Source organism: Esox lucius, chromosome 5 (genome assembly GCF_011004845.1).
Source record: "Esox lucius isolate fEsoLuc1 chromosome 5, fEsoLuc1.pri, whole genome shotgun sequence".
Lineage (NCBI taxonomy): Eukaryota > Metazoa > Chordata > Actinopteri > Esociformes > Esocidae > Esox > Esox lucius.
In genome coordinates, this window is record NC_047573.1 from 2,606,706 (window position 1) to 2,747,159 (window position 140,454).

General features: G+C 40.9%; 10 protein-coding genes and 1 long non-coding RNA gene across 16 annotated transcripts; 7 read left to right on the top strand and 4 right to left on the bottom strand.

The window, feature by feature from the left end:
- Window positions 1–1,397: 1,397 nt before the first annotated feature.
- On the top strand, window positions 1,398–7,368 carry LOC105029866. 3 transcript variants are annotated; one of them, XM_034292097.1, is made up of 3 exons: window positions 1,398–2,298; window positions 5,904–6,706; window positions 6,791–7,368. In XM_034292097.1, the coding sequence occupies exons 1-2, from the start codon at window positions 2,133–2,135 to the stop codon at window positions 6,680–6,682; spliced, it is 945 nt and encodes a 314-aa protein (XP_034147988.1). In that variant the 5' UTR covers window positions 1,398–2,132; the 3' UTR covers window positions 6,683–6,706; window positions 6,791–7,368. The 3 variants fall into 3 exon arrangements, with proteins under 3 accessions (XP_034147988.1, XP_034147987.1, XP_034147989.1); XM_034292096.1 differs by having other exon boundaries at window positions 1,399–2,298; window positions 5,880–6,706; XM_034292098.1 differs by lacking the exon at window positions 1,398–2,298 and adding an exon at window positions 4,958–4,990 and having other exon boundaries at window positions 5,880–6,706.
- A 2,494-nt stretch (window positions 7,369–9,862) lies between these two features.
- LOC105029867 (peptidyl-prolyl cis-trans isomerase F, mitochondrial-like) lies at window positions 9,863–15,183 on the top strand. Its single transcript, XM_034292035.1, has 5 exons — window positions 9,863–12,826; window positions 12,980–13,058; window positions 13,232–13,327; window positions 14,303–14,378; window positions 14,700–15,183. The coding sequence occupies exons 1-5, from the start codon at window positions 12,800–12,802 to the stop codon at window positions 14,833–14,835; spliced, it is 414 nt and encodes a 137-aa protein (XP_034147926.1). The 5' UTR covers window positions 9,863–12,799; the 3' UTR covers window positions 14,836–15,183.
- Window positions 15,184–15,920: 737 nt separating this feature from the next.
- On the bottom strand, window positions 15,921–17,355 carry LOC109615816. Its single transcript, XR_002196823.2, has 3 exons — window positions 17,089–17,355; window positions 16,143–16,220; window positions 15,921–15,985 (listed from the first exon to the last, which is right to left on the bottom strand). It is a non-coding gene; the product is annotated as an uncharacterized LOC109615816 (long non-coding RNA).
- On the top strand, window positions 16,948–25,226 carry LOC105029868 (peptidyl-prolyl cis-trans isomerase A). The gene is made up of 6 exons (XM_010903429.2): window positions 16,948–17,239; window positions 18,028–18,058; window positions 18,174–18,262; window positions 18,651–18,747; window positions 21,887–21,962; window positions 22,069–25,226. Exons 1-6 carry the CDS (start codon window positions 17,078–17,080, stop codon window positions 22,202–22,204), a joined length of 591 nt encoding a protein of 196 aa, XP_010901731.1. The 5' UTR covers window positions 16,948–17,077; the 3' UTR covers window positions 22,205–25,226.
- A 2,602-nt stretch (window positions 25,227–27,828) lies between these two features.
- On the top strand, window positions 27,829–32,365 carry ppifb (peptidylprolyl isomerase Fb). The gene is given in 6 exon segments (NM_001311043.1): window positions 27,829–28,084; window positions 28,391–28,421; window positions 28,537–28,625; window positions 29,756–29,852; window positions 31,344–31,419; window positions 31,671–32,365. Coding segments are annotated over 6 exon segments (591 nt in total). The 5' UTR covers window positions 27,829–27,922; the 3' UTR covers window positions 31,807–32,365.
- A 306-nt stretch (window positions 32,366–32,671) lies between these two features.
- On the bottom strand, window positions 32,672–54,729 carry LOC105029870 (zinc finger CCHC domain-containing protein 24). 2 transcript variants are annotated; one of them, XM_010903433.3, is made up of 5 exons: window positions 54,217–54,729; window positions 51,342–51,542; window positions 35,561–35,725; window positions 35,109–35,175; window positions 32,672–34,933 (listed from the first exon to the last, which is right to left on the bottom strand). In XM_010903433.3, the coding sequence occupies exons 1-5, from the start codon at window positions 54,454–54,456 to the stop codon at window positions 34,926–34,928; spliced, it is 681 nt and encodes a 226-aa protein (XP_010901735.1). In that variant the 5' UTR covers window positions 54,457–54,729; the 3' UTR covers window positions 32,672–34,925. The 2 variants fall into 2 exon arrangements, with proteins under 2 accessions (XP_010901735.1, XP_010901734.1); XM_010903432.4 differs by having other exon boundaries at window positions 32,673–35,175; window positions 54,217–54,728.
- An 863-nt stretch (window positions 54,730–55,592) lies between these two features.
- Window positions 55,593–59,141, top strand: arl2 (ADP-ribosylation factor-like 2). The gene is made up of 5 exons (XM_010903434.4): window positions 55,593–55,820; window positions 56,195–56,305; window positions 56,429–56,591; window positions 56,681–56,761; window positions 58,548–59,141. The coding sequence occupies exons 1-5, from the start codon at window positions 55,756–55,758 to the stop codon at window positions 58,680–58,682; spliced, it is 555 nt and encodes a 184-aa protein (XP_010901736.1). The 5' UTR covers window positions 55,593–55,755; the 3' UTR covers window positions 58,683–59,141.
- Window positions 59,142–67,398: 8,257 nt separating this feature from the next.
- Window positions 67,399–82,702, top strand: LOC105029872 (myosin-7). Of its 2 annotated transcripts, none has more exons than XM_029119866.2 (39): window positions 67,399–67,466; window positions 67,586–67,640; window positions 68,624–68,833; window positions 68,990–69,133; window positions 70,492–70,648; window positions 70,733–70,760; window positions 70,847–70,952; window positions 71,087–71,179; window positions 71,280–71,343; window positions 71,426–71,524; window positions 71,670–71,773; window positions 71,865–72,003; window positions 72,071–72,189; window positions 72,486–72,635; window positions 72,734–72,904; window positions 73,030–73,339; window positions 73,427–73,497; window positions 73,590–73,795; window positions 73,884–74,007; window positions 75,333–75,469; window positions 75,558–75,813; window positions 76,164–76,406; window positions 77,565–77,741; window positions 77,832–77,977; window positions 78,070–78,160; window positions 78,256–78,645; window positions 78,767–78,893; window positions 79,011–79,129; window positions 79,221–79,417; window positions 79,594–79,777; window positions 79,861–80,026; window positions 80,113–80,237; window positions 80,336–80,644; window positions 80,771–80,974; window positions 81,075–81,371; window positions 81,487–81,591; window positions 81,686–81,781; window positions 81,872–82,006; window positions 82,652–82,702. In XM_029119866.2, exons 3-39 carry the CDS (start codon window positions 68,633–68,635, stop codon window positions 82,670–82,672), a joined length of 5,811 nt encoding a protein of 1,936 aa, XP_028975699.1. In that variant the 5' UTR covers window positions 67,399–67,466; window positions 67,586–67,640; window positions 68,624–68,632; the 3' UTR covers window positions 82,673–82,702. The 2 variants fall into 2 exon arrangements, with proteins under 2 accessions (XP_028975699.1, XP_028975700.1); XM_029119867.2 differs by having other exon boundaries at window positions 67,416–67,466; window positions 67,589–67,640.
- A 9,503-nt stretch (window positions 82,703–92,205) lies between these two features.
- On the top strand, window positions 92,206–104,043 carry LOC106023710 (myosin-6). Its single transcript, XM_029119913.2, has 37 exons — window positions 92,206–92,498; window positions 92,655–92,798; window positions 92,890–93,046; window positions 93,131–93,158; window positions 93,245–93,350; window positions 93,486–93,578; window positions 93,672–93,735; window positions 93,822–93,920; window positions 94,235–94,338; window positions 94,430–94,568; window positions 94,636–94,754; window positions 94,974–95,123; window positions 95,223–95,393; window positions 95,519–95,828; window positions 95,941–96,011; window positions 96,164–96,369; window positions 96,458–96,581; window positions 96,964–97,100; window positions 97,188–97,443; window positions 98,585–98,827; window positions 98,898–99,074; window positions 99,165–99,310; window positions 99,403–99,493; window positions 99,586–99,975; window positions 100,097–100,223; window positions 100,341–100,459; window positions 100,552–100,748; window positions 100,925–101,108; window positions 101,192–101,357; window positions 101,444–101,568; window positions 101,669–101,977; window positions 102,113–102,316; window positions 102,392–102,688; window positions 102,804–102,908; window positions 103,003–103,098; window positions 103,189–103,323; window positions 103,870–104,043. Exons 1-37 carry the CDS (start codon window positions 92,298–92,300, stop codon window positions 103,888–103,890), a joined length of 5,811 nt encoding a protein of 1,936 aa, XP_028975746.2. The 5' UTR covers window positions 92,206–92,297; the 3' UTR covers window positions 103,891–104,043.
- A 2,414-nt stretch (window positions 104,044–106,457) lies between these two features.
- cfl1l (cofilin 1 (non-muscle), like) lies at window positions 106,458–117,139 on the bottom strand. Of its 2 annotated transcripts, none has more exons than XM_010900438.4 (5): window positions 117,059–117,126; window positions 108,989–109,147; window positions 108,548–108,687; window positions 108,180–108,256; window positions 106,458–107,107 (listed from the first exon to the last, which is right to left on the bottom strand). In XM_010900438.4, the coding sequence occupies exons 1-5, from the start codon at window positions 117,059–117,061 to the stop codon at window positions 106,992–106,994; spliced, it is 495 nt and encodes a 164-aa protein (XP_010898740.1). In that variant the 5' UTR covers window positions 117,062–117,126; the 3' UTR covers window positions 106,458–106,991.
- Window positions 117,140–120,977: 3,838 nt separating this feature from the next.
- On the bottom strand, window positions 120,978–136,132 carry LOC105028010 (calpain-2 catalytic subunit). The gene is made up of 22 exons (XM_010900437.5): window positions 135,521–136,132; window positions 132,677–132,746; window positions 131,963–132,081; window positions 131,679–131,812; window positions 131,328–131,496; window positions 131,164–131,247; window positions 130,549–130,634; window positions 129,477–129,551; window positions 128,777–128,937; window positions 126,844–127,016; window positions 126,396–126,407; window positions 126,152–126,244; window positions 125,848–125,966; window positions 124,905–124,941; window positions 124,720–124,785; window positions 124,569–124,626; window positions 124,367–124,431; window positions 123,968–124,036; window positions 122,328–122,406; window positions 121,753–121,869; window positions 121,553–121,611; window positions 120,978–121,138 (listed from the first exon to the last, which is right to left on the bottom strand). The coding sequence occupies exons 1-22, from the start codon at window positions 135,755–135,757 to the stop codon at window positions 121,115–121,117; spliced, it is 2,106 nt and encodes a 701-aa protein (XP_010898739.2). The 5' UTR covers window positions 135,758–136,132; the 3' UTR covers window positions 120,978–121,114.
- Between the last annotated feature and the right edge of the window lie 4,322 nt (window positions 136,133–140,454).

Below are 140,454 nucleotides of genomic sequence, written 5' to 3' on the forward strand. Positions count from 1 at the left end.
TAGTATTACTGTCATACATTCTATAACAGTAAATGTAGGTAGGACATGTTCAGGAGTCTGTATAGAGTGCTTATATGCTAAAATATCATAGGGCACGTAATTGCAATAGTTGCTGGCGTTTTACTTCGCCCATACCATTGACCACAATGCAAATTATTGTATATGAAATAAGTATTGCCTCCTACAGAAAAAAAAACGATTCCATACGCCGTAGTTGAATGTATTGTAGAAAATGTTCAGGAAACTGTATAGTGTGAAAATAAGATCGAAAATGTAATTGCAAGTGTTGCTGGCATTTTGCTCCGCCTATATCATTGGCCACAATGTAACTCTTGTTGTCAACGTTTTGAGAGCTATATTTTCTTAAACAATTAATGCATTAAATTTGTTAATCAGTTTTAAGAGCTCTACTGCCTACTTACTTTTCAAGTAGTTTAGTGTGGAAAAATAATATAACAGTTCTCTGCAACAGGCACAAAATACAGGCTGAGTTTTCAAAAATCTAACCTTAAAAAGAATTTGCCCATTGTGAATAATACATCAATAACAAAACCACAATTATTTTCCTCCAATAACAAACCAAAGATTATATATTCTCTAGAAAACGGATCAAGTTGTGCCTTCACAACCAATCATTTATATCATCGCAAAATGCCCTACTTTATCTGCATAAAAAATAGATGATCGCTCGTTTCTATCTCGCTAGTACAGAAAACGCAAAAGTTAATTACAAGGGTATATATTATTTAAAATCTTATAGTGGGTCTCTTTTGCTTTAGGTGGAATTGGAAAATATAAATATTTGGTCCGTAAATGGTTAATAGTAGACCAAGGGAACATTTGGAGGATATCATTTATATTATTGCAAGGGAGACAAGCTATTACAAAGGCAATTACGGATTTCTCGATTTGAATGTCTGTCACCAACAAAATCATGTCCTTCAACCAAGAGTGGCGGTAAAGTAGTGGATACAGACCCTGGGTACAGTGTCATGTTCTTAATCTGAGACAGGATTCCATTAACGAAATGCTTAAATTGAGCACGATCATAGGACATTTGATATTTCAAACAAAATCTTCAAACATTATTAGGTTTCCTCTCATCAAGCAGGTGGCAAATGGACCCCTTCACAGAGGGGTATTGTGTGGTGTAAAGTTTGAATGAGAGTTTCCAGTTGAGTAAAATCTGTTGGTGGAAGGAGTAGAGCATAAGAGCGAGTTTCTGTATAGTGAAATCACAGCTTAAGAGAAATTGTATAGCACCAATTTTCTTAAACATTTCCCTGGGAACTCTGACCTTAGTATTAGCCGACATCCATCCAGGAGGTGGCGCTAGTGTGCGTGGTTGGATTGGCCACCCATGTGAACCAAAGAGTGACTTGATTTATTTATTTTTGCTGAAAAATACTGAACAAGATCAAATAAACCGAATAGGCCCTCGAGATGGGTGTGGCGGTTCGGTTCTGCTGGGTACCGGCTCATGTTGGTGTGGAGGGTAATGAAGGGTCTGATAGGTTGGCTAGGAGTGCGTGTGGGAAGGAGAGAGTGGGTGTACAGGTACCGTTAGGACGGGGAGAAATTAAAACGTTAATAAAGGGGTTGGGTGTTGACTGTTGGCAGAGGATGTGGGATGGTAGCAGGAAGGGGAGAGGATATTATGGGGTGCAGTGGACAGTGAGGGTCGAGGTGAGGAATATGGGGTGTAGGAGAGAAGAGGTTATGTGGTGTCGACTAAGGTTGGGGCATACAGGACTGAGCGTGTCATTGAAGGTCATAAGTAAGCATCAAACATGGCAATGTGATGGGTGTCGAGTGGAGGAAACGGTTGAACATGTGTTGATGTATTGTGAGCAGTATGATGTTGAGAGGGAAATGTCTTATGAGAAGTTTAGACGGGAGGGTAGGACGTGGGATGTAGAGAGGTTGCTGGGGGACGGGAAGGGCAGTGGGATGGTAGCTAAGGCTGTATGTCGATTTCTCAGGGCTACAGGTCTGAGCGCGACGATATAGAAATGGCACTCCGGTACGGTAGGTGGCGGTATATGCACCTTCAATGGATGCGATAATTTAAGAGGCGAAGAAGAAGAAGCAGCGGCAGCAGCAGCAGCACTCGCACACTCAATTTCATAGATATGTCTAAACTACAATCGTTTCGTTTGTTTTTAAATGAACGTTTAACTGCGGTTGCCGTGGAGATTTTCGAGGCAGCTCGGGATACATTTATAGAGTACCAGGAGGAGAACGATCGGTTATGTAGGCTGTTGCAGATCTCACCGGAGATAGAATTGTCTACAATAGGTTTGTATTATAGATAATGTATTTACATTTATGCAATGTTACAGTTGACTTGCTTAGCCAGATAGTGTACGCATACAGTCCTGTTAATACTTTAGCGACCATGTACAGACTTATGTGATCATGGAACACTTTCCTTGTTATTGTTTCTGTCAGTGTATTGTAGAGTCACCGACTAAAGGGTCCGCCTCTGTCACTTACCTGATGTCTGCCAAACGTAAGGAATGCCTGGAATGTTTATGCCAGGCTTTCTTGTGGTTGGTGGGTTAGTGTTCTTGGTTATTCTGGCAGCCTTGCCATTGTTCTATATCTTTTTACGCATGGACTCTAACTTATGAATGTTGCTGTATAGCGAATTATTAATTCCAGGCTTGGTTACGGCCTAGAGTAACCTGTTATTTTCTCCAAATAAAACGTCCGGGTATAAAGTAAAGCATTGCTCTCTTCCAGTTACTTGTGGACGTTACAATAACTTAAACGGGGCAAACGTGACTGCTCTGAAAGCTACTGCTTTATTCAGCGTTTGTGTCAGTCAACTTGCTTTGGAATGTTTTGGCATGGCTGTAATTTCCAGTAGCTAGCATTTGCGCTCTAATAAGTACAGTTTGTTTACCGGATTAATTCTCAAATTGCAGCTATCCAAAACCAAATTGTGTAATCATGGATATGCCAATCAAATGTATGCTGTGAAAATATATAGGCCTATACTGTGACAAACAGAACTATGTTATCGACTCCATCTGGTGTAAAAAAAATTCTCACTAACAACCCACATTTTATCACAGGACATTTTGTTTTTCACTAGGAAAGTAGAAGAATTGAGACACAAGGTCCATATGCTATTTAACAAGTATAGCTACAGGTAGACACTTTCTTTACATAATTTTTGTGGATAATACCCCAGGGTTTGACCAAATCCAGTTTGCCCGAAAGCCACGCGTCATTCTTTTCGAAATCTGATCAGAAAACAAAGGCAGGTTTTCACAAATGTAAATTTGTAGCTAGTGGTTCTGATCCTAAAACATTCTGGAAAATCTGTGAAAACAAAAATGGATGAATCTGTTACCTACAGCACTCAGGTATGAGAATGTAATATTTACCGACAAATCAAATATGGTTTAGAGCCAATCAATAGCCACTTTGTTAGGTCAGGCCATGCACTTGAATCTGCCCGGCCCTCTACTACTGATCCTACTGTTCCTCCTACTTCAGAGCGCCCTCTCAGGTCACCCCTCATTTCTCCTTTAGGCCAGTAAATTAAGTGCAAAAGGAGTAACTTACATTGGACCCTTACTGCTTGGTAGGATGCTATGGACACTAGTTTTCTGAGACTCTCTGTCAAAAGGATCTCAGCCTTGTTCACCTGCCTTTCAAATTCTCATTGAAACACTGCCGATTCTGCACTCATTACCTGTATTAGCTGCACCTGTTTGAACTCTTTACCTGTATAAAAGACACCTGTCCACACACTCAATCAAACAGACTCCAACCTCTCCACAATGGCCAAGCCCAGAGAGCTGTGTAAGGACATCAGGGATAAAATTGTAGACCTGCACAAGGCTGGGATGGGCTACAGGACAATAGGCAAGCAGCATGGTGAGTAGGCAACAACTGTTGGCGCAATTATTAGAAAATGGAAGAAGTTCAAGATGACAGCCAATCTCCCTCGGTCTGGGGCTCCATGCAAGATCTCACCTCGTGGGGCATCAATGATCATGAGGAAGGTGAGGGATCAGCCCAGAACTACACGGCAGGACCTGGTCAATGGCCTGAAGAGACCTGGGACCACAGTCTCAAAGAAAATCATTAGTAACACACAACGCTGTCATGGATTAAAATACTGCAGCGCACGCAAGGTCCCCCTGCTCAAGCCAGCGCATGTCCAGGTCCGTCTGAAGTTTGCCAATGACCATCTGGATGATCCAGAGGAGGAATGGGAGAATGTCATGTGGTCTGATGAGACAAAAATCGAGCTTTTTGGTCTAAACTCCACTCGCCGTGTTTGGAGGAAGAAGAAGGATGAGTACAACCCCAAGAACACCATCCCAACCGAGAAGCATGGAGATGGAAAGCATGGAGATTCCTAAAGAAAGCATTCTTTAGGAATGCTTTTATGCAAAGGGGACAGGACGACTGCACCATATCGAGGGGAGGATGGATGGGGCCATGTATCGCGGGATCATGGCCAACAACCTCCTTCCTTCAGTAAGAGCATTGAAGGTCATGGCTGGGTCTTCCAGCATGACAACGACCCGAAACACACACCCAGGGCAACTAAGGAGTGGCTCCGTAAGAAGCATCTCAAGGTCCTGGAGTGGCCTAGCCAGTCTACAGACCTGAATCCAATAGAAAATCTTTGGAGGGAGCTGAATGTCTGTATTGCCCAGCGACAGCCCCGAAACCTGAAGGATCTGGAGAAGGTCTGTATGGAGGAGTGGGCCAAAATCCATGCTGCAATGTGTGAAAACCTGGTCAAGAACTACAGGAAACATATGATCTCTGTAATTGCAAACAAAGGTTTCTGTAACAAATATTAAGTTCTGCTTTTCTGATGTATCAAATACTTATGTCATGCAATAAAATGCCAATTAATTACTTAAATCATGAAATGTGATTTTCTGTATTTTTGTTTTAGATTCCGTCACTCACAGTTGAAGAGTACCTATGATAAAAATTACAGACTTCTACATGCTTTGTAAGTGGGAAAACCTGCAAAATCGACAGTGTATCAAATACTTGTTGTCCCCACTGTATATCCAGGCATCGTATAATGTACAATTAGAGACAGAAATTTTTTATTTATGATTGAATTTGCACTGTTGGAACTAGAAGAATCATCAGATGCAAAATATTTATTCCATGCCAGGACCCAGGTCAGGTGATTGTGTTAAAGAATATTTATGCGGGTACCTGGGTAGAATGTTCTACCCAGATACCACAAGGATGTTCTCCGACCCTGTGTATATTCCTTCCTATGACGGTATCAGTGTTTAAACGATACACAGTTGGGGTTTCTTTGGTATTTCAATTATTTGGGAACAGTATGAAAAAGTTGCCTTTCTAAGGTTTCCACAACTGTATTTAGAAGTGAGAATTATTAAAAGTTAGACATTCCTGTCAGCACCTCTGACATTGGCCCCAGTGTGCTTTGGAGAATACAATAGACATGAGTCTTTGTGTAAAGGAGCGCAGGTATCTAGCTATCTTCACTCAGGCATGTCCCCCAATTTTAGGGAACCTAAAGTGTTGACAAATTCATTTAGAAAGGAGTCAAAGGTTCAGCATTTGGTGCCTTATTCCTAACATGCAATGACTACATTGATCATATGACTATAAACTTGTTTGATGCATATGCAGTTGATTTTCAGATTTGGTTGCTACAAATTAATAAGTCATACAGTACTGTGGAAAATTCTAAGGCACCAGACACTTGAACAAAAGCTGTTTATTTGAGTGGTTTTTTATACAAACAAAATGTCTTTTGTAGAAACATTACTGAAGTGTTCTATTTAATTTGGGTTTTCAATGTGATTCATGTGTTTTAATTCTAATGCAATTTTTCATTTTCATTTTGTGGTTCACAGATAACTTCTGCTTCTTCTCTCCAGACTCACTGCAGTTCTCACTCAGTGTCTCTGAAGAGGAGGTTCTCCCTGAGCAGCAGGCCTGGAACCCCAGTCTGGGGCAGGAGAACACAGAGGTCAAACAGATTAAAGAGGAACAGGAGGAACTCAGCACCAGTCAGGAGAAAGAGCAGCATCATGAGGTCTTTCACACCAAACACGCCATATTCACCTCTACCTGTGTGAAAAGTGAATGTGATCAGGAGGACCCATTTGGATCCTTTGTTCATCCCCAAACCCAGACTGTGGAGAACAGAGAGAGTGACTCTAAACCAACAGACATCCCACATTTTGACACTGTCACCCACCTAACGGGTCTCAGTAATGCCTATGGTTCTCCAAGTCATGAAATCAATGCCTTCAACCACAACTCAGCTGTAAGCAGCGATACTGTAGAATTTTACAACAGCCCACCAGTGGATCGCAGCCCATCTGTGGGTCACAGCCCACCAGTGGATAAACATTGTTCTAAACCCAGAACCTCATCTAAAACTACTCACCACTGCCGTGACTGTGGTGAAACATTTAAACTGAAAGCTAACCTACAGAATCATGTGACTTTCTCCAAGAGACCCAGTGAATGTAGCTACTGCAAGAAATGCTATGACTCCACCTGTAAACTGAGGGCTCATGTTCAACTCTGTCATGTGGAGAAACTTTTAAACTCGATGGAGTTCTGTACAGAAACACGAGGATTCACACAGGAGAGAAACCATTTAGCTGTGGTGACTGTGAGAAAAAGTTCAGTGAGATGGGGAACCTAGGAATGTACAATCTGACTCACACAGGAGAGAAACAAATTTTCTGTCGTGACTCTGGGAAAATCTTCAATCAGATGGGGGACTTAGCCATGCACAAACCGACTCACACAGGAGGAAAATCATTTTGCTTTGATGACCTTGGGAAAAGCTTGTGTCTGAAGAGGGAGCTAAAGAACCATCAACCAACTCACACAAGGGAGAAACCATTTGTCTGTGAAGACTGTGGGAAAACTTTCAGTCAAAAGAGGGACCTACATAGACATATACTGATTCACACAGGAGAGAAACCATTTAGCTGTGGTGACTGTGGGAAAAGATTTAATCGCAGCCAGAATTTAAAGCAGCATAAATTGACTCACACAAAAGAGAAACCATTTAGCTGTGGTGACTGTGGGAAAAGCTTCCGACATCAGGTGACCTTAGTGAGGCATAAACATACTCATACAGGACATCATCCATTCGGTAGTGGTGATGGTGTGAAAAAGTTTATTTGCAGACAGACCCAAAGCAACATAAACTAACAAAGGCAAAACAATGTTTTGCTGTGGTGTCTGTGGCAAAGGCTTCAATCAGAAGAGAAAACCAGCCAAGCATAAACTGACTCACACAAAAGAGAAATCATACAGCTCAAATTAAGAGACCACTGCAAAATCGTCAGTGTCTCTGGTTTTACTATTCATGTGTTTGAGTAAAATGAACAGTTGTTTTATTCTATAAACTACTGACAACATTACTCCCAAATTCCAAATAAAATATTGTTTTCAGACCTCAAATAATACAAAGAACTGATTTATATTCATTTTTTCAACAACAAAATACTAATGTTTTTACTTAGGAAGAGTTCAGAAATCAGTATTTGGTGGAATAAGCCTGATTTGGAATCGCAACTTTCATGTGTCTCTCCACCAGTCTGTCACATTGCTGTTGGGTGACTTTATGCCACTCCTGGCATAAGAATTCAACTAGCTCGCCTTTGTTAAATGGCTTGTGATCATCCATTCCATTCCTCTTGATCAAATTCCAGAGGTTTTCAATGTGGTTCAGGTCTGGAGATTGGGCTCGCCATGACAGGGTCTTGATCTGGTGGTCCTCCATCCACGCCTTGATTGACCTGGCTGTGTGGCATGGAGCATAATCCTGCTGGAAAAACAAGTTGGGAAACATTGCCAGAACATTTCCAGAAAGAAGCAGGTGTTCTTCCAGGATTACCTTGTACTTGGCATGATTCATGCGTCCTTCACAAAAAATGTGCCTGATTCCAGCCTTGCTGAAGCATCCCCAGATCATTACCGATCCTCCACCAAATTTCACAGTGGGTACGAGACACTGTGGCATGCAGGTCTCCGTCTAACCATTAGATAAAGTGTTGGGCAAAGCTGAAAATTTTACTCATCAGAGAAGATGACCTTACTCCATTCCTCCATGGTCCAATCCTTATGGTCTTTTGCAAACTTCAGCCTGGCTCTTCTTTGCTTCTCATTGATGAAGGGCTTTTTTCTAGCTTTGCACGACTTCAGCCCTGCCCCTAGGAGCCTGTTTCGAACCGTCCTCACTGTGCACTTCACCCCAGCTGCTGTTTGCCATTCTTTTCATAGGTCACTTGATGTCATCCTACAGTTGTTGAGTGACATTTGAATGAGTTGATGGTCAGTGGACAGTCTTTTTCACCCTCTGCCAGTCTGTAGCTTTGTTGTCCCCAATGTATGTTGCTTGACCTTGTTCTCATGAACCGCTGTCTTTGAAATATTCAGGATGGAAGCAACCTGACACTCACTGTATCCCTCTGCCAGTAAAGCCAGAATTTAACCTTTCTTTTCCTCACTCAAAGCTTTTCTTTTCAACTCTTTTGTCATGCTGAATAGTTATTTTTTTGTATTCAAATTACCTTTTAGGTACTACTTGCACAGTTTTTTCTATCCAGCTGGTCCTATTGCAAGAGGATAGTGATGACCACAGCATTGGTTTTTACTACAAAAAAGTATGAGGGAATCCTAAGCACTCATGCACCGACTCACACAGGGGAGAAATCACACAGGTTCTCAGGACTCCTGAAGACCTACTGTCTGCTGATGTGAAAACTACCCAGAAAGTGAAGAGAGATAATTAGGACAGACACACAGAATAGGTTTTGGATGTCTTTTGACTGTAAATGCATTATCAGGTTTAAATACTGTATCAACACAGAATAAAGCAATAAAACCTGCATAATGGCAGTCATTGGTCATTACTGACAGATTTTCCTGTTTGTGGGATATTTCCAAACTATACGTTCATAATAACATTGAAATTGTGAAAAGGATGATGAAGCAGTTTTTATCCAAGGAAAAACATTTGGAATTTCAGGTTTAGGGGGGATGATACATTTCTTCTGTTATTATCCATCTTTATGGAGGAGCTGTCTGATACTAGTAGCTACATTTATAGAGGACTTCACAGTCCTGTTATAAGCCATCTTTACAGAGGATTTGTCAGACTGGTCATTAATCAATGCTTTTGAGTAAAAAGAGTCAGAATTTCAAAAAATGCAGTTAGGTCTGGAAATATTTGGACACTGACACAATGTTCATAATTTTGTCTCTGTACGACACCACAATTGATTTGAAATGAAACAACTGAGATGCAATTCAAGTGTAGACTTTCACCTTTAATTCAAGGGGCTGAACAAAAATATTACTTTTAATATGATATTACAATTACTTTCTGTCCCTTGAAAAAGAGGGGGCTACATATTAAACATCTGTAATTCCTAAACCCTTCCTCCAATTTGGATGTGAATACCCTCAAATTAGGAGACTGCACTTCAAGCCCTTATTTATTATTTAATTGTAACTTGAATATATTTTGGTGAACAGTCAAAATAACTAAACTTGTGTCAGTGTCCAATTATTTCTGGACCTAACTGGGAGACTTGTCAGGATTGAGGGAAGGATGAACAGGGCGTGATTCGGGTCCATGCGCAGAGAGGTTCTTGTAGAAGACTCAACGCTGTGATTTCTGTCCAAGCAGCTTCTGCAAAGTACTCAAAAAAGGGTCTGTGTACCTATGAGATATTTAAGTTTTATATTTTGATTAAATTGGCACACATTTCAAAAAAACTTGTTTTTCCTCTGCCAGTATTGTGTATTTCCAGGTATGTTTAGCCAGGTTGTAGGACCAAAAGACACAGTTAACTCCAAACTGTGGAATAATATATATTTTGTTAACTTGATCCAGCAACAGGCATCATCGGAAGGTCATAGGTCAGTTGTGTGAGATGAGGAGGGAGACTCGGCTGTGCCTCTGTGCTGAGAGGTTGGGGGTCTGAGAGTTGTTCCTCCAGCTTAACACGCTGTGACCTGTAGGTCTAGGAGTCAGTGATCCACCGACATGAAATCTGGTGTGTTTATCACCGTGGGTTTTGTTAAGGCATGTCTGGAATGGTTGAAGGCAGAGCTGAAGTCAAAGCAATTAATGTTTTTACAAAAAAGATAGAGAAATACCTTAACGATTGCTGGTTGCAAGGTGGAAAAAGATCTGAAATCATATATCTGGACGTCAGTCTTTAAATAAACAAATGCTTCATTTTCAATAAGGGTGTTTAGTAGACGACTTCTCTGGTTTCATGCAGCATTTACTTTAAAAGGGTTTCTGCTTCACCAGTGACATTCACGCCTACTACAACCATCCTGTGTCTCAGATAAACCAGATGTGCCTATTGAGAGATTTTCTTTGGAAGACAAAATTCTGAATACAAGGACAGTTTGAGTTCTACAGAAACTGAGGGAGTGTTTCTGATGTGTTGTGACATCTGTCTGCATTCTTGTGATTATGTATGTTTGAGACGGAATGCATGTTTTTATCTCAGTATATCAGTACCAGAGTACCTATTCTCTTGTGTATGCTATTAAAAAGAGATCGTCTTCAGTCAGGTAAATAAAAAGATGTGCAGAAGGTAGAAAATTATACACACCCACAGGCCTGCATATTACACCATTTTAACCCTGCCATCCCCAGGCAGTCAGGTGAGTTTCTGTGAGTTACACAGAACAGTTACATGCTGTAGCAACATATTCTGACCAGTCCTACTAATGCTACTCAGCATTCAGGATGTGAAGAACCAGTTTTATTTATATGTGTGTAGGTTTGGTGGTGGGCTGCTCCATTAAACCAGTGAATTAGTCCCCCCCCCCACCAAAAGGGTGGGTTGCATTCCAGTCAGGAATCAGAATGTGCCTTTTTAGTCGTCTCAGTTTGTCATGCCTAGAGTTGGGCCGAGCGCATGCCTAGAGTTGGGCCGAGCGCATGCCTAGAGTTGGGCCGAGCGCATGCCTAGAGTTGGGCCGAGCGCATGCCTAGAGTTGGGCCGAGCGCATGCCTAGAGTTGGGCCGAGCGCATGCCTAGAGTTGAGCCGAGCGCATGCCTAGAGTTGGGCCGAGCGCATGCCTAGAGTTGGGCCGAGCGCATGCCTAGAGTTGAGCCGAGCGCATGCCTAGAGTTGAGCCGAGCGCATGCCTAGAGTTGAGCCGAGCGCATGCCTAGAGTTGAGCCGAGCGCATGCCTAGAGTTGGGCCGAGCGCATGCCTAGAGTTGGGCCGAGCGCATGCCTAGAGTTGGGCCGAGCGCATGCCTAGAGTTGGGCCGAGCGCATGCCTAGAGTTGGGCCGAGCGCATGCCTAGAGTTGAGCCGAGCGCATGCCTAGAGTTGGGCCGAGCGCATGCCTAGAGTTGGGCCGAGCGCATGCCTAGAGTTGGGCCGAGCGCATGCCTAGAGTTGAGCCGAGCGCATGCCTAGAGTTGAGCCGAGCGCATGCCTAGAGTTGAGCCGAGCGCATGCCTAGAGTTGAGCCGAGCGCATGCCTAGAGTTGAGCCGAGCGCATGCCTAGAGTTGAGCCGAGCGCATGCCTAGAGTTGAGCCGAGCGCATGCCTAGAGTTGGGCCGAGCGCATGCCTAGAGTTGGGCCGAGCGCATGCCTAGAGTTGGGCCGAGCGCATGCCTAGAGTTGGGCCGAGCGCATGCCTAGAGTTAACCCATGCAATGCTTCCTTGATCCAGCCCCTTGGTCTCCTCCATGCCTTGTGCTGACATGTATACAAAACACTCTCAGCTAACCCATTAGGCTTTTAAGTTACTTCCTCCTGTTCAGATCTTCCCATAAATACCTCTCCTATCCGTAAGAGCAGCTTGTGTTTAATTTCACTCCATCTCAGAACTTCCTCCTTGTCCTAAAAGTGCTATATGTAAACCTGGTGTGATATTTCACTCCATTTCAAGCACATTGATAGTTCATAGAACTAAAATGCTACTTACTGCATGGTCGAGTAGGGTCAAGCTAATTTCACAATCTTTGTTTGTGTTTACTGCTGCCGAAGGTGTTCAAATGGCAGTTTGGTTGCTAACCCAGTCGTCTACTTTAACATTGCTTCAGACAGTGAATACATAGGAAGAGTCATCTTTGAGGTGAGTTAATGTTTTTTACCGGTAATTGGTACATTACATCTTAAATTCCATATCAAATGGGTGTTGTGTGTTCTCTGAATCTGACAATTAGCCTTATCACGGGTCGGTGTGAGTACGCGATCCGGGTCGGTGTGAGTACGCGATCCGGGTCTGTGTGAGTACGCGATCCGGGTCTGTGTGAGTACGCGATCTGTGTGTGTACATGTGGACCAGATGTCCCAATAAAGATAATAAAACTTGACAAATGAGTCCCCTCTAAGTTTACTGGAGGACCCCCACTATGAAATGTCAGGCTCCGGGTTGGTTTAGGCTACAAACACAATTTGGTTATTAAAGTTATGGTTAAGTTAAGGGTCATGGCTAGATTAAGTTTTGTCATAAAGTTTAGGTTATTGAGGTTAGGGGATAGGTAAAATGGATTTCTGTGTTTTCAATCTCCATAAGGATAGAAAATGCTTTTCATGGTCCAAACTGGGCAGTGCTGGTTAAATTACAACACAGATCCTGTTAGACCAACTAAACAAGTAGTGACCAAAATCTGACTCAAACCGGTTGGCAGTAACAGGATGCGAAGATTCTAACATGACTGGTTCAAACTGGTCCCCAGTTTAATTGGTTTAACCAGTCTAGGTTGTTTTTTCAGCACTCTCACTAACCAGTGCTATTTTTACATTTCAGCTGAATGCTGACGTGGTGCCGAAAACAGCAGGTGGGGGAGAAGAACCAGCGATTCAATAACATTCCCTTGTACTTGAATAATGCTACATTAATTTAACTACATGAATTCTATGTTCAGATTTTTTTTTAGATTACAGCTCTATTTTTTATGGGTAAACTTGATTTCTCCCTCAGAGAACTTCAGAGCACTGTGTACAGGAGAGCGTGGCTTTGGCTACAAGGGATCCATTTTCCACAGAATCCTCCCTGGATTTATGTGCCAGGTAGGGTTGGTCTGACACTACAGCCTTTTAGAAATGTGGGATCATTTTTAGTGAACCACGAACTCACAAGGTAGAATCCTGAATATGCTTCCTTTAAACTGTAGCGGTCCTCCACTGATATTGTCTTTACGTAAGACGTGATATTATATCTAAATATGTGTTTTTATCTACAGGGGGAGACCTGACAAATCATAATGGAATTGGGGGGATGTCAATCTATGGACCCAAATTCCAAGACGAGAACTTCCAGCTGAAGCACACTGGACCTGGTAAAATCCTTCACCCTTTCTGCTTCCTGTCCTGAATGAAATGATCCTGAGTGTGCCAGCCTGTTGGTGCCATGATTCCCTGGCTGTACGATGCCAAGTCCTTGAAAACACTATCTGGTTTTCCGAAAAACACACAAGATCTTTTCTTGTCAGATCTTTATCAAAGCTGACCTGATTGGTTAAAATACAAAAGAGATCAGAATTTTGCCTCATGTGTGAACACACTTATTATAATGTCTGGCTTGACAAAGATGACAATGCAATTGTCAGGAGCCCAGCCAGATTGGGGACCCTGGAATTTTTTCATCTTATTAATCTTTTTAATTGAGTGCACAGTAGTGACATCTGCTGGTCAGAAATAAATATAATGTTTGATGTGCATATTGACCAAAATATTGGATAGGACTTTGTGACACAATGAGTGTTCATCTGTCATTCTTGCCTTTTCAGTCATCTTTTACTTTTAAAAGCTCTGCATCCAATGTATTGTTTTGTTTGAGGGCAGTTTTTTTTAAATTAAAGAAACACTTTCAAAGCTCTAACAGGATTTCATTCTCATCCACTGATGTTGCAAAAAGCCTTAGTTTACACCATGTTATGAAAAAGCACATGTTCAAACAAAGCTTTAGAAGACACGTGCTACTGTCACACTGACATTAACAACACTGTAGTTATGGTGAATCTGTAGTGCTTTGATAACTGAAGAGCTCCTGTGTCAATCATCCCACCTTTGTGGAGCTCTATCACCATCAGCTAGATGGCAATATTGGTGTTAGACACAATTGTCAGGAAGCGTTCAGTGTTTTGTGGCATTTTCAGCTTGTTTTTCTCTCAGATTACATGATATTCAATTTGTGATAAACACCCAACTTCAGTGCAATACCCAGCTGACTCCAGTCAATGTCTCCTGAAGAAGCACCATCCACTGACACTTTGGCCCTGTTTTACATGACCTAATGTTCTTTTCCCATTAAGGCGTGATCTCGATGGCCAATGCTGGGCCCAACACAAATGGATCTCAGTTCTATATCTGCACAGAGAAGACCGAGTGGTCAGTACACATTTAAGGCAGACCATCCATAGTGTCTCAGAAACATTATGCTGACCTAGGACCACTTTTAGAACATAATAATAACAATAATATGACACAGACCTGATTTTAGATCAGCACTTAAGGGGCATACTGAATAAGAGTTTTGATCTTAGACCAATATTAAAATTTCAGAACATAGAGAATAATATGATATGGACAGGAAGGATCTGATCCAAGATCAATACTCTTTCCACATAGATGCTTAATAAATACAGTAGTGTGAGTCTCTCTCACAGTCCAGGTGAAAGATGATGATAAACCTGTTGTCTCCTCTCTCAGGTTGGATGGCAAACATGTTGTGTTTGGCAGGGTAAAGGCTGGCCTGGAGGTGGTCAGGAAAATAGAGTCATTTGGATCACGCACTGGGCATCCTTATAAGAAGATCATCATCACAGAGTGTGGAGAAATTGAGTAGCCTTAATGGATAAACTGTATGTCCCAAACGGCATCCTACTGCCTTTATAGTGCACCACTTTGGACTGTGATGTGATAAACATGGATACAGGCGGGATGTCCTGGAATCCTCTACTGTGACTTCAATATGAAATGGTCAGTGGTCTGCTGTGATCCACAGTGGACCTGTTTTATAGAGAGTTGTACATAGGTTGTGTGTCTTTTCATTACAAAAGTTTCATTATTATTGACAAGTGATCCGGATTGGACTGTTCTGACAGTGGTGTGTTTCACTTTGATATTAAACTTTTCAATTAATAATTTATAACATGCCTTGATCTTAACTCTGCTAACATGATTGGTATCCAATAAAGCGTGTGTGTGCGTGTGTGTGTGCGTGTGAGAGACCATCAGTCAACTAGTTTTTATGTATTAATTTCTGGAAAGGAGAACTGTTTCACAGCAGGTATTGGCAGTTAAATATAGAATAACTTACATGGTTTATATGTTATGTATGTGTTCATCACCTTCATTTTGCAAAAGTATTCTCAAAGTACAACACAAACCCCAAGTTATAGGGTTAACCCTCACATAAATGACATGATATTATTAGTTCTGCACACAGACAAATATGAATAAAAGTATGCAAACAACTTCAGTCAAATTGTGTTACATTGTATAACAATTATTTAGGTCAAATTGACCTGTCTTCAGTGTCACAATGCCTGGGTAAATATGTTCTCAGTATTTTCACGTCTTCAGTTTCACAGTATTTTGCCCTCGAAGCAAGGGACAGAATGGGGAAGTCCAAGAAGAAAAAGTGAGCAAGTTGAGAGATTAACAGAAGGGACTTCCTTTGTACAAGGAAGTCTGGAATATCTTAAGCGTCAAAAGTGCTACAATATCATTTGTTCGAGAGGAACGTGAATACACACACAGCCTGGGTCAGCTTATCAAACAACCTTGATGAGAAGCTGGTACGTTGTGTGTTAATATCTGCCCAATGGAATTTATATACAAATTTCCCAGAGTCACAAAATACACACCAACTCTGACATAAAAAAACTTGTTATACTATGCTTCATAGTACATAATGTAAATAACCACTAGTGAGGTCACAGGGTCAGAGGTGATGAACAGGTTGTTGCCTGGGGACTACTGTTGGATGGAACCTGTGGAGACACACAGCAAATGAGAATGAGCATTGGAGTAAACCAAGTTATATTTTTGGTTGGCTAATTAAGCATTTATAAATTACATTCTTCAATAATTACATTCTAAATATCAACCATTTTGACAGATAAAGCATTATACTAACGAATCACACACCTTTGTTTCAACACAGTTGTATTGAGATTCTGTATAATTGAGTAGTCTGCCGACGGTTTCATCACACAAAAGTGGCAGCTGTAAATTGTGTTTAATCATTACAGTTTGTTACACTTGTACTATACAACATGCCGTGTTGGGTTGTTAGGGTACAACACACGGGTTTCGAATGTATTGTGATCCCAGCAATTTCAGCTCTATCATATCAAATGACCCCGCGCCTCACAGTTACCGGGACAACCTCACGTGAAAAACACTCGTTTGACCCGGCAACACACACACACACACACACACACACACACACACACACACACACACACACACACACAAACCTCTCTGCAGCTCATAACGGTGTCTCAAGTTTAAGATGATCAGTGACAAGTCAAATACGAAAATAATCATTTTGCCAAAGTAACGTTAATTCTATCGATGAAATATCCCAAGAAACGACTCTTTATTTTACTGTATTTTACACAACGGGTGGCAATCCCACAGTTCCCACTTTCACTAGCTATCCAACTAGTTATGTAGGCTATGATTAGAGAAATAAAGAATTGGATAGGTACAGTATTGGAAGGGTTGAGATGTACCAAGTTTGCTTTGCTACACTACAACAGTAGCCTAGATATTTTGTGGACTTTGGCTACCTACATTCATTTTCAACCACCGAAAATGCATTCTGAACTATCGGCTTCAACGCACAGACTAATGTAACATGTAAACAATAAAAAAGTCCAATGCTAGAAACGCCCTAATCCGTGTCCTGTAAATGTACCCAACTCCATAAATACCTCATAGGATCATCTGCCGTGAAATTGCAGTGAGTCTGAAGAACTTCCTTATTGTCATAGTCTATTTGTGAACCTGGCCGTTTGTGAACCCGGCGTATATACATCAGTTAATTTTCACGAGTATTTTTTGTTCACATAATTAAAATGCTACTCACCGCTTGGTCGAGTAGGGTCAAGCTAATTTCACGATGTTCGTTTGCGTTTGTCGCTGCCCGAAGGTGTTCAACTGGCAGTACGGTTGTTAACCCAGTCGTCTACTTTGACATTGCTGCCGACAATGAATACATAGGAAAAGTAATCTTCGAGGTGAGTTACTTTTTCTTTACCAGGAAAATACATTTCCATTCTGATTAAGTATCAGATGGGTATTCTGATTGTTAATTATATGACTTTGAAATAGTGCATAGTATCAGTATGACTTACACAAGATGTAACTTGCCTACTTAAGACGGTTTTTGCCTAATTGTACAACATGTTTGAACTTGCAAGGATGTGCATTGGGCCTACAGTGTATGGCTCAAGTAGCGGTTAAGTTTAGGGTAGCCCATTATAGAAACCAAGGATGATGTGTGATTAGATTTGGAAATTTAGGCTCATGTGACTCAGTTAGGTTAGAATGTTAGTACGTTTGAGGCATAAGGTGTCAGGTTTAGGGATAGGTTTAGGTTCGGCTATTGAGATTCGGGGCAATTAGTAATATTTTTTTCTGTTCACAACAAGGTTAGAAAAACAAACGTGTGTGCGTGTGTCAGCATTTTTGTATAGTTGTTTAGACCAGCTTGTGTTCCAAAATGGTCTGACTTGTTTTTAGATTGCCAAGGCTGGTCTATTGTACAAACTGTGCAGTGCTGGTTAAATTACAATACTGATCCTGTTAGACCAACTAAACAAGTAGTGACCAAAATCGTCCTTAAACCGGTCGGCAGTAACAGGTTACGAACATTCTATCATGGCTGGCTCAAACTGGTCTAGGCTGTTTTTCTCCCCCAGCAGGTAATGTAGGCCTATGTGTGTGTTTGTGTTAGTGTGTGTATATGTAAATGTCTCATACAACATAAGATTGTCTCAACAACCAATGCTATTTTTATTTTCAGCTTAATGCTGATGTGGTGCCGAAAACTGCAGGTAGGGGCGAGAATAACCAGTCGATGTTCCATCATGCTTTTGAATACTGTGTTCAGTATTCATGACCACATCCGATTGTTCTGTTATTTATGGGTAAACTTGATTTCTCCCTCAGAGAACTTCAGAGCACTGTGTACTGGAGAGCATGGCTTTGGCTACAAGGGATCCATTTTCCACAGGATCATCCCTGGATTTATGTGCCAGGTAGAGGCGTCTAATGTTAGTTTTCAAATAAACCTCCACTCACAGGCTTGTTGAAGGCTGACGTGCCGTGGTTTCACTTATTTCTTTGAACTGGAAAGAACACATTTCCTGAAAGTGTTTAGTTCATACCTAAGTTGCAACATATCAGAAAACTCAACCATAGAGAAGGATAGAGGACACAAATATTACTTATATTTTCCCATTATGTCAACTGAGTGCACAAATAGCTGTAGTGCCTTTTCACCTTTCTAAATCAACTCTTCAAGTGGGAGCTATATGAAAATAAATAAACACCTGGTTCAATTATCCAAACAAAATTTTTAAATACATAGTAAAACGTAGTACTACTACTACTGTCACCCTTCAAAGTGTGTCTGTTTATCTACAGGGGGGAGACTTCACAAATCATAATGGAATTGGAGGGATGTCAATCTATGGACCCCAATTTGAAGATGAGAACTTCATCCTTAAGCACACTGGACCAGGTAAATATTTCAGTTCCTTGTCCTGATTAAACTGAGTCTGAGGACACCAGCCTGTTGGTGCTATGATTCCAACTATTTATGATAAAAGCACTTATAACCATTTCATCTTTTCACGTAATTTTTCAGTGCAGAGTTGATTGGTAATATACATTTTTTTTTTAAACAAAGATTTGGCCTGCCTAAATAAACTAAACTCATTTCCATGTCTGGCTTGACAATGATGACAATGGAATTGTGAGGGGCACAGACAGATCTGGGAACTTGGAAGATTGAAATGTATTTCCAGAACAATTTCAGGCTGAATTAACTCCCTTTGAATCCCAGGTGGCAGCATTGCAACAAAAAGAGCTCTGAACTGCTTGTTGAGTCTGTCCTTGTCCTTAGACCTTGTCCTTAGACCTTGTCCTTAGACCTTGTCCTTTGACCTTGTCCTTTGACCTTGTCCTTTGACTTTTCACACTTGTTTTGTTTTGATGAACTAGAAATGTGATTGTGAGATACTTTCGTGGAATTTTGTTCAGTGGAAACGTACACTGAACAAAATTATAAACGCAACATTTTTGTTTTTGCCCCCATTTATCATGAGCTAAACTCAAAGATCTAAGACTTAAGGCCTATTTCTCTCAAATATTCTTCACAAATCTGTCTAAATCTGTCAAAATCACAGGTGTGTCATATCAAGATGCTGATTAGACCGCATGATTATTGCACAGGTGTGCCTTAGGCTGGCCACAATAAAAGGCCACTCTAAAATGTTCAGTTTCACTGTATTGGGGGGGGTCCGGGGTGGTCCGAAAACCAGTCCGTATCTGGTGTGACCACCATTTGCCTCACGCAGTGCAACACTGTGGCCTGTGGAATGTTGGCCCACTCCTCTTCAATGTTTGTGCGAATTTGCTGGATATTGACAGGACCTGGAACATGCTGTCGTATACGCCGATCCAGAGCATCCCAAACATGCTTAATTGGTGATATGTCCAGTGAGTATGCTGGCCATGCAAGAATTGGGATGTTTTCAACTTCCAGGAATTGTGTACTGATCCTTGAAACATGGGGCCATGCATTATCATGCTGCAAAATGAGGTGATGGTTGTGGAAGAATGGAACAGTAATGGGATCTCGTCACAGTATCTCTGTGCATTCAAAATGCCATCAATAAAATGCACCTGTGTTCATTGTCCATAACACATGCCTGCCCATACCATAACCCCACCATGGGCCACTCGATCCAAAACGTTGACATCAGCAAACCACTCACACGACTGCCATCTGCCCTGTACAGTGAAAACCAGGATTCATCCGTGAAGAGAAGTGCCAGATGCCATCGAATGTGAGCATTTGCCCACTCAAGTCAGTTACGACGACGAACTGCAGTCAGGTCAAGACCCTAATGAGGACGACGAGCATGCATATGAGCTTCCCTGGGACGGTTTGTGACGGTTTGTGCAGAAATTCTTTGGTTATGCAAACTGATTGTTGCAGCAGCTGTCCGGGTGGCTGGTCTCAGACGATCTTGGAGGTGAAGATGCTGGATGTGGAGGTCCTGGGCTGGTGTGGTTATACGTGGTCTGCGGTTGTGAGGCCGGTTGGATGTCCTGCCAAATTCTCTGAAACGCCTTTGGAGATGGCTTATGGTAGAGAAATCAACATTCAATTCATGGGCAACAGCTCATGTGGACATTCCTGCAGTCAGCATGCCAATTGCATGCTCCCTCAAAACATCTGTGGCATTGTGCTGTGTGATGGAACTGCACATTTTAGAGTGGCCAGCCTAAGGCACACATGTGCAATAATCATGCTGTCTAATCAGCATTTTGATATGCCACACCTGTGAGGTGGATGGATTATTTCGGCAAAGGAGAAGTGCTCACTAACACAGATTTAGACAGATTTGAGAAGAATATTTGAGATAAATAAGCCTTTTGGGTACATAGAGAGAGTCTTATATCTTTGAGTTCAGCTCATGATAAATGGGGGCAAAAACAAAAGTGTTGCGTTTATAATTCTGCTCAGTGTATGAAAATGGCACGTGTTAAACGTGGTTCTCAATCCTCCTGGAGACCGCCTGCTGTCTCACATTTCTGCTATCTCAACTGAATCAAGTTTTCAATATCTTGACTAATATTACACAGGTTGATTCAGGTGTGCTAGTTTTGAAGTTCATCTATTACAGAAAATAGCAGGTGAGGTTTGAGAACCAGTGTTAAAAGGATGACCTATTTCTGTTATTAGTCATATGGAATCACTTCAGTAAACATTTCTTAGCTGTTTCTGATTAGTGTGAGAAGTGCATCACTGGGACAGTTTCTGATTAGCGTGAGAAGTGCATCACTGGGACAGTTTCTGATTAGCGTGAGTAGTGCATTACTGAGACAGTTTCTGATTAGCGTGAGTAGTGCATCACTGGGACAGTTTCTGATTAGCGTGAGAAGTGCATCACTGAGACAGTTTCTGATTAGCGTGAGAAGTGCATCACTGAGACAGTTTCTGATTAGTGTGAGTAGTGCATCACTGGGACAGTTTCTGATTAGCGTGAGTAGTGCATCACTGGGACAGTTTCTGATTAGCGTGAGTAGTGCATTACTGAGACAGTTTCTGATTAGCGTGAGTAGTGCATTACTGGGACCGTTTCTGATTAGCGTGAGTAGTGCATCACTGGGACAGTTTCTGATTAGCGTGAGTAGTGCATCACTGGGACAGTTTCTGATTAGCGTGAGTAGTGCATTACTGAGACAGTTTCTGATTAGCGTGAGTAGTGCATTACTGGGACAGTTTCTGATTAGCGTGAGTAGTGCATTACTGGGACAGTTTCTGATTAGCGTGAGTAGGGCATCACTGGGACAGTTTTTGCATGTTGTCAAAATGGGACACATCAAAACATTTCCATTAAAAATCCTGAATAAGCCATTTTGCCAAATGTTGTATTTTCCCAAATTCTTTTTTTTTTTTTTTTACTGATGACTAACTTTATTATTGATGTTGTCATAGTAACAGTAACTCTCCTTACCCAAATGAAACTAAATTGTCACCCACTATACAGCAAATTTAACAAATGATCTTCAGCTAACTTCTCTTTAATCAGTAGATTGGCCTTTGCAGAGCAGTTTTCCATAATGTAATATGGTGTTTGTGTGTTTAGGCATCCTGTCAATGGCCAACGCTGGGCCCAACACAAATGGATCTCAGTTTTTGATCTGCACAGAGAAGAATGAGTGGTGAGTAGAGACCTTTCAGGAAGGACCACACATTGTGGAGGTCTCTTTCACAGTCCAGACAAAAGATGGTAATAATCTTGTTTTCTTCTTCTACTCCCTCTCTCAGGCTGGATGGCAAGCATGTCGTGTTTGGCAGTGTGAAGAAAGGCCTGGATGTAGTCAGGAGAGTCGAACAATTTGGGTCCCGCTTTGGGCATCCCTATAAGAGGATCACCATCACAGACTGTGGCGAGCTTAATTAGCCTTCAAGGTTCCTTTTGGTTGGGCAATTGGTGCGAGACTGGAGGAAAGCATACATGCACCTGCATGAACCTGAACAAAAATACACTTATGCCTTTAAAGGCCAAACTGGTGTTGAGGTAGTTGTTGAGCCAGCCGGGAACAAGCCTGGCCCCTTGTAGAGAATTTACTGGCAGTGCACTCAGGTTCCCAAAGGCTCTGTTGGGTCTCTGAGTCAGTGGATGTTCAGATCTCTTTTCAGCCCGTATTGCTCCTGGCTCGATCAACCTCACTGGAGACCTCCTTGCATTGTTGGCACACCACTCCTGTGCTGAACCGGAGGGTGTTTGGTAGGACCCTAACCCCCAAGCGGTCTCTTTTTCGAGTTTTGCCTTTCTGTCTTGTCTTTTGGGTAGCCTGCCTTGGGCCTCCTCAGCAGTGTGATGGTACTTTCCCCTAGTGTTGCATCGAGAAACCCAAAGTGAACTCTGGATTATGAATTTAACCTTGGTTCCCTGAGGGAGAGGTTCTGGTCGAGTTGCGGTAAAGGTGGGCCTGAATCACTGTGGTCATGTGTGAGGCAGGGCTCCCTGTTGGCTCATGAACTGTTTTGCCTTAAAAAGCTTGATTACACTTCTGACCATGTGCGTGTATATACGCATTCCCCTAGAGTTGCACTTTATTTCCTTCTTCAGGGAAGCAGGGATATATTCATATCTTTAACATACTTGCCACAAATGGCTGTCTATTCCCCTTTAGAATGAACTACTTTCAACTATAGGAAGCTGGTCAAAAGTCGGCATTGAACTTGGACAGAAGTATGGAGCAGGCATTATGTTCTTCAACCCTTTAATGTGATTTCAGTGTGAAATATTCAATGGTCTGCTGTAGCCTGCAATTTATAGTTTTCAATCACGTGGTTGCTCTGACAGCGTGGCGGGCAAAACATTGTTAAAACATGGCGGCTACCACCGGCAATTCTATGGCGCTAGCGCACAAACCAGTCAAATGTTCTGCTTTTACAGCCCATGAGTGTTTAGATCACCTCACAAAACATGATAAACTAAGGTATATAAACAAACTGCAAGTCCTAGGCACTTGTGACCCGAATACAGCACACACTGCGTTATTTACATCGTTAAAAATAGCGACATCTCCGCCGGGGGTAAACTTGGATGTGTACATATACTGTACCTTGTGGAGAGTCCATCCACTAACATTGTTACCAAAATGAAAGCATACAAATGTACAGACAGCTATCTGTACATTCGATCAGGGTGGGTGAAGAAATTCTTCATTGTCAAACTCAAGTTTGAGTGCCGTTTTAACTAAATGACAGTTGGTTCTATGGGTGGTCAGTGTAGCGTAGTGCAGCCAGTATAACCCAACATTGTGACAAATGTACCGGTAATAATACACACGTTTCCCAATGTCAGGTAAACCATTCCTACTGTTTAAATGACCCAACATTGACAGCCTGGGTTGGATTGCTGCGATTTTCTCCTGTATTAACTGCTATATGTTTATCACGAGAGGTTTAGCAGCGTCACTAACGTTAGCTAGACTATTGGAGTTGGTTGCATTCAGTGCAGTTGTATGCAGACCATGTCATTCATTATAATGATTACATGTAGATATGATTGCAAATGCAATATATATCCGGTTAGCACATCCAATGGAACTGCTAAGTATAACTAGTAAAGATTGTCGATGGTGGGCAATGGAAAGAGACTTTGTTTTGCCATATAAAAAGTCGGCGTTCCCATATGCCGTGACATCACGTGAAAACTATCAATGGATCTATTGTTTAAAAAGTTGTGCATAGGTTGTGTTTAGTTTGATTGTCAAAAATCACATTATTGACATGATTAGGAATGGGCTATTTGCAATGACAATAGTGTACTCTGCCTTTGGATAAGTATTCAGAACCCTTCATCTTCTACAAATGTAATTTTGTTTTAGACTTAATTTATAATTGATCTAACACATTTTTGTTTTGCCATGAAGCTACATACAAAACCTGTGAAAACATGTTTTTAGTTATTTTTTTAAGATGAAAAACAGAAATATGACGTATGTATGTTTTTATATTTTGCCATGACACTTCAAATGGAGCACATTTGTATCCTGTCCTTTGATCATCCTTGATATGTTTCTAGAACTTGACTGGTGTCCACCTATTGCAATTCAATTCATTGCACAGAATTGAAAAGGGCACAAAATTGTCAAAATGGGGTCTTGTTTCTCAGTGCAAAACCCAAGCCATAAATCTGAGTCACAATAGGCCTCTGAGTTAGCATTGTGTTTAGGCTTAAATATAGGGAATGTTGTCAAGTTGATATAGAATTGAAAGATCACCGGAGCACAGTGGGCTCCATCATTGTGGAATACGTTTGGAACCACCAACACTCTTCTTAGAGCTGGTCGGTCCAGCCAAACTAAGTAACCAGGCAATAAGGGGTGAACCATCTCCGCAGCTCTCCATCAATCAGGCCTTTATGATAGAGTAGCTAGACAGAAGTAAAAGACATGACATGCCGCCTGAAGTTCTGTAAGATTTAGGAAAAAGGTTCTCTGATCTGATGAGACCAATTACAAACTATTAGGTCTGAATGCTGAGTGCTACGTCTGGCCAAATCAAGGTCTACAAGGAAGAATAGGCATGTTAGAGGCAAGAAAACCCAAATGTGTGGTCCTTGCCAAAGGCGCTTTTAGAAAGTCTCAATATTTGTTTACATAGCATTTCAGTTTTAAATTTTCATGAAATTGGGACACGTTTAAAAAAATCTGTCTTTCACATTTGCTCAAGAAGAGTGAATGTCTCTTACTGAGTGACTGACTGAATGCTCCTTGTTAAATAGCTTAGTGGTTAGAGATGCGGACTGCCATGCAGGCGATTGGTGTTCAAGCCTTGCCACAGACAAAACCAATAATGTATTAGGATTTGTTCACGATAGACAAAAACGAAATTGCCTACAACCTTCAGTAGCTAAGTTACAGTAAGCATATAATAAACTGTTTATGGTTATATTGCGACTATTTCTGGTGGAGTATGCTTCCATGCATGCTTTTTGGGGTAATTCACATTACAAGCCCTTGCACAGTAAAAGAGGATGTTTGATTGTTACATTTCCCCTCACAGTAAAACGAGGTAGTATGTCCCAATCGGTCCTAATACTGGCATACTAGCTTAATATATACAAAACGGTACTTACTTGTAGTAAGCGAAGTACGTACTTGTAGCATGCAATTTGAGATTCAGCCAATGCTTTCGATTTCCTGTTCGTTCGCATAGTGTAGTGGTTAGCTATTCAATTGTTATTGTATGGATGACCATCTACAGTTATCTTTGTACAAGAGTACACTTTAGTTCTGTTAATAAATGTTCTTTTGCCCACCTTGTTTCAGCAAAAATGTAATGGCTAGGATAAAAGTAGCATTTGGAGACTATGCGGAAGTGGAGTGGCTACCAGCAGGCACTGTGGTCTTGTGGGAACATCCCTGCCCTTCAATATTTTGACCCAGAGTGTTCGATTCACCTCTCCGACATTCTAGTTTTTTTCTCACAGAAATATTTATCCACTCGGTACTTTTCAGCTGTTGCACAACAATATATATCCACTCTGTAATACGAATCTCATATATTTAAGAGAATAATTGTATTACCTGACCCTTTTATACTGTTTAATTAAGAAATGAACCAGCCATGGAGGGATTGGAGTCATTGTTTTCATGATAGGTACTGTATAGCTATTAGCTAGCCAACTACAGCAATCTAGCTCTTTAAATAGGGTAATGGTTAAAGAGACAGTCTGCCACATAGAAACCACAGAACGAAACCAGCTAGGGACAACAACATTCATCCCTTCTAATTGCGGGGCCGGCTGAACTAGGCTTGCCTTGTTCCTTTTCTAGTTAATTATGGGATATAGTGTGTAGATTGACGTCAAAATACTGTGATTAATTCTAAATTAAGGCTATAATACAACAAAAGTTGGAAAAAGTGAAGGGGTCTTTATACTTTCTGAAGGCACCACATATTTTTCAGGGATATTGTGTCCAACATTGTGTGATTGTACTTTTTCAATTAATATAATATAACTAGCAGTGACCAAGCCTTGTTCTAAGCAAACTCCTCTAATGTGATTGGTATCCAATAAACATGTTGTGCCTTTACATAAGTCAACATTTATTTTCTGTTAAAAAAAGATAATGATTCTGTAAAGCAAAAATGTTTTGCAACAGGGAATGGCAGTAAAATCTGTAATAAATTCATGTTTTAGATGGTGTGTACATGCAATTTTGTCCCCTCCACACCTGTGTTCTCTGCAAAAACTCAGAATAGACATGCTACAAGGGAAACAAGAACCTAAAATTAAGATCAGTGACAACATTTTTAATATAGCCAGTAGGTGTAAGTATGTAAATGAATGGAAACCACGTCCCCAGTGAAAGACAGGACCAGGTTTTGGCAAAGTTACATTTCCTCAAGTGGAAAATGATGAGTTTAGATCTGAAAGTGCTTTGTCTTAGTTTGCTCAGTCTTATATTTTGACAAATTATCTTGTTGAGTCAGGAAGAACCATTTGTTTTGAGTTGATTTTGCAACTATTACAAGTATGAAAAAGATTAGTTGCTTATTGGGAAATACCTGGATGGATACATTTAAAGGGGTAAAGTAATTTATGCTAAAATAGAATGACTAGAACCTTTATTTTCTTATCATCATGCCTGTGCACAGCAAATAGGTTACTGTTGTCAAAACTCTGTTCTCCCGCTCAGTAAACGGCAAACCAGTCATGTTTATAGTGATGGTTGCTAAGTGAATCTTTAAAAAGTCCTTTGTTGGAAGTGAATGCTGAGAAAAAGGCTATTTTTCTGCTAAAGTATGTCATGCCCCAATTAACAAACAAAACTATACTACATAGAACATGTTACCTACATGTCTAATGTTGAGCTTCTTATTTATTCTAAGGTGCACTGCTTGTTCCATAATCTTCATCTTGTTTTTGTTTTTTATCATTTTCATATGCAACAGCATTATATGCAAAACATTTGACCTCTGTGTAAAGACAGAGGTCAAACATGAGAATTACATGAAAAATCCACATTGTCTAATCAAACAGATAGGTTGCTGAAACATTGCATTGCATATGCTTTAACAATTTAGATACTTGTATAAAATATTAGAAAAAGTGCCTTTTTTATAAATATATTTTGGTATATGAAAAATTGTCCCAATAGAATTAAGAGTTAAATGACATGCTGGTGTTCAAACGATAAGTTGTGTAGTAAATATTTTTGTCATTTCTTTAAATTGAATGACTAGAATAGGTCCAGTGATCACATCAGTCCAGTGATCCCTGCCAGGAGGAAATGGAGACATATTTCAGCACCAAAGGTACTTTGGCGAGCATGGAGAAATTGGTACTTGCCTAGTGTTCAAGGAACTTAGTATTTCATTAATTGTTTCGTTTACTTAGCTAAGGGAGACAAAAAAGTGGGTAGGTTTTAGACAGATTTTGACTAGCTGTCACTGTTTTAAATACTCCAGGCCAGTTGGTGGCGGTAATGGTTGACAATCAGCCTTTAAGTCCACAGAAGAAGAGAAAAAGAAAAAAATCACCTGCGGTGGTTCCGTCTGGCTGTCTTTGAACTTCCTAGTTGTTGTAAACGCCACAGTTAGACCTGGCTTGATATTTTACAGAATTTCAAGCACATTTATAGTTCACAGTATTAAAATGATATTTACCGCTTTGTCGAGTAGGGTCAAGCTCATTTCAGGATGTTCGTTGGCGTTTACCGCCGCCCGCATGTGCTCATCTGGCACTGCTGTAGCTAACCCAGTCGTCTACTTTGACATTGCTGCAGACAACCAGACCGTTGGGAGAGTAACCTTCGAGGTGAGTTTTTACCAGGCACTGGTAAATTTCCTTTTTGATTACGTATCTAATGAGCATTTGCTTTTTGCGCTTAGGAAATACATGAACTGTGTTTCTACTTACAACTTTACACCATTATACAGCCGGGAGTAATTGTATTTGAGCGTCTTGACTACTCCTCACTTAGTCGCTTTAGGTACTTTAGGTAGATGTACATTTAGAGTTACAAACATTACTTCTTTTTTTTTTTTTTATGTGCGTGAGTGTGTGCCTTTCGTACACTTGAACTGACTTGTCTCAACAACCAATGCTATTTTAAAATTTCAGCTGAATGCCGACGTGGTCCCGAAAACTGCAGGTATGGCGGAGAATAACCATATGATGTTCCATCATGCTTTTGAATACTGTGTTAAGTATTCATGACCACATCCGGTTGTTCTGTTTGTTATGGGTAAACTTGATTTCTCCCTCAGAGAACTTCAGAGCACTGTGTACAGGAGAGCGTGGCTTTGGCTATAAGGGATCCATTTTCCACAGAATCATCCCTGGATTTATGTGCCAGGTAGGGTTGGTCTAATACTACAGCCTTTTAGAAATTTAGGAGTTGGTTTTTGGGCTCAATTTTGGATGAACCTCAATGTAAATGATGTACATTTACATTTCCCCTCAATGTAAATGTTGAAAAAGTTTTCCGTTATACTGTTTGTCCACTCACTTAGCACAATACCTGATAAAATAATAAGTATATATCTACAAGGAAGTGTTCGACTGTAAACCTAAATGTCTAGACTATTTCCTGTCTCTTTTTTATTTAAACAGTCTGAGGGAAACCACATCCTGCTGATTGAAGCTAGTGTTACAGCTGACCCACTGAGTTTCTGGCAGATACAGTTAAATCTAATTCTGATTTGAGATGTTTTCCTAAATGCCTGAAGAATTTGCACCAAGCCAACTAATGTACCAACATTGTGTGGCATATATGGTTGTCAGATTGGTGTGCACTATATTGTTCTGTCTAAAACCTTCAGTGTTTCTATTTATATTGGATTTTTGAAGCTGGACATTTTCAGCACAAACAACAGGATTGAATGAGTCATTGTAAATCACCTGTTGTTATGCAATTCTCTAGCTCATTGTATTAAATGAAAAGCTGTCAGTATGTGTAATGTATTCTCTATGTGGAAGCTAGGTGAATTGCATCAACGACAATTGGCATTCCAAAGAAAGCTCAGTTTTAAAAGTGTTAAAGTTTGGTAAATACAGGTTCTCTCTTTAGTAACTGATTTAGATAGAACATTGATTCCCTGGCCTGTACAGTGCTTGTTTTCTTGAACAGAAATTTAGTAAACTATTTAGAATTTTAGTTCAGTAAATTTTCCTGAGACAGTCTGTCATTCTTCGTTAATGTGCTGGGCGAGGAGATGATCATGCTTCATGATACCGATGGAAAAGATGTAGGGTGCCTTTCACAATGGAAGCCGATTCGCACAGGGGACGTGAAAATGACATTTCAAAGAATTTGTTACAGATGCTTTCTGGGACATTTGCTATTTCTTCTGCTATTTTTTGAAGCCTCTCTTTGGGTTGGATGTGTAATATGTTGTTCATAGGTGTGTGGTCCATTAAAGTAATCCTGCCAGGATTGGCCTTGCTGGTTCATGGATTCAGTTGGAAATGTCTGTTTGATTTCAGGGAGGAGACTTCACAAACCATAACGGGACTGGAGGGAAGTCAATCTATGGAACCAAATTCCAAGATGAAAACTTCCAGCTGAAGCACACTGGACCTGGTAAATGCTTCACTCTTCCTGACCTGATTCAAAGGAGCCTGAGGTCACCAGCCTGTTGGTGCCACGATGCCAACTATTTCTGATTTAACAAAAAGAACAATTACTTAAACCATGACACATTTTCATATTATACATTTTTCTGAGTGGAGTTTGTGAGATAAAAGTTAGACTTCACGTGTCGTCACGGCATATAGGAACGCCCACTTCGCGGGCAAAACACAGTCTCCCTCCGTTGCCCACCATCGACAACTTTTACTAGTAAAATGTTTAATAATTATGCTTATCATACTAAATGCCAGGTAGTTGCAGTTCCATTGGATACATTAACCGCATATATATTGTATTTGCAATCATATCTACATGTAATCATTATAATGAATGACATGGTCTGCATACAACTGCACTGAATGCAACCAACTCCAATAGTCTAGCTAATGTTAGTGAGGCTGCTAAACCTCTCGTGTTAAACATATAGCAGTTAATACAGGAGAAAATCGCAGCAATCCAACCCAGGCTGTCAATGTTGGGTCATTTAAACAGTAGGAATGGTTTACCTGACATTGGGAAACGTGTGTATTATTACCGGTACATTTGTCACAATGTTGTGTTATACTGGCTGCACTGTGCTACACTGACCACCCATAGAACCAACTGTCATTTAGTTAAAACGGCACTCAAACTTGAGTTTGACAATGAAGAATTTCTTCACCCACCCTGATCGAATGTACAGATAGCTGTACATTTGTATGCTTTCATTTTGGTAACAATGTTAGGGGATGGACTCTCCACAAGGTACAGTATATGTACACATCCAAGTTTACCCCCGGCAGAGATTTTTTTGTGAAGTGATCTAAACACTCATGGGCTGTAAAAGCAGAACATTCGACAGGTTTGTGCGCTAGCGCCATAGAATTGCCGGTGGTAGCCGCCATGTTTTAACAATGTTTTGCCCGCCCAAGCTGTCAGAGCAACCGTGGAACCAAAAAACTAAATTTCCAGAACAACTTCAGGCTGAATTAACCCCCTTTGAATCCCAGGGGGCAGCATTGTATCAGTGAGAGTTGAACAGCCTGTACTTAACGTGCCCTGAGAGGACGTCCCGTTTCTGTTCGTAAGGAATCGGTTTAGCCAATATTGCTTTTCTTAGCTGTTTCTGATTAAGTAATTAGGTAGTGCCTCTAGTTGATATTTTAGATGGATGACTAAGTTGATAACTGTGATGTTGTCATAGTAACTCTCCTTCCCCAAATGAAACTGAATTATCTTCAGCTGTGCAACATGTGTAGTACTTTAGCTAACTTTCCAGGGCATCACTTAAGTCTTTCTATTTAGACAATGAAATATGGCGTTTTGTCTATGTTGGCATTATGTCAGTACTTAAATGAAACCCATTGCCGTCTTCATTAACCTGTCAAACTTCCCCCTGGTCAGTAGATTGGCCTGTGGCAGGGCTGTTTTCCATAATATAATATATGGTGTTTGTGTATTTAGGCATACTGTCAATGGCCAACGCTGGGCCCAACACCAATGGATCTCAGTTCTTCATCTGCACCGAAAAGACAGAGTGGTGAGTAGAGACCTTTCAGGGTGGACCATTGCTAAAGCATCCCTCGATAAAACTACTGATCCAGCACCAATCTTGACTTCCAGAACAGAGAATAACATGATATGGACAGGAAGGATCTGATCCAAGATCGGTACTCTTACTTGAAGACGCTCAATAAATGCATTAGGGCTCCAAAACATTGTCTCTCTCACAGTCCAGGTTAAAGATGATGATGATGATGATGATGATAAACCTGTTCTCTTCTCTCTCAGGCTGGATGGCAAACATGTTGTGTTTGGCAGGGTAAAGGCTGGCCTGGACGTGGTGAGGAAAGTAGAGTCGTTTGGATCGCGCTCTGGGCGACCCTCCAAGAGGATCACCATCACGGACTGTGGAGAGCTTATGTAGACCTCATGGCCGTGTCCCAAACATCACCCTATTCCCCTTTGTAGTGTGCTACCTATGTACTAGGGCCCATAGGAATCTGGTCAGAAGGGGTGGGTTAAATAGCGATTCAGGTACAGGGCAGGTGTGATGTTCTGGGACCCTCTACTGTGACTTCAATGTGAAATGGTCCATGGTCGACTGCTGTCAGTGGATCTGTTGTTTAGACGCTTGTACATAGGTGGTTCACTGATTGTCAAATGATACATTATTGACCAAAGGTCAGGACAGGACAGTCTTTTGTGAACATAGCCATAGAGCCTGTACTGCGCTTTGACAATAGTATATGCTTTTTTCAAATGATACCGGTGTCCAACACTGAACTGTTTCAATTAGTAATTTATAACAACTAGTCCACGAATCTTGTTCTGAGCTAGCTCTTCTAATGTGGATCTTATCCAAGACAGTGTACACTGTCAGTGTATTAGTCAACCAGTTTTTGTTTGTAATTGCTAATGATTGTGAAAATAACTTTGGTAGCAGGGGTCATCTGTAGCATTGGCAATAAAATAATGTTCTCCTGTGTGTTTTTGGATTCATTTTATATCTTTACCTGACATTAATAATATGGCCTGCAGTTGTAGGCACCTGTTTCCAATCATTCGCAAAGTCCCCAGTGGACGACAACCAGGTTCTTGTAGTTACACCTGTTCCATTTCCTCATCTTCAGAAATATGTGTGTGGATCTGAATCTGCTTTCTCTGTTTTAGTGTGCTGTCTTTTATTTTGACCAATGATCTTGTTAATTTGGGGAGAGCTACTTTCTGGCAGTTTTTTTTGACAGGTATGAAAATCAGGCATGGATGTGACAGTTAAGGTAAAATAAGGTACAATGTCACATACTACTGCTGGTTGACATTGTTCTTTATCTCATCCCTGGGCTATTGCACTCAGTGTCTAGGAGCTAGATTTCCATTTCAGGAAAATAATGTAATACCAGGATGTCAGTCAGTTAAAACTTTTTAATACAAATACATCAGTGACCCATTTGTTTCTTTACACTTAACAGACACATTATCGAACTGTTTGTTTCACAGCAGGAGTTGTAATACAAAGTATTATATTATGATCAGAACCATGCTATAGTACTGTCGCTTTATCCTTTTCTTAAGTCTGCTTGTGCTCTCGTACTCCATTGTTGTCATTGTCAAGGCAAGGATTTTCCATGACAACACCCACAGACTGGGATCCAGGCTAGAATGATCTCTTATCCCTCATTAAAACATCCAAGCCAAACAATACATAATCAATGCATACACATGCAACCTACCCTGAACTGAAGGTATGTTCTTTTTATTGGGAGGGAGGCTAAGAGAATCCCAAACACACTGAGTCAAGGCCATTATCTTGTCAATAATGTGTCTAAAGTCTATAGACAGTGCATCTGTAAAAATGCAAATATGCATGTAGCATTGAGGTGAGAAGTAATTGAGGTGTAAGAGTTGTAAAATAATTACTCCGATAACTAGAGCTTCAAAATTCAATTTGGTTATTAAACATCTTTTGAAAGGCAACATGCACACCCTCCAAAATAAGCACATTGTTACACAGACCTATAAGGCACCTGCTTGGTAATAGAAAAAAGTATATTCTTGAACAAAATAGTAATAATGGCTTTTCAAAGATATTTAACAAATTATGTACCATCCTTAAATAATGATAATTGTAAAGATACACATTTTAATATTTCCTTCTTTGCAGAGATTTGTTGCATATTTTATACAGACAAAACCAGAGTACAAAAAATACATATGAAATCCCATGACTTTCTCATATAGACCCATTAAATGGATATAAAAAATATATAGAAGAAAATGGTCAAATACCATTTAAATATAGATAAAGGAGTTCAAAACAGAAAAAAAAACTATGATTGCCAGGATCTAATCCAAGTTGATTTAAAATGATAAGTTAACGAATTAATTCAAAGGATTCAACCTCAATACTTTTTCGCTGCAGTTGTTTGGTTCTGTGTTTGTAAAGGTAGTGTCTCAGAGATTCTTCGGGTGACTCCTATACCACAAACAGCACGTTAAGATCAGTGCACGGCTGGGGTCAATCCTATTTCAAATACAGTCAATTTAAAAAGTAAATCAAATTACACTTCCACATTGTCCTCACTGAAAAACAGAGAATTGGATTTGAACTTTTAGTTTATTTGCTGAACTGACCATATATGTATAATGGAATTGTCCCAAACCTCATACTGTGGTGCATAATGTGCTGCACTTTCCCAATGTTCTTTCCTATACATTTCTAATGTAAACTGACTTTTTAGCCCTGCTTTCCACAGCTAATGAAATAGATACGCTTTGATCCACAGCAGTCTCAAAAGATGTATTAGAAGGTTACAACACAATTTCATTGAGTCTGAATGGATTATATTGCACAATATATAAAAAACACTCAGTTAATGCTGTATATTTCAAATGAAACATGTTAGTTCTAAAGTAATAAATACATTGAAATGTAAGATAAATGCCAAGAGAGGCCGACATTTACACAATCCGTCTGTTAGTTCATTCACAGTTGATAAGGGCTCTTTCTCCAATGGCTCTGGTCAAAAGTAGGGGCCCTTTAGGGAATAGTGTGACATTTGGGACACAAATAAGATGTGCCGTTTCTTCCAACAACAGGCTTGCACCATCTAAATTATTTAAGGACGTTCATTTAGTGAGTTCATACAAGCTCTAATAAAAGCAGGTGGACGAACGGTGCTAAAAAAACAGATCTCACCCAGGCTGAGGTTCATTCAGACCCGAAGCAACATCTATGCAGTTCACAGATGACATTCACCCCGTGTGGACACACTTGAGATTCGGGAAAAAGTGAAGCCATGCCTGCGAGAGACTTATCGCACTGACAGTGACTGACAGAGCGATACACACCGGGATCAAAGTTCAATCTCAATTAAATGTTCATTTGCACTGAAAATGTGAATTCCAGTTCACTCGTTCAGTTGACTTTGGCGAAATTAAAAAGTCCCCAATTCATACACACACGAGACAAACAAGTCAATGTGTCACAGTACAAAAGAGCAGGTTGACGGGCTTGCAGCCTGAGATGTCACTTTGTCAACCTCTTCATAAACCTGTTGGGAAGGGGGGGGGGGGCGTTAGGTAAGCGCAAGGACCAGGAAGTAAACGTAAGACCTAGCCTGAGTCCAGATCCGGCATCCAGGCTAGGATATAAGACAGGTAGGCTGTGAAATACTAGGTACTACTGCACACGCCGGCAGTAGTAGCCAAGCACTTTGCATTTCTCACACAGATGTTGAGGATGCTCCTTGCTCTGGTCCGAAACATCCAAACCATCTGGCTTCTCCAGGGGCCTCTGGAGGGACACAGGAGATGCATTAAAACAACACATATCTAATATTCCATTTCCAGTCCCACTGAGAGCAGAATCACGAAAAAGAGACCTGGCCCATGATATTGATATGGTTTATGAGGAACTTAAAATGTTGATTTTGTTAATGTAAATCATAGCAACGGCTTGGACACTTACATTACTGATTAACTGCTAATAATTACAGATAGCCAGATTAAAACAGTAGGGTTCGTGGTAGACGGGCTGTATCCCATGGCTAAGAGCTGTGCCCAGAGCCTACAGAACAGGTATGTTACAGTACCCTGACCAAGATCGGTTAGGCATAAAGGTGCACCCAGATCTGGGCCCAGGCTATTCGGATATGACACAAAATGGAGGATTACAACACCTGCTTATGAGGGTAGACGTTGATGTGGCACTTGATACATTCCTGTCCCATGTTGGCCCAGGAGTTACCGCTCATCCACTTCCTCTTGCATTTAGGACACTTGTACTCCCCGAAGCACCTCTTCTTTCCCTGGTAAGGGGTCAGGCCTTCGCCTTTGGGCCGAGCCTGCAAACAAAGCAAATTGGACACATTGAAAATGTTTTACAACAAGCTCTAACATGTATGTAAGCATTTTGTACTGGCTACTCATCAGACAAAACAGCTGAAAAACTGATGCAGCATTTTGAGTGAGTGAATGTGATGAGGAATATATTGAGTGAATGTCTGAATATGATGTGTGAATGAGATGTTGAAAGAGATGTGTGAATGTGAAGTATGGATATGATGTCTAAATGTATGATGTGTGAATGAGATGAGTAAATGTAATGTCTGAATGAGACTTGTGAATATGAGTCTTTGAATGTGATGTGATCTCTCAATGTGGTGTGAATGAGACATGTGAATGTGAATCTCTGAATGTGATGTATGAATGTGGTATGAATGTGATGTGTGACATCTCTGTGCATAGCAGCACATTCTAATACAGGTGCTGCTTTTGGCAGGCAACTAGTATCCAGAAATAACAAGTGTAAAACCAGACACTGTAAAAGATAGGAGACCAACCTTAACATAGTTTTCCAGTGAATAATAATTTCCAGTGAATCTGTGAAAATATACTTGATGTAAAGGTTATTTTGGTCCACAACCTGACAGTGATGTTTGGACAAAACCACTGACTGACCACAATGTTGACATACAGTATATTATGGCCAAATTACCATGTTTCTTGACTCTCAGCCGGATTGCATTATTTGGGGATTTGCCAAATCCAAGGACTGCAGTTGAATGGCTGTATATAGAGAACAGGTTTTCCAGTGGTGACAAAAATGGAATGTTTATATTGTTATTAAATTTATTCATAATCTTTTTATTTATATAATATCAGAATTTTTTGAAAATGGGCCTGCAAGTAAATTACTGTTCACCTACACTTTTTGTGAATGAAGCATGTGACACAGCATCTGATTTTATTTTGTTTCTGTCATTCTGAGTGTTAAGAAACAGCAAGTCGATATCCCAAATGGTATACCACTAACTAACTACTGACTAACCTTTTAAACATCAAATACAGCGGCGCAGGAACGCGTTACCACTGGGAGGTCCTATAGGGAGGTCCAATAGGGAGGTCCAACCGAACACAAAGTGATTACTCTAGTTCTGTGGTGTGCTCTGTGGTTCCTCCCTCCAGCTGCGTTCCCAGAGGAGGCTAAAGGAGGCCCCGACCCAGTGATGGACCACTCAGAGCCCCCCCCTCTACAGGACACATACCTCAACATCTCAGTCATTCCTCCCAGCAGGCCACAGCCGGCCAATCAGGGCTCAAAAAACGTGTGTGTGTGTGTGTGTGTTGGGGGGAGGGGGGGGGAATCAACCCCAGATGAGTTGCACACACTTGTATAACAGGAGAAAACCTTTAAGCCATTATAAATAACTCCTAAACCAGCCGTTGATAGGGCGACCAACCAAATGTGATTCATCATGTTGTTAGTAGGACATCATCAGAGCACACCTCTCTGGAGGGGACCTTTCTGCATACATCACTGTAACAGCAGATACCTTTCTGGAGCTGACTTCACTGCATACATCACTATAACAGCAGATACCTTTCTGGGTCCGTTTTTACTAAAATCTGTCTGGATCAGATGGGATTAAATTAAATTAAATAAATTCTACACAAGTCCTCCTTTAAGTCAATGTCTTCTTGTCATTTTATTTTCCACCAATTTAATTTTCTCCAATAGTCAAAGATCTGGAGAGAGAACCTATAAGGACTCATTTATATCTGGTTTGGTTCCTGCAGTAGTGATTTCTATCACTGTGAGGCGCTGTGAGGTAGTGATTTCTATCACTGTCAGTTGATCTGTAACCGTCCATTTGGCCACTCATTAGCCCAGCCAGTCTTGGTCCCTTAATGGAACCCTGGTCCTATTATAGTGCACTACTTTTGACAGAGCCCTATGGACCCCAGTGCAAAGTAGTGTGCTATGTAGGGTGTAGAGCCACTTGGGATGGGGCCGGACAGTAGGATGACCAGAGAGAGAGGACGATCTTCCTGCTGGAGGAAACAGCTTTCACCCCACACAGCAAAACAAACGCTGTTCCACACTGGGTGCCAAAGTGCACTGCCTCACTTTGCAGTTTCCACTGCTCCAACAAAGCAGTGGCACGAACTGGGACAGCAACGGAAAGACACACGAGAAAAGGGCAGAATCCCCTGAAGTGACCTGAGAGCAGCGTTCTATCATCAGCAGAGGGGTGGATGTGCATTAATGCCTTTTAAACACTGACATCTTGAAATAAGACCCCAATAACTACAACATAGTACATTGCTGTATAAATAAAAGGCCTACACATCCTGTTTGGGAATATGTCATGAACAATTTGATCTGCTCCATTGCTTGAAACTAAAGGGTGATTGATACGTCTACAGATCAGAAAAACACTCTAGACCGACTGAATAAATCAAACGTGTGTCTCCATGGTGGGACCAACAGCTTGATGTCAACGTGTAGCAGCTTTGACTTCAGAACCTCTGTTGTAACAGGAAACGACACACACTGGATGCTGAACCTGAAACCAGGCCACACGTGCATCTCAAAAGCACTGCCATGCACATTCCATACAGATCTCAACTACATCTCAAACTCTTGGATAATATCTGGAGACTTTTCCCCTCATTCTAGATTCCATACAAAGTAAAAACAGATTTCCTTTCTAGATTATTCCAAGATGATGTGTCTAGTGAGACTTCCCAACTCTCTCAGACTGGCCATGGTCCTAATGTGTACATTGGGGAAGCGGGGAAAAAAAACGTTGGAAAATTTATCATTTTCATTGGACAATTCCAGGTATAGTCCATCCGTGTTTCAGTGGGGTTTGTTCTGTTAGTTGCTGAATGGGTATGGCTACGGCCAGGCCCTGGCCTGCTCTCTGGTTCCTGCCTGGCGGGGGAGAGGCCCTGGCCCCCTGGAGGTTGGCTCCCACTCCCTACCTCCCTCACCCCCCACCCACAGCCTTCCTCTCCCTCCCTCAGCCCACACCCCGCCTGCCTCCCAGCATCTGGAAACAATCAGGATAAACAATGGAGTTCTCCAAGCTGAAACCCATGTCTCTCTCTCTCAGTCTCTCTCTCTCTCTCCCTCTCTCTAAACCCATCGTTATTGGATACCATGTGGTAATTTACTCTACACTAACAAACCCAAAGACCCTTTACTTTACTTATTGTCTTTATAGCGCCCTACTTTTGATTGACGCCTATAAGGTCTGGTCAAACGAAGTGCACTATATAGGAAATAGAGTACCATCTGGGACTAAATATTTTTCTGGAAGGCCAGACAACTGACGGATTGACATAGACCCAGAGGAAGGCCAGACAACTGACGGATTGACATAGACCCAGAGGAAGGCCAGACAACTGATTGATTGACACACACACACACACACACAGCGGAAGGCCAGATAACTGATGGATTGACACACACACACACACACACACACACACACACACACACACACACACACACACACACACACAGACGAAGGCCAGATAACTGATGGATTGACACACACACACACACACACACACACACAGAGGAAGGCCAGATAACTGATGGATTGACACACACACACACACACACACACACACACACACACACAGAGGAAGGCCAGATAACTGATGGATCGACACAGACCTAAACTACGTCTTATCTTTTTGTGCTGTGTAGTTCTCAGAGCACCTCTCTCTCTTCCTAGACACCTGGTATGGGACTGTGGGTCATGTCTTGGATGACCACTTACTGTGTGTTATTGGTCCACCAGAGATCACCGTCTCCTTCCCCTTGTAGTTCCCAACCTGGTAGTTCTCAACCAGGTAGTTCCCAACCTAGTAGAGATAATCTGTAACTTAATCAGGTAGATTTCTAAAACAATGTTGTAATGAATCTAGTGACTTTGAGTAAACAAAAAACTGATTACAGCTTTTGGCATTTAACTGAAATGGATTATGTTTATAAATTAACCTAGCCAATCCTAACCTACAACATGTAATATAAAAAGTTCACTTTCCAAAGAGAAAAAAGTCTTCCCATTTTCCCCAACCATGCAGCTGTTAGTACTGTGCTGTTAGTGAGGAAGTTAACATGACCAATCTGCACGGAAGTTGTTACTAGTAAACTTTATTACAACTGTTCCTAATGGAAATACACAAATTACACACGTTTCTGTACACATATACCTACATATATATACACACATACATACAGTATCTCACAAAAATGAGTACAATGAAGAAATGATACAATGGAAAGTAGTGAGTGTACAGCTTGTTTAACAGTGTACATTTGCTGTCCCCTCAAAATAACTCAACACACAGACATTAATGTCTAAACCACTGGCAACAAAAGTGAGTAAACACCCCTAAGTGGAAATGTCCAAATTGGGACCAATTAGCCATTTTCCCTCCCCAGTGTCATGTGACTCAGGTGTGAATGGGGAGCAGGAGTGTTAAATTTGGTGTCATCGCTCTCACACTCCCTCATACTGATCACTGGAAGTTCAACATGGCACCTCATGGCAAAGAACTCTCTTAGGATCTGAAAAAAAGAACTGTTGCCCTACATAAAGATGGCCTAGGCTATAAGAAGATTGCCAAGACCCTGAAACTGAGCTGCAGCATGGTGGCCAAGACCATACAGCGGTTTAACAGGACAGGTTCCACTCAGAACAGGCCGCGTCATGGTCGACCAAAACTTGAGTGCTCAGCGTCATATCCAGAGGTTGTCTTTGGGAAATAGACGCATGAGTGCTGCCAGCATTGCTGCAGAGGTTGAAGGGGTGGGGGGTCAGCCTGTCATTGCTCAGACCATATTCCGCACACTGCTTCAAATTGGTCTGCATGGCTGTGGTCCCAGAAGGAAGCCTCTTCTAAAGATGATGCACAAGAAAGCCCGCAAACTGTTTGCTGAAGACAAGCAGTCTAAGAACATGGATTACTGGAACCATGTCCTGTGGTCTGATGAGACCAAGATCAACGTATTTGGTTCAGATTGTGTCAAGCGTGTGTGGCGGCAACCAGGTGAGGATTACAAAGACAAGTGTGTCTTGCCTACAGTCAAGCATATTGTTGGGAGTGTCATGGTCTGGGGCTGCAAGAGTGCTGCCAGCACTGGGGAGCTACAGTTCAGTGAGGGAACAATGAATGCCAACATGTACTGTGACATACTGAAGCAGAGTATGATGCCCACCCTTCAGAGACTGGGCCACAGGGCAGTATTCCAACATGATACGACCCCAAACGCACCTCCAAGATGACCACTGCCTTGCTAAAGAAGCTGAGGGTAAAGTTGATGGACTGGCCAAGCATGTCTCCAGATCTAAACCCTATTGAGCATCTGTGGGGCATCCTCAAACAGAAGGTCTCTAACATCCACCAGCTCCATGATGTCATCATGGAGGAGTGGAAGAGGACTCCAGTGGCAACCTGTGAAGCTCTGGTGAACTCCATGCCTCCAAGATGGTTAAGGCAGTGCTGGAAAATTATTGTGGCCACACAAAATATTGACACTTTGGGCCCAATTTGGACATTTTCACTTTTGTTGCCAGTGGTTTAAGACAGTAATGGCTGAGTGTTGTGTTATTTTGAGGGGACAGCAAATATACAATGTTAAACAAGCTGTACACTCACTACTTTACATTGTCACAAAGTGTCATTTCTTTAGTGTTGTCACATGAACAGATATAATCAAATATTTACAAAGGTGTGAGGGGTGTACTCACATTTTTTAGATACTGTACATACATATATACACACACACACACACATATATATACAGACATGCATGCATACATTTATACAGCTCCAGAAAAAAGTAAGAGACCACTGAACCTTTTTCTTTCCTTTCCAAAAAAGTCGAAAAGGAAGGTTTTGAGTGAGGATTACGTGAGGATTATATATATATATATATATACACACAAACACACACACACATACACACACACACACAGTGGATGTAAAATAATGAGATAATAAAGATAAATCATGTCAGAAAGTTTTCCACTTTTAATGTGACCAATAAGGTGAACAATTCAGTTGAAAAACAAACAGAAATCTTCGAGGGGGAAAAATGAAAAATATAAACTTTACAATAACCTGGTTGCATAAGTGTGCACACCCTCTTATAACTGGGGATGTGGCTGTGTTCATAATAAACCAATCACTTCAAACTCATGTTAAATAGAAGTCATTATACACCTGCCATCATTTAAAGTGACTCTGATTAATCACAAATAAATATCAGTTGTTCCTGACATTTTCTTAGTTGCATCTCAAAGTAAAAGCCATAGTCCACAGAGAGCATCCAAAGCATCAGAGGGATCTCATTGTTGTAAGATATCAGTCAGGAGAAGGGTACAAAATAATTTCCAAAGCGTCAGATATACCATGGAACAAAATGAAGACAGTCATCATCAAGTGGAGAAAATATGGCACAAAAGAGACATTACCAAGAACTGGACGTCCCTCCAAAATTAATGAAAAGAAAACTGGTCAGGGAGGCTTCCAAGAGGCCTACAGCAACATTAACGGAACTGCAGGAATTTCTGGAAAGTACTGGCTGTGTGCTACATGTGACAACAATCTCCTGTATTCTTCATATGAATGGGCTATGGGGTAGGGTGGCAAGACGGAAGCCTTTTCTTACAAAGAAAAACATCCAAGCCCGGCTGAAGTGTGCAAAAACAAACATCATGTCCCCCAAAAGCATGTGGGAAAATGTTATGGTCTGATTAAACCAAGGTTAAACTTTTTGGCCATAATTCCAAAAGGTATGTTTGGCGCAAAAACAACACTGCACATCACCCAAAGAACACCATACCCACAGTGAAGCATGGTGGTGGCAGGATCATGCTTTGGGGCTTTTTTTCTTCAGCTGGAACCGGGGCCTTAGTCAGGGTGGAGGGAATTATGAACAGTTCCAAATACCAGGCAATTTTGGCACAAAACCTTCAGGCGTCCGTTTGAAAGCTGAAGATGAAGTTCACCTTTCAGCACGACAACGACACAAAGCACACATCCAAATCCACAAAAGCATGGCTTCACCAGAAGAAGATTAATGTTTTGGAATGGCTGTGCACAGGATATGTCCTCGCAATCTGAGAGACTTGGAGCGCTTTTGCTAAGAAGAGTGGGCAAATATTGCCACTTCAAGATGTGCCATGCTAATAGACTCCTACCCCAAAAGACTTAGTGCTGTAATAAAATCAAAAGGTGCTTTAACAAAGTATTAGTTTAAGGGTGTGCACACTTATGCAACCAGATTATTTTGAGCTTTTTATTTTTCCCCCTCAAAGATTTCAGTTTGTTTTTCAATTGAATTGTTCATGTTATAGGTCACATTAAAAGGTGGAAAAAGTTCTGACATGATTTATCTTTGTCTCATTCTTTTACATCACAAGAACATGGCATTTTAACAGGGGCGTGTAGACTTTTTATATCCACTGTGTGTGTGTGTGTATATACACACGCACACACACACGTTCATGTGTTTGCTGTATACACACAAACACATGAACATATGTCGATAATGTAGCGTGAGTTGCTCCTCGTTTCCAGCCAATTGAAGCTATGTGTGTCCTGTTTTATACAATGGCATTTCCCCAACTCTCTAATAGATATTACTGCGGTCTGGAAAAGGGATTGTTTTTATCTTAACATACTCCCTCACTTCACTTTTGTTCAAAATATTACATTTTCTGGAAAATGCTCCTTTCAATATGAGTAGGATTACAGCTGGGGATCACAGACAATCAGGACTGTGCCCAAAATGGCATCCTGTTCCCTATTTAGTGCACTACTTTCACCAAGCGCCCATTGGGGTAAATGGAGACATTTGGAACACAAAATTATTACAAACAGTAGGGAATCATAGACTACAGCATTGATTGCTTTTCTGTTTGTCTAGATTACAATGTCTGCTGGTACTAAAATCACTCCATGAGCATCCTTTAGATTGGCATTTAAATACAAATGACCAATCGAGTTGCTTTTTAATAAAGCTGCTATGAGAAACAGTAAGCCAAGTTGGTTTATGTTCCCTAGTTTCCAACAACACTACAATGTCCTTCCCTCTTTGAAAACGTGTAGGAGGAAAACCAAGCATTGACTACTGCAATGGTGCTTCATGAGCTGAGGATGGTCTATCAAAACTAATCAACGACAGCTATATCACACAGCGCCTTGGCCCACAGTCCAGCAGAGCTCTGCTTTTTGGCCACGGTGACGCTGATTGCTTGTACAGCTGTGGGATAGCATTACATTTCACAGTGGCTGAATGAGAGAGGCAGGTGGGCTGGCTAGCAACACAAAAGATCCCAAGCTTATTTAAAAAAATAAAATAGGAGAGCTAGTGAGATTCAAGACGGAGATTATCACAATTTGATGGTTGAAGCATCCAGCACAAAAAATAAAATGCAATGGCAAAAGAACACGACATCCCCAAGCTTGTTTCAAAATAGAGCAGATGGATTGAGGTTCAAGAGCAATCAAAACTTTCTGTTTGAGGTCGAGAGGAAATGTTGTGTCATTTTTACAACCTGGCAGATGTAAAATCAATAATTCTGTTTCCTGGATGAAGTTATATCTTTTTTCAAAACCAGACAGTGCTCCTGATCATAGCCTAGTCCTGGCCTGTTTGTATGGTGTGGCCAACTCCTGTCATCACAAAAAAGGCTTACTAATACATTTGAAATATATGCTTGCAGTAAATTAAGCAACAAAAAATTGCCAATGGGGTGGAAAAAAATGAAAATGCTAAATACAAGCAAAATAGTTAGGGTTAGAGTTCCAAAAGGGTTCCTTTGGCTATCTCCATAGGATAACCCCTTTGGGCTTCTACTTTAAACCAAAAGAGGATTTCCTGAAGCCAAAATATAGTTTATAAATGTTCATACTTTTTCATACTGGCCCAACATGGTAATTAAACCCTCAACCCCGGCATTGCTAGCGGCATGCGCTACGAACTGTGCTCTACAGAACCAACTGGAACCACTGAGGAACCCTGTGAGGTTGTAGACAGCAACAACCTCAACCTTGTTTCTCTAAGACTGTTGGGTACATCGGCCAAAGATAAGCCTTAGCTAAGAAGATGTTACTTCTTGTTTTTCTTTCCTGCTCCCCTCTGCACGGTGTTGTAGTTTAGAGATAATGTCAGACTACCACTGAGAGGGCATCAGAGAATTGTCTATGAGTCATACATTCCAAAAAACAAGAATCTTGGAACACTACACGGCTGTGTGGACGACCAAATTCAGCCGCTGGCAGTTATTTGCCATAGCGGGTGGCCAGGGGGTCGGAACGTTACAATAATAAAAATAATTCTAAAAAGTGTGACTACAAACAAGCCCTGAAAAGTTAGAATAATTAATTAAAACCTTAACTGCATCAATGCGCTATTACATGCTTCATTTTATTTGTGAGAATACTTCGAACATGTTTCCTAAATTGAATAATTGTTTTATTGAATTACTAGTTTATGGTCTTCTGTTCATTTTTTTTTTTATAATCTCAGGAATTGTATGTTTCATTGTACAGGAAAGTGGTGGAGGATGATCATAGGTCAGATTATTTTGGCAAAAGAGCAGTGGGCTGGATTCAAACCAACGTTGCAGCAGAACATGCCGACCGGAGGTGTCTTTCGCCACAGGGACGACCTAGACAACTATGTGGCTCCTCACTAACCCTGTCCCTGTCTGGGGAGCATTCTTTCCATCCACACACATTAGCTTCAGTGTTGAATACGACCATTGGTTATCTCAGAGAGACGCTTTCTACCACACATTCCTGTGTCTCCTCTGTCATCCCGCTCTTAAACAGTTTCTCCAGCCAACGGCAACAGGCTCCGTTACAACCCCCCAGATAAGACAACAGTGATAGAGGGTTGAAAGCCCCCAGAAACTGACGTAATCAACCCCAAGTGCTGCTGGGGGATCCCTGGCTGTGCCTTCGACCCTGAAATTGATTGTTGTGTTGAAGGACAAGCACAGATCAAGAGAAACATGTAGCCGTTCAACACTTCATGTGCTATTATTAGAACATCACAATTATTCCTAAAGATAATGTTTTGAATTAAGATGGTACACAGATACTGCAACCTTTCTGCAAAAATCACATATTTTGATTTGAGGCACATAGGAGTTTGCCCAAGTTGTGTTTTTACTCCTTCGCTGTGCTTTAAAGCTGCTTAACCACTGGCGTCCAGGGCCTGTTCAGAGGGAGTCAAACTTCAAAGCAGGAAGAAACCAGACCTTCTGTTTAACCCCAGTAATTGTCTGTGGATCCACAGTCCCACGTCATAAATCAGAGCTGTCATGTCTGTTGCATTCCAACATTATTAAAGCTACATTAATACAAATGACATAAATAGCAAGCAAGCAAGCTATTTATATAGCACAATTCATACATAGAAGCAATTCAATGTGCTTTACAAAGAAAAATATAAAAACACAATGGAATGAAAACAAATACTAGAATAAAAACCTCAAAAAGACAACAGTTGTTTTCTCAGTTTTCGCCACTGTTTTATTTGTAATTTCCAAGAATAACTGTTGCATATCAAAAACATCGGTCTTATTTTGTTTTGCATTATTATTTTCACTGCCTCCTTAAGGACGCCTCTTGGCCTGTATCTGAGAGGCTGGGAGTCAAAACACTGATGACTCCACCTCTGTCATGTTTTGAACACAGGCCATTTCAGACTAATTACTGGCTTCTACAAGACGTTCATATCGTTCTTAAAGGAAGAACGAGGCTGACTTCATAACTTAGGCCCATGGAGGCAAACACACACAGATTACTTCCAGGCCAGCAGGCACAAAGGCTAGGCAGCTGACCTGGGTTCAAGTATTATTTGGAAAAAAATTCAAATACTTTCTCATCACCTGATTGGGTATGCCTGTTCCACAGAAACCAACAGAACAGCAATAAACCCACCCATTCAGCAGTTGGGACGGCCAGGGCAAATAGTAGTAAGTATCTGAATTAATTTGAACCCAGCCCTCTCCCTCCCCCAACATGGTGACTTTACTGTCCTGGGCTGTTAAACACAACAGGCCCTAATGTAGCCGGCCAGTCAAGCCCAGACCCCATGTCCAGACCCCATTCGCATTACTGGAACACAGTTCACAGGCGTGAATGCCTCACGGGTCACGGACGACTGTGGGTGTGACTTTGGCGAGGGGGGGGTGGGTGCGGATCTGGTGGTGACACGCACACATTACAATATGTTGACTGAATAATGCCGTACAACTGGATTAGTCTCGTATTTTAGAAGATGAAGGAAGCATTTAAGGGTAAAACTTTCTGCATGATTCTTTCTGATCTTCTGACCTCTGTTGGCCTGTCAACCAAAGTGGCAATGAGTGATTTCTACTCTGAGGTTGCAGACACACAGTCACGCAACCCGTCCTTACAGCCTACGTGAACACACTGCAAGCACCACAGGATCATTCCAAAACATAAGTTTGTTCATTTGCTTCATAATTGAGAAATTAATTAATTAAGACTTTTGCTCCAAAAGCACCCTATTCCATATAGAGTCCTTCTGCCCGGGCTGGGGAAGTACTCATCTAGTCTTCGGGTCTGGGTTTCACTGCTTTGAGTTTCTCCGACACATGATCAAATCTGATTTCATAGTCCTACAACACAGCAGGGCTAAAGAAAAAAAAAATGAACACAAATAAAACAATCCAAGCCAAGTCAGCTAAATGTTTCCAGACCCTGTGGCACGTTTAAAGGGGTGTGGCACCGCTACAAGAGAATCATAAATATTTCCTAGTAATCCCTTGACATCTTTACAGTCGTGTGGATGTAAGATGTATCCAACTCTTAGAATCATGTAAATACTACGGAAACATGTGTTGACCAGTCCGATGGGTTCCATGCATTGTATATTTTTGTTGTTCTACAACATTAAAGGGATAGTTGAACCAAAGTGCAAAAACAACATTGGTTTCGCGAAGGCAGTCTATTGACTAGGTTTTAAAGAAGGCTTTGGTTTAGTTTCCCATTGCTATTATTTTAGAATTTGTGGCAAAATTCCCATATATGTCCTGGTAACGATTTTAGTATTTGAGTGTGTATCATGTTTAAGTCATCCAAAATTGTGAAGCTCATTAGGCCCTTATGAATGATTGTAATGTAATAAAGGACAATGCTTCATAACGGTCAGTCCCACGGCACCCCAGAGATTCTGTTTGATTTATTTCATATATTTGTCATTTAATAGGAATTACTTTTGCATTCAGGAGCACTATGATTATGGACAACAAAACCATTGCCAACTTTACACACCAGGGAAAAACGCCCAAGCACCCGCTAACTAACCATCCACTGAAGATACTCCTTTTGATAGAGTCTCTGGCTCATCCATGGATGTCCCGGGTGGCTTATAAAAAAGACAGACCTTCAGTGCTACCCAGCAAGGCATGGCTGACTGGAGTCTCTCTTTCCACTATGGAATGGCTCTGTGGCTTAAAGGTTGGAGAAGCAGGTCATCACCTTCACCCAAATGTGGGCCACTGGTTAGAGCACTACGGCCTTAAGTAGTGCCGCTTAACAGGGACTAGGGTGCCATTTGGTAAGAAGACCACACCCACTTCCTCTTCGCTTCTTCTTCTTTCGTTTAACTCAGCAGTGACATTCTTTCCCTCCCTCTCTTCTCCAAAGTAACCCAGTCAGCTTTAGAGGCCAATACCAGGACAGGAAGGCATTCCAGACAGAACCCAAACCCTGTGCTGGTTTTTCAGTTGTTACCTACCTTTATTTCAGCTAGCCGATAGGATTAAATTGCATAGAAATAACATTAATAGAACTTGTAAGTCAATGATTTCTGTTCTATTCATTGTATTCCTCTATATTTAATCCTAGCTGATTGGCTGATTAGAAACTTTTGAAAAACCTGTCTGTCTTACCCTTTGTCTTCCTGCCTGGCTATGCAAAGTTACTGATCAGGCCAAAAGTCATACCGCAAACGTTTACTTAAAGTGTTTCTCAAATTGAGTTACAAAACCATCAGCCAAAAAGGACTAACATGTCTAGTTTTTAAGGAAATTTCTTGTTTTAAATAAATAAAAATATTCTAATAAAAACTGATTAAATGTGGTTATGTTCTCCAATGACTAAACAAAAAATTATTGCCAGGCAATATCTACTGAAAAAAGTTTTCCTGGATGATGAAATGACCAGTGAAGCTTGGGGAAAATGCTTTTTCTCTGAGAGTGTATCCTTCCACTCCAAATCATAAAGCTGTTAGTTTCCATATACTGTCCCTTCAACATGTGTGCGTGTGTGTGTGTGTGTGTGTGTGTGTGTGCGTGTGTGTGTGCGTGTGCACGTGGAAAGACGAGTCAACTCATCTGTTTTGTGTTTTCCCAACAAACAGGAAACCATTCTTTCAACACATTATTGCCTTTTTTATTGCAGCTCTTCAGAATGTTATTATGGCTGTTAACTTTAATAATCAATGCTGTAACTTTAATTTAGTGCTTGAAAAGTTTTTTTAATGAGCTTTTGATTCAATGTGTAGTTCTGAAGATGCTCACTACAGCTCCATCCAAGGCTGCTCCATCCACAGCAAATGCTGTGTCCACTGCCTCAATCATCTCCACACTACAACCGCAGTTTAACACCCAACTTCCTTTATCTAATGTACAATTTGGGACTCTTATTTTACCAAGGAAATTGCCATAGATCGCATTCTGATGCACAGCATCACCATGGAAACAGTCACAATGGGAGGGGATGAATGAGTCAATTGGAAGCCAGAACACCAGCTTTACAATAATTGCCACGGGATCAATAACATCCAGTCGATCAATCATTATTTGCTCACCTCTCATTAAATCTAATGAATGCGGTGTGTTTGACAAGCCGTCATGGATGTGTGCAGACTATGACTAGGATTCTGTTGATCGGCTCTTAAGTGTCGCAGCCCATGACCCATAGTGGCATGAAAGGAGTGGTGCTGTGGTAATGTAGTCATGGAGTGGTGCTGCGGTAATGTAGTCATGGAGTGGTGCTGCAGTAATGTAGTCATGGAGTGGTGCTGCAGTAATGTAGTCATGGACTGGTGCTGCGGTAATGTAGTCATGGACTGGTGCTGCGGTAATGTAGTCATGGACTGGTGCTGCGGTAATGTACTCATGGAGGGGTGCTGCGGTAATGTACTCATGGAGGGGTGCTGCGGTAATGTACACATGGAGGGGTGCTGCGGTAATGTACACATGGAGGGGTGCTGCGGTAATGTACTCATGGAGGGGTGCTGCGGTAATGTACACATGGAGGGGTGCTGCGGTAATGTACTCATGGAGGGGTGCTGCGGTAATGTACCCATGGAGGGGTGCTGCGGTAATGTAGTCATGGAGTGGTGCTGCGGTAATGTACTCAGAGTGGTGCTGCGGTAATGTACTCATGGAGTGGTGCTGTGGTAATGTACTCATGGAGTGGTGCTGTGGTAATGTACTCATGGAGGGGTGCTGCGGTAATGTACTCATGGAGTGGTGCTGTGGTAATGTACTCATGGAGTGGTGCTGTGGTAATGTACTCATGGAGGGGTGCTGCGGTAATGTACCCACCGATTGGTTATAACTACACTGGAGTCACATTCACAGCACGATGGGGGGGTGGGGGTCAGGCAAGCGTTAAGTCTGGCTCACAGATGGAATCTTACACATGGTTCTCATCACCATTCCACACTACAACTAACTGATAGGAAGCACTGCAATATCTCCATCACCTCCATAATTAAGGAGGTGCACATTTAGACTTCAAACATAGTATTTCCCCCAGCGAATGTCGCCCTAAAGGGATTCCTAGATTCCTATGTAGGGAAGTGAGCCTACGACACTTTGAATTTTATTTTCTTTAAAGTTTTGAGAAGTGGAATAGATTTCATCAGGAACATCTGCATAATGCAGTGCATCTATATTAGTGTGTATCCACTGTAGTGTGCATCTACATTACTGTGCATCCACTGTAGTGTGCATCCATATTAGTGTGCATCCACTGTAGTGTGTATCCACTGTAGTGTGCATCTATATTAGTGTGCATCCACTGTAGTGTGCATCCACTGTAGTGTGCATCCACTGTAGTGTGCATCTACATTACTGTGCATCCACTGTAGTGTGCATCTACATTACTGTGCATCCACTGTAGTGTGCATCTATATTACTGTGCATCCACATCCACTGTAGTGTGCATCCACTGTAGTGTGCATCCACTGTAGTGTGTATGTAGTGGAAATAGTAATACTGTCATCTCCACATTTCTCCAAACTCAACTCCAGACCTTCGAGCTGGGTTAACCGCACGGTTTCTTTGTTCCCCTCTGATCAGGGATGGACTGTGATCTGGGACACCCAGTGGGAGAAATTAACTAGCAGGTATAACAGGAAACCAGTATGAAATGGACCATGCTGGGTCAGAGATGATCACCCCTGCTTACAGGCTGAATTCTTGTTCACTGACCAAACCATTATACTTCCGCCCTCTCTCTACACTAACTTACTTATGTAAGAACACGTGACAAAATGCACATGTTACCAGTGTCTGTACCTACTAAATCCCAGTGTTGTTCTGCCAGACACAGAACGGAAGCAGCTTGGCTTCAGAGCAGCAGCACACTGCAGCTCACCTGGGGACAGTCTTTGATGTAGTGTCCCTTGTTGAAGCAGAGATGGCACAGGTAGTTGGGAGGAGGACGCTTGCTGGGTTTGCGTGGCTCAGAGGAAAGGGAGAGCTCAGAGAAATGGTCTGTGAGAGAGCTCAGGCCATCCACGATGTTGTTGAGAGACCCGTACAAAGAGGAGCTTTTGTACAAGTTGTTGTTTAAAACCTGCGGGTAGAAAACAGTGTGTCAAATACAGTGACATTTATTTGAACTGATTTTGCAAATAAATGAAATAATGTTAAAAAACAATTTTTTTGATCCCATGTGAGAGCATTTAGGGACATACAATGTTGTGCAGATCAAACTGTTAAAACCACAGCTACAGCACATCACTGCCTTGACAGGTTTGAAACATGTTTAAATGTTAAAACCAAAAATACAGCACATCACTGCCTTGACAGGTTTGAACCATGATTAAATGTTAAAACCAAAAATACAGCACATCACTGCCTTGACAGGTTTGAAACATGATTATATGTTAAAACCAAAAATACAGCACATCACTGCCTTGACAGGTTTGAACCATGATTAAATGTTAAAACCACAGCTACAGCACATCACTGCCTTGACAGGTTTGAACCATGATTAAATGTTAAAACCACAGCTACAGTACATCACTGCCTTGACAGGTTTGAACCATGATTAAATGTTAAAACCACAGCTACAGTACATCACTGCCGTGACAGGTTTGAACCATGATTAAATGTTAAAACCACAGCTACAGTACATCACTGCCATGACAGGTTTGAACCATGATTAGTAGTGAAATGGTCACAGCAAAGAAATACAGGATATACTGCCTCGGTAGGGTTTGTTAGCTGGTCTGCCTGGGCCACATCTTGTGTGATGTTCCTGTTCTCTCCTCACAACACAAGTGGACATTATCTTGTGCTTCCAGACGTGTTGAGCAGAAAGCTTTTTAATTTCCTCTGAGAAACAGAATGCCTTTTGTCAAGGATATTCCTTTCAGATTCCCCCAACTGGGATGGCACAATCAGAACCATTGTGTCCGAGGCCCGGAGAGAAGCACCAACTGCGGTACCAGTACCACAGAGAAAGTGTGAAAAAGACAGGCCATGGAAAATCTGGTATTGAGTCCTGTCTCACTGCGTGTGTTGGTGAATGGAACTTCATTGGGATGTGAGACAGTGGCCAAACTGCTCCACAAGATCACCACGTTGTGTGGATGAGTAATAAACTCCCTACGCCACAGATGAGAAAAGCCTGGTCAAGTGACTGACTGTTAACCTTCCACTTGTAAGGACTTAGCGTGAGTAACCAAAAGCCTCTACCGACAATAGCGAGGACTGTGAGGCATTTTCTGAAACAATATATTGAAAGAAGTTAGTGGGCGATGCACTTCCCATGGTTGATCATAATACAGGCACAACTAAAGCTAAGACAATCCTAACCCAGGGCAAACTGTCTCAAGGCAAATAGTGGCTATGCTAAAATCACCACAAACTAGCATCATGATGTAACACAAGCCTGCAGGGACTTATGGAAAAATACCGTGGGCTCACAGGCACCCTGTCTCCTGGGTGTCTGTGTTATCAACGTGTTGTCTACACAGGGTACAAACTGACTAACTGTTTACCACATACACCGTCAAACAACATGCAAAGTACATCCTGTGTAAACCCCACCACTTCTGATGAATGTGCCATTCTACATGCTATATACGGCGCCAGTCTATATTTCTGAATCCTTCTGAGGCACGGTAATCGAATTGAGCGCGAGCGCTGCCAAGCCCCAACCAGCATGGGAACACTGAGCCGACATAAAAAATAACAGCCTAGCCCCTACACAAAACATGACTTCTGACTAGAACTGTACGGTCCCTGTCTGGCCAACAGCGGAGCACTATGCAGGGAACAGGACGCCGTTTGGGAAGCTGCCACACTCGTCCAACCGAGGGAAGTCCAGGGTGAACTCGTGCATTCACGTTTAAGAAAGCAGTGAGGGGCCCTTTTTGACCTGCCCTACCTCCCCAAGCCACTAGCATCATAACAGCCTGAACACACAGCAACCATGCAGGCTACAAGAGGGGCTCATTCACAGAACAGCCGATGTGGAGTTGGCACCCAGTCATCACCTCAGCTCAACGGAGGTCTGCATGCTGGAGCTAGAGGCTCACTGGACGGTTAGGCTAATCTACCCATGTACACGGGCTACCATGTGGCCGCAGTGCAGCGCCCTCACTGACATACGGGAGATAGCCTAGTGGTTAGGGAGTTGCACCTGTAGGCAAAAGGTTGCTGGTGTGAATCAGTGTGGACAAGGGTGTTGTTGTGCCCTTGAACAAGGCACTTAATGCTAGTTGCTCTGGTAAACTGCTCTGGATAACAGCATCTGCTAAACTCTGAAAGAGTCAGAGGTTTTGCCCCCCACACGGGGCTTAAACCGGTGGTCCGCCGATTAGATACGTGACCACCCTTGTTGACCAGTTACCAAGCGTTTGAGCTATTTTACAGAGACTGATTTTAAAGATTAATTGGCAAATTATCAAATGTATGTTCTTAACACTGTTGTACTGGTTCATGAATCTAGGAAGTATAGCACATTGGACTGGTACTTGCACAGTTGAAAGAAAGGGATAAGGTTAGATTTTTATAACTATAATAAAGAGAATCATATTATAATTTGAATAATGCTAAGGGCCATTCAGTTTTTAAACTGTTTAAGTTGAGAGAACTTTTTTGGCTAGTTGAAGTGACAGCAAATGTGGGCTAATGTCAATCATTTAACCGTTCCATATAGCTAGTTAGTTGTGTGGCATAAACAAATTATAAAAATCGTTATTCACATGTTGTTTTTAATAAACTTTTTTCAAATTTACCTCATTCTTCTGGAGTTGCAAAAAGTTGTTGAGATAGTTTGAGTTGAGCGCAGAGCTCAGGTCGACAGCAGATGCGAACCGTTGCTTGTAGTTGTTCAGATCCGGTGGAGAACTCTCGGACTCCGGTCTGAACGCATCGAAGGCATTGGTCTGATGGGTGTCTTGCAAAGACATATATACCCAGTTTAAAAGTTGCGCTGGTTGGTACATGGAGTTACTAGAGTCTATGGCAGACATCATGTTGATCTGAGGAAGACGAACGCGCAGCGCGTCTTGGAGTTGTAGCGCCGCCGTTATTTCTAAAGAATAACTCAGACCAAAACACCGAAATGTATAAATCGAATAAATAACTCTTTAACCTGTTCAAATAAATATCCTTGCATTCACCCGAATTCCTGGTTTATGTTCACGGAACCGCGGTGAAGGCATGACAGAGCAAAAAGTTTGTGCCAGTCAAAAAAAAATCGGTCGAGTGTGGACTACCAATACTCCAGACCCACTCACAGTAGGCTACAGGGATGAGCTCAGTTTGTTGCATTTTCTCTCTCTCATTGGAATGCGTCATTATGAATAGGAAGCACGATGGTGTAGTGGCACTATGAATGGGATAGCCCATTAATGTTTTTAACACTACGCAAAACTGTGATGGTAATATTATAGTTATTCAAAAGTAGCCTACTACTAGTATTTGTTAAGTTCCTTAGCATGAACAATTATTCATTGCCAGATCCTGTTCAGCCTCAAACTCTCGGCAATATCATTACATGTTTCTCTTGCCAGTTTGAAATGACCGTGTCAGTGTTTTATCAAATCGGTTGGTAAAAAAATTACGAAATAATTATACATAAAAGACAATTATATGAAAATAGACTTTCTTGCATTTACTTACCTGTAGTGCCGTCTAAAGGCATTAGCACATAGTGGCAGTCACATTAAACCTATACAATGTATAGTGAAATTAGAAGGCTCACCATATAATGAATAATCTGCACTATATATCAAAAAGTTGCATTTTAATTACAAATTCCCGTTACAGACGTCTGCGGACACACTTGACCCATGAAGTGACTGCCATCTATTGTTCTTGCGAAGTATTGTCAAAATGTTAAAATGGACTTTACCAACAGGATATAAGGCATTAAGCACAAAAGCAGGTGTGGTTTTTCAAAATAACAGTGATCATTTTAACGCATTGCAATATGTATAAGGTTTTTGTAAGTATACATATTTTTTCCAAGAATTACTTTTTGCATTTACTGAATACAAAAACATGTATTTGGTCACAACTGATTGTCTTTACAATGAATTAAACACATTACAATGCATTGAGATGACGGCTTTTATTTTGAAGGATTCCCATTCCCATATGTAAGTGACGTTATCCGTTGGTGCGGGCAAACTGCTTCTACATTATCCATGCAATGCATGGTAACTTTAGCTACAATAATGAGAATGAAAGACAGTTTGTACGATTTATAACTAAATGATTAGATTGTACCTGTCTTTTTCGCGTATATCTGAGATTAAAACCTCACCACGATGGGTTTGCTAACGATACTAAAAAAAATGAAGCACAAGGAGAGAGAGATGCGGCTACTGATGTTGTATCCATTTACACGGCAATGACGAAGGATGCATGTTTAGCTGTTTCATTTTAGCTAGCTATGGAAGTGCCTGTACCTGTTTGCTAGTTATACTTCCGAGTAGTTTCTCATCTGTCTTTTCCTGCTATTTTTTAAACAGGTTTAGCTACGCTAGCTATAGCCTGTTATCATATCTAGGCTAGCTACTGTACATTTCAATGTAAATGTCTGACAATCACACTAATAGCGAGACTATTTAACATCAGCTGTGTATTATCAGCTAACTAACCATCTGGCTTATGTAAGACAATGAATGGCTAATGACAGTGAATTAGTATTGTTGTATGTGTCACCCTGAATCTGAAACAGTTCCAGGCCTTAGTTATGCCTTACAGAGGTCTGGACAATGCTGGAAAGACCACTATTCTGAAGAAGTTCAATGGAGAGGACGTGAGCACCATATCTCCCACGCTGGGGTTCAATATCAAAACCTTAGAACATAAAGGGTGGGTCAAAATATTGTGTTCAAATAGGGTGGGTCTAGGTTGACCCAAATAACATTTCCCCATTTGACTCCCCTTCTCTCTTCTCCATGCCAATCTCCTCCTCTTATTTCAATCTCTCCTCAGGTTCAAGTTAAACATCTGGGATGTGGGGGGTCAGAAGTCCCTGCGGTCTTATTGGAGGAACTACTTTGAGAGCACAGATGGCCTGGTGTGGGTGGTAGATAGCGCTGACAGACTCCGGCTGGAGGACTGCCGACAGGAACTCAGCTCTCTCTTACTGGAGGAGGTACACACACATGCACGCACACACGGTCAAGCTGATATAACACACTAATAATCAGCTATTAACCAATATCTACCAATCTCTCTCTGTAGAGGTTAGGAGGAGCTACTCTTCTGGTGTTTGCCAATAAACAGGACCTACCTGGATCCCTGAGTAAAGATGCCATTCGAGAGGTGAGGATACATTCTCCCCCCACCAGGACCTACTACTTCTATTCTTGGAAATGTGGCATTGATGAGCAGAGACATTCATTCTATTGTACAAATTGTCCACCTAATGTAAATACTGTCATGTAAAAAAAATAAGTACACCTCCTGGAAAGTTGTCTCTTACATGTTTAGAGATATGGGTATGTAACATTGACTTCAACACTATTGACAGATAAAGGTAACTTTAGTTAACAATGACACAAAGATTATACTTCGCAATTATTTATTCATCAAAGACCAACAGAAATGCAGTTTCACAATGCGGAAACACTAAGTACACCCTGAGTTTTCCCCTTCAGCTAAAATGGCTTCATATTGCCATTTATTCTAACTGTTGTGAGTCTCATCTACTGGTAGTTTTTTTTTGCACACAATATTCTTTACAGTACTGCTTCAACTTAATTCTATTCAAGGGTTTTCCTGCATGGACAGCTCGCCTCAAGTCCCCCAAGATAGAGTTGAGATCTGGGCTTTGACTTGGCCATTCCATAACTCTCCATTTCTTCTTGTTGAGCAATTATGTTGTAGCTTTGCTTGTGAATTGTGTGTTCTTGTCCAGTTGCAAGATCCATGTATGGTTCAGCTTTTGGACAGATAGCCTCACATTCTCTTCAATAGTTCTCTTTCATAAAATGGAATTCAGAATTGACTAAGCGATGGCAAGTTAGCCTGGGTGGCAGCACAGCAGCCCTAAACCATAATGCCACTGCCTCCATACTTTACAGTTGGTATGAGGTTATTCTGTTCAAAGGAAGTGTTTCATTTTCACCAAATATGGAATCTGTAATTGCGGCCAAACTACTCCAACCTTTGACTCATCTGTCCAGAGCACCTTGTTCCAGTAGTATTGGTCTTTACTCAGGTGTTGCCTGGCAAGTGTCAGTTGTATCCTGATATTCTTTTTTTGGGAGCAGAGGCTTCTTTCTTCCTGACCTCCCATGTAGGCCAATTTCTGTACAGTCCCAATCTGACCGTTGACTCCTGGACTTGAAGATTGATTGGTGGAAGTGAGGCCTGTAGATCCCCTGGTGTCTCCCTGGTGTCTCCCTGGGGTAGTTAGAGATGTCTATAAGGATCATTTTCAGGGAATACTTCTTGTAGATGATCTGTTGGAGAGTGGAATGATGTACTTGGAAATGGCTTTGTAACCCTAGTCCCAGTCTTATGTGCATCAATGATCTTTCTCCTGAGGGTCTCAGGTCTTTAGATCTTTGCATGTTACCACGCCCATATATTTATGACCAAACCAGACCACATGCTTGATCTTTATGGAAGCTTGGATCCTCCTGAGTTAATCTCTAATGATTTCATAATAATTTGCACCTGTTTTGGTGATTGTAATTATAGCCGTTTCATTTGATGGAAATTGCCTGTCTGTTTATTTTAATTGCAGAAATGGTTCTGAAGTTTAATATGGGGTTTCAGGCTGGGTATCTTTAAAAGCACTTTGTGACAACTGCTGAGTGGAGGACTTTTATATAAAGTATTCAATTTTAATGATGATTATTGTTTGACCAATCATTTCATTTGTTCTTGGCGACAACCCAAGTTTTTGGTTCACAGCGGAGTGGGGACGGACCAAAGGAGAGAACTTTCAACCCTGAGAATGTTGGCCCGGATTAGCCGAGGATAACAGCCAGAGGTGTTCCGGCCCCTTCAGAGCGGAGCGCGAATCGGACACAGTGCCGGTGTCCGGGAACGTGTTGTACCTTTTCTAAAGGCTTGTGTGTCTCTGTGTGCTGCTGTTCAGGCTCTGGCGCTGGACAACATCAAGACCCACCACTGGTGCATCATTGGCTGCAGTGCCGTGACCGGGGAGAACCTGCTGGCTGGAGTGGACTGGCTCCTGGACGACATTGCTGCACGCGTCTTCACCGCGGACTAGTCGGCGCCCTGGGCGCAGACACGCTCTGGTGGCCTTGAGGAGGCGTGGCTTAGGAGGGCCCGAAACGGGCCTCTGATTCGCTGAGGACCTACAGATAGACGTGTGTGATGTGTGGCCTTGGCAGGTGCAGATGTTTGACCTGCTGCATCCAGTGCTCATCTACTGCTGTGGCAGCTTCAAAAATAGTCCACTGCTCTCTTAGCAACAAAAAAGCGAATTCTCCACTTTATTTCCATACTTTTCTGTCCTATTTAGAGTGTAAAAAATGCCTGAAAAAAAACATGGCGTTGAACAAAAACATTTTGTTTTTGGACTTGGATCGACATTTCTGATAGGATTGTGGGTTTTTGATTGAGTCGTGTCTAATCTTTTGGCTGATGGTTGAGTATAATTTGAGCTTTAAGCTCTAAGTTGTACATTGCTTTTGGATATAATAAAGTACAAAAATCTCTAAATTGATCAAGAGACTTTGAGAATTTCTACCAAGTGGTCATGCTTACGAACATATTTGAACTGTCAAAAGTTCCGATATCTAGATAATTTGCTTAGCAGGTATTCATGTTTGTTTCATTCAATTAACTACTTGTAATCCGATTTAATTGTGATTGGGGAAAACCCAGAAGAATGCTTTAAATACCAGAAAAGCCTATAAAACAAATACACATTACTAGTTCATCTCGGAGCCACATTCGATTGCTTCACCATCCATTCACACTGCTTATCTTGTTTAGGAATACATGTTGTATTTGGCAATGGGAGAATTTTGCTTTCTACAGATTTGGCCTTCAAAGTTTAATGTTAGGTCTGCCTACATGCAATGATGGGCACTCTGCTGCCCTCCTGTGGTTGTGGTGGGAACAATGATGGGCACTCTGCTGCCCTCCTGTGGTTGTGGTGGGAACAATGATGGGCACTCTGCTGCCCTCCTGTGGTTGTGGTGGGAACAATGAACATGGTGGAAAACGATCATGAATAAAATTTACCAGCGACTGATATAGGCTTCTGCAGATTGTGAAACTGACTGCTAGAACTGCCTGATATCCATGGATGGAGGTGGAATTGAAAAACTGTCTGCAAAGGAAACAGCAATAAAGTCTGTAAACACAACAGACATCAGCTGAGCTGAAGTGGTGAGAGTCTCCGAATTCAAGTTTCTCTGTGTGTTTATCAAAGATGACCTCACTTCGTCCAGACAAGTTAACTTGGCAGTGAAAACTGTCCAAAAACTACTATACTTCCTGAGGAAACTCAAGAAATTTGGCATGTCTGTAAAAACTCACCAACTTCAACAGGTGCACCATTGAAAGCATCCTCTCAGGTTGCATTACTGCCTGGTACGGCAACTGCTCCGCTGTAGACCGCAAGTCCCTCCAGAGGGTGGTGAAGTCTGCAGTGTGTCATTGGCTGCCATCTCCCCTCCATGCAAGACATCGACCAAACACGATGCCTGAGGAAAGCTCAGAACATCATCAAAGATCACAGCCATCCAGGCTCTGGTCTGTCCACACTGCTGCCGTCTGGTCGACGCTACTGGAGCAGCTGGGCACGCACTTCCAGACTCTAAATGTTTTTCCCCCTCAGGCCTTAAGGCCCCTCAACCAGCAACAAATGTATTTATAAAGCCCTTTTTACATCAGCTGTTGTCACAAAGTGCTTTTACAAAACACCCAGCCTTAAACCCCAAGGAGCAAACCACAGTAGTGTTGATTTTCAACACTGATCCATGATCATACTGATCACACATTAACATTCCAGATGCTCTGATGTCCTTTCAGGTACTTTTAATGGGCATTAGAATATTACTTTGCATGTACAATTCATAAGCATATTACACTCATATGCATCTATAATATTCAATACTTCTACCATACTGTTCATACTCCCCATCCTACTCTTTCAAAATGTATGCCAGTTTACATTGTTAGGTATATTACTGACATTCTTGCCATATCTATAATATTCAATACTACTACCAATATTGCTGCTAGTTTACAGTACTTAGCTATATTTTTGCTGAATATATATATTTCTTATAAATTCTCATTAAATAGTTGTAGAGTGCTATACCCCCATTCATAAGCTTATTACACTCATATGTATCTAAAAATATTCTATAATATTAAATAATTCTACCAAATTACATTATGTACATTATTGCCATACTTGCCATATCTATAATGTTCGGTACTACTACCCAGATTGCTGCTAGTTTCCCCAGATTACTGCCACAGTACTCTTTTTAACTGCTGCTAATGTACAGTATTATGTATATTACTGCTTTATTTTTTGTTTGGCTATAATTTTGCTTATATATTCTCACTACGTAGGTGTCGGGTGCCATGCAGGATGACCCGGTTGTTTGTTGCATTTGACAAACTTTAGAACATGAAATTTGAACTTGAAACTGACAAATAAATGATAAATGGAGAAAGTGAAAAACTAAGAAAAACTATGAACTTTTCTATACAGAAAAAATTCATTTTATTAAGAATGACAAAAACGGCTCCACATCCCCTATTATGGCAAATAGCTTGTTCACCATTAAACCTTTGGTCTGGGTTGGAAAAGATTATAATCCCAGCTATTTAACTACTAATTGTGGACTGCCCTGGTGGAGTTTCATTGAGGATTTTGCTGTCAGATGTGTCAGGTACTATTTTTAGAAGACTCCTCTACAGCAAATATAAATATTCTCCACAGCGTGTTGGGCTCCTCAGAACACGTTGGGGAGTGGTGCTGAGCCGCTGGAGGTAAGGTGCTCAGTATAATGTATATGTAGGGTAAATTCAATACAGAGTAAATGTAGGGAAATGTCCATATAAAGTACATATGTAGGGTAAATTCAATATTTGAGTATATGTATGTTAAATTCAATTAGTTATATGCAAGGTAAATACAATTTAGACTATATTTCAATTGCTTTGAATATTTTAAGATTTTGTAATTGTGTTTTATTTTCTAATAATGAACTGTTAATGTAACAGTATACATTTATAGTTTTTATGCTAATAATCAAAAACAGATTAATCAGAAATTCAAACTTGACTTATTACATTTTCTAACATTTTCTAAAATTTCTTACAAAATTAACCTTGGACGATTGTGTAATGGTATAACAAAAGAACAAAAAAAACCTATATATATATATATATATATATATATACAGCTCTGGAAAAAATGAAGAGACCACTCCTAAATTTTCTTAAATCAACATCTCTACATGTATGGCAGCCATTCCATTCCAGTGTCTTAAATTCCAACACAGGCACACCTCATTTTTCTTAATGAGGTACTGATTAGGTGATTATCTGAACCAGATCTAATTTAACGAGGAAATGTATAAAAACCACTGCTGTGGTCATCACTAACAGACATAGGACAGAGGACAACAAAACTACAGAACAGCAGAGGGCAAAAACGACTGTCCACTGACCGAGATGACCGTCAACAACTGTAGGATGACATCAGGTGACCTACAAAAAGAATGGCAAACAGCAGCTGGGTTGAAGTGCACGGCGAGGACGGTTCGAAACAGGCTCCTAGGGGCAGGGCTGAAGTAGTGCAAAGCTAGAAAAAAGCCCTTCATCAATGAGAAGTGAATAAGAGCCAGGCTGAAGTTTGCAAAAGACCATAAGGATTGGACCGTAGAGGAATGAAGTAAGGTCATCTTCTCTGACGAGTAACATTTTCAGCTTTGCCCAACACCTGGTCATCTAATGGGTACACGGAGACCTGGAGTCTGGAATTTGATCAAGTGGAAGATGGATGGTCACAAGCCATCAAACAAAGCTGAGCTATTTGAATTTTTGTGCCAGGAGTGGCATAAAGTCACCGAACAGCAATGTGACAGACTGGTGGAGAGCATGCCAAGACGCATGAAAGCTGTTTTAAAAAATCAGGGTTATTCCACCAAATATTGATTTCTGAACTCTTCCTATATTAAAACATTTGTATTTTTTTGTTGAAAAATTAATATGAATTTGTTTTGCATTATTTGAGGTCTGATAACAATGCATATTTTTTGGGTTATTTTGACCAGTTGTTAAAATAACCAAATGACAAAATTTTGTATTGCAATATTGACAGTAGTTTATAGAATAAAACAAAAGTGTTAATTTTACTCAAACACATACCTATAAATAGTAAAACCAGTGAAACTGATAATTTTTACAGTGGTCTCTTAATTTTTTCCAGAGCTGTATACATACACTCACCTAAAGGATTATTAGGAACACCATACTAATACTGTGTTTGACCCCCTTTCGCCTTCAGAACTTCCTTAATTCTACGTGGCATTGATTCAACAAGGTGCTGAAAGCATTCTTTAGAAATGTTGGCCCATATTGATAGGATAGCATCTTGCAGTTGATGGAGATTTGTGGGATGCACATCCAGGGCACGAAGCTCCCGTTCCACCACATCCCAAAGATGCTCTATTGGGTTGAGATCTGGTGACTGTGGGGGCCATTTCAGTACAGTGAACTCATTGTCATGTTCAAGAAACCAATTTGAAATGATTCGAGCTTTGTGACATGGTGCATTATCCTGCTGGAAGTAGCCATCAGAGGATGGGTACATGGTGGTCATAAAGGGATGGACATGGTCAGAAACAATTCTCAGGTAGGCCGTGGCATTAAACGATGCCCAATTGGCACTAATTTTCACACCATTCTTTGTAAACCCTGAAATGGTTGTGCGTGAAAATCCCAGTAACTGAGCACATTGGGAAATACTCAGACCGGCCCGTCTGGCACCAACAACCATGCCACGCTCAAAATTGCTCAAATCACCTTTCTTTCCCATTCTGACATTCAGTTTGGAGTTCAGGAGATTGTCTTGACCAGGACCACACTCCTAAATGCATTGAAGCAACTGCCATGTGATTGGTTGATTAGATAATTGCATTAATGAGAAATTGAACAGGTGTTCCTAATAATCCTTTCGGTGAGTGTATATATGTGTATGTATATATGTATATATATTCTGATTTTAAAAGAAAACATTTTAAATACAGAAAGGCCTTTTATGGTATTTGATATTTTAGATTGGTCATGAAATGAGTTAGGTACATTTAATAAAACATTTTGATTAGGTCTTTACATTTAGTCATGATATTGGCCCATACCAATGTATAAATACATATAATATATATTTAAAAAATAGAAGGATAATAATGATTATAACAACATTCAAGAACCCTGAGAAATTATGTTTTGCCATTTGACTGCACATTGACCTAAGACTTGAGGAAATGTCAAAGCATGAAACAAGTTTCAGAAGAGCCTAACCTCGCTACCCTTTGAAAACCAATATTGTCTGTTTCAACATGCAGGAACACTGTTGTCCATTGGGCAGTTTTGGGCTTGTCTCACATACTCATTAGAAATATTGTCTTATGTGTTTGAAAATACACATGCTCCTGCTTGCAGCTAGCACTGTCCGGGCTCAGGGGGTTGGTATATAAATGTGGTTAGATTGTCTGATCACGTTCTAGCGACTTCTTGTAACGGCTTGGGGCCTGTGAACTCTTTCGAGGTAGCGGTCCGAAGAGTGTGTTCTTTCTGGCGTGTAAGGATTCTGATCTAGACTTCCTGGTTGAGTGAGCAGCACGATAACAACCGTGAACAGCATTGGATGTGCTCTAGAAGACACATATCTTTACATCGACTTTTCAGAGTCCGCTAGTAGGTGCTGCAATGAAGCTGAGTCATAATCAAAAACTAGACGACATGAAAGAAAAGTGGGTGAATAAATGATATATTACAGATAAATGGTATATAATACAAAAACAAAAGCTGTTTCTGCCACAAAGAAAAATCATTAATGAGATAATTTGTTCTAGTGTTGTCTGTTGGTGGCTAATGTATGGACCAGCAATGTCTTTCTACACCTGAAAGACCTGTATACCTGTAGACCTGTAGACCAGTAGACTTGTAGACCAGTAGACTTGTAGACATGTAGACTTGTAGACCTGTTGACCAGTAGACCAATAGACCTGTAGACCTGTAGACCTGTAGACCTGCTGACTTATAGACCAGTTGACTTGTAGACCTGTAGACTTGTAGACCTGTAGACATGTAGACCAGTAGACTTGTAGACCTATAGACCAGTAGACCTGTAGACCTGTAGAACAGTAGACCAGTAGACCTGTAGACTTGTAGACATGTAGACCTATATACCAATAGACCTGTAGACCAGTAGACCAGTAGACTTGTTGACTTGTAGACCTGTAGACTTGTAGACATGTGGACCTATATACCAATAGACCTGTAGACCAGTAGACCAGTAGACTTGTTGACTTGTAGACCTGTAGACTTGTAGACATGTAGACCTATATACCAATAGACCTGTAGACCAGTAGACATGTTGACTTGTTGACTTGTAGACCTGTAGACTTGTAGACCTGTAGACCTGTAGACTTGTAGACTTGTAGACCAGTAGACCTGTAGACCTGTAGACTTGTAGACCTGTAGACCTGTAGACTTGTAGACCTGTAGACTTGTTGACTTGTAGACCTGTTTGTTGGGGGACCAGGGTCTGACAACAGGAAAACTTGTTGTTCTTCTGAGACTTGTAAAAGTGTGATAATAGGCTGAAGTTGCTGAAGGTGCATTGTAGGATATTTAGATATTCTACTTTCTGAAACCATGTAGGATATTTCTGCGATGAGGCAGGGCTGTTATCGCGAAATGATCATCACAAAATTGGGGAGGGACAAAAATGGGGAAATATTCATGGACCTCACCCCTTTTGGTTGATTGCATAGATGTGCTTTCCTGAAAAAGAACACATTTCCCTCAAAAAACATTATTAGTCTCTGGTCACATGATTTCCATTGCATGTTTCAGACACATAACTTCACTGAAGTATTAGGAAAATATCATGAATCATATCTGTCACTCAACCTCTCTCAAGCCACATGCGTTGGTGATGGAAATCTTTTCTCAGCCCCGGCAAGCAGGGGACATGGCCTGGCAGTTCCATGAAGAACAAGGATGAAATCAGAAAAGGTTAAGGTGAGTCCATGTGTTCCCACACATCAAGAAAGTATCAAATGACTCTCACACCCCCTGAGCCACGCCGGCATGTAAGACAGCTGGGAATGGGACTCATTACAATACAATACATTACACAGTAGGACAAAGACTGGTAAGACCAGCTTTCAAACAGTCGTTAAGTGTGAAATGTTAAGAGTCAAAAGGGCTCCAATAGTTTACAGAATACATCACTTGGCTGTTGACCCCTGCACACACAGGTCTTGAAGGAGATCATTTAATCTCCAACTATGTCAACCACACAACCTTAGAGACAACTTCACACTTTCACTGGCTCAGAGGAGATAACTGTCCTTCCAGCTATGTCAACCCCTTCTGTGTATTACAGCCTTGTAGACAGCTTTACACTTTTAGTCCTTGCAGGCATGTCAACCACCACAATTGCATCTTAAAAGCAGCTTCGCACTTGCATTAGCATCTTAAAGGCAGCTTTACACTTTCATTAGCAACTTCCACTTAACTACTAAATAATGACTTTATATCGGCCCTTATGGCACAGGTCAAAGTTCACCTTTTGACCCCCTATATTATAATAACCACTATTATAGCAATGCCCTCTCCATGATGTAGGAGACATTTAAATATCTGTCTCATACTGGTTTTATTGCATTATAAGCCCAAAGGCTATGTTATTGATTATCTCAGGGCAGGACTGTCCAGGATATTCTACACTTAAATTATTTGATTACATGGGCTGCTTGAGTGAAAGACAAGTGTTGCTTCTATGTATGGCGTAGATTTATTTATGCAAGACCTTTCCTAACAGGCCACATCGACTGCAATGTCAAATGGCGATATTCAGACACTGAAGCATGTTGGAGTGCCTGTTGGAGGGTCAGTTGAAATCTAATAACATTGTAACAGGTTTATCTTTGTCCTCAAGGACAAAAGGGAAGGAACAAAGGCACATAAACAAAATGGGGCCTAGTGGGGGACATTGGCTGGACCTCTGTGACCATGGACAGGACAGTAATCTTGCCGTAGTTAGAAAAGGAGGACGGGCTGCATCTATATTGTAATAATTCTCTTGCAATTAATCCGAACTTTCCTATTATCAACATAAATGTCTGAATAAGGAAGGTCATAATTAAATTGAGGTAGCAATGATGTCCTTGGACATTTACAAACATTTTAAAAATAAATGTTATTAAAAACTGTTAAGATCAAAATATATATTTACAAGCATTGTGGAAACATGTAGTGCTAGTGAATTGCTTTGTCCTAAGAGTGATGTGTAAAGAGAGGTGTGGTGAATGTTTTTAGTGGATATTCATCTACAAATACTTGAAATTTAATAGAGCATTATAACTCTCTGAATTTGGAGAGTTGTTGGCATTTAAGGTGCCAGGTGTATGTAAATAAATTACCATATAAATGGTAATTTTGAATGTGGATAATGTTAACTATTAACTATTGAAAAGTTATAGAATTGAAAGAAAAAAATGTGCAACTGCAATTTGACCCAGGAGTTATAACAATGGGTAAATACTCTGGTGGCTTCTTGCCATCCCCAGTGATAGCCTGCCTTGTGACTGACTCACCTCTATGTCCAAATAAAGAAGTTTCAAAATAATCTGAGGAATTGTCCCATGGCCCATCTCCATATAGGGCTGAGCCCCACCATTTATAAAGAGGGATGCAGACCAGGAGAGACACACCAGGAGAGCGACAGACCAGGAGAGCAACAGACCAGGAGAGACTGACCAGGAGAGACACAAGGTGCCGCCAGGTAAGCAGAAAGAGCTAGTCTGCTGAGAGTCTCGTTATGGTACCTGAAGAGGCAAAAAATCATCAGTTACAAAGCTGTTCATTTGATTGATTCCGTATTTTTATTTTTTCCTTTTTCAGTAGCGATCCTCTGAGAAACAAACTAGTCCAAGAAAGAACCACTAGCCAAAAACAGGTAAGGATCATAGTATTTTACTCAAAGCAGTTTAATTTCCAATGGTATCTACCACTGAATACATTTGGGACATCAAATGTTTTATTGCTAGTATGGTTGTTTAATTAATAACTCATAATGCATGAAAATGTGTTGAGATACAGTCTCTTTTAAATGAGAATTTTATTTTTATTCAACCAGGATACAGATTGAGTGTCAGAGTTCAGGGTAACACTTTACTGTAGGAAAATGCCCATACATGCATTATCACGCACATGTTAATAATGTATCATAATAATAATTAATAACGTGCATAACGTACCATAAGGCTTATTATAACAGACTATGATTGGCTTATAATGTAACTTATGTAGGAAACGGTAGGGCAGGTAAGCAGCAAGTGGTCGCTAACAAAAAAAGCAAACATCCTTCACACTGTGCCAAAAGCATAAATCCACTGAGTGGCTATTATGATGCTGTATTAGCAAGAACCGCTACACTCAACTGAACAAAAAGACCATCCCAGGGCCCCGCCCCCTCACACGTCTGGCCGTGCCCTCTGACGGCTGGTGGTTGCTACTCCCCATCTGAAACCAATGTTTTCGTCTGTGTCCATTATCAGGAGATGAATCTATTGCATTTCTTTCTCCATACTGTGGTTGTCTTCCTGGCTACCAAGATGTCATGTGGGTGAACGCTTGAGAGTCCACTCGCATTGAGCGGATGATTTTAGTTAGCTTTGAAAATTCCTGAGAATGAAACTGCGGGTGGATGTACACCAGGGCTACCCAACCCTGTTCCTGGAGATCTACTGTCCTGCAGGTTTTCTCTCCAACTCTAATTTAGCACACCTGATTCTAATAACTAGATAGATTAAATCCTTTATCAGATTAATCACAAACGGGGTTGAAGAGAAAACCCACAGGACAATAGATCTCCAGGAATAGAGTTGGTCAGCCATGATATTCTCTATGTAAAGACATTCTCTGTTCTTCTCTGCTCAGTTTTTCGAGATGGGAGACATGTTGATGGAGGAGTTTGGGGTGGCAGGTCCATTTCTGCGTAAACCCGACAAGGAGCGTATGGAATGTCAGACTAGACCTTTTGACATAAAGAGGGAGTGCTATGTGCCTGACCCAGAGGTGGAGTTTGTTAAGGGAACGGTCTCCAGTAGAGACGGGGCCAAAGTCACAGTTCAGACTGAGTTTGGAAAGGTAAATGTTTTCTTACTTTGATTTCAGATTTTTCTGAAGGTATCATTTAACATGGGGGAAGTATGTACAACTTCATATAATTAGTGATTTGCTTTTACCTTTATTTATAATAAAGAATAGATCTGTACTTCTGACATTTCTTGCATCTGCTTTCAGACTGTAGTTGTAAAGGAAGATGACTGCCACCCCCAAAACCCGCCAAAGTTTGATAAAATTGAGGACATGGCGATGTTCACCTTCCTGCACGAGCCTGCTGTGCTGTTTAACCTCAAAGAGCGTTATGCAGCCTGGATGATCTACGTGAGTACCAACCTGCTGTCTGATATCTCCATTACTGCAATGCTCTTCTTTCTGGTTACCCCGACAAATCAATAAATAAACGTCAATTAGTGCTGCACACGGCTGCTAGAATCCTAACTAGAACAAAAGAATTTGAACACATTACTCCTGTACTAGCCTCTTTACACTGGCTGCCTGTTAGTGTTAGGGCTGATTTTAAGGTTTTACTCTTAACCTATAAATCAATACATGGACTTGCTCCTACTTAACTTGCTGAAATGATCCAGCCATACATACCTACATGTAACCTTAGATCGCAAGATGCAGGCCTTTTAATTGTACCTAGAATTTCTAAACAAACAGCTGGCGGCAGGGCCTTTTCTCATAGAGCTCCACTACTGTGGAACGATTTGCCAATTAAGGTAAGAAATGCAAACTCAGTGCAAACTTTCAAGTGTCTACTAAAAACTCATCTCTACAGCACGGTCTATGATTAGGTGTAGCCTGGCCCGGGGGCGTGAAGGTGACCAGAAAGGCTTGATACTGTCCACCCTTGCTGTCTTGCCAGGTGGGCTCTCATCGCCACTGGGAGGCCCTCCCTCCAATGCCTCTCGGGGTCCGAATCACTGGCTTGTTGTTGTCTCTCTTTTGCGCACTTGTGCAATTGGGCTGAACTCTGATGGAAATACCCGGCCCTCATTCAGGGTGGTTGCGGTCGGTGGGTGTCCCTTTGGTTGATGCTTGGGAATGTGGCTGGATTGATTTCTTGCCTGTTTGGCCCTGTCCGGGGCCTCCCCCAGATAGGGCCACAGTGTTCGCCGGAACCCCCTGTCTCAGTCCCAAGGCCTTACGCTGCTATATTGTTGTGCCAGGGAAGTAGGGTCAATTCTCATTCTCCACTATAAATCCTTGTTGATACGAGGAATGCATATTCAGAATATTCCCAGTCTCCTCCCGTTTTGAACATGAGGTCCTGGCCCACATCTGCAAAGTACCTGGCTTGGAGGACCCGTTGCTGTCCCTGTCCAGAGTCCTCCTGGTTGTGTTGAAGATCGAGACGATGCCTGACGATTTCAGCTGCCACTGTGCTGACACCTCCCACTCCCCCGTGTTGTCCCTGTCCTTGTCCATCTGGTCATGCTTCTGACCTGGTCTAAGTTTAAATAGACTCTAGACTCAGCCCGCATGCATTTATTAATTATTTCAATTGTAATCTTAATATGTTCACCTGGGACAGCCAGAAGAGGACTGGTCACCCCTCTGAGCCTGGGTCCTCTGAAAAAGCACTTTGTGACATCTGCTGATGTAAATTTGATTGATTATATTAAAACCTTACAAGTCATTCACACTTTAACCTACATCTCTCCCGTCTCCCACAGACCTACTCAGGACTGTTCTGTGTCACTGTCAACCCCTACAAGTGGCTTCCAGTGTACGATCAGTCTGTTGTCAACGCTTACAGAGGCAAGAAGAGGACTGAAGCTCCTCCTCATGTATTCTCTGTCTCTGACAATGCCTACCAATACATGCTGTCAGGTAAAATGCTCCTTTTGCTAAATAGAAAAACAATGGGGAAAAGAGAACTAAATTAAATGACAATGACTGGTACTTTTCTTTCAGACAGGGAAAATCAGTCCGTCCTCATTACGTAAGTCATTCAACCAAAGCTTATAATTTGAGGCTATTTATAACATAAAGACATTTATAAATAGCTGCATGTATGTTCATGTCCAGTGGAGAATCCGGTGCTGGAAAGACTGTTAACACCAAGAGAGTCATCCAGTATTTTGCCAGCATTGCTGCTGTTTCTGGAAAGAAAACTGCTGCAGAAGAGAAAAAGGTAGAACCTCCTTTTCTATCCTAATAGAAACACCCTTTATGGGTCTATGTACATTGACTAAGTCTATTTCTGTTCACACAGTACTGATGATATTCACAACAGAATTTGAACACGATATGTATGTTGGTTTCTAGGGAACCCTGGAGGATCAAATCATCCAGGCCAATCCTGCTTTGGAGGCTTTTGGCAACGCCAAGACCATCAGGAATGATAACTCCTCCAGATTTGTAAGTTTTTCCCTCTTGTTTGAGAAGACATGGTTATCAAATCATATCACCCTATTATATATGTATGTGATTTAATTCATGTTTTCACGAAATCACGCAGGGTAAATTCATACGAATTCATTTCGGGGTCACTGGGAAGCTTGCATCGGCTGACATTGAGACTTGTAAGTTAAATCTGATCATGTTTGAACCACTGTAAGTGATCATATTCATAAAGGGATCTTTCTTTTGTTGCATGCTAATCAGATCTTCTGGAGAAGTCACGTGTTACTTTCCAGCTCAAGGCTGAGAGGGACTATCACATCTTCTACCAGATCCTGTCCCAAAAAAAACCAGAACTGCTTGGTGAGTATTACTGAGATTTAACTAGGCACTGAACACTAAAGTTTATTAGTGTCTGTATGAACTAGGTACTGAACACTTATTTTTTTGAAAGACAAAGAATAACAGACATGCTTGATGTTCAACTTTGCTGTCCACATCTTTTCAGAGATGCTTCTCATCACCAGCAATCCCTATGACTATGCCTTCATCTCCCAAGGAGAGATCGCTGTAACTTCCATTAATGATTCTGATGAACTTATGGCTACAGACGTAAGTTGATGTTCATGGAAAATCTGACTTTTCTCTTGGCGTCTGAACACCTTTCTTTCCAATATCAAAATGCCCTTTCATACTGAACCAGGATGCCTTTGATGTTCTGGGCTTTTCCCAAGAGGAGAAGAACGGCATTTACAAGCTGACTGGGGCCATCATGCACTATGGCAACATGAAGTTCAAGACCAAACAGAGGGAGGAGCAAGCAGAGGCAGATGGCACTGAGGGTAAAAGCTGAGCTTAGCTTTGCACTTCAACGTAATTTGTTTACCAATAAAACGTTGTCTTTTCTAGATGTTGACAAAATCGCATATCTGAGTGGCCTGAACTCTGCTGACCTGGTGAAAGGGTTGTGTCACCCAAGGGTCAAAGTAGGAAATGAATGGGTCACCAAAGGTCAGAGTGTTGACCAGGTGAGTCATATTTAACAAGATTCTTAGAGAGATGAGCATGTCGTACTGCTATTTTTCATGAGATGCAGTTGAATGCATTATCAGGCAGAAATGGCTTCTTGAACATTCAAACGTTGATGTTGATGTGCATTAATAACAAATTGTTGTGTAGTCTTTAAATACAAATAAAAACTTTGATTGCAAGCCTATAGGCTATATGGATCATGCCTGTGATTTCCCAATGGGCATGCTTTTTATTCCAGGACTAGGCTTAATCTGTCTGGATTAGGTGTTCATGTTGCCTAAATATTTTGTAGGTTTACTACTCTATTGGTGCGCTGTCGAAGAAAATCTACGAGAACATGTTCCTTTGGATGGTCATAAGAATCAACGTTACTCTGGACACCAAAAATGCTCGCCAGCACTACATTGGTGTGTTGGACATCGCTGGCTTTGAAATCTTTGATGTGAGTGTTTATGGTTTATTTGACAAAAGGTCTAATAACAAAACGATTCATCTAAACCCTTGAAGCCAAAAAATCTAAGAACTGAATTTCTTTTCCAGTTCAACACCTTTGAGCAGCTGTGCATCAACTTCACTAATGAGAAGCTGCAGCAGTTCTTCAACCACCATATGTTTGTGCTGGAGCAGGAAGAGTATAAGAAGGAGGGAATCGTCTGGGAGTTCATTGACTTCGGCATGGACTTGGCTGCCTGCATTGAGCTCATTGAAAGGGTTGGTGTCTTCCGTTTTTACCTGTGTTGAAAGTGTAGCATTTATAAGGACAATCTTTAAGTTTTTCTAATATTTATTCACTAAGGTTTTCCTTAAATGAATGTATTTTGATTCCTTCCCTCTAGCCCATGGGTATAATGTCCATCCTCGAAGAGGAGTGCATGTTCCCCAAGGCCAGTGATGCCACGTTTAAAGCTAAGCTGTATGACACCCATCTGGGTAAAAATGCCTGCTTCCAGAAACCCAAGATTGTTAAAGGCAGGCCAGAGGCCCATTTCTCCCTGGTTCACTATGCCGGCACAGTTGATTACAACATTGGTAACTGGCTGGTGAAGAACAAGGACCCATTGAATGAGACTGTGGTCGGACTCTTCCAGAAGTCGAGTCTTAAGTTCCTGGCCAACCTCTTTATCAGCTTTGCTGGAGCAGATGGAGGTAGAATGTTTTTTTTATCTGTAAAGACTAATAAACAAACTACTAAAATAAATCAACACTTGACACAACAGTTTGTTTTTTATAAAGGCGAAGAGAAAGCAGCTGGAGGGAAAAAGAAAAAAGGCTCTTCCTTTCAGACTGTGTCTGCACTACACAGGGTAACTCTGAGTTTTAAAACCACATTCATAATTGGAAATACAGTATTGGATTGGCGTGTTACTTTTAAATTCTACTTTTGTCGTACTCAAAGGAGAACTTGGGTAAACTCATGACCAACCTGAGGTCCACTCATCCCCACTTTGTGCGCTGCCTCATCCCCAACGAGACCAAGACTCCTGGGGCCATGGAGAACCCCCTGGTCATGCACCAGCTGCGCTGTAACGGGGTGCTGGAAGGCATCCGGATCTGCAGAAAGGGCTTCCCCAACCGGATCCTGTATGCTGACTTCAAACAAAGGTCAAAACATAAATTCATAAATGTAAATAGATGCAACTGCCTGCCTAACAACATTTTTGTATATTAAAGGATTCTGATTTTTATTCAGATACCGCATCCTCAATCCAAATGCTATCCCTGAGGGCCAGTTCATGGACAACATGAAGGCAGCAGAAAAACTTCTAGGCTCCCTGGACATTGACCACACCCAGTATAGATTAGGACACACCAAGGTACATTTTCTAAAAACATGATAGGCTTGATGCATCCGTAGGTAGAAATAGTGACAAAGGCCAAACAACCGGTTACCAGTACAGCTATAAAAATCTGTGATAACTTAGACAATGTCTCTGAGAACTGTGGTTGTGAGAAAATGTTTGTGAATCACCTGATGACCTAAAATATCTTCATCTTTATTTCGTCACTTACATCTTCAGCATCTGTTGTCGACCTTTTTACAGGGTTGCAAACAGATACTGTTGTTAAAAAGTGGCACTTCTGTAGCCAAATATTGATATATTTTGTTGTTATATTTTTAAGAATTAAATGACATGGTAGGATGATGCATTGGCCGGTGATATAGTTGAACATTTTGATTGTTTGCTTTTTGCCTGAAGTCGACCTTTGAAACCGGGACCCAGTTGCGAGAAAGAGTGTGTGTTACCTGCATAAATGGTAACAAATATATTCAACAGGTGTCCTCAATGACCTGGTACAGATGATACAACAGCGTGAATGCTATGAGACAAACCACCCCCTTAATCAAACTTTGTGCAATACTTCCTGAAAAGAACAAATTCAGACAGGTGACAAATTAAAGGAAAAACCTGAATAAATGAGTGGAGGAACATAATGAATGCAGATGCTTTAGATGTACTGGATGATGCAATTAAACAGTTAACATCCTATCATTCTCTGCACCATGCATACAAATGCTGTGCAGGCCCAGTTGACATCGACTTTGGATCAAGATGAAAAGAGGGTTGGTTCTTAGTGAGTTTGCAAGAGGGTTCATTATTGGATCTCTTCCGGGATAAAAATGCTTCCATCCATAGGGCATGAGGGGTCACTGAATTGTTGGATGAGTATTAAAATGATGTGAATCATTTGTTATGGCCTTTGCAGTCATCAGATCTCAACCCAATTGAACACCTATGGATGATTTAGAACAGCCATGTTAGACAGCGCTCATCAGCACAATCATCAAAACACTGAATGTCTTTTGGAAGAATGGTTCTCCAGTAGTTCCAGAGACTTGTAGAATTCATGCGTATTGAAGCTGTTCTGTTGGCTCGTGGCCCAACATGTAACTGAGGCATGTAACTGAGACATTTGGTTGGTTTTTCCTTTATTTTGTCACCCGTTTGCATATGCCGAGTATTCAGGTCTGGCTACATAAAACACTAGAGTTGAAATTAAAATCTTGAAATTCAAAAAAATAAACTGTCCAGTAAATAAAGTAAAGAAGATCACATGGATATGAATGAAACATTTTGACGTTCAATGGCCGAAGTTTTTGAAATACTAAATTTGTTCTATATGTATACATATCTATCAGGTGTTCTTCAAGGCTGGTCTCCTGGGGACCCTTGAGGAGATGAGAGACGACCGTCTCTCCCTCATCATCACTGGCCTACAGGCTCAAGCACGTGGTCTAATCGCCAGATTTGAGTTCCAGAAAATTGTTGAACGCAGGTAAAAATATGACAAGATACGATATCTGTAGACAATATGGTGAAGGTGGAAATATTGTCTAACAAGTTACTCACATTAATTTTCACAGGGACGCATTGCTTGTGATACAATGGAACGTGCGTTCCTTCATGAATGTCAAGAATTGGCCCTGGATGAAGATGTTCTTCAAGATCAAACCTCTGTTAGTTTCAGCAGAAACAGAGAAGGAGATGGCCAACATGAAAGTTGAATTCTTGAAGCTTAAAGAGCTTTTTGCTAAAACAGATGCCCGTAGAAAGGAGCTGGAAGAGAAGATGGTGTCCCTTCTTCAAGAACAGAATGATTTGAAAATGGCAGTGCTATCTGTGAGTAAACTTAGTGTCCATGCTTCATTATAATGTTAAACAATGAAATACTTCAACAAGCATGAACAGCAAATGAATAAATCAAACTGTTGTTGTACATGTTGTTGTACAACTCAGTAACAGTTAAGCATTTAATTTCAGAGTATTACATTTGGTTATATGTCACTTAAACCAAGAGGAAAGCAAACAGGTCTACTTTGGAATTGAGCATGACTTAAAACAGAAATGTAATAAGTGCCTATATCATTAGTCAATAAAAAATCTAGTATCCAAATATTTTTTAACATAAACATCTGAACATTGGTGAATTTGATGTATATTATGTTTAAAATATAGTGACATGTTTACAGTCAGAAGACACCATAAGTGATTCGGAAGAACGATGCGAGGGTCTCATCAAGTGCAAGATCCAGCTTGAGGCCAAAGCCAAAGAACTGACTGAGAGACTGGAGGATGAGGAGGAGATGAACGCAGAGCTGACTGCTAAGAAGAGGAAGCTGGAGGATGAGTGCTCTGAACTCAAGAAGGACATTGATGACCTGGAGCTCACCCTGGCCAAAGTGGAGAAGGAGAAACATGCCACAGAGAACAAGGTAACATTGTCTTCATTCTTAGGATGGTATACAGTGAATTCAGAAAGTAGTCAGACCCCTTCCTTTTTCCATATTTTGTTACCTTACCAGCTTACTCTGAAATGTATTATATTGATCTTATTCCTCATTAATCAACACACCATAACCCATAACAACAAAGCAAAAACCAGTGGTGAAAACAAAATAATTTAAAACAGATATATCACATTTACATTCAGTTTTCAGAGCCTTTGCTATGACACTCTAAACTGACCTCATGTGCATCCTATTACCATTGATAATTACTGGGATGTTTCGACAACCTGATTGGAGCAGACCTGTGGTAAAATCAAGTGAATGGGCATTATTTGGAAAGGAACACACCTGCGTATTCAATGTTGCCCAGTTGAAAGTGCATGTCAGAGCGAAAAACAAGCCATGATGCCATTGAAGGAATAGTCTGTAGAGCTCTAAACCAGGAATGTGTCGAGGCACATCGGGAAAAGGGTCCCCCAAAACACATTGGCCTCATTCTTAAATAGAAGAACTACCACTCTTCCTTGAGCTGGCTGTCTTGGTCTGGGAGGACACCCTGAAAGAGCTGCAGCACTCCACCAATCAGGTTATTATTGGTGAGTAGCCAGATGGAAATCACTCCTCAGTAAAATGCACATGGCCCCTTTGAGTATATTAAAGGGCCCCTGAAGGATTCTCAGGCCAAGTGAACTCTTTTGCATCAAATCTTGAGGAAACCTCTTATCACCGGGACAAGAATAAGAATATCCTTACGGTAAAGCATGGTGGTGGCAGCATAAAGCTGTGGGGATGTTTTTCAGTGGCTGTGGGTGTGACTGAGAGACTGGTCAGAATAGAGGGAATGCTGAATGGAGTAAAGTAAATACAGAGCCTTTATGAAAAACTACTTGAGAGCGCACAGGACCTCAGACTAGGATGAAGGTTCACCTTCCAACAGCAGAATGACCTGAAGCACAAGACAATGCTGTGGTGGCTTTGGGACTGTGAATGTCTTCAAGTGGGTCACTACCCAGACTTAATAATATAATGGGATATTGTCTGAAGATTGATGTATATATTTATATATATTAGAGTAAGGCTGTAAGGTATCATCATTTGTAAAAAAAAGTGAAGGGGTCTGAAAATGCTGCTCTCTTTTCTTAGGTTAAAAACCTGACCGAAGAGATGACAGCTCTGGATGAAATCATTGCCAAGCTGACCAAGGAGAAGAAAGCTCTACAGGAGGCACATCAGCAAATCCTGGATGACCTGCAGAGTGAAGAAGACAAAGTCAACACTCTGACCAAGGCCAAAGCCAAACTGGAACAACAAGTTGATGATGTCAGTGTCAAACCGGAATTGATCATATTGACAAGGGAATTATTAATGTGAAAAATTATTTGCTAATGTTCAAATGTTTTGCGTTATTAGCTTGAAGGGTCTCTGGAGCAAGAGAAGAAGGTGAGGATGGACCTTGAGAGAGCCAAAAGAAAGCTGGAGGGAGATTTAAAGTTGACCCAGGAAAGCCTAATGGACCTGGAGAATGACAAGCAGCAGACTGAGGAGAGGCTGAAGAAGTAAGATATCAAGAATATATATTGAAACCCCCCCCAAAATTATTCAAAGAAATTAGGAAAGACCAAATTAATGGATATGCTTTACTCAATAGGAAGGACTTTGAAATTAGCCAACTCAACAGCAGAGTTGAAGATGAGCAAGCCATGAGTTCCCAGCTCCAGAAGAAACTGAAGGAGCTGCAGGTATTTTAAAATCCTTGTTGAAAAGGGAATATTTTAATAACACTTTTTTATGTTCAATAATAATAACCAGAACATTAAAATTCCTGTCCTTTCAGGCTCGTATCGAGGAGCTTGAAGAAGAGCTGGAAGCTGAGCGAGCTGCTCGTGCCAAAGTGGAGAAACAGAGAGCTGACTTGTCCAGAGAGCTGGAGGAGATCAGCGAGAGGCTGGAGGAGGCCGGAGGAGCCACTGCTTCCCAGATTGAGATGAACAAGAAGAGGGAGGCTGAGTTCCAGAAGATGCGACGAGACCTCGAAGAAGCCACTCTGCAGCATGAGGCCACAGCCGCCACTCTGAGGAAGAAACACGCTGATAGTGTAGCTGACCTGGGAGAGCAGATTGACAACCTCCAGAGAGTCAAGCAGAAACTGGAGAAGGAGAAGTGTGAGCTCAGGCTGGAGTTAGATGATGTGGTCTCCAACATGGAGCAGATTGTCAAGGCGAAGGTCAGTGGATTTATCATCGCAAAATCCATTTTTTTATAATCTTATATCCTAAACTAAACTGCGCATGTTCTTATTTTCAAATTAATTAAGGCTGTGTTGACAAAAAAATATATGCTTTCAGACAAACTTGGAGAAAATGTGTCGCACTCTAGAGGACCAGATGAGTGAATACAGAACAAAAGCTGAGGAAGGACAGCGATCCATCAATGACTTCACAATGCAGAGAGCCAAGCTTCAAACTGAGAATGGTACAACAAAATCAATGATTACACCATGTAATGCAATGACAAAATTGACTAACACTAACAGCCACTATAAATAGCCCCTTTTTGCAACAAGAGTTTTGATGAAATGATTTGATTCAGGTGAACTTGCCAGACAGTTGGAGGAAAAAGACTCTTTGGTCTCCCAGCTGACCAGAGGTAAGTTGTCTAATGTTCAGCAGATTGAAGATCTCAAGAAACAGCTAGAGGAGGAAGTCAAGGTATGTATTCATACTACATATGTATAGTCCATTATACGTTCCATTAATTCTCCGGCTGAGTGACAGACGATATTGTAAATCCATTTACCAGGCGAAGAACGCACTTGCCCATGCAGTGCAGTCTGCTCGCCATGACTCCGATCTTCTGAGAGAGCAGTATGAGGAGGAGCAGGAGGCCAAGGCAGAGCTGCAGAGGAGCATGTCCAAGGCCAACGCTGAGGTGGCCCAGTGGAGAACCAAGTATGAAACTGATGCCATTCAGAAGACGGAAGAGCTTGAAGAAGCAAAGTAAGGATGTTGTCTTGCTTTCTCCTCACATCAAACCTAAAGTAACCAACTTTGTCTGAAGAAGCAATACAATAGTGTTTGGTGAATGATACATAAACTACCAGTAAACAAGCATTACATATTGGCTTTAAACATGTAAGCTGCTCCTAAATGCATTCATATTAATGTCAATCTAGGAAGAAGCTAGCTCAGCGTCTGCAGGATGCAGAGGAAGCTGTAGAAGCTGTAAATGCTAAATGTTCCTCCCTGGAAAAGACCAAACACAGACTCCAGAATGAGATTGAAGATCTGATGGTGGATGTAGAGCGATCCAATGCAGCTGCCGCCGTTCTGGACAAGAAGCAAAGGAACTTTGACAAGGTATTATTATGGGATGCAAAAGTTCTCTTAACTTTATTATCATGATATACTGTTTATTTAACATGCCCGTATAATTCTAATAGGTCCTGGCTGAGTGGAAGCAGAAGTTTGAGGAGTCTCAAGCTGAGCTGGAAAGCTCCCAGAAAGAGGCCAGATCTCTCAGCACTGAGCTCTTTAAACTCAAGAACTCATATGAAGAGTCTCTGGATCATCTGGAGACCTTGAAGAGGGAGAACAAGAACCTGCAAGGTCCGACCATTCGTTAGATTTTCAGTATGCTGAGTTATTCCAATACTGTGATCGCAAGACTCTGATACATTTTATTTTCCTCACAGAGGAAATCTCTGACCTGACTGAGCAACTTGGTGAGGGAGGAAAGAGCATACATGAGCTGGAGAAGATCCGTAAACAGGTTGAGCAGGAGAAGGCTGAAATACAAACGGCTCTAGAGGAAGCTGAGGTGAGACTGACATATATCTACGGGCAGGAATTGACCCCATTTTCTGCTGATGAAACGGTCTTATAATTATACAAACTTTGAGTGCTGTTTTTTCTTAGGGCTCCCTGGAGCATGAAGAGGGAAAGATCCTGAGAATTCAGCTTGAGTATAACCAGGTCAAAGCTGATATTGAACGAAAACTTGCAGAGAAGGATGAGGAAATGGAGATGAATAAGAGAAACCAGCAGAGAGTAGTAGATACCCTGCAAAGCTCCTTGGAGTCAGAGAGTCGCAGCAGGAATGAGGCTCTCCGGCTGAAGAAGAAGATGGAGGGAGATCTGAATGAGATGGAGATCCAGCTGAGCCAGGCCAACAGGCAGGCAGCAGAGGCCCAGAAGCATCTTAAAGGACTCCATGCCCAACTGAAGGTAACATTTCCACATTGTCGAAACATAGACACTAGTGCCTGTAGGTGAACACTGCACATTTGGTTAAAAGGGAAATGATGAAGCTAAACAATTCTAACAATATCAAATCATACATTCTTGCCAAAGGATTCTCAAATGCAGCTGGACGATGCTCTCCGTGGCTGTGAGGACCTGAAGGAGAACTTTGCCCTAGTGGAGAGACGCAACAACCTGATGCAAGCTGAACTGGATGAGCTCAGGTCCTTGGTGGAGCAGACTGAGAGAAGCCGGAAACTGGCTGAGCAGGAACTGCTGGATGTTAGTGAGAGAGTTCAACTGCTACACTCACAGGTAATGCAATGACAGAGGAAACCAACTGATAGCCTTACTCAATTAAAACTTAAAAAATGCAAATATGAAATAAAAGATTATTCCTCATTCATATCTATAGAACACAAGCCTGTTGAACACAAAGAAAAAGCTTGAGGGCGACACAAACCAGCTTTCTACTGAAGTAGAAGAGGCAGTGCAGGAATGCAGGAATGCTGAGGAAAAGGCCAAGAAGGCCATTACTGATGCTGCCATGATGGCAGAGGAGCTGAAGAAAGAGCAGGACACCAGTTCTCACCTGGAGAGGATGAAGAAGAACATGGAGCAGACCATCAAAGACCTGCAGCACCGCCTGGATGAAGCTGAACAAATTGCCATGAAGGGAGGCAAGAAGCAGATCCAGAAGCTGGAGGCCAGAGTAAGTGCTGTCTGAGACTAAGCTACCTTTTCTTCTATTATATTTTTAACATATCTAGGTTTAATATGGAATAGTAACAACATGAAGTAAAATAGTGTCCCTATCGTATTTTTAGGTGAGGGAGCTAGAGACTGAGCTAGAAATGGAGCAAAAGAGGAGCAGTGATTCTGTGAAAGGAGTCCGCAAATATGAAAGACGAATCAAGGAGCTCACCTACCAGGTACATTACATTTGAAGGTGTGGTATTAATTCATGTAATCAGAATCAAATTACGGTAAATATATGAACCTCTGTTCTCTCCTTTTTGGTTGCAGAATGAGGAAGATCGTAAGAATTTGAGCCGTCTACAGGACTTGGTGGATAAACTGCAGCTGAAGGTCAAATCCTACAAGAAGACTGCAGAGGAGGCCGTAAGCAGAAAACCTTCCATCATCCAACTGAAACATCTGTCAGTTACTATTTGTGTGGGCAGGAGACTAAATCATCAATATGTTTCACAGGAGGAACAAGCCAATTCTAATTTGGCGAAGTTTCGCAAGATTCAACATGAACTGGATGAGGCAGAGGAGAGAGCTGACATTGCTGAGTCTCAGGTCAATAAGATGAGAGCCAAGTCTCGTGACGTCGGTTCCAAGGTCAGTAATGGCAGTTTTTGTCTTCAGTCAATTATGCTTGGGAAATTCTCCCATTAAATATTTAACAATTCAATAGCCATAGTGTCAATGTTTTCTTTGAGAAAATGCATTTTTCCATGCCTGTATAAGTCTGCACACTCTATCTTAAAATGGGTTCCCAAACTTTCTTGGCCGACGACCTCATTTCAATATCAAAAAATTCTTGCAACCCCAACCATGTGAAGAAAAATTATATAACCGTAATTTTTTTATTTGAGGCTATGAGAGTCAATTGTAAAACACTCTCCCCAACCCCATTTTCATACCAGGTGGCCCCATGTGGGGTCGCGACCCCAAGTTTGGGAACCTCTGGTCTAAAATGATACTTCATAGGCTTACCTGTTGAAGTTTGTCCTTTATAGATATATTTTTTTGGTTTGATTAAGGAATTCAAATTAAACAACGGTTGTTTCTACAGTAACATTTGCTCATTGTCTTCATAACAAGGCACTAAAACAACAACGCTGACATTCATTATGTTTTGACCCAAAACATTTATAATCAGTAAAAACACATATACTACACTGCAAGAAAATATGTTCGTACCCAAGTCTTTGCACGCAGTATGGCACTAAATAATATTTCCATTTCTCTTCTCTGGCACAGAAGGGAAAGGACGAGGAGTGAGGGGGTATCATGCTAGCAATCAGCAGTCAGGTCAGTTGGTGTGATTGACAGAGTCACCCCTGTTTATAGCAGTCACCTACCTTGGAATGGCAAGCAAAATTGTTTTTAAAAATAATTAGAATAAAGATTGTAGTTTAGAGTCTTTACAAGATTTATGTAATGTTACTTGGATTACTAAAATAGTAAAGAAAGTTTTGGGCAGTTTCACAAGTTTTATACTATATGTTTGTATTATATGTATTCCATTTGCTATTAGACTCATTGGAGATCTCACATTGTTTAGTTTTTTTTGAGATCCACAATATTTAAGAAAACATGTTTTAAGAATTTGTGGTTAATATAACTTTTCTCCACCTTCTGTCACAGAAAGAACCTGAAAAAGAGTGAAGCTCTCAGATGGACCTTTCTGAAAATCTCTTGACTGTAGTGCTTTAGTTGTTCTCTATTTCCCATGTAACATGAGCTAAATAAAGAATTAATTAAATAGAAATGGCATCTCTCTGATATTGTACCTTGTGTGCCAATGTCTTTTTGGATGAAGGAATTTAAAATGTTTAACATTTTGCAAACAGTAGTGTCTGTAATAGAATGTTGGCAATTCTCTTCATATTGTACAATAGAATAATGCTAACATTGAACATATCTTGCCAAAGTTTTGAATAAATTGTGAGTAATAGTTAAGGTACGTCTTTACCATAATATATTTTGGTTTGTTTAATGCATGTAATATGTAAAACAATGGTCAGATGAGGAATACTATTTTTGAATGCTTGTAAAAACTGTGCAAAATGTGTACAGAAATCTTTTTCTCCATATTTATTTAAATTGCTTTCCGAAAGCCTTCAGACCCCATGACTATTTTGTTTTGTTACGGATATCATTTTAAAAAACCACCCCATAATGAACACAGTTTTAGAAAATTGTGCTAATTTATTGAAAATAAAATGATATCTCATGCACATAAGTGTTCCAAAACATTAGGCAGTGCTTTGCAGAAGTGGCTTCTTGGGTCTGCCTCCACCAGCTATGCACATCTGGATTTGGAAAGCCCAGGGCCTGGTTTCCCAAAGCACTAAGATGATCATAAGATGCACGTAAGTGCCTCATTATTTTATCAGTGCGTTTCCTGAAAGCATCATTACTTAAGTGGCACGTAACGTTGCTTGTTAATTAAGGAATGTTCCAGACCACTCGTTAGTCCATCATAACCGATCTTAACAGGCACTTCACAGTTTTTGTGAAATAGCGCTTCTCTCAACATGACAGCAAACAGTTACAGTTTTTCTGAATTGTAAAAACACTAAATCCCATTTTCTGAACAAAATTCTCAGTGGCCCAAACCCATTTGTAGAATTAGTCACTCTTTTGGCAAATCCTTAAACAAGTTTAGGTAGTTAGACACCATTTGCAAATGGTGTGTTGAATGTTGATACCAACATTGGTTGGAAACAATCTGGGAGGCAGAGGACGAATACCTGTAAGAGGTCGTGGACGAGGATGTAGAGGATGAGGACGAGAAAGACCAAGAACAGTAGTGTCAGATGAAATTCGGTCAACTGTTACAGACCATGTTCTGGTCCATGGAATGACAATGAGGGAAGCAGGACAAAGGGTACCACGCAATTTGAGCAGATTCAGGACATAATCAGGACATTCAGAGAAGAGAACAGTTAATTGTTTATTTTTCAATTTAGTCATTTTAAGTTTCTTTTATACATTTGAGTCAGTACATCACTTTGTCAACCGGAAAAAGGATGAGGAAAGAAGAAAACCTTTCTTACCACGCAACATTTCACATACAGTATAGAGGCAATGTCCATTCTATTTTTACTGTATTCATATGTCTGTAAGTGCATTTTGCAAGATGACCACATGAGGGTGGAAGGACTGCTATGTTCTCCCAGCAGCAAGAGGCCCTCAGTGTTGATATGGTCCTTCAAAACAATGCCATCCGACTGTGTGAAATACAGCAAAGAGTTGTTGAAGACAATGTAAACTTTAAAGAATCAACAGTGTCAGCCTTTCTACCATTGACCGTGCCCTCCAACGCAACAGGGTACCCATGAAGCAAGTGTACAGAGTAACCTTTGAGTGCAACTCAGAAAGGCTCAAAGAACTACGATTTCAGTATGAGCAAGTGCACATTCAAACACTCTCAACGCTGATGCTTACAGTACAATTTTATGCTATTAAACAACTGTTACTGTAGACTGCACTATATTGTAGGGTATGTAAATAAGGTGTGCATACAAATACACTATTACAGACGTTTGTCTTTATCACTTACTAAACTACTTATTTATCTGTTTTTTATGTATAGAGAGTGTCAGTGCCGGTCCTAGCCTTTTGGGGGCCCTAAGCAACATTTTATTTGGGGGCCCCCTCTCCCCTAGCGGCGCGGGGCTCACTAGCAGTCCTAAGCAACCACTTATGTCGCTTATGCCTAGGGCCGGCCCTGCAGAGTGTTTGAATTGGATTGCATGGAAAGGCTCCATTAATAAATGTTTGTAGATGAAGCAGGGTTTAATCTGGCGAAAAGGAGAAGAAGAGGCAAGAACATAATTAGCCAACATGCCATCGTGGACGTCCCTGACCAGCTTGGTGGCAATGTCACTCTTGGTGCAGCTGTAAGAAATCATGGAGTTCTCCACTGTCATGCAACCCTTGGGCCATATGACACTAAATTAGCTACTTTGGAAGCATGCGTTTCAGATGTTAGGAAGTGGATGACAGAGAACTTCTTGCTCTTAAACTCAAGGAAAACAGAAATGCTCGTTTTAGGACCCAAAAAACAAAGAGCGTTGTTAGCAGATCTCACTGTGAACCTCGACGGCTGCATGGTCGTATCCCAAAAAACTGTAAAAAACCTTGGCGTTACCCTTGACCCTGACCTCTCCTTTGAAGAACATATAAAATATGTCTCAAGAGTTGCTTATTTTCATCTTCGAAACAAAAATGTGAAACTTTCTATCAAAAATGGATGCAGAAAAATTAATCCATGCTTTCGTTACTTCTAGACTAAATTACTGCAATGCTCTTCTCTCTGGTTATCCAGACAAATTAATAAATAAACTTCAATTAGTGCTGCACACGGCTGCTAGAATCCTAACTAGAACAAAAAAATTTGAACACATCCTTACATTGGCTGCCTGTTAGTGTTAGGGCTGATTTTAAGGTTTTACTCTTAACCTATAAATCAATACATGGACTTGCTCCTACTTACCTTGCTGAAATGATCCAGCCATATATACCTACACGTAACCTACAATCGCAAGATGCAGGCCTTTTAACTGTACCTAGAATTTCTAAACAAACAGTTGGCGGCTGGGCCTTTTCTCATAGAGCTCCACTACTGTGGAATGATCTGCCAATTAAGGTTAGAAATGCAAACTCAGTGCAAACTTTCAAGTGTCTACTAAAAACTCATCTCCTTCCATTTCTGGGTGGTCTTCATCTCCTTCCATTTCTGGGTGGTCTTCATCTCCTTCCATTTCTGGGTGGTCTTCAGGATGTTTTGTCGGAGCGTGAGCAGCAGGACCATCGGCAGGCAGTGCATCATGTCTGTCATGGTTTGGGACAAGGTCAGCTTTAACCGTGGTGTCCAGATACGCGAGTGGGTCAACATCAACCAGCAATTCATACATTTTTGTCCTCCACAATACAGCCCTTTCCTCAACCCAATAGAAGGGTTTTTTTTCTCTGCATGGCGGTGGAGGGTCTTTGACCGACAACCATATACCAGGGGAAATCTTTACAGGCAATGGAACTGGCCTTTGGTGATATACTGTAGGTGTGGGGTGTTGTAAAGGCTGGATCCGGCACACCAGAGGGTTTTTCCCCCGTTGCCTGGTGAAGGGAAACGTTTCCTGTGATGTGGACGAAGTCCTCTGGCCGGTCCCAGAACGACGTGATGCTGAGGCATAAGAAATCTCACATTGACTTTGCAGTTGCACAACATTTTAGAGTTTACTGTAATATTATTTTCATTTAGAGCTTTCTATTTCTATGGGCTTTTGCAGCTGGACTACTGTATTCTCATGCAAGTGCTGAATATAAATATATTCAATATTGTATTAGAGTACTTACAGTATGCAATTTATTCATAGTACTAAGTTATACTATTTATTGCAAAATGCATTACTATGTAAAATAAACATATTTTTATTTAACTACATACCCTGGATGCTGTGATCTCCATTTTTATATGTAGTGTCTAAAGAATGCTCTTTATATATTGACTGGCTGTAACGACTCGTCATGGTGTAGTGTTGGAGGGAACCAGGCGCAGGCAGATATCACGTTCGTTGATTTTATTAAAACAACAAACAAACCAAACACGAACGGAAAACAATACTAATGACTGAATGAAATAAAAGTGCGCAACATGCGTCTTAACAATAAACATTCAAACAGTACATTAAACAACACTCACCGATTAACCTACAAACAGCAACAATGACAGCGACAGCAACAATGATCCACAATGTGGGGAGCAGAGGGGAAACATATATACACATACAAACGATTCAAATTGGGACCTGGTGTGGAAGATTGGAGACATGTGACAGTCCGGGATGTGTTCGTGAGAATATGCGAACTTGTGAAAATATGGCACGGTGGCGCTGCTGCTCACCACACCATGACACTGGCTGTGTGTATGATCTGAAGGCATTGTTTGATTTTGAGAACGAGATGACATGGTTTTGTGGGGGGTGTTTGATTTTGACACAAGAGTCAGGGGTTTTATGAATGTAGTTTGAAGATTTGGATCTGTGTTTACAGTTTTGAGAAAATGGGTCAAGGTTTCAAGAAAACTTTAATATCAAGGCAATAGAATGAATAAAACGTATCAAAACAGTTCTGATTTAGACACATTTATTTAGACAAATTAGATGTAAATGTAGCTGAATGACTGCAATTGGTCAACTGAGGATAAAGAAAAACGTACGTTAAACAAGAAATAGAATAATTAAGAAAAAGTGTTCAAAATGAACCGTTCACGAATCTGAAAGCCTGCATCCTACTGCGACTAGTTAGGTGCTGGTGCCTCTACCTCGTCAAGAACAAAATTGAAGAACATGCCGTGTTTTCTCTTGCATTCCATTTGGGTAACACTTTCAGATAAGGGTACATTAACTACCATTAACGAATACAGTAGGTAACATGAACTAACGATGAACAAGTACATGAACAAACAGTTAATAATGATAACATTTAAATAATTTATGATTTACAAATGCATTAACTAACAGTGTGTAGTGTCATTTGTACATGTTGACACAAGACGTAAACTCATGTTGTTTTTTGCGGGAACACACAGTTTTGACTGTAATTGTTTAATGTTGATGCAGCACATGCATTCACGTAGCTTGTTTGCCTGAATAGGTTGTACATTATCAATAAGATAATCGTACACTGGACCTTTCGATAGTTGCCTGTTAAAGTCTATGTAGAGTGTTGGAAAAGCATAGTAATTCTATAACTGTGAAAGACAGAAAACCCACGTTGAATGTAAAATGCCACGATGGTGATGCCTTCCTGTTGTTGCACTATAAGGGTTAGCGATTAGCTAGTTCCGGATAGCTGGCTCCTGTTAGCTGTATGCTAGCTGCAGTCAAGTGTTTGTTAGTTTTTGTTTGCACTTTGCTAGCTTGCTCAGCCATGTTATATTCGTGTTAACATTAAGGTCATTTGCAATTGTTTAATCCATATACCAGATTGTACTACACTAGCTGAACATGAAGGTGTTTTACAAATAAGTACAACATTACTGCTATATAAGAACTTTGTGAAATGTAATTAAGGGCTTGACAAAATTACATTTGATTGACTAATTAATCAGCATGCACTGGGACGGTTTGCAGCCGAGTGTGAAGCGGTGGGGATGAAAATCAGCACCTCCAAATCCGAGGCCATGGTCCTCAGTCGGAAAAGGGTGGCTTGCCCACTTCAGGTTGGTGGAGAGTGCCTGCCTCAAGTGGAGGAGTTTAAGTATCTAGGGGTCTTGTTCACGAGTGAGGGAAGGATGGAACGGGAGATTGACAGACTGATCGGTGCAGCTTCTGCAGTAATGCAGTCGATGTATCGGTCTGTCGTGGTGAAGAAAGAGCTGAGCCGCAAGGCGAAGCTCTCGATTTACCAGTCAATCTACGTTCCTACTCTCACCTATGGTCATGAGCTTTGGGTCATGACCGAAAGGACAAGATCCTGGATACAGGCGGCCGAAATGAGCTTTCTCCGCAGGGTGGCTGGGCGATCCCTTAGAGATAGGGTGAGAAGCTCGGTCACCCGGGAGGAGCTCAGAGTAGAGCCGCTGCTCCTCCACATCGAGAGGGGTCAGCTGAGGTGGCTTGGGCATATGTTTCGGATGCCCCCTGGAACGCCTTCCTGGGAAGGTGTTCCGGTCCCGTCCCACCGGGAGGAGACCCCGGGGAAGACCTGGGACACGCTGGAGGGACTATGTCTCCCGGCTGGCCTGGGAACGCCTCGGTGTCCCCCCGGAAGAGCTAGAGGAAGTGTCTGGGGAGAGGGAAGTCTGGGCATCCCTGCTTAGACTGCTGCCCCCGCGACCCAGCCCCGGATAAGCGGAAGAAGATGGATGGATGGATGGATGGATGACTGATTAATGTGATTGTTTATTTTTTTGCATAAGATTTACCTGTCAAAGAAATTACTAATCTCTTCCTCCATGATGTCCATGTTTCTAGAGTGGTTGTTTTACAAATTGTCTTTATAGCATACACTTAGTTAATCCTTTCATTCTTGAAGGGAGTATTATGTGCTATCACTAGTATTTTAACACCCAACCATTACTCTATTGGCCCTCTGAGTAACTATTGAGCCGGAATTAAGCATTAATAAAGGATACCTCACTATTACAAAGAGCGACCTACGTGGTGGTTTGGGAAACAGGCGTATGTCTGTCATAACATAGTCCCACTTAAGGCTACATGTATCGTTAAACCATCCTAAGTGCTACGCTATTGGGAAACTGGGACCAGGGCAGCTCCACCACTCCCCCATGACCAGCCCAGAGCAGCCCCACCACACCCCCATGACCAGCCCAGAGCAGCCCCACCACACCCCCATGACCAGCCCAGAGCAGCCCCACCACTCCCCCATGACCAGCCCAGAGCAGCCCCAACCACACCCCCATGACCAGCCCAGAGCAGCCCCACCACACCCCCATGACCAGCCCAGAGCAGCCCCACCACACCCCCATGACCAGCCCAGAGCAGCCCCACCACACCCCCATGACCAGCCCAGAGCAGCTACACCACACCCCCATGACCAGCCCAGAGCAGCCCCACCACACCCCCATGACCAGCCCAGAGCAGCCCCACCACACCCCCACGACCAGCCCAGAGCAGCTACACCACACCCCCATGACCAGCCCAGAGCAGCTCCACCACACCCCCATGACCAGCCCAGGTTATAGTCGTGATAGTATGCATAGTAACAGCCTGTTATGTTCACTGGATACAGATGATGTGCTGCTGTTAAGTATGACTGGGTTAGCAAATGTAAAGTAAAAACTAGGTGGATTTTGCACCAAGATGTGTGTCTTGGTGAGAGAACACGTGTCTGGGTGAGAGAAAATGTGTCTTGGTGAGAGAACACGTGTCTGGGTGAGAGAAGATGTGTCTGGGTGAGAGAAAATGTTTCTTGGTGAGAGAAGATGTGTCTTGGTGAGAGAAGACGTGTGTCTTGTTGAGAGAAGACGTGTCTTGGTGAGAGAAGACGTGTGTCAGTCTCCAGGAGCAGTGGAGGTGGCCAGGTAGTCTGTCAATCTATGGCGACAAGGTCACTCCATGTGCTCAAGTATGTCAACCAGGACTGAAACACCTCAGTCCACAGAAGCTCCGGAAGCAGCTGGGAATGGGAGCTGTAAGCAATACTAAGGAACATAGACTGGTATGTTCAGCTCTGAAAGCTAATCGAAGAGGATCAAGGCTGACGAAGTTAAAAGGGCTTTCAAAGCTTAGAGAAGACAATACAGGGAATTTAACTCCTTCACACAACACAAAGGATGTAACTTTCTTTCTAGCTTTATCAGCTATTTCCACAGTGTAGACAGATTGACACCTTTAGTCTCAAAGGAAATAACTTTTGTTGCAGCACTGACAATCACTATGTGGCAACTTTACTGACCGGTTTACACTTTCACAGTACCAAAGGAAGCAACAATTGGGTCGACCACAACATTACAACCTTACAGTTATTTGAGTAATTGTCAATTAAAAAATAAATCTGAATAATAGCCTTGACAAGGACCAGATAGAATGTTCAGTAAGTTTTATTTTTGATTCTCTACAATTTAATTACACCACTATTGTTAAGACTGATTACCGAAAAGGCTATTCATACTGCCACTATAAGGTTTCAGTGGGATATTGTCTTCAAAGGTGAATTGATTAGAAACGCCTCCCATGGTGGAAGCAGAGGCGTAACCCACTAAACGCTCTAAAGCCCGAAGCCAAGAATATTTTCACAAGTTTATCTTCGTCCTCTTGGATGAAGGGAAGCAACAATAACACGATAATAAGATAGGCCCAGGTTTAGGATAGGGCCCAGGTTTTCACCGACAGCAGCTGATCCCCTGTGTGGATGGAACAGGGCCATTGCCTTGCTGAACAAAGGCCAGCAGCAGTTGTCTCTTCCCATTTAATCCCATTCATGCGGGGCAATGCCCTTAAGAAAGTACATGAAACACTGAGCAAAGGACATGGTGTGAACAGATAATAATAGATGAGTTCAGTAACTCTAGTGCTTTTTGATTTAGCTCTGATTTAGCTCATATTATGAGGACTGTTTCTTTATGGCTGAGGTTGATGTACATGGCTGACTTAAGATAAAAGTGAAGAGAGAAACATACTCTATATATACTTGTATGCTGTCCTAGACTACCTTGACGTTTAAAAGTGCTCTGAAATGTCCAATTGAAGTAATGCGCTCTCATAACATGGCAGTCTAAATCAGGAGGTTTAAGAAAGGATGATGCGTTCTGGAATTGTTAATCCGCTCCTCTTACCTCAGTGATCCACATCCAGAACCTTTCATTATGAGATTTTAAAATAATCGTGCCCCAAGGCCCATCTCCATATTGGGCTGAGCCCCACCATTTATAAACAGGGATGCAGTCCAGGAGAGACGGACCAGGAGACAGACCAGGAGAGATGGACCAGGAGAGATAGACCAGGAGAGATAGATCAGAAGAGAGACAGACCAGAAGTGAAACAAGGTACCAGACAAACATCCAGCAGGTAAGCACAAAGATGGCTAAAAAGGCATATATCAGTTACAGAGCTGGTCTGGTGATTTTCTCATTACTGGTGGTGATCCTTCGAGAAGAAACTAGTCCAAGAGACCACCACTGACCCCTGTCCACTGACCACTAACCACTGACCCCTGACCAATAACCACTGACCCTTGAACAATAACCATTGACCCCTAACCAATAACCACTGACCAATAATTACTGACCACTAAACTCTGACCACTTCACACAAATGACCAGGTAAGGTTCATGAAATTTCGCACATGCCTACATATACTGCAACCAAAATATGTGGAAAGAACTCATATGTAAAGACGTTCCTTGTTCTTCTCTGCTCAGCTTTTCGAGATGGGAGACATGTTGATGGAGGAGTTTGGGGTGGCAGGTCCATTTCTGCGTAAACCCGACAAGGAGCGTATGGAATGTCAGACTAGAACTTTTGACATAAAGAGGGAGTGCTATGTGCCCGACCCAGAGGTGGAGTATGTTAAGGGAACGGTCTCCAGTAGAGACGGGGCCAAAGTCACAGTTCAGACTGAGTTTGGAAAGGTAAATGTTTTCATACTTTGATTTCAGATTTTTCTGAAGGTATCATTTAACATGGGGGAAGTATGTACAACTTCATATAATTAGTGATTTGCTTTTACCTTTATTTATAATAAAGAATAGATCTGTACTTCTGTCATTAATTGAATCTGCTTTCAGACTGTAGTTGTAAAGGAAGATGACTGTCACCCCCAAAACCCGCCAAAGTTTGATAAAATTGAGGACATGGCGATGTTCACCTTCCTGCACGAGCCTGCTGTGCTGTTTAACCTCAAAGAGCGTTATGCAGCCTGGATGATCTACGTGAGTACCAACCTGCTGTCTGATATTTCCATTATATTTAAACCTTACAAGTCACTCACACTTTAACCTACATCTCTCCCGTCTCCCACAGACCTACTCAGGACTGTTCTGTGTCACTGTCAACCCCTACAAGTGGCTTCCAGTGTACGATCAGTCTGTTGTCAACGCTTACAGAGGCAAGAAGAGGACTGAAGCTCCTCCTCATGTATTCTCTGTCTCTGACAATGCCTACCAATACATGCTGTCAGGTAAAATGCTCCTTTTGCTAAATAGAAAAACAATGGGGAAAAGAGAACTAAATTAAATGACAATGACTGGACCTTTTCTTTCAGACAGGGAAAATCAGTCCGTCCTCATTACGTAAGTCATTCAACCAAAGCTTATAATTTGAGGCTATTTATAACATAAAGACATTTATAAATAGCAGCATGTATGTTCATGTCCAGTGGAGAATCCGGTGCTGGAAAGACTGTTAACACCAAGAGAGTCATCCAGTATTTTGCCAGCATTGCTGCTGTTTCTGGAAAGAAAACTGCTGCAGAAGAGAAAAAGGTAGAAACGTCCTTTTCTATCCTAATAGAAACACCCTTTATGGCTCTATGTACATTGACTAAGTCTATTCCTGTTCACACAGTACTAATGATATTCACAACAGAATTTGAATATTGTATGTATGTTGGTTTCTAGGGAACCCTGGAGGATCAAATCATCCAGGCCAATCCTGCTTTGGAGGCTTTTGGCAACGCCAAGACCATCAGGAATGATAACTCCTCCAGATTTGTAAGTTATTCCCTCTTGTTTGGGAAGTAAACACTTTTCTCCTGCGTATGTGTGTGTTATCTTATGATGATTTCTTATGATGATATCTTACAGGGAAAATTCATCCGAATTCATTTTGGAGTCAGTGGGAAGCTTTCATCTGCTGATATTGAGACGTGTGAGTAACATTTCAAGTCAGTCAGATTTTAACCTTTCTTTGTGAATAGATTTATGATGATAACTGTTCCTTTTAATGCTAATCAGATCTTCTGGAGAAGTCACGTGTTACTTTCCAGCTCAAGGCTGAGAGAGACTATCATATCTTCTACCAGATCCTGTCCCAAAGAAAACCAGAACTACTAGGTGAGCATTAACAACATTTAATTAGGTCATTAACACAACAATTTGCAACAATAAGAAATAAAAACAGAATGCAATAATGTGCAAATAATTGAATCCCTATATTTCATTTAAAATAGTACAAAGACAACAAATCAAATATTGAACCAGAGAAATGTTATTGTTTTTGGAAAAATGTATACCCATTTAGAATTTGATGCCAGCAACACATTTCAACTAGGCTTGCCTGGTTCTTTTTCTTATTTTTTTGAAAGACTGCATAGTAAACGAATAACAGATATGCTTGGTGTTCAACTTTGCTGTCCACATCTTTTCAGAGATGCTTCTCATCACCAGCAATCCCTATGACTATGCCTTCATCTCCCAAGGAGAGATCGCTGTAACTTCCATTAATGATTCTGATGAACTCATGGCTACAGACGTAAGTTGATGTTCATGGAAAATCTGACTTTTCTCTTGGCGTCTGAACACCTTTCTTTCCAATATCAAAATGCCCTTTCATACTGATCCAGGATGCCTTTGATGTTCTGGGCTTTTCCCAAGAGGAGAAGAACGGCATTTACAAGCTGACTGGGTCCATCATGCACTATGGCAACATGAAGTTCAAGACCAAACAGAGAGAGGAGCAAGCAGAGGCAGATGGCACTGAGGGTAAAAGCTGAGCTTAGCTTTGCACTTCAACATAATTTGTTTACCAATAAAACGTTGTCTTTTCTAGATGTAGACAAAATCGCATATCTGAGTGGCCTGAACTCTGCTGACCTGGTGAAAGGGTTGTGTCACCCAAGGGTCAAAGTAGGAAATGAATGGGTCACCAAAGGTCAGAGTGTTGACCAGGTAAGTCACCAAAAACGTACATACATTTTGAAGAGCTAATATTTGTAACCGTAAAACAAACTTCTGTATATAGTTGCTAATTTTATATAATATACATTCCTGTAATTTCCTATACGTCATTTCTTTTTATTTCAGGAATAAATCAGTGAAATCCTAATTCCTGTTTGGGAAACAGTCACTGACGTTAAGCGAGTAATACATTTTCTCAATATTTTGTAGGTATACTACTCTATTGGTGCGCTGGCCAAATCAATCTATGAGAAGATGTTCCTCTGGATGGTCATAAGAATCAACGTTACTCTGGACACCAAAAATGCTCGCCAGCACTACATTGGTGTGTTGGACATCGCTGGCTTTGAAATCTTTGATGTGAGTGTTTATGGTATATTTGACAAAAGGTCTAAATAACAAAACGATTCATCTAAACCCTTGAAGCCAAAGAATTTAAGAACTGAACTTCTTTTCCAGTTCAACACCTTTGAGCAGCTGTGCATCAACTTCACTAATGAGAAGCTGCAGCAGTTCTTCAACCACCACATGTTTGTGCTGGAGCAGGAAGAGTATAAGAAGGAGGGAATCATCTGGGAGTTCATTGACTTCGGCATGGACTTGGCTGCCTGCATTGACCTCATTGAAAGGGTTGGTGTCTTCAGTTTTTACTTGTGTTGAAAGTGTAGCATTTATAAGGACAATCTTTTAGTTTTTCTAATATTTATTCACTAAGGTTTTCCTTAAATGAATGTATTTTGATTCCTTCCCTCTAGCCCATGGGTATAATGTCCATCCTCGAAGAGGAGTGCATGTTCCCCAAGGCCAGTGATGCGACGTTTAAAGCTAAGCTGTATGACACCCATCTGGGTAAAAATGCCTGCTTCCAGAAACCCAAGATTGTTAAAGGCAGGCCAGAGGCCCATTTCTCCCTGGTTCACTATGCCGGCACAGTTGATTACAACATTGGTAACTGGCTGGTGAAGAACAAGGACCCTTTGAATGAGACTGTGGTCGGACTCTTCCAAAAGTCGAGTCTTAAGTTCCTGGCCAACCTCTTTATCAGCTATGCTGGAGTAGATGGAGGTAGAATGTTTTTTTTTCTATCTGCAAAGACTACAAACTACTAATGTAAGTAGTAACTGACATGACAGTGGTAATAATGGAATATTTGAATGTATATTTTATTACAATACAGGTGATGACAAAGTGGCTGGAGGAAAAAAGAAGAAAGGTGGATCCTTCCAGACTGTGTCAGGACTGCACAGGGTGAACAATGTTTACTCTACAATCATATTAAATATGTAGTTCATTTGACATGCCGGTATGTTACAGATTTGCATCAGTTCCATTGTAACTCATAAGGCACCACCTTGGAGACATTCAACTGAAGGAAAATTCTACTTTTGTCGTACTCAAAGGAGAACTTGGGTAAACTCATGACCAGCCTGAGGTCCACTCATCCCCACTTTGTGCGCTGCCTCATCCCCAACGAGACCAAGACTCCTGGGGCCATGGAGAACCCCCTGGTCATGCACCAGCTGCGCTGTAACGGGGTGCTGGAAGGCATCCGGATCTGCAGAAAGGGCTTCCCCAACCGGATCCTGTATGCTGACTTCAAACAAAGGTCAAAATATGTTTTCCTGAATAAATGCAACTGCTTGTCTAACCTCATGTTTGATTATTAAGATAGTTGTTTTCTGATTTATATTCAGATACCGCATCCTCAATCCCAATGCTATCCCTGAGGGCCAGTTCATGGACAATGTGAAGGCTGCAGAAAAACTGCTAGGCTCCCTGGACATTGACCACACCCAGTATAAATTAGGACACACCAAGGTGTGTTTTCTAAATAAATGAAAGGCAGAACTACGTGTTGAGCCAGGATGGAAATATAAATGTCACATTCATTTAACCCAGTTGGCTGATTAAGGGCCAAATCTTGTTTACAGTGCTAACATGCTGAAATAAAGGCTTTGGGCCAAGTTCCATCAAATAAACACTTCTGACATATTTTGTTGTAACTCGACCATGTGGCAGATTGAAATCTAGCTACTTCAAACTAATTTAAGGTGACCATATGGAGGCATCAATTCAACAATAACACATAAATCTTTCATTCTGATGGATACTAACCGACAATCATTACCTGTGAAATGGCAAGTCAAAATATTGGTGCTAAATTAAAGACAAACAAAGCCAATTTATTTACTCTTATCAGGTGTTCTTCAAGGCTGGTCTCCTGGGGACCCTTGAGGAGATGAGAGACGACCGTCTCTCCCTCATCATCACTGGCCTACAGGCTCAAGCACGTGGTCTAATCGCCAGATTTGAGTTCCAGAAAATTGTTGAACGCAGGTTGGGATAAGAGTAAATGCATCATCTTCAGACAATTTGGTGAAGGATGAAAGGGTGGCCTAACAATGTACTTCACAATTTTCACAGGGAAGCATTACTTGTGATTCAATGGAACGTGCGTTCCTTTATGGGGGTCAAGAATTGGCCCTGGATGAAGATGTTCTTCAAGATAAAACCTCTGTTGGTTTCAGCAGAGACTGAAAAGGAGATGGCCAACATGAAAGAAGAATTCCTGACGCTTAAAGAGCTTTTTGCTAAAATGGATGCCCGTCGAAAGGAGCTGGAAGAGAAGATGGTCTCTGTTCTCCAAGAGAAGAATGACCTACAAATGGCTGTCTTATCTGTGAGTAAACTACACATTTCTTCAATCCTCTGGTGTACCTTCAACTGCAATACTTTGCTGCAGTTTTGTCAGAGGGATGTTCTTTCTAATGCTCGGAATGACTGAAGCCAAGTCAGATAACAGCCCCAGCCTAGTCCCTTCATAAAAACCAAGTCAATCTTGGAACAGTTAATGTAAAAAATAAATAATAAAAAATTGTTGAAAAATCATAATAATAATACATTTAAGTTGCTGGGGCTTATTAGAACTGATGAAAAATAAAAGTATAGCATAACTATGTGAAACAATGTTGTTTTGAAGTACTGTTATATGGGTTATTAAAGATTAATTGTGCAAATTTATCTATAGTCAAGCCATGCAGAACAAAGTTGGTTTGCTCTCTCTAGCTTGAGTAATCCAAGAGATTTAGGCTTAATTTAAGGTTCAATATTTTGAAATGCATAAAAGAAATCAAAAGGTTTAATAGATGCACACCACTGTAGATCTTAGTGGTCCAAAGAATAATAATCAGAAGTTCTCATGCTATGCTAAATCACCTAATATGAAACATTTTCAAAACCAATATTACAGTGTATGCTATAGAGCCAAATGCAAGGTTTTAGCTTAATTGTACAAATACATACATAGGGGAGTGTATTCCTTATTTAAAGTTAGCATTTACTAACAAGGTATTTTATTTTAAAATTAGCATTCTGAAATACAACACATACACATGCCATATCATTAGGCAAGCCTTTCCATAATTCTTAATGAAGAAAATTACAAACATATTCCAGTGGGTGAATATCACTTAAAATCTCCAAATCAAAGTAGCTACCAAATTTTCTAACTAGCCTCTATATGCTCTATAGTTTTCTAACAGGTTTGGAACACCTAGGAATACTGCAAAGGTGCCCATTATTGGAAATGAGAGGGCCTAGGGAAAGCGAATGGTATGGGATTTATAATTTTAGCATGAAAGGCACTACTTTCAGCAGAATCTAGACTACCATCCAAGAAGTGACCAGAACCAACCCTGCTAAGTTTCAGAGATTTGTAATAAAATGTGTAGAGTAGTGTAATTGTAGTAGAGAAATTGAAGACTCCAAATATTGTGCCACAAAACAAAGCCTATATTTAAAATATATTGACCCTTTTACAGTCAGAAGACACACTTGGTGATGCTGAAGAAAGATGTGAGGGTCTGATAAAGAGCAAGATCCAGCTTGAGGCCAAAGCCAAAGAGCTGACAGAGAGGCTGGAGGATGAGGAGGAGATGAATGGAGAGCTGACTGCTAAGAAGAGGAAGCTGGAAGACGAGTGCTCTGAACTAAAGAAGGACATCGATGACCTGGAGCTCACCCTGGCCAAAGTGGAGAAGGAGAAACATGCCTCAGAAAACAAGGTAACATCGTCTTCATTCATATGATAGAAAATTGTCTGGAAGAAAGCATAACACTGCTCTCTTTTCTTAGATTAAAAACCTGACCGAAGAGATGGCAGCTCTCGATGAAATGATTGCCAAGCTGACCAAGGAGAAGAAAGCTTCTCAGGAGGCACATCAGCAAACCCTGGATGACCTGCAGAGTGAAGAGGACAAGGTCAACACTCTGACCAAGGCCAAAGCCAAACTGGAACAGCAAGTTGATGATGTCAGTGTCAAACTGGAATTGATCATATTGACAAGGGAATTATTAATGTGAAAAATATTTGGGTAATGTTCGAATGTTTTGCATTATTAGCTTGAAGGGTCTATGGAGCAAGAGAAGAAGGTGAGGATGGACCTTGAGAGAGCCAAAAGAAAGCTGGAGGGAGATTTAAAGTTGACCCAGGAAAGCCTAATGGACCTGGAGAATGACAAGCAGCAGACTGAGGAGAGGCTGAAGAAGTAAGATATCAAGAAAATATATTGAAACCCCCCCCAAAATTATTCAAAGAAATTAGGAAAGACCAAATTAATGGATATGCTTTACTCAATAGGAAGGACTTTGAAATTAGCCAACTCAACAGCAGAGTTGAAGATGAGCAAGCCATGAGTTCCCAGCTCCAGAAGAAACTGAAGGAGCTGCAGGTATTTTAAAATCCTTGTTGAAAAGGGAATATTTTAATAACACTTTTTTATGTTCCATAATTTCCAGAACATAAAAAATCCTGTCCTTTCAGGCTCATATCGAGGAGCTGGAGGAAGAGCTGGAAGCTGAGCGAGCTGCTCGTGCCAAAGTGGAGAAACAGAGAGCTGACTTGTCCAGAGAGCTGGAGGAGATCAGCGAGAGGCTGGAGGAGGCCGGAGGAGCCACTGCTTCCCAGATTGAGATGAACAAGAAGAGGGAGGCTGAGTTCCAGAAGATGCGACGAGACCTCGAAGAAGCCACTCTGCAGCATGAGGCCACAGCCGCCACTCTGAGGAAGAAACACGCTGATAGTGTAGCTGACCTGGGAGAGCAGATTGACAACCTCCAGAGAGTCAAGCAGAAACTGGAGAAGGAGAAGTGTGAGCTCAGGCTGGAGTTAGATGATGTGGTCTCCAACATGGAGCAGATTGTCAAGGCGAAGGTCAGTGGATTTATCATCGCAAAATCCATTTTTTTATAATCTTATATCCTAAACTAAACTGCGCATGTTCTTATTTTCAAATTAATTAAGGCTGTGTTGACAAAAAAATATATGCTTTCAGACAAACTTGGAGAAAATGTGTCGCACTCTAGAGGACCAGATGAGTGAATACAGAACAAAAGCTGAGGAAGGACAGCGATCCATCAATGACTTCACAATGCAGAGAGCCAAGCTTCAAACTGAGAATGGTATAACAAAATCAATGATTACACCATGTAATGCAATGACAAAATTGACTAACACTAACAGCCACTATAAATAGCCCCTTTTTGCAACAAGAGTTTTGATTAAATGATTTGATTCAGGTGAACTTGCCAGACAGTTGGAGGAAAAAGACTCTTTGGTCTCCCAGCTGACCAGAGGTAAGTTGTCTAATGTTCAGCAGATTGAAGATCTCAAGAAACAGCTAGAGGAGGAAGTCAAGGTATGTATTCATACTACATATGTATAGTCCATTATATGTTTCCATTCAGTCTCCGGCTGAGTGACAGACGATATTGTAAATCCATTTACCAGGCAAAGAACGCACTTGCCCATGCAGTGCAGTCTGCTCGCCATGACTCCGATCTTCTGAGAGAGCAGTATGAGGAGGAGCAGGAGGCCAAGGCAGAGCTGCAGAGGAGCATGTCCAAGGCCAACGCTGAGGTGGCCCAGTGGAGAACCAAGTATGAAACTGATGCCATTCAGAAGACGGAAGAGCTTGAAGAAGCAAAGTAAGGATGTTTTCTTGCTTTCTCCTCACATCAAACCTAAAGTAACCAACTTTGTCTGAAGAAGCAATACAATAGTGTTTGGTGAATGATACATAAACTACCAGTAAACAAGCATTACATATTGGCTTTAAACATGTAAGCTGCTCCTAAATGCATTCATATTAATGTCAATCTAGGAAGAAGCTAGCTCAGCGTCTGCAGGATGCAGAGGAAGCTGTAGAAGCTGTAAATGCTAAATGTTCCTCCCTGGAAAAGACCAAACACAGACTCCAGAATGAGATTGAAGATCTGATGGTGGATGTAGAGCGATCCAATGCAGCTGCCGCCGTTCTGGACAAGAAGCAAAGGAACTTTGACAAGGTATTATTATGGGATGCAAAAGTTCTCTTAACTTTATTATCATGATATACTGTTTATTTAACATGCCCGTATAATTCTAATAGGTCCTGGCTGAGTGGAAGCAGAAGTTTGAGGAGTCTCAAGCTGAGCTGGAAAGCTCCCAGAAAGAGGCCAGATCTCTCAGCACTGAGCTCTTTAAACTCAAGAACTCATATGAAGAGTCTCTGGATCATCTGGAGACCTTGAAGAGGGAGAACAAGAACCTGCAAGGTCCGACCATTCGTTAGATTTTCAGTATGCTGAGTTATTCCAATACTGTGATCGCAAGACTCTGATACATTTTATTTTCCTCACAGAGGAAATCTCTGACCTGACTGAGCAACTTGGTGAGGGAGGAAAGAGCATACATGAGCTGGAGAAGATCCGTAAACAGGTTGAGCAGGAGAAGGCTGAAATACAAATGGCTCTAGAGGAAGCTGAGGTAAGACTGACATATATCTACGGGCAGGAATTGACCCCATTTTCTGCTGGTGAAACGATCATAATTAATTATACAAACTATGAGTGCTGTTTTTTCTTAGAGTTCCCTGGAGCATGAGGAGGGAAAGATCCTGAGAATTCAGCTTGAGTATAACCAGATCAAAGCTGATATTGATCGAAAACTTGCAGAGAAGGATGAGGAAATGGAGATGAATAAGAGAAACCAGCAGAGAGTAGTAGATACCCTGCAAAGCTCCTTGGAGTCAGAGAGTCGCAGCAGGAATGAGGCTGTCCGACTGAAGAAGAAGATGGAGGGAGATCTGAATGAGATGGAGATCCAGCTGAGCCAGGCCAACAGGCAGGCAGCAGAGGCCCAGAAGCATCTTAAAGGACTCCATGCCCAACTGAAGGTAACATTTCCACAGTGTCAAATCAAAAACACTAGTGCCAGTAGGTGAACACTGCACATTTGGTTACAATAATGGAGCCAAAAGGGACTGTAAAACCATTTTAACAATTTCAAAATTCATACATTCTTGCCAAAGGATTCTCAAATACAGCTGGACGATGCTCTCCATGGCAGTGAGGACCTTAAGGAGAACTTTGCCATTGTGGAGAGACGCAACAACCTGATGCAAGCTGAACTGGATGAGCTCAGGTCCTTGGCGGAGCAGACTGAGAGAGGCCGGAAACTGGCTGAGCAGGAATTGCTGGATGTTAGTGAGAGAGTTCAGCTGCTACACTCACAGGTAATGACATAGGAAACCAATGGATAATCATACTAACCACACACAAAAATGTAAGAAACTTGTTCATATGTGTAGAACAACAGCCTGCTGAGCCAGAAGAAGAAGTCAGAGGGCGACACAAACCAGCTTTTGACTGAAGTAGAAGAGGCAGTGCAGGAATGCAGGAATGCTGAGGAAAAGGCCAAGAAGGCCATTACTGATGCTGCCATGATGGCAGAGGAGCTGAAGAAAGAGCAGGACACCAGTTCTCACCTAGAGAGGATGAAGAAGAACATGGAGCAGACCATCAAAGACCTGCAGCACCGCCTGGATGAGGCTGAACAAATCGCCATGAATGGAGGCAAGAAGCAGATCCAGAAGCTGGAGGCCAGAGTAAGTGCTGTCTGAGACTAAGCTACCTTTTCTTCTATTATATTTTTAACATATCTAGGTTTAATATGGAATAGTAACAACATGAAGTAAAATAGTGTCCCTATCGTATTTTTAGGTGAGGGAGCTAGAGACTGAGCTAGAAATGGAGCAAAAGAGGAGCAGTGATTCTGTGAAAGGAGTCCGCAAATATGAAAGACGAATCAAGGAGCTCACCTACCAGGTACATTACATTTGAAGGTGTGGTATTAATTCATGTAATCAGAATCAAATTACGGTAAATATATGAACCTCTGTTCTCTCCTTTTTGGTTGCAGAATGAGGAAGATCGTAAGAATTTGAGCCGTCTACAGGACTTGGTGGATAAACTGCAGCTGAAGGTCAAATCCTACAAGAAGACTGCAGAGGAGGCCGTAAGCAGAAAACCTTCCATCATCCAACTGAAACATCTGTCAATTAATATTTTTGTGGGCAGGAGACTAAATCATCAATATGTTTCACAGGAGGAACAAGCCAATTCTAATTTGGCCAAGTTTCGCAAGATTCAACATGAACTGGATGAGGCAGAGGAGAGAGCTGACATTGCTGAGTCTCAGGTCAATAAGATGAGAGCCAAGTCTCGTGATGTCGGTTCCAAGGTCAGTAATTGCAGTTTCTGTCTTGTATCCATTATAATTAGCAAATTCTCCCATGTAATATTAAATAATTTAATAGCCATAGTATCATTAACATTTGACATTGATATTCATTGGTTTTCTGGCATCCTTTGTGTTATTTGAATTGCTTGCTGCAGGCTAATTGTCCAGCTTGCTCAGGATTAATTAGCTTTTTTGGAAAACACATTTTTCATGGTTTTATAGTAGTTACAGTGTGTGTTAGATATTGTACTCTATATGCTTACCAGTTGCAGATCTTCATTTATAGGTTTTAGGTTCATAAAGGTATTCAAATTAAAGGACAACTGTTGTGTCTACAGTAACTTTTCCTTATTAACAAGGCACTAAAATGAATTATATCTCAGGCTGGTTTGCCCATGGCATTATTATTACTCAATATTTAATAACCACTTCACTCATGCTTATATTCATTTCATATTTTGACTTTTAATCTTTAGTAATAATTTGTACATTTCAGTGCAAAAGATTTTTATAATAAAGGTCTATTATCCATCTTGTCTTTTATAGAAAGCAAAAGCTAAGGAGTGAGGCCAAGGTTTGTGATGCCAGCTTCCAGCTCAGAAACTCTGGGTATAAATGCCACACCTTCAGTTTTCTGTTGTTAATAGCACAGTAATATTGGACTTCAAATGTTATCTTGACTAAAGATAAGTCAAATAATTACTAAATTATTTACTAAATGATTTGACTACTAAATTAAATAATTACTAAATTATTTTACTTGACATCATTAATCCTTTTTCTGTAAAGTTTGGTAAAATGTGATTTAATTTGCAAGTATGCAAGGTAGTAATTTCTGGAAATAAATGTTTTAGTGCAGAATGCCTCATGCATTCCACCATAATAAAGTCACAAAAGTTTAAATTTGAAAACTAAAATATATAATAAAGAGAAACATTGGAATGTTGTTCATTTGGGTTAATATTCTGAACAGATTTTTTATCATGGAGAACAGACCTTATGAAAAGTTCTCAAGTGAACGTTTGAAAATCTATTGACTGCGTTCAATGTTCTCCATGTAACAGGAGACAAAAAAAGAATAAAGTCTATTTAAATTGCATCCCTGTGTGTACGTTATCTTGTGTCCCGAAGGTTTTTCATGCTAATGTTGACATAATGATTGGTGTTGATGCTGTTCATAGGAGTTCCAGAATCTTTAGAATAAATAAACAAGTTCACAATATTATTATATTTGTTTGTACATACTGATGAGTTACATCAAATTGTACCATGATGGTATTGATCAGGGATGTCACTAGAAAATAAATCAGACTTGTTTTGGGGGGTCTGGGCATACTATCTTTTCATCATGTATTTTTAGAGTAACGGGTGTAAAATCTATCAAAATAAGGTTTTTTTTGGTCAAGGCTGGCTAAAAGAATACCTGTCTCATAGTTTGTGTTAGTCACTGATCTAATATGACTTCTATCCAAATAAAGAAATTAAAGTCCACTCTGTCCTGAAACATCCGACAACAACAAAGGCACAAAAACAGCTGTATTACGTAGCCAAAATACTTTTGTCAACTATAGTTCATAGTAAATGAACATCTACATACAGTACATTTTCTACTCTGTCCCTAGAAACTTCCCCCACTTAGCCCCCCTAAATAGGCCTAGTGACATCCCTGGTACTGATATTCAATCATTTTGGGGGCAAATTATTGCATATTTATAAAGCTATATGTTAATGTCACAGAGAGTTAGCCTGCCCTTACTAAATATCTGCCACATGTCAACAACGGGAAGTGTCCTCTGACCTCCAACATCACGACCAACATGTGCAATATTCACACTGAGCAATCTTTACATCTCAGTAACAGGATGAAGCACCTGAAGTGTCCACTGCTACCTTGGAAGTTGATGGTTGAAAATTAACATTTTCACCCGTTTTACACCATAACATTATTTTTTAAAGCTGATGCATATCTTGAAACAGGTGTTGTTCATTGGCTGTTATCTGTGTGATTGCAAACAAATTAGCAGCAAGATCAGAGTTTCTAGGTGTAAACAGCCATTGTCCGGCAATCCATTATGACTTGGAAACGGCAGAGCTTGGATGGTTTTCATGCACTGCTTTGCATAGAGTTTCAGCTTGATTGAAAATGAATAGGAGGCAGTGCTTCCCTGCACAGTGTAAAATGGGTCAGAAATATATTGAAATGGCCTGTCCTGGCAAATTCAGGTTCAGGGACTGCTATTGGTTGAAACATTAAACTCCTCTGCTTGACGCACCTCGGAACTCACCAAATTATTAACAGATTTGTTTTTAGTTTAGATTCATTCAGAGGTAAAAATATATTCCTTTACACAGGCCTTTAAACCCAGATTAGTAGTATTGACATAGGTCTCCATTACACAAGATTAGTATTGTTAGTATTCATCTCTAACTTCATACTTACACAGTATAATGCAACATTTGATGAATAAGCTGGTTGAACTAGTTTGGCCATTTGGCATTTTCTGGTCAAACCTGTTACCCATGTTTATGCGATACAAACCTTGTTTTGTGAAGCTTGCATTTAGTCACCACTACATTTGTGCACATCATGCTTGCATTCCCTGTCCAGTGATTCTTTAAATCCACAGTCCTCTTAAGATCGTGGGCACTGTTAGCACTAAATAATAGGCACTATTAACAGCACTATTAGCACTAAATAATAAACACTATTAGCAGCACTATTAGCAGCAATATTAGCACTAAATAATAAGCACTATTAGCACTGAATAGTCATCACTATTAGCAGCACTATTAGCACTAAATAATAAGCACTATTAGCACTAAATCCTAACCAATATTAGTAGCACTATTAGCACTATATAATCAACACTATTAGCAGCACTATTATCACTAAACAATAAGCACTATTAGCAGCACTATTAGCACTAAATAGTAATCACTATTAGCAGCACTATTAGCACTAAATAATAAGCACTATTAGCAGCAATATTAGCACTAAATTCTAAACAATATTAGCAGCACTATTAGCACTAAATAATAAACACTATTAGCAGCACTATTAGCACATTTGAACCTTGTGAATTTATAAAACAGGTTTTTGAAGTGCGATATGTGGAATTAGGTGAAATAAAAAATAAAATATCCAAGACACTTTATTATGGAGGGGTGGGGCTTCTGACATCAAAATCCTGTGGAGGTCTGATAGATATTCAGATATTCATATTTAAACAAAAACATCAGCAAATAAGAAAGATGTGATGTCATGCATGCCTATAATCCTATAATGTATGTGGTATGGGGTCAATAGACACAGGATTTATACATTTACGCCAAGTATCCAAATCAACAAGTAAATTACTGTGCATTCGTATGACTCCTAAACCTAAATCTGTCAACATTACGAGTTACAACAGTGTCAATGTTTCTATAGAGAGCAAACCAACAATGAAATTGTTGTTGGACAGTTCAATAGGACACCAAGGTATTGGGCAATTGGTGTTTTGAACAGACCTGGGTTCAAGCACTTACATATTTGCACAAAATTGAGCGGGGAAGTTGCTACTAGCAAACTTAAACACACTGAGAGTATCTGAAATATTTCTAACAGTATTTGAACCCAGGTCTGGTTTAGCTTCCGGGTTGTACAGCTGTGAGCAGGACTCAAGATCTTAGACCTCTTTCCCCTCCAGTTTTCTAACAACTCCTCTCCCTCCCAGTTTCTCAATGAAGACGGAGTTATCTCTGGCATCTGACATGTCGTTCACCTGCCATTCAAACTTCAGACCTGTGAACACAAGAACACAATCAAATCAATCAAGTCAATGTTATGATTGTCAATGCTTTTGTTTCTACAAATGACCATTCATGACATTGAGTTTATAGTTGTACGCATGGTGTGTAAATTCAGTGGTTGTTTTCTGTATATATACTGATGGGTGACAAATTAAAGGAAGATCCAACATACAATGTAAGGTGTTCGGCCACTAGATGCCTGAACACCTTCAATATTCCTTGGTATAGATTCTACGAATCTCTGGAACTCTACTGGAGAGTTGGAGCACCAATGTTCCTAAAGATATTCCCCCATTCAGTGTTTTGATGATGATGGTGGTGGTGGTGGTGGTGGAGAACACTGTCCAACACTTAGATCCTTTCCGCTTGTCATCTTGATCCAAAATCAAGGTCAACTCGGTCTGCTCCACATTTGTATACACGCCAAAGAGCATGATGGGATGTTACTTTGTATACATGCCAAAGAGCATGATGGGATGTCAATTTGTTTACATGCCACAGAGCATGATGGGATGTTATTTTTTATACACGCCACAGAGCCTGATGGGATGTTAATTTGTATACACGTCACAGAGCATGATGGGATTTTAATTTGTATGCACACTAAAGAGCATGATGGGATGTTAATTTGTGTACACGCCACAGAGCCTGATTGGATGTCAATTTGTATACATGCCACATAGCCTGATTGGATGTTATCTGCTTAATTGTATCACGCATTACACCTTTATCTGCATTTGTTACGTTCCTCCATTTATTTATTCAGATTTAAATTTGTCACCTGTCTTTATATTTTTTTAATTAACTGTTATATTGTTATTAAATTATAAGGTATATTCTTTAGGTACCCTCAGGTATACTGTATATATTTTTCTGTAACGGATATAATGTTGCATGAATCAGCAACTGCAGATTTTAGCTGAAAGGTTTGCAATAGGTTTCTTAGCTATCAATGGAATTAAAACTGATAGGATGTCCAAGCAACATGAAGATGCAGTCTGTGTTGTTTCAGTCCCTGAGGCTGGAAAGATGATGGCTGAAAGTGGAACTGAGAATCCCCTTACCTTGGAACTTTGCTTTAATGTATTGCTTTGAGCTGGCATATTTCATTTTCTTTTTGATGGATGAGTTTTCTGGGGCCCTGCAATAAAAAAAAATAAAAAAAAATTTTTACAAAGTGCTCCAAACATTACTCTCAACTTTTCACGATTTATTATTCGTGGTTCAACCTGTCACAAGATCTATGATCCACCTTTCACCTAAATCTGATCTCGATCTCCATGGTGCAGTCATACAGAGTTATTGTAATGGAGTTTTTCTAAATCTTTTAACATGCAGTATGTTATTTATGATAAAAAACCAAAGTCTACTTAAGTCTTCCTTAGGGTGAATGTTTCAAATCTAGTTATTCTAACTCTATGTTCCAACCTACCACATGATGAAGACCAGGTCTTCCTTGGGGCTGTCCTTGCTCTCCCAGGAACAGTCATAGAGGGCATAACGGCAGTCCTCCTTCGGCATGACGCTGACAATCTTCTTGAATATGTCATCCTCATTTTCCAGGTGTTTGACCTTAATTAACAGTGAATTGATTAATTGATTGCAATTATACCCATCCTGGATTTAATTAAAAAGGTCACCTCCAAATCACATTATATTACAACATTTTTGAATTTAAAGCAACATAAAGCAGGCTGCAGAGGGTTTTGAACTGACATTATATTATGGGCCATTTTCACATACACAAGTTCATCATAGACTAGGACTACAAAAACAAGGTCTATAGAGAACTCCATAAAGCTTGTATTTTTAGTCCTAGGCTAGGCTTAATGTCTGTGAAAACGTTCCTGAGGTGTTAGATGGCTCGTCTGACCTTCAGACAGTTTTCCTCATCCACAATGATACATTTGCCATCGTCGCTGATTTTGAAGAGCACAAGCTTCAGCTGTTCCTGCTTGTCGGCCCCCTGGAGACGAACTCTGATCTTGTCGAATGTTAGCACAACGTCGTCATGGACTGCTATTCCAGAGGCCTGTAAAAGGAGGGTGAGAGAAGAACACAAACTTAGAGTCAAATATCTGTACTACACTTCAGGACAAGATATAGTACAACCCTGTTCCAAAAGAAGTTGGGACACTGTGTAAAATGTGAAGAAAAACAGAATGCAATGATTTAAACCCTATATTCAATAGAACATAGTTCGGAGACAACATAACAAATGTTGAAACTGAGAAATCTTGTTTTTTTGGGGAAAATATATGCACACTTTGAATTTGATACCAGCAAAACATTTAAAAAAAGCTGAGACATAGGCAACAAAATACAGGAAACTTGTGTAATGCTAAAAAACTAAACCTGGTGGAATATCACACAACTAATTAGGTCAATTGGTAACAGGTCAGTAACATGATTGGGTATAAAAACACAATTCCAGAGAGGACGGGTCTGTCAGAAATAAGGAGGGGTTCATCACTCTGTGAAAGACTGCACGGGTAAATAGTGCCACAATTCAAGAATAACATATCACAATGTAAAATTGCAAAGAGTTTGTGGATCTCATCATCTACGGTACATAATATCATTATAAGATTCAGAGAATCTGTATGCAAGGAACAAAGCCAAAACCCAATTTTGGATGGCCGTGATCTTCGAGCCCACTGAATTAAAAACAGACACGATTCTGTGGTGGAAATCACTGCATGGGCTCAGGAACACTTCTGAAAAACATTGTCTGTGAATACAGTATGTCGCTGTATCGACAAATGCAGTTAAACCTCTACCATGCAAAGAAGAAACCGTATATAAACAAGATCCAAAATCTGAGCCTGAACTCATTTAAGATGGACTGAGGTGAAGTGCAAAACTGTCCTGTGGTCTGACAAATCAAAATGTAAGATTATTTTTGTGAATCATGGTCACCGCGTACTCCAGGCTAAAAAGAAGGACCATCCGCCTTGTTATCAGGGCACAGTTCAAAAGCCAACATTCATGATGGTATGGGGGTGCATCCATGATGGTATGGGGGTGCATCCGTGCACATGGCATGGGTGAATTACACATCTGGGAAGGCACCATTAATGCTAAACAATATATATATACTTTTTGGAGCAACATATGAAGACATCCAGACAACGTCTTTTTCAGGGAAGGCCTTGTTTATTGCCTAACCACATTCTGCATGTATTACAACAGCATGGCTCTGTAGTAATAGAGGCCGGGTGCTAAACTGACCTGCCTACAGTCCAGACCTGTCCCCTATTGAAAACATTTGGCGCATTATGAAATGACAAATACAAAGAAGGGGACCCTGAACTTTTGAGCAGCTGAAATCCTAGCGAAATCCTATCAAGCAAGAATGGGAAAACATGAGAAAACACTCCAGCAATTGGTTTCCTCAGTTCCCAAACACTTACAGTATTGTTAAAAGAAGAGGTGATGTGACACAGTGGTAAACAAAAGTCCCAACTTTTTTTAAACATGTTGCTGGCATCAAATTCAAAATGAGCATGTATTTTTCCCAAAAACAATTCAATTTATCAGTTTCAACATTTGATATGCTGTCTTTGTACTATTTTCAATAAAATATAGAGATACATTATTTGCACATCATTGAATTTTGTTTTTATTAGATTTTTATGCAGCGCCCCAACTGTGGGTTAATGTAATTAATGTAATTCCCTGATATATTCTATTATTATTATGCTAGGGAGAACTCAGGTTCTCCTTAATAAAAACAAAAAGCCGAAACTTTACCAGTAGTTTGGTGCAACTTTAAATTGTTGGTATTGTAATCACTGATCAATAAGAGTGAATCATTCATTAAATCCATCGATTGAACAGCAGGAAACACATACAATCAAGTGAATCATTCATTAAATCCATCGATTGAACAGCAGGAAACACATACAATCAAGTGAATCATTCATTAAATCCATCGATTGAACAGCAGGAAACACATACAGAGGGGAGAGCAAGTATTTGATACACTGCCGATTTTGCAGGTTTTCCTACTTAAAAAGCATGTAGAGGTATGTAATTTTTATCAAAGGTACACTTCAAATGTGAGAGACGGAATCTAAAACAAAAATCCAGAAAATCACATTGTATGATTTTCAAATAATGAATTTGCATTTTATTGCATGACATAAGTATTTGATCACCTACCAATCAGTAAGAATTCCGTCTCTCACAGACGTTAGTTTTTCTTTAAGACGTTAGTTTTTCTGTTCTCCACTCATTACCTGTATTAACTGCACCTGTTTGAACTCGTTACCTGTATAAAAGACACCTGTCCACACATTTAATCAAACAGACTCCAACCTCTCCACAATGGCCAAGGCCAGAGAGCTGTGTAAGGCCATCAAGGATAAAATTGTATACCTGCACAAGGCTGGGATGGGCTACCGGACAATAGTCAAGCAGCTTGGTGAGAAGGCAACAACTGTTGGCGCAATAATTAGAAAATGAAAGAAGTTCAAGATGATGGTCAATCTCCCTCGGTCTGGGGCTCCATGCAAGATCTCACCTCGTGGGGCATCAATGATCATGAGGAAGGTGAGGGATCAGCCCAGAACTACACGGAAGGACCTGGTCAATGACCTGAAGAGAGCTGGGACCACAGTCTCAAAGAAAACCATTAGTAACACACTATGCTGTCATGGATTAAAATCCTGCAGCGCACGTAAGGTCCCCCTGCTCAAGCCAGCGCATGTCCAGGCCCGTCTGAAGTTTGCCAATGACCATCTGGATGATCCAGAGGAGGAATGGGAGAAGGTCATGTGGTCTGATGAGACAAAAATCGAGCTTTTTGGTCTAAACTCAACTCGCCGTGTTTGGAGGAAGAAGAAGTTTGAGTACAACCCCAAGAACACCATCCCAACCGTGAAGCATGGAGGTGGAAACATCATTCTTTGGGGATGCTTTTCTGCAAAGGGGACAGGACGACTGCACCGTATTGAGGGGAGGATGGATGGGGCCATGTATCGTAAGATCTTGGTCAACAACCTCCTTCCCTCAGTAAGAGCATTGAAGATGGGTCATGGCTGGGTCTTCCAGCATGACAACAACCCGAAACACACAGCCCGGGCAACTAAGGAGTGGCTCCGTAAGAAGCATCTCAAGGTCCTGGAGTGGCCTAGCCAGTCTCCAGACCTGAACCCAATAGAATATCTTTGGAGGGAGCTGAAAGTCCGTATTGCCCAGCGACAGTCCCGAAACCTGAAGGATCTGGAGAAGATCTGTATGGAAGAGTGGGCCAAAGTCCCTGCTGCAGTGTGTGCAAACCTGGTCAAGACCTACAGGAAATGTACCAAATATTAAGTTCTGCTTTTCTGACTTTTGTCATGCAATAAAATGCAAATTAATTACTTAAAAATCACGCAATGTGATTTTCTGGATTTTTGTTTTAGATTCCGTCACTCACTGTTGAAGAGTACAGACTTCTACATGCATTGTAAGTAGGAAAACCTGCAAAATCGGCAGTGTATCAAATACTTGTTCTCCCCGCTGTACAATCTTATTAAATACCTTGTATTTAATAAGATCAGCCTTTACTGTAACCTTAGTAGATCGTAAAGTAGTGTCTTCAAGTCTTCAAAGCTAATGGCAATAGTGATAAAAGATGGTTCAGTGTTTTTACAGTTGATTAGAGAAAGGAGGAAGACTAATCAAAATACAGCCAAAGTGTAGCATAACTGAAACACCAGTAATGGTCTGTATTGTTATACAGCCTTTGAATTCCAGAGAGCTGGATGCCAAACATGACAGTTGCATGCCAGGGCACAATTGACCCAGAAGACATCTGTAATATAAGCCAAACAACTGCAACCTAATCTTCCCTTTCAGTCAAGCTCTAACACATGAACAGAATTCCTAAATGGGTAATAATGTTCTTAGTGTGTGTGTGTGTGTGTGTGTGTGTTTTCTGAGGAATTAATCTGCATATTGTCAGAACTAGTTACGCACACTTTAGTGCCAGCTCATTCAGGTGCAGATAGAACCCAGAAAACCAAAACCAAAAATACAGAAAAATCTGAAATTGTCTCCAATTATCAGTCAAGGCCATAAACACTATAAGATGAACAACGAAAAAAGCTTTCACCTAAATTCTTATTCACAAATCTTTGAGGACGTTGTGTAAATTTTGACACCACAGATGGTTGCTGATGATTGCTGATGGTGGGCCTCTGTACACTATGTAGACACTCCATTAAAAATATTCAGTTTCCAGCTACAACAGTCATTTACCACATTAACAATGTCTACACTGTATTTCCAATCAATTTGATGTTATTTCAATGGACTTTTCTTTCAAAAACAAGGACATTTCTAAGTGAGACCAAACTTTTGAACAGTAGTGTATCTTTACATTAATTCTGACAACCTTCCTGGGCAGCAACCCTAATCTCAGCCATACTGAGCATGAGAGCCATGTTTTGACAATAACCAAAGGCGCTGGCAAAACAGCATAACTGTTCATAAAAAGACATCCTTCTGAGGGGTAATGAGGGGCAGGGATAACTCTCAGCCAATCAGGACTGTATATGCTGAAAACATCCACATGGAAAATACAGCCACAAGAGGTGAATCGAAAACTATTGTATCAACATTTTCCAATGTGAAGAGAAAATTGTTAAAAATGTTCTAAATTAAGAAAATTGAAGGCAGCTGCTTGCTATATTATTGGCATTTTATGATTTGTTATATATTTTCCTTACTGTAGTATTAAATATGAAACCAAATGATATTGTAGCTGGATCAGCTAGCTCATAACTTCACTCACAACTAAACTCAGAACGTCACTCATAACTTCACTCATAACTTTACTCATAACTATACTCACAACTTCACTCATAACTAAACTCATACCTTTACTCATAACTATACTCACAACTTCACTCATAACTAAACTCATACCTTTACTCATAACTATACTCACAACTTCACTCATAACTAAACTCATATCTTTACTCATAACTATACTCACAACTTCACTCATAACTAAACTCATACCTTTACTCATAACTATACTCACAACTTCACTCATAACTAAACTCATACCTTTACTCATAATTAAACTCACAACTTCACTCATAACTAAACTCATACCTTTACTCATAATTATACTCACAACTTCACTCATAACTAAACTCATACCTTTACTCATAACTCTACTCACAACTTCACTCATAACTAAACTCATACCTTTACTCATAATTATACTCACAACTTCACTCATAACTAAACTCATACCTTTACTCATAACTATACTCACAACTTCACTCATAACTAAACTCATACCTTTACTCATAACTATACTCACAACTTCACTCATAACTAAACTCATACCTTTACTCATAACTATACTCACAACTTCACTCATAACTAAACTCATACCTTTACTCATAATTATACTCACAACTTCACTCATAACTAAACTCATACCTTTACTCATAACTATACTCACAACTTCACTCATAACTAAACTCATACCTTTACTCATAACTATACTCACAACTTCACTCATAACTAAACTCATACCTTTACTCATAACTATACTCACAACTTCACTCATAACTAAACTCATACCTTTACTCATAACTATACTCACAACTTCACTCATAACTAAACTCATAACTTCCCTCATAATTCTGCGCACAACTGTCACTCACAACCTCACTTCTATCTTCCCTCACAACTTCATTGAAAACTTCACTCATAACTTCACTCTTAACTACACTCCTAACGCCAGTGGTGATAGAAACCTTTCTATATTTCTGCATACTTTTGACCAGTTCTTAATCCATCTCCAAATAATATATGAACATAATAAAAAAAATAACTAAATAAAAAAGTTAATATTTTTTATACGTGCTATATGTGAATCAGTGAGTATGTGTGTTGGGAGGGGGAGGGACTTCACTGAACACTCATGAAGTCAGTACTTGCAGGTTAATGCAAAAAGGGGACCACGCAGATAGTCCTTTGTATAATAATCTTTACAGTCATTTCAGTCTTGTGGCTTGGGGGTAGAAGCTGTACTGGTACCTATCAGTTCAGACATGTGTGCAGTTGTGGCCAGCCATGGCCATTCTAACGGAAATGCATAGAACCTTGGGCGTAGGAAGTCTTTGATCATTTTCAGAACCGCCTAGTGCCGAGGTCCTGGAGGAGAGGGCCGCTCGGCCGCTTAAGACGCCCTCAGAAGCACCTTTCTGTCATTGGTGGTGCAGTTGCCATGCCAACAGATGATACAGGGGCTCGGCTGTGGGACTCAAGCTCCCAGAACGTTTCTATCTATGATGACATCCATGAGTACATTGGTAAGGGATGCTGACACTAAGGTGTTAGTTCAAAAACAAAGCAAGCACCCATAAACGCAAGACATTTTCTTGGCATGTCTGTATGTCTCCAAAGTGTTCTAGATCGGCACTTCCTCCTACACTTGATGAATGCAAGACGTGGCCCTCATCACAGAAAGCTGTAATGTGATTACTTATGTTTTATCCTGGGAAAGCCCAACACCTTTCCAAGTAATCACAGTGACGAGATGTTTCGGCTGCAGCATTTTGAAGATATCGTTTCCATCTGGGTAGGAGGCCTGTCACATTCCACTACGGAGACAAACAAGTCGGCACTGGTTTCGAAATCTAAATACTGAAGTTGGATTTAGCAATGAGGATAATTTCTTTAATGCCTTTCAATGACTATGATGTGATTCATACTTTAGATGTGATTCATACTTTAAAAAATATTAGAGTTTACTTTTTGATTAAGAACACCGCAGAAACTGTTTTCAACTCGCCATCTTAAATATTCAATCAATGTTCCGGTTAATGGAAGATGTTTTAACCTCTAAGCCACCTGCCAATCCAGGTACTATGAGGGGTGGAGAATGGGTACATGTGAGGTGTGGAGAATGGGCCCATGTGAGGTGTAGAGACTAGGCCCATGGTAAAAAAGGGTCTCAGGGACGGTTTTGCGGACACAGATTATGTGTAGTCCTTAGAGTCAAGGTCCTTTGGCTGATTTAATGATTTCATTTTGGTCTGAACTGATCATAGGTTGCTCAGCAATCCTGCGTTGTACAACGTTTTGCGAATATAGGACCTGGATGTTCACCATTATTTTCATATATACACACATAATAATTTCCTTGTGATTGCCAGACGCATACCTGACACGGTGAAACTCTCCAGGGCTCCTGAAGTAGATTAGAGAATTAACATATTCTTTCCAACACCCATTTCAGAGAGAAGTGCAGTATACAAGAGTGAAAGAGCCACTTGGCCTGATGCCAATCTCTTACTGCGTTTTCAGATGGGACTCTCCTTGTTAGTGTTCAAGGCCTCTACTTGTCACATTCCGGAAGACAGAGAGAAACAAGTCAGCACTAGTAGAAAAACCGCCCTGGTGAAGCCAAAATATTCAGGAAGGAGCTGGCTTTATTCTCTATAAAATCTACTGTTCATGTCCAGGGCATTGATATGATTGATTGATATGAGGCATCAAGATGGGGTCATTAAATTTGATCGTGGTATGTAGGGCGATTAAAATGCACCCTCAACCTTCATTATTCCTCACCAAAGAATTCATACTGGTAAGACCAAAACCTCCATCTGAATTAATGTGCGTAGCATGGACACAGAAACAGGCAGAGATATTCAGAATAAGCTCAAAATAAGGTCTTTAACTTTAAAGGAATGTGCCAAAAGTGCCAAATATTAATGGTAGAATCCCCCCATAGATTGTTGTTATTCATAGATACATCCCTGTATCAATGTCTACTACAGTATGGATGTGCTGTCCACTCAGTATTTAAAACAGTCCTCTCCTTTCACATTACAACACATATTTCCTAACCCCTAAACCCACAAAAGATCGCAATTCTCATAAACGGTAGGCTTGGGAATGACCCTCCATGCAGACAAACTCCAGTACTCACCATTTTCACTGCTGTTTGTGAAGAAAGTAGACAGGAGAGGGGTAAAGGGAAGGTGTATTCAGGGCTGCCTAGTCCAGAAAGAAAAGCAGGTAGAAAAAAAGAAAAGTAAGTAAGAAAAGGTAGGAGGTTGGGTTGCAAGTGTACACACCCCTGGTTAGGCCTATACCTGTTCTCCTCACAAACGTAGCCCGAGGTCGGGTTTGGTTTCCGGGTTGTTAGGACAAATGTTAGGACAAATGTTAGGACAAATGTTAGGACAAACTCTACGAGGTTCTTTGTTGTTGGTATGTTCTCATTAGAATGTTTGTACGCCCTATTTAAAAACAGTCCAACTTGGCACTGTAGATAAAAAAAAAACGTACTTGGTAAATATCACAAAGGTGAGTGGATGCCGGTGGTGGGTGGGGTTTAGGCATAACACGCCTTATATGGAGAATGAACCAGATGACAAAGAGTTTGTACGACCTTTCGACACTCTTGACATACAACACCATAAAACATTGATTTAATTCAACAGCCCTTATATGGTAGAGGAGCCGTGGGTTCGGGGGGCGGGCGGGCAGGCAGCGTTAAGGGTTAACTCTCTGTCTCTCCATGGAGGGGACATGGAGCTGCAACTCCATTATTGACTCATCCCTCAGGCTTCCACTCAGGGAGTCTCTTCGCTAGATGAAATAGTTCATGACAGGTACCCTTCAAAGATCCATCCGCTGGGAAGATAAGATTGTCACAGAATTTTTTTTATATCTGCTTCTTTTGGTCTGCATTCACTATACTACAATAGAAAAGGCATTATGGGATTCTAAAACAAACAGCAGAAGTACAGACAGCTTTAAAAGGTACTGTCTGAGACACTTGGTTTGACTTAAACAGTGTCCCAATTCACAGCCCCTTTGCCCACACCAGAACCTTTGGGCCCTGGTTAAAAGTAGTATTGTATAATATAAGATAGGATGCCATTTGGGACTAAGTTGTAATTGCATAGGGTGTAGTTAGTTTACCAACGAGGACGTGTTACAACCTGTAATGTTAAGAGGAGGAATGAGAGCCTGTACAGTCCTGGAGAAAGACAGAGAAAGATAGAGAGGGGGAGAAGGTGACTTTGAGAGAGACAGAGAGAAAGAGTGAGGAAGATATAGAAACAGAGAAACAGGAAGAAGGGAGATTGTGGAAAGGCCAAGTACCCCCAGGGGTCCTAGTACCCCTGGTTGGGAACCACTGCTTTACATCATAAAAACCTGGCAATTTAAGAGGGGTGTGTAGACTTTCCATATCCACTGTAAATGACATGGCGTGAATGTCCCCCTGGAGACAGCTGGGTGAGATATTGATAATGAGAACAAGAAACCAGACAAGCCTAGTTCAGCTGGCCCGCAATAGAAAGTTGCCCTCACGGGATTAAAGCCCAGGTCGCCCACATGAAAGACTGTCTTTAACATTACACCACAGAGCTGTACATTAGCCAGATGTCGGTATAGCCTCCTGACATTATGTAATTTTGTCAAGGCATTAACATCATGCCAAGTTTGAATATTTTGTTAGACGCCATTAACCTTTCTGTTAAACTGACTAATGTTAAACAGATGTTATTCTGAGCCACCACCGTCATCCTATGGTGAAACTTTTCTATCCTGATGGGAGTGGTCTCCTCCAGGCTGACGATGGCCCCACCCACAGGGCACGATGTGAATCTTATGCTGTGGCCTTCTCAGTTACCAGATCTCAACCTAGTTGAACATCTGTGGGAGATTTTGGACCGACGTGTTAGACAGCGCTCTCCACCAACATCATCAAACATGAAATGATAGAATTTATTTTGGAAGCGCGGTGTTCCATCCCTCCAGTAGAGTTCCAGAGACTTGCAGAATCTGTGCCAAGATGGAACTGTTCTGGCAGCTTGTGGCCCAACAACTTACTGAGACACTTTATGTTGGTGTTACCTTTATTTTGTCACCCTTCTGTATATTCTATATCATGTTCTGTATGTGCCTTACATGATGTTATATAATGTAATTTGTTTAATAATTGTTGCTGCTGTTCTATTTAAGCACATCTCTATTTCTGTGTCCCAGACCAAATGTAATTCATTAGTTGTTTAGGCATGACTAATGATTTAAACAGACTCCACCAGGGGGTGCCAAGGAATGCATAGATTGGAATGTGTCCACTGATAATGTAGTGGGCTAAGTGGCTGTTAAAATCTTAATCATAAAACATCCCCTTCATTCTCATTTTGGTTATAACAAAAATATTTTTCCTCTTCCTCTCTGCATCCCTCCTAGCTTGTAGCCTCAAACCTCTGGATTACTGCTGTGCTTTATAGTTCCAATGAGATTTTATAATGTGATTATTAAATACACTTGTGACATTAATTTGATGAATCCTTTGCCTTTGAATAATCTATAAAAATTCCGGGTCACTTCCAGTCACACTGGAATCACCTTGCCAGTCACACTGGAATCATACTGCCAGGAACATGGGAATCACCCTTTCAAATACACTGGAATCACCCTGTCAGACACACTGGAATCATACTGCCAGGAACATGGGAATCACCCTTTCAAATACACTGGAATCACCCTGTCAGACACACTGGAATCACACTGTCAGACACACTGGAATCACACTGTCATCAACCTGCCAGACACACTGGAATCACCCTGCCATATACACTGGAATTACCCTGCCAGATACACTGGAATCACCCTGCCAGACACACTGGAATCACCCTATCAGACACACTGGAATCAGCCTGCCAGGCACATGGGAATCACCCTGCCAGTCACTCTGGAATCACCCTGTCAGAAACACTGGAATCACCCTGTAAGACAACACTGGAATCACGCTGTCAGACACACTGGAATCACCCTGTCAGACACACTGGAATCACCCTGTCAGACACACTGGAATCACCTTGCCAGGCACACGGGAATCACCCTGCTAGTCACACTGGAATTGCCCTGCCAGACCTTAGATATTATGTAATATCTAACAGGCATTTTCTAAATAATTTGACATCTCATTGTGTTGCTATCCGTCTTAAGATTGGATAGATTATGTCAAAAGATGTGGTTCTATAATTCCACACCATGTTTTGTTTTGTGTTCTAGAACTCAGATAATGTAATAGCAGAGACATATATTTGTTAATTTTATGGAAGAAAAAAACACCCGTACAGCAGAAACATTTAGACATTTTTATTCAGGTCTAAACCAGAGTGAGCTAGAAATACCAGAGGAACCATTTTTCAAATTACTAACAAATAGTGAAAATGTAGAAATTTAAATGTGAGTTTCAAATATTCCTTAATGACCGTGAGTTTTTTTGCGCGTGAGTTCAGTACTCACTCAGTTCCGGAATTTGAACAGTCACCTTGCCAGATAAGGAACATTACATACATTGCATTGCAAGCTTCTCTTATTGACTCAAATTCAAAGAGCTGCAAAAGCTGGTTGATGTGTAAATGTCAGCTAACCGCTAGCTAACAAAGCGTGACATGTAATTCAGTGCAGTGAAAATGAATAAACTATTTAAAAAGCATAGCGGCGCCCACAACGGGTAACTTAACTTCTAGAAGGTTTTTACAATGGTTTTGATCAGTTGTCAGCTCTTCCAGGAAATGTTAAGATGCTCTATGTTACTCACGAATATCATTCGTTTTTGTGTATTAGTGTTGGCTGTCTGTTGGTATGTAAGTAACACTTCTTCTCCCGATTTGAATGCTTGCTACCTGGTTAATATCATAGTGTGGTCTTGAAACAATTACAATCAGGAAATAAAGTTAGAAACACTGTTTGAGCAAAATGTGAGAAAATAACAGCGCAGTCTGACCAGCCATGGTTACGTTACTTGTAGCTAGGCGTGCTAATGGTACGTTCTAAACATGACGTTCTAATCACACCAGTGTTATCATACACTTCAGGGACCACTCTAGACTGATCACACTGGTGTGATTGTACGCGTCAAAGGGTTAAAAAGTGTATATTTTTATAAAAACGGTTCTTGTAACATCTTCTTTGGATTCAGCTGTACCAGTCACTACTGTTGTTGAGAAGTCTAGTTCATCGCCAGACACAGCCACTGGAAAAGAACAAACAAATCAATTTATATAGACAGAGAGAAGCAGATAGATAAAGAGGTAGGCAGACAGAGAGTAGCAGACAGACAGAAAGGTCTACAGACAGACAGAAAGAACAATACAGGGAGACAGAGAGACAGACAGAAACAGACATACAGAAAGATACAGGGAGACAGACAGATAAACAGGCAGACGTTTGCCAAACATAGTATGTATTCAGTCCACAAGCTAATGAAGACTGCTGCCCAAACACATCAACATGAGAAAAGCAGCTCATTGTGGGAGGGGCTGCACTGGAAATGCAAACCTATTGTGTATTCAAGGGTTAAAAATGTTTCAGAGGTTTTCCTTCTTTCACTTAATTTGTACTATAAAATAAGGCATAGACTGTGAAATATATAGATAGAAGTTCACACCTGCGAGATAACCAGGTCAATCTTCCCAGAGGCATTCAAATCCAGAGTTTTGAACATCTCTGATGGGATTAAAACAGAAAGAGATCAATCCAATACAAAAACACAAAAGCGTTGTAATGAAATATTTTTTAATTCTGTCTTTATCTCATCTGCTGTTGTCACTTTGTTGATAGTGTCGTGTTACTGAGGAGATGGCTTACTGAAGAGCATTTCCAGTCTGATGAGACAGTCCACGAAACAGTGGAAGTCAATGTCATAGTGGGCGCTGGCATAGCGATTCACAATGGTCTGCAGAACTTTACTGTCGATTTGGAAGCCTAAGGAAACGGACACAAACATAGAAATAGAATGAATAGACAAAACTAAAATGGACACTTTCCACCTACTGTATAGTGACCCTGCCACCAGAGTAAAAACCACAGCACCAAGCTTGAACAATTGATCTTAACCTTCCAGATAGTATATAAACATGTCATAACAATAACTTTCCAGGAATCTCCTCTAGCATGCAAGATTTCTGCTTAGAAGACACATTGTTGATATACTACCTACTTCAATCAGAGCATGTGTGTGAGTGTGTGGCAGTTAGGTTATTGAGGTTAAAGTTATGGTTATGTTAAGGTTAGAGTAAGGGTTAGGCTTAGTGTTAGGTTTAACGTTGAGGGTTTGGGTTTTTTAATGGTGCTAAATTTCCCTTTTTCCCGGTCTTCCCTTTGATAAACCACCCAATGTGTGTGTGTGTGTGTGTGTATGTGTGTGTCTGTAAATATGTTACCTGCTTGGGTAAGAGCAGCTCTCATCTCATGTGAACTCATCGTTCCAGATTTATCCGAGTCGTAACTCTTGAAGATGTCCTGAAGATCCAACAACAGCATGAAATCAAATCCCAGGAAAAAAACTCACGTGAAACTTTAATCTGTAATCTTAATTTGATCAGCCTGTTGCTGCAAAAATGTTCTTGCTCAGTTTGAATTAAATTGTTATAGTGTTAAAAACTGTCAAAGTCTGAAATTCCCACTAAAAATGTTAGACATGTGGCCAATGTTGGTCCAACAGTCTACGCAGTTTGAGTCAATACGACCACAGGTCTTTCCGCAAAAACTGCTGTCCCTCACAAAGTAACGCATAATCTGAGTGCCCAGTGTTTTAACTTAACTACAAAAACCTTTAATGAATTACTCTATAATCCACATGAAAAATGCTGCTGCATTTTTCTTGCTGCGTGAAACTGTCTCAAATTAAGAAACAGCATCTGTACTCATGCATTGTGTGGGAATGGATGTTAGGATTCACCCAAATGGGAGTGACCTCAGCTCATCACAATTACACTGAACAAATAATCTAATCAGGTAAAGGGTCCGTCCCGTGTTTCAGCAACTCAAATGAGTGATTTCCTTATGAACTCAGTCTCAGTACAGTCCATGAAACGGCATCTACACTAATGTTCAAAAGTTTGGGGTAACTTAGAAATGTCCTTGTTTTTGAATGAAGAGCAAAGTTTTTGTCAATTAAAATGACATCAAATTAATCAGAAATACAGTGTAGACATTGTTAATGTTGTAAATAATGAAACACCAGTCTCAACATCAACAATGAAGAGAGGACCAAAGGGATGTTGACCTTCTAAGCAGAGTTCTTCCTCTGTCCAGTGTCTGTCTTCTTTTGCCCATCTTAATCTTTTCTTTTTATTGGCCAATCGGAGATGGGGCTTTTTCTTTGTAACTCTGCCTAAAATGCTAGTATCCCGAAGTTCCCTCTTCACTCTTGATGTTGAGATTTTTTTGCAGGTACTATTTAATGAAGCTGCCATTTGCGGACCTGTGAGGTGTCTGTTTCTCAAATGAGAAACTAATGGATTTATCCTCTTGGTCAGTTTTGCACTGGGTCCTCCCACTCCTTTTCTATTTAGTTTTACACATCGTTGTATAAGATCTTCAGTTTCTTGGCAGTTGCTTGCATGGAATAGCATTCATGTCTCAGAACAAGAATAGACTGACGAATTTCAGAAGAAAGTTCTTGGTTTCTGTACATTTTGAGCCTGTAATCGAACCCACAAATGCTGATGCTGAAGATACTGAACTAGTCTAAAGGACAGTTTTATTGCTTCTTTAATCAGCACTACATTTTTTTGCAGTTCTAACAATCACAAAAGGGGTTTTCTAAAGATCAATTTGCCTTTTAAAATGATAAACTTGGATTAGCAAACACAATGTGCCAATGGAACACAGGAGTGATGGTTGCTGATAATGGGACTCAATTTTATCAATTTTGATCAGTTTTATGTTATTTTAATGGACAAAAAATTTGCTTTTCTTTCAAAAATAAGGACATTTTCTTGTTTTTGAAAGAGTGTATAGTTATGTTCTGTATCCTAACAACAAAGAATTCAGAGGGAACTGGACAAACATCACATACCAGGTAACGCAGTATCTTCATCCAAAGCAGGTGGAATTCCACCAGACCCAACTTGCCACTCCCATCTCTCTGGAGACGGCTGTCAAGGGGGGTAAATTCATGGTGCAGGAATGTCTACACAATACCCCAATGTGGGGTCCACTATGTGTCATGACTCTGGTGTGGATTGGCCGGTTTAAATGTCTTACACATTGCATGAACACTTGTGGAAAATGTCATGCCTGGTCTCAGATCCAGATGTGCTGTCTTGCATCTTGAATGGTCATAGGCCAACTTTAGCTGGCAAGACAACACAGATCTGGGACCAGGCTAGAAAATGAATGAGCATTAGAGACATTCAGTTAGTGTGTCAATTACAGATAAACATTTAAATCTTGTTTCTTCCACTGTAAAAGATACATCCATAAGGCTGAGAATGTGACGTCCGGTTTCAAGACTAAATCCATCAGTCTTGATATCAGCCCCTGGAAAAAATTTGGACAGTAGAATTAATTTAAAATTAAATGTATTAAATAATCCAAAGTGATTCTATACATACAAAGTATATATATCTTATAAATATAAAGTATTAATACGTATTTATAAGATTGTTACATCTTACTTTTGGTGAAAACGTTGTTTAGAATTTCAACAAGCTGGAACACAGTCACCTCTGAGTCCTGTGAAGCACAGAGATGGTATTGAGCTTTAAAAAACAAAAAACAGACAGTCAACTCTGGTTATTATTGTGTGAAAAAACAGGAAAAACTTACATTGCCAGCAATCTTCCTAAATATTTCCTTGAATTGGGGATCCACGTCTTTCTCTGTTATTTTAGCCTGGGGAATAGGCACTGATCAACAAGCTTATTTTGAATAGATTATTAATAATCGACTCAGTGCTGAAAGTGGAGATGAAAATAAAGTGAAGAAAGGAACGTATCAGATGATCAGCTTACCTCCTTGACCTTAACAGTGGCCACTTTTCCCATTTCACTGGAAAACAAAGACATATTTAGTGGCAGTTATAGTCTTTATCGGCTAGGTGGTGCTAAAAGCTTGAAGAAAAACAATGCTACCTAACAGTGCTATCTAACAGTGCTATGTAACAGTGCTATCTAATTGTGCTATGTAACAGTGCTATGTAACAGTCCTATCTAATAGTGCTATGTAACAGTGCTATGTAACGGTGCTATCTAACAGTGCTATGTAACAGTGCTATCTAACAGTGCTATCTAAAAGTGCTATCTAACAATGCTATCTAACAGTGCTATCTAACAGTGCTATGTAACAGTGCTATGTAACAGTGCTATCTAACAGTGCTATCTAATGTTATGAAGTGTCACGGTATCCAGATACTAACCCTGTCCATTTGTTTTCTCCTGCTAGTTAATTGCACACACCTGGTGTTCCAGTTCTGAATCTGTCCCTGATTAGGAGAGGATGAAAGCCAGGAGAGTTTGGGCCCTTGAGGAGTTGAATAGCATTACCCTAGTCCTTTTCTTTATACACTTAGTTATGAGCACAGAAACAAAAACGAATTACTTCAGTAGCCATTTTCCTCAGACACTACCAGAAACCACCCCAAACTCCTTCCTACTTTTCACTTTCCCTAGATGCTACAAGAAACAACCCCTAAATCCTTAAATAGCCACTTTCCCTTGACACAACAACAACCCCTAACTCCTTCACTAGCCACTTTCCCTTGACACTACAACAACCCCTAACTCCTTCACTAGCCACTTTCCCTAGACACTATATGACATGACGTTACTCTTTCAGATGTTTCTGAGGGAAGAAGTGTTCAGGAGGTCTTTCTACATGTGTGCTTTCAGACGTTTCTGAGAGAAGAAGTGTTCAGGAGATCTTTCTACATGTGTATTCATTGTGTTAGGAAGGTACCTGGTGGCAACATGTTTTTCAGAGAAAACCCTAAGGATGAAGTTGCCATTCTTATGTGGCAGGAAGGTGGAGGGGATGATGACGTAATTGCCCGGCGGGAGACAGAAACGGTCACACACCTAAAAGATTTATTAAAAAACTGTCAAACTTGACTCAAAGTTCAATTGTAACAGAGGGTTTTCAGGACAACCTCCTTGCTCTGTCAGTTATATTTATTGGTGAAGTGTTTCCTTCAAGGCAAAGCGTTCTATAGTTTAATAAAAGCTGTAAGTAAAATTGTCACACACAGTAAAATGATAGTTACCTCTCTGCTGTCAGTGAAGGTCTTGCACATGGCCACTTCTTTCTGTTTCAGCAGCACGTCTGGTCCCAGGTGAACATTAGCCTGGCCCTTATACTGACCAAAAGAGGGGAGAGATCTGACCAATCCACAAGTATTCAGTGTGACATGGCTAAGATATGGATATGATAATGGGATGGTCACACAGCCAGCCTCTCTAGAGACATGATTCCAAAACGTCTATTTTCTCAAATTGATTGATGAATACCTGATCAGGAACCTAAGAGAGAAAAACAGAAACAAAGATTTTAAATTACTGAATTTGAACCATATTGAGAAATCGTATTGAGTTAAATACTGTAAATTGCCCAGAACAGATGTAAGATAGTAATTTGAGCCAGCTTCCAATGGCAGTGAAATTACATACTCATACAACAAGAGGAAAAGTGCACTGTTAGACAGATTATAAGAATAGACCAAAAAGTGTAGGGGTTGATTTAAAGAAAATTCTAGAGAAAATCGAATCTGAGAAATAGCCTCCAAAAGCCTTTTTAAATCTTGAATACACTAGAACAGTGGTATTCAAATCTGTGTCTGGACCCCGTGAATACCTCTGCACTACAACAGAAGTATCAATGAAGATACTGCATCTGTTGTTGATTGTGTGGTCTACAGTACAGTCCTGCAGAAGTGATAGGCGCAGTATAACAACATACCTTGTAGATAGCAAAGCCAATGGTGTTTAGGTCTTCTTGTCCCAACTTGCGGCTGCGTCGTCCGTCTTTCTGCATCAGGCCGACCAGGAAGGTGCAGCCGTTTTTCCCGTCCACAGGGTCATCGTCCACCTCCTCCAGGCACAACAGGAACTGGGGGTTGGAGCAGAACGTGGCTGGAAAGGAAGGTGTGCAAACAGAGGCCCCGAAGCGGTTTATTTAGACATTGATGGATCCATGCTGCCAGGGCACAACAGTAAATTATATTTAGGGTTCAGTTTTTTGTTTTATTTTGAATGACTTAATCAGTTTTTGTGCCATCCTCTGTGTAGCCACCAGAGCCTGAACAAATATCTCCAAAAATCTCCACAGTCACAAGAAAATTAAACACAGACAGACAAACACATTTTGCTGATCAAATTTGTAAGTGAACAATTTCTTAAGTACAACAATGAAAGACCTGCATTACTGTACTAAGAGTTTTTAGAGCTTTTGTTTGTGGTTTGTTTTTGCCCTCATTCGAAAACGAAAGTGAGGAAGTCTGCGTCTGGTTGTGGTAAGTTTTAGCGACAGCAAAACAGGCGTCTAGACTATTCTAAACTCTGTAATTGCTCAGTTTGTAGAGGACTGGGCGTGACACTCTGGGGAAGTGGGTTTGATTCCTTGCATGGCTGCACATGCTTAAAATGACCATAAGCTTCTAAAAATATTTGTTAAGTTATGAACCAAACACAGCACACATCATAACATGATGCTGGTGGTGGGTGGCAGCATCATGTTATGGGGATGTTATGGGAATGGGACACTTGATAGGATAAAAGGGACAATGAATGGAGAAATGTACACAAAACCTCTTCAGAAAAAGCTGCCATGTACAAGAAAGCTAAAACTGTGACAGACAATTACCTTTCAGTATGACCATGACCCAGAGCACACAACCAAATCTACAGTACAGTGTCAAGGGAATAAAGAAACATTAATGCCCTTGAGTGGCTCAGTCATAACCATCTAAATCCAATAGAGGATCTGTGGTATTCTTCAAAATCGCTGTCTATGGGTCCTACCCAAACAACTTGCCAGAGCTTGAAACTTACCTTTAAAGAATTGTCTAATCTAGGTGAGTAAAGTTGTGACCAATCCATCTTAAATATCAGGCTGTAATCATTGTCAAAGGGGCCTTCACCAACTATAAACTCAGTTTTCTATTTTTAATATATAATTGTACTTCACAATGGTACAAAGTAATTTCAGAACTATGGTGTGTAGATAAGTAGATCATGAAACGGAGGTACAGACAAGAAAACATTTGAAAACATGTCAAGGGGTTGTTGAATTTCTATACGTACTTTCATAATTATGTAAGTTATTATTTAAATTGAAAAACATGCTATTATTACTTAAAATATAAGCAAATGTATACTGCCAACGCATCTCTGAATGTCACTGAATCAAACAATGTAAAGGGCTGTTTACTCTAAACACCACTATTGACATGTTCTGCTGTCTGTAAAGAAACAGGTGTTTTGGCTGAGCCTGATGTCATACCAGGATTCGAGGAAGACACTGCCCCTTCCTGCTTTCTCAATTCTTCAGACACATTTCCTTTCTCCAACAGCTAGTAGTAGTTGTTTAAACTGTCAATACAAGTTTCTTAAGGCAAATGGTTGTATTTGTTTGTCTGCCTGGTGCAGATGAATCTGTCTAGCGAAGTATATTTTATTGCCAAATATGTATTTTTATTATGCTAGGACGTAATCCAAAACTGCTTTGTGCTTGTGCGAATCCATAGGCCAGCCTATGTGTCAGGAGAGAAACACTGCTTGAAATTGAAAAAATGTAGCATATACCTTGACTTTTACATGCAGCTATCAACTTCTAGTAATGAAGCAAACTTCTCTGTTAAATGATTTATATCCCAGAAAGCTTTAGGCCTGACCTGGATGGTTTCGGCAGCCTCCGGCAGTAGAGCCCAACCTCCACGCCCCTTCGTACTGGTAGTGCATCCAGCGACCCACCCCTTCGCTGGTCAGCGTGTCTGGAGTCAAGTTGCAGATCTCCAGTTTAGTGTACTGATGCAGGAAGTCAGAATAGGCCATCCTGAAGAGAGACAGAGCGTTGTCTAGATAAACCGTGCCAATCGCTGTGCAGAACCTGGTCTCACTTACAAAACGCAGCAAAATCCATTTATATGACAAGCTAAGATCCTGCTCATGATGTATGTATAGGACACCCTGAACACAGACAGATGAAGTAATACATTCTATGTATTGGGGTTTTATCTAGTGATAATATGTCAGTAGTAGCATAACCAGATACTCTGTGGAAGCTGTTTACCAACACGCTTTAAAACACTCCAACTAATTTTACATCAGAATATTCTTCTTGTATTTGTCCCATAAAACCATGTTTGCATTTTCCAGATATTTGTTATAGTCCATCTTGCCCATACAATTGCGCTATAGAAAGAGAAGGGTTGTCAGAGACTTATTTGCCAAAATATCGACATCTGGTAAACAACCAATTCATAAGGCATTATAAACACCTTTCTAAACCAGTCATTAAGCTTTATAAACATGTTATAACTACATCCTTAATTAAAGCGCCACCACGTTTTCAATGCATACAAGCACACTCACCAGAACTCCCCATCCTCAGCAATGTTATCCAGTCTAAGTTTTTCTTCTGGACTGACATACTTCCATTCTGTGGAGCTGGTAAAAGGAAAACATTAATCAGTGTTGTTGTAGCATCTGATTCATCCATTTGGAACACAGTGGTAAGATGAAAAGTGGAATTGTGTGCTAACGCAGAGGTATTCAACCCTCGCTTCAGGGGACCCTGATCGTCTGGGGATCCTTGAGGAGAGTGCTGAATATCTCTGTGGTATTCAACCCTCATTTCAGGGGACCCTGATCATCTGGGGATCCTTGAGGAGAGGACTGAATATCTCTGTGGTATTCAACCCTTGTTTCAGGGGACCCTGATCGCCTGGGGATCCTTGAGGAGAGGACTGAATATCTCTGTGGTATTCAACCCTCGTTTCAGAGTGGACCCTGATCATCTGGGGATCCTTGAGGAGAGGACTGAATATCTCTGTGGTATTCAACCCTTGTTTCAGGGGACCCTGATCGCCTGGGGATCCTTGAGGAGAGGGCTGAATATCTCTGTGGTATTCAACCCTCGTTTCAGAGGGGACCCTGATCATCTGGGGATCCTTGAGGAGAGGACTGAATATCTCTGTGGTATTCAACCCTTGTTTCAGGGGACTCTGATCGCCTGGGGATCCTTGAGGAGAGGACTGAATATCTCTGTGGTATTCAACCCTCGTTTCAGAGGGGACACTGATCATCTGGGGATCCTTGAGGAGAGGACTGAATATCTCTGTGGTATTCAACCCTTGTTTCAGGGGACCCTGATCGCCTGGGGATCCTTGAGGAGAGGGCTGAATATCTCTGTGGTATTCAACCCTCGTTTCAGAGGGGACCCTGATCATCTGGGGATCCTTGAGGAGAGGACTGAATATCTCTGTGGTATTCAACCCTTGTTTCAGGGGACTCTGATCGCCTGGGGATCCTTGAGGAGAGGACTGAATATCTCTGTGGTATTCAACCCTCGTTTCAGAGGGGACCCTGATCGCCTGGGGATCCTTGAGGAGAGGACTGAATATCTCTTTGCAGGTACATCGCAGCTAGTTAACTAATGACTCACTTGTCACTCCAAGGCCCGATCCATTCCACGTTTCCCCAGGGGTTCCTGATCCGAACCAGCTGGACTGGGCTTCCTCGGACGTGGACCTGGGTGGATGACAGACGATGGAATCCATTTAGGATGAGTCAGCACATCCTGGTCTTTAAACTCCTTTAAAGCATTGATGCTCCTGTCAGAAGGTTTTAAACCCAGAGTTGCCATAAAATGGAACACTTCAGTGTGAGGCTGAATACTGTGTAAAGAAAACATTTTCATGAGTCTCTTTGACACGTTCAACATGCAGTGTTGTTTCCCCACTTTATTGTTTGATTTTTAAATAGTATGTCACTCAGGCCCAACACACTCAGACAGAGTGGACTTTTAATGTGTAAACTTGTAAATGTGTGAATTTGTTTGCTAACTGTAGCAGCTTGTAGCACTGCGTGTCATATCATTTGTATAAGACACGCCGCGTTTTAGAAATATGTGAATGTCACAAGATGAAGTTCCATGTAAATGGACAAGAAAGTGCTTTATATCGTGTTGTCTGGGAGACTGAGAATGCGGGAGACCCCATTGGGAGAACGGGGCGAGGGTTTGAACCCAGGGTGGGTGGTACATCATGAAGGTACGTACCTCCTCAGCACCAGTGACTGAATATGCATGGCCCTTCACCAGTCCAAGAGCCGTCACGTTCTCAGTCTCATAGGCGCTGGTGACCTGAGGGAAGACACTCAGGGTGACATCTGGGTCTCAATCAACTAAACAAACAACCAATCGAATATCTAAACGCAGCCTACATCGATGCAACAGCCCATCAGTGAGCCACGCTCCAAGGCCTTGACCATGATCTGGAAGAGAGAGGGAGGAGCTTTGTTCAGCTGGTACGTCTCCGCGATCCCTCCTGTGAAGTCCTCAAAGCCCTCAATGGTGGAGCCTCCAGACAGAGCCTCATAGCAACCATTCACCCTGAGACACAGACAGACAGACAGAGAAACAGAGACAAAGGTGGAAAGACGGACAGATCAGACAGAGAAGTTCATTGTAACCCCCCCAAAAAAACAGACATTGTTGTGAAGAACTTAATGTATATTTATGTTGCAGTCCCTTAGATGACAAGACTTCAGTCAATGGATTATGGTGTCCCTTACTTGGCGTAGGCCTTCTCCAGCAGGGCGCTCCAGAACTCATTCCCCTCGGCTGAGTGGACAAACAGCAGCTGTCCATTTCTGGTGGGCAGCCGGTCATCTATGACCACGTCCAACCACTCCCCAAACTGCCAGAACTGAAGGACCACAACAGATTTTTAGTCACCTTGGATACAAGAAAACGCTAAATAAGCAAGAAGTAATTTTGGATTAACCACATGAAATTATTAATAGAAATGAAACTATTAACTATTGAAACTCCTATTCCCTAACCCTTGACTCCTGACCTGGAAGTGGAAGATGCCGGCGTAGTTGTCAGTGAAGCTCTGATCAGGAGGAACGACCCGAGCCAGAATATCCTGGTCCAGGGTCAGAGAAGCGATAGCAGCCAATAGCCAACAGTCCCCTGGAACACAAACACACATACATCATACATCTATAAACACCCATCATGACAAACATGCCGTACAGAAAATATACACTATTATGATGATTAGTATTATAAGTAACAGACAGCTGTACAATGATCTGGCTCAGCAAGACAACAGACATCCTGCTGTGAGGACCCCCCAGAGGAGAAATAACCCTAAAGTAAAGAATATGGCACAGACGGTCTGCATAATACCTCCAGACAGTCTGCTACAGATACATGGTGGATGGGCGTAGTGTGTGTTTATAGGTTTACTATACGCTGATGGCCAGTGTAAATGTTTTAACTGTCTGGGGTTCCTTCCCAGTTTTGTCAACATTGCTGAGCTGTCTCCATTGTCCCGGGTTTGGGACCGTGACACAAGGATGTAGGCTGAATGTTCGTATTCTGGTGGTGCCAGGTGAGCAGGTTTCTGATCATTATGCTCTTAGACCACATATCTGTAGATAAGCCTTTTTTCTCTATTTTTCATGCTCTAGTACTGTGTGGAAACAAAGCTGGGGATTACAGTGAAGATGATCTTGGGATTATAGTATTTTGTAGCATCGAAGCTTTGTGAAATTGTTCTTACCAAGCTCTCCCTGGCAGATATCGGTCCTGGTGGCGCCATTATCAATGAATGTGGGATTTGAGCAAAACTCCTTCAGAAATCAGAGGACAAAGCTATTAGTCAAAACATTTTCTATCAAATGTATACATAATAACTTAATAAACATGCATAATAGCTTCCAAAAGTATGTTAATTTGGTGTATTTAAAAGAAATCTGCTGTTCTGGTTTTAAAAGATGTAAGTGTACTCCAAGAACAGAATGAGGTGGTTGTAAAGTATACTGGTCATTAAAAATACCCATGTGATTAAACCATTGATTGGGCAGCATGACATCATAATCATTGAGGAAATAACTATTATTATTGAGGAAACAGCTATTATTTGCGAACATGGTGTGTTTGAACCTTCAAGTTTGAAGTTGGGGGGGGTTGATATTTCTCTGATTGACGCTTTGGCCAGAACTACATGATAGGTATCAACAACATTATTTGGGTAAATACACAGGTTTTTAAAGATATTTCTTTGTAAATTCTGTATTTGTGTGAGGAAAGAGTTATTGCTGAATATGCAGTGGGACAGATTCAAACCAGCACTGCAGCAGTTAATATGAACAAGTGAGAATTCATAACCTGAATTTAATTTATAGTGAGTATATAAGTGTATACAAGTGTATAAGTGTATTCTACCAAAGCTACTGAGGGCCCGCTGAGCAAGCACGGTTAAATATTGAAGGGCGAAGTCATATCACAAGTTACTGATTGAGTCTTACAGCAAATATGTGACAAAGACAGAGGAATCTATTTGTCATTAAAGCACCAATCACAGACCGTTTCTATGGAATGTTTATCCTGAGCAGGCCAAAATAGAGTCAATTATTTTCTAAATGATACTGAATTGAAAATTATGCTTGAGGTCTATATGGAAGTTAATGAAGCAAATCAGACTGAATTGAAGTATCTCAAGTTTAGTTTACAGGTTCTATAGTCTTGTAAAGTATGAGTGAAGTGACAGAAACAGGCAATACAAAATCCATACCATTGTTTTAGAAAAAGGTTTCGAAAACATGGACGTTGAATCGAATCGTCTTGAATCTTCCTCTATAAAACTGCTTCATATTCACTTGTAAGTTGAGGCCATTTGTTCATTGCAAACTGAAGTAGATTTCCTTTTGTAGAACCTAAATATTTAAAATAACAAACAAAAGATTTTAACGTATTTTTCAGAAAACGGAAAGGATGTTGCAGCCTATTATTCAGACTGCCTGTAATTATGTTCCTAACTAAAATGCCTTCTGCTGACCTTTTACAAACCAAAAATATTACACTTTCAAGTAAATTTTCTTCATTGTTTTATAGTGGTCTATAGTAGTAGTAATGTCTAGTTTATTTGTTGTTTCGTAGTGGTCTATAGTTTCAAGTAATGTCTAAGGTAATTACTTTTTCAAAATGACAAAAATATGATTTGCATGTCTATTTGAGACTCTGTAAATTAAATAAAGGAGGGTTTCACATCCATGATATCTTGTCTTCTCTAAATTGAAAAGAGACATTCCAGTGTTTTACTGATTACTGTTTTTACATCGGCCAAGCCTACAAAATGTATATAAATGTTTTCACTGAGAGTTAAACCTCATAAATGTATGCTATACATTACGTTTTCCTCAAAACATTTATGTCTCCAAAACACCAATATTTATAAGTCCCTAACTGTTTTGTAGACTGCGCAATGTACTACAGAGAAACTTATCAATAATGTCATTTTTAATGTATCTTTTTTTACAGTTGTGGTTAGGTGTCCAGATGTGCAGCTGAGTCCGTGTCACTGGAATCACACAAACACTTTAATTCAGAGAGTTGAAAAGAACATTTCAATCATAAAACACCTCTCAAATTCCAGTTTAACCACTGCACATAACGTAGATTAGGATGGTCAGTCGGCACAGCCCACGGCTCAAAATCTCAGGTTACCATTATCTTGTGTTTAGGGTTTCATTCTCTTTGAAAGTTTCCTTTGTTTCTACAGCGTTGCACCTGCCAAAGCAGGTGTGCTAGAAGGACAGATTTCGCTGTTATTTCCTTGTCACGCAGAAGTCAATTATAGTAACTGTAGCCACCATCAAGGTGACCCGGTATGTTTACTAGCACTAGCTGCCGGAGGTTTTTTAATTCTTGAATAACACATTGTACAGAACACAATACAAGGAAACATGGATTCTGACGAAGATACTCGTGTTGACATTGGTGCCACGTCCCCATAACAACAGCGAGCGGGGGCTATGGGGCTGTTTAGATGGGCAGACCAAATTCAAACTGATGTGTGAACAGAGATCAGAATGTTTACCTGTGTAAAACAAAGACCTAGTTGTCCCAGATAATAGTCTTCAAAAGACACAGCTTTAATAATGAGGCACTGACTACTGTTTGTCAGAATATGACAGCAGTCAGGTGTTATGGTTCCAATCATGATGCAAAGGTTTTTTAAATCAGGGACAAAGGATCTGACCAGGATGGGTTGTTGCCTCTGAACTTACCTGAACATTAGACTGCATGTGTCCTTCTACTTGTGTATAACATGTATACCTTTATATTGTACAGGTGCCATAAATAACCCTGTGACAACATGGAAGTGTTTTCCATTTTGGTCAGGGTAAATCAGAAACTTTACTGTAAATAACAACTGCTGTTAACTGCTGAAAGCACATTTATTTTCACAAACTCTCACTGAACTGAAAGGCAGTTGTAAGAAATCCCCCCCAGAGATATTTCATAATTTACCATTCAAATAACTTCCTGAATTGACTCAGTTTCAATTGTAGGCTAAGCGGTGAAATAACATGATATTATCTCCACGGTCAGTGTCTCTCACCCTGGGTCTCTTCCACTGCAGCCCTTTGGTTTTGGAGGAGTATCTCCCCAGCTCCTTGTACCCCAGGGAGTTGCTCTCAGCTGGGAACATGGGGTCCTCAAACAGCCTCCCACTCTTCAGACATTCCTGGAGCAGTTTCTCGTAGTCCTGCTGAAGGAATTTCAGCGCCTGCTGGTTTGTTCCCACACCGTCATTCCTCCCAATCTGACGGGCCACACAATCTCCCATCGATGTCATCCTTGGGCCTGGAGATTGGACGGCTGGTCTGAAGAGATTCAGTAAGGGTTTAGAGGTCGCTGTAGGGTGCCTGCTTGCTTGGCGGCAGACGGGAGCTGTTGATTTATGCTGATGGCTCTGATAAAGAGAGTAGGACTGCAGAGTCTAAAGTAGGAAATCCTATTTAAAGGAACTGTAGTGACTGTAGATGAAGTCCTTTTATATGTTGGATGATCACGGGATGATCTCTGGATGAAGTGGTGGTTGGCCCCTCCTTCGGTGCTGTAGGATGGAGTTGTCTTTAGCTGCAGGGGTTTGAGTGCCCTGTGGTAATGCCATCTCTCTCTCTCTCACACACACACACACACTCACGCACACACACACACACACACTCACACCGTAACGTACCCACACCACCTAAGACACACCATCACACACACACCTCACCTGTTAACCCCCCCCCCCCCCCCTTATGTTGCGTATGACATTATTTCTCATTTAAATTCACCACCAAGGCAGGACCCAGAGCTGAGGGAGGAGCTAAATGGGTGGGTGTGGGGAAGAAACACATAACAACAGCAGCAACCCACAGCAAACACACCTACCTAGCTATCTGCTTGGATTTCACAGACACACACACACACACACACAGGTTACCACACCGACATCTGTCTAGGCAACCTGAACCTCCCTCCATCTACTGTCAACAATAGATGGGGGATGGGAGTTTGTGTGTGTGTATGTGTGTGTGCGTGTATGTGTGTGAAGGGGCGTGTCTATCACAAGGGGGCAGGTTTACGTGGTCAGGAGTTTTGCAAATGAAATACTTATGCTTTGGGCTGTGTTTCCCCTTTCACACACCAGTAGATAGACACACACACACACACACACACTCACATCGTAACGTACCCACACCACCTAAGACACACCATCATACACACACCTCACCTCACCTACTATTATCACCAGTAGATAGATACACATGCACACACTCAAGCACACACTCACGCAAGCGCAGACATGTACTGACACTGGGGTTGTGCAAAGACCAAAATAACTTGTGTGTGGCAAGAATAACAACCCCAGGACAGGTAAGTAGCCGCAGCGTGTTCAAGCCCCAACGCCTTGTGATTCAAGAACAGCACCTGGACAGAAGGCTTCTGTTACCTCTGACCTTCACCAATAGCAGGTGGATGTTTCAACGGGTAACTCTTCTCTCTTTCCTCAGGTTGAGTCCCAGACACACCAGTACTGACAGGCTCAGAGTCAGTACTGCCTGGATGCCCTGGTGAACACAATTATGTTCCAGTATAGCTGACCAAACAATAGGGAAGTAAGAAGTCACTGACACATATTTATTAAATATATTGATTATTTATACATCCAAAAGAAAGTTGATTTGCAGCTTTACGCCCAAAAAGGTACCTGCCGTTCGCCTCTCAATTTGCATCCAGAAAGGCAAACCAAATTCAAAACCAACACAAAATGAGAACAGAGGGTTGAAAGTGGAGCATCGTCCTAGTTTCTTTGTTGTTTCATAGTGGTCCATAGTTTCAAGTAATGTCTTACATCGCAACATTGAGGTAGGAGGGTTTACAATATTCAAAGCAGACTGATATAAAAATGTTTAATTAATAGTGAAATAAAAAAAACTTATTTTCTGTTAGTCCACCAAAGTAGCAGATAATATATTTTACAGTGTATCTTTGAATACCTCCCAAAACAGTTAACAAAACTGTTATTTTTCCATCTCAGTCATTCTATTTTGTTATAATTTTCACACTGGAGTAAGTGGAGTTAGAGGAAACAGATCATCTAATCACAGATTTCTAGATAAATAAGTTTTTGTTGTCATTTTTATGTTGGAGGTAATGAAATAATTTGGTACAATTTTCAAACGGTGTCATCCAGATTGCATTCTCTTTACTCTATTATGTTTGATCCTTTTAGAATACTTTCCGTTCCACATTTTCCTGTTTCCCCTAACTGTTGAGCCAACGTTATGGTTTAAATTGGCTTTATTTCTTTTTCTAGTCTTCTTTCATGTTAGTTTGAATAGGAAATGCATGACATGTAAGTAAAATGTGTTTTTTTCATGTACAGTACACAATATTTGTCCAATGTTGTAAGACAGGTTTTACCGGTTGAATCTACTTGCATTTCAAGTTGCTATGTCACCTCGCCATATTTATTGATTTTTTTAAACAGACCTCTTTTGCAAAAATTGTACATAGCCCTTTTCTATTGATTGCTTTGATTGTCCAGCATTTTGTACTTAGTGTATTTATGTTTAATTTTATGTTGTCTTTTCACAATAATGCTTATCTTGGCCGGGGTCGTGTTGCAAATGAGAACCTGTTCTCAATCGGCATATCTGCTTAAATAAAGGTGAAATATAAATATAGATATATTTTATTTCAACCAGAAAGAGGACAGAGCTTGTGTTGTGCACAGGCTTACATTAAACACTGTTCTAACATTAATCTTAACTTTAACCCTTACCCTAACTTTAAACCTTAACTTTAACCTAACTTTAACCTTAACCCTAACCCTGACTTTAACCTTTACCCTTACCCTACTTTAACCTTTACCTTAACCCCTTACTCTGACTTTAACCTTAACCCTTACCCCTAACTTTAACCTTTACCTAACCCTTACCCTGACTTTAACCTTAACCCTTACCCTAACTTTAACCTTAACCCTTAACCCTTAACCTAACTTTAACCTTTACCTTAACCCCTTACCCTGACTTTAACTTAACCTTACCCTGACTTTTAACCTTAACCCTTACCCTAAACTTTAACCTTTACCTTAACCCTTACCCTGACTTTAACCTTAACCTTAACCCTTAACCTGACTTTAACCTTAACTTTAACCTAACTTTAACCTTAACCCTAACCCTGACTTTAACCTTTACCCTTACCCTAACTTTAACCTTTACCTTAACCCTTACTCTGACTTTAACCTTAACCCTTACCCTAACTTTAACCTTTACCTTAACCCTTACCCTAACTTTAACCTTTACCTTAACCCTTAACCTAACTTTAACCTTTACCTTAACCCTTACCCTGACTTTAACCTTAACCCTTTCCCTGACTTTAACCTTAACCTTAACCCTTAACCTGACTTTAACCTTAACCCTTACCCTAACTTTAATGTTAACCTTAAATATTAATTGTCCCATAAAATACATACAGTACCTATTACATATGGTATGTGGAACAAAGTCCACTCTTAAGTCTTGATTAAAACCAATATTTTGTTGTATTGGCTTTGATTATATTTCCTTGAGAAAATTATTTAACAGTAATATGAGGGCCAATAAGATGCTGATTCAATCACATTTGGTCTCCTATACACAGTATTTTAATTGTCGGCAAAGAGGAGACAGGAAACTCATCAAGGTGTCTAGCTTGATTAAGTCTCCTACGTTTTTCGAATTGTTTCAGTTTCAACTGTCTGAGATTTCCCCACAACATTGAGGTCAGTCGGTCTTGGGGAAATCAAAAGCCCATCACATTGGGTAAAATACACGCCTGAGACATGGTGGGGAGACAGCTTCTTCCAGATCTATCTCTCCTAATTAACGTATCATCTATAATCTCAAAAGTGCCAGACATAATGTTACACCACACAGTACCAACACGAATATGGTCCTGTTTCAAAACAAAAGTCTTGAGCAGAAAGGCATTGCTGTCACGTAGCCTGTTGATATAGAGCATTGTGCCCGAGAGCCAATCAGGGCCAGGAGCCGAACAGTTGCCAGATCAAATCCTTAAGATGTCTTACACAAGGCAAAGAACTCTAATTGCTCTCCAAGTTCCCAATGTGGCCGCCATCATCTCAAATTCAGAAGGGTTGGATTACAGTTTTTGCCCATCGCTTACACAATAAAACCAAATGCTTAGACCAAAGCCTCAATACCTAAACTTCTTGTAACATACCTAAAACACAGTGTAGCTATACCTAAAACACAGTGTAGCTATACCTAAAACACAGTGTAGCTATACCTAAAACACAGTGTAACTATACCTAAAACACAGTGTAGCTATACCTAAAACACAGTGTAGCTATACCTAAAACACAGTGTAGCTATACCTAAAACACAGTGTAGCTATACCTAAAACACAGTGTAACTATACCTAAAACACAGTGTAGCTATACCTTAAACACAGTGTAACTTAAACACAGTGTAACCATTGCTGAAACACAGTGTAAACCATACCTTAAACATAGTGTAACCATAGCTTAAACATAGTGTAACCATACCTTAAACACAGTGTAACCATACCTTAAACACAGTGTAACCATAGCTTAAACACAGTGTAACCATTGCTTATACACAGGTAACTATACCTTAAACACATTTTCAACTTTGTACTTTGTTTGCAATTCTGTAACACAGTTATTGTGAATTACTACACACGTTTTCTTACATTAGACACTTTGTTAAAAAACAAAATCACCTGTTATCATTGGGAAAACACTCTGTTCAAAATGTAAAACTCATCTGGCAATTGTAGGTACTTACATACACACCTGAAAACACTTGCACAGAAAACAGAACACCAATCGGTCTGAGCCTTAACACTACAAACAGGCCTGATGGACCATGTGATAAATCATGGCCTGTCCACGAGGGAGGCTGGGCAAAGAGTCCACCTTAACCTCAGTCACTACACAGTAGCATCGATAATAAGGACATTATGACTGGAGAA

Excerpts from the sequence above, each read along its gene's own strand:
- LOC105029866 (XM_034292096.1), top strand. The coding sequence starts at position 2,133 with ATGTCTAAACTACAATCGTTTCGTTTGTTTTTAAATGAACGTTTAACT. Across the intron at positions 2,299-5,879 it reads GATAGAATTGTCTACAATAG|ATAACTTCTGCTTCTTCTCT; the intron begins GTTTGTATTATA and ends TGTGGTTCACAG.
- LOC105029867 (XM_034292035.1), top strand. The coding sequence starts at position 12,800 with ATGCTGACGTGGTGCCGAAAACAGCAG. Across the intron at positions 13,059-13,231 it reads TCCCTGGATTTATGTGCCAG|GGGGAGACCTGACAAATCAT; the intron begins GTAGGGTTGGTC and ends TTTTATCTACAG. Across the intron at positions 14,379-14,699 it reads TGCACAGAGAAGACCGAGTG|GTTGGATGGCAAACATGTTG; the intron begins GTCAGTACACAT and ends CTCCTCTCTCAG.
- LOC105029868 (XM_010903429.2), top strand. The coding sequence starts at position 17,078 with ATGCTACTCACCGCTTGGTCGAGTAGGGTCAAGCTAATTTCACGATGT. Across the intron at positions 17,240-18,027 it reads TAGGAAAAGTAATCTTCGAG|CTTAATGCTGATGTGGTGCC; the intron begins GTGAGTTACTTT and ends TTTTATTTTCAG. Across the intron at positions 18,059-18,173 it reads TGTGGTGCCGAAAACTGCAG|AGAACTTCAGAGCACTGTGT; the intron begins GTAGGGGCGAGA and ends TTTCTCCCTCAG.
- LOC105029870 (XM_010903432.4), bottom strand. The coding sequence starts at position 54,456 with ATGATGTCTGCCATAGACTCTAGTAACTCCATGTACCAACCAGCGCAA. Across the intron at positions 51,543-54,216 it reads TGCAACTCCAGAAGAATGAG|GTTTTAAACAACAACTTGTA; the intron begins GTAAATTTGAAA and ends TTCTACCCGCAG. Across the intron at positions 35,726-51,341 it reads ACATCAAAGACTGTCCCCAG|GCTCGGCCCAAAGGCGAAGG; the intron begins GTGAGCTGCAGT and ends CTTTGTTTGCAG.
- arl2 (XM_010903434.4), top strand. The coding sequence starts at position 55,756 with ATGGGTTTGCTAACGATACTAAAAAAAATGAAGCACAAGGAGAGAGAG. Across the intron at positions 56,306-56,428 it reads AAAACCTTAGAACATAAAGG|GTTCAAGTTAAACATCTGGG; the intron begins GTGGGTCAAAAT and ends ATCTCTCCTCAG. Across the intron at positions 56,592-56,680 it reads GCTCTCTCTTACTGGAGGAG|AGGTTAGGAGGAGCTACTCT; the intron begins GTACACACACAT and ends CTCTCTCTGTAG.
- LOC105029872 (XM_029119866.2), top strand. The coding sequence starts at position 68,633 with ATGGGAGACATGTTGATGGAGGAGTTTGGGGTGGCAGGTCCATTTCTG. Across the intron at positions 71,180-71,279 it reads ATGATAACTCCTCCAGATTT|GGTAAATTCATACGAATTCA; the intron begins GTAAGTTTTTCC and ends GAAATCACGCAG. Across the intron at positions 76,407-77,564 it reads AACATGCCACAGAGAACAAG|GTTAAAAACCTGACCGAAGA; the intron begins GTAACATTGTCT and ends CTCTTTTCTTAG.
- LOC106023710 (XM_029119913.2), top strand. The coding sequence starts at position 92,298 with ATGGGAGACATGTTGATGGAGGAGTTTGGGGTGGCAGGTCCATTTCTG. Across the intron at positions 101,358-101,443 it reads GGAGAACAAGAACCTGCAAG|AGGAAATCTCTGACCTGACT; the intron begins GTCCGACCATTC and ends TTTTCCTCACAG. Across the intron at positions 101,569-101,668 it reads TGGCTCTAGAGGAAGCTGAG|AGTTCCCTGGAGCATGAGGA; the intron begins GTAAGACTGACA and ends GTTTTTTCTTAG.
- cfl1l (XM_010900438.4), bottom strand. Across the intron at positions 108,688-108,988 it reads ATGAGGAAAACTGTCTGAAG|GTCAAACACCTGGAAAATGA; the intron begins GTCAGACGAGCC and ends CTGTTAATTAAG. Across the intron at positions 107,108-108,179 it reads CATTAAAGCAAAGTTCCAAG|GTCTGAAGTTTGAATGGCAG; the intron begins GTAAGGGGATTC and ends TTGTGTTCACAG.
- LOC105028010 (XM_010900437.5), bottom strand. The coding sequence starts at position 135,757 with ATGACATCGATGGGAGATTGTGTGGCCCGTCAGATTGGGAGGAATGAC. Across the intron at positions 128,938-129,476 it reads GCTGAGGATGGGGAGTTCTG|GATGGCCTATTCTGACTTCC; the intron begins GTGAGTGTGCTT and ends GTCTCTCTTCAG. Across the intron at positions 125,967-126,151 it reads CCTTCACTGACAGCAGAGAG|GTGTGTGACCGTTTCTGTCT; the intron begins GTAACTATCATT and ends TAAATCTTTTAG.